Raw genomic sequence first — 143,539 nt, 5'->3', positions numbered from 1 at the left:
AGCTCAACGGTGCCATACGGACAGAGAGAAGGGTCCCCTGTTACTTCCTGCCATAGGGAGGCACCACTTTTAAGTGTGAAGAGATCTGAGCCCAAAGATTTGCAGCCCAGAGAGAACGCCTGTGGCGGGGGAAAGTTGGAGAACAAGATGACTGACTGTTGGTGATCGGCGTTCTCAGCAGACAGCATGTGGGGAGGCTAGGGGGTTGATCCTGTCTGTCAAAGCGAAAAATTAACATTAACTTTTTTTTTTAATTGCACTAGAAATAGGTAGGCTCTACATAATGAGATCCTGGAATTCAATTTCACTGAGACCAATTATTACACAAAGTAGAACAGCAACTTATTCTGAGGGCTGGGGAGTAACGTTATACACGTGTAATGGTAGGGCCTCAATTGTCCGTGACAACCCCAGCTACGTTACAAAAAAGTTCTCAATAAAGGTGATTATTCAGTATACTACACATTTTTTTCCTGGTCTCAAATAAATTAATAAACAGAAAAAAAAATGCCATCAGAGAAAACATCTAGAATTTGGGTTTAAAAATAACTTGTTCTATCCTTCTGTCTCAGCTCTGCCAGGTGAGCTTGTAACACTCTGCCACTAAAAAGAAAAAAGGTTGAGCAAACACAAGCTACATCGATTCGAAGTCACTAGAGAGTTTCTAAGGCAACACACACCCACGGTGCAAAGATTCTGGGAGAAAGGACACGTAGGAAAGTGATCTAGGCTAGCTGTCTTCTCGGGTATTCACGAATTTCCATGTTGTGTCAGGCGAGAAACTAAGGGAAAAAACATGCAGGCGAAGAGCGCAGCAGAGGGGCGCCTAGTGGCTCAGTGGGGTACCTGTCTGCCTTCTGCTCTCCGCCCAGCCGGGAGCCCGCTTCTCCCTCTCCCTCTGCCTGCTGCTCAAGGAAGGAAGGAAGGTGGGTACAGCGAAGCACTCATTAGACTCACAACACTGGAAAAACAAAACCACCTAAGGACCTCAGGAGGGAGGCCTCTAAAAACTTCAGGCTCTCACTGTGATCCCTGAAAGGCTGCATCTAGAAACTGAGGTGCGCTACAGGCAGTCGACTTTATAACATCTGAAGTCCAGCCAGGGAAAATACCAGTCTTGATTGGACTGAGGTGTCCCGGCTCTAGTTATTTGCCAGAGGATATTGTGAATCCTTTCTGGAAAAAGTAATTTCATCCACAGCTTCTACTGTTTTTCACATACAATCCCCAGTTTCTCATCAGAACTTACCAAACATACCAGGAAATAGAACGAAAAGAGAAACAGACCTATGGGTGCTTGGATCGGTCAGTTGGTTAAGCATCTGACTCTTGATTTTGGCTCAGGTCATGATCTCAGGGTCATGAGACTGAGCCTTGCATCAGGCTCCACACTGAGCAGAGTCTGCTTGTCCCTCTCCCTCTGCTCCCCTTTCTCTCAAATATTTTTTTAAGATCAAATATTACAGAGAAACATACCCACACAGGGAATTCACACAATGGACTGTGACCGGACATGGACTTTGAAATAACCAAGATTGACACAGCCAATAAAATATGAACCAACAGTGAGTATTATCACCACAGAACTGGAATCTATAAAAAATCAAGTGGGAATTCTAGAACAGATATATAGAGAACTTTATGTATGGGATAACTACCAACCAGACTAAAGAAAGATTAGTGAGTGTAGGTCAATAGAAACTATCCAGACTAAAGTATAAAGGAAAGGTACAGGGGGTGCCTGGGTGGCTCAGTCAGTTAAGACTCTGTCTTCAGCTCAGGTCATGATCCCAGGGTTCTGGTATCGAGCTGTGTCGGGGCCTCTGCTCAGCAGGGAGTCTGCATCTCCCTCTCCCTCTGCCTGCAGCTCCCCCTGCTTATGCTTTCTGTGAAATAAATAAAATCTTGAGAAAAAAGAAAAGTACAAAAAACCCCATAAAACACACCAACAGACATGGTGCAAAAGTCTACATACACGTAACTGCAATCTGAGAACGGATGAGAAAGCAGCATTCAAAGAAACTATGGTTAAGAATTTTTCCAAAACCGATAAAAGAAGCCCTTCGAGGGAAATGCTCAACATCAGGGAAATGCAAATTAAAACCATAATAAGTTATCTCTTCACACCCACTAGAAAAACCATAATAAAAGGTACATAGAAACAAGTGCTGAGGAGGTTGTGCAGATGCTGGAACCCTAACACTAGTGATTCCTTAACCTTAACACTAAGTGATTCCTTACTAGCAGGAATGTGAAGTGATACGACCACTGTGGAAAATAGGCACTTTTAAAATGTTTTATTTATTTATTTGACAGAGACAGACACAGGGAGAGAGGGAACACAAGCAGGGGGAGTGGGAGAGGGAGAAGCAGGCTTCCTGCTGAGCAGGGAGCCCAACGTGGGCTCAATCCCAGGACCCCAGAATCATGACCTGAGCCAAAGGCAGACATTTAATGACTAAGCCACCCAGGCGCCCCCAAAATAGGTAGTTTCTTAAGTTAAAAGATAAATTTACCTTGGGGCACCTGGGTGGCTCAGTGGCTTAAAACCTCTGCCTTCAGCTCAGGTCATGATCCCAGGGTCCTGGGATTGAGCCCTACAGCAGGGTCTCTACTTAGTGGGGAGCCTGCTTCTCCCTGCCTCTCTGCCTACTTGTGACCTCTATCTGTCAAATAAATAAAATCTTTAAAAATAAAAAAAAAAATAAATTTACCTTATGAACCCGCAATTCCACTTCTGAGTAAATGCGTAAGAGAAATGAAAACTTGTCCACACAAAGATGTGTATGCAAGTGCTCAGCAGCATTATTCATAATAGCCAAAAAGTAGAAACAATCCAAACGTTATCAGCTGATAAGTGAGTAGACAAATTGTGGCATATCCACACAACAGAATTCTGTTGTGATAAAGGAGTGAACTGATACACACTGACTGGACCTTTGAAACATGCTACGTGGAAAAAGCCAGACATAAGAAACCACATATTATAGGAGTCCATATCCATTAAATTTTCAGAAAAGGCAAATCTGTAGAGACAGTGGACTACTGATTTCCTGGCACTAGCAGTGAGAATGGGAAGTGAGGGCAAAAAGGCACAAGGGATCTTTTGGGGGTGATAGAAATATTTTAAAATAGGATTGTGGTGATGCTTGTACATCTTTGAATATACTAGAAACCACTGAAATGTACAGTTTAAATGGGTGAATTTTATGATTAAGTAAACATCCTCAATAAAGCTGTTTTTTAAAAAAGATGAAACAAAGATGTTTTAAGATGCAATTGTCTTAAAACTAAGATTAATTATATTTAAACCTACAGTAAACTTATACAGAATCATAGGGCACCTGAGTGGCTCAGTCAGTCAGTTGAGCATCCAACTCTTGATCTCAGCTCAGGTCTTGATCTCGGGGTTGTGACTTCAAGTCCCATGTAGTGCTCTACTGTGGTTGTGGAAACTTTTTTTTTTTTTTAATTAAACTTAGGCAGAATGAAAATGATCCCAGATGGAAACATGGAAATGAGAAAAGGAATAATGATCAATGTGGGTAAATTTAAGTAAATATTACTATATAAAACAACAACACCAATTTTGCATAGGATTTTAAATGTCTGTAAAATTAAAATGCCTGACAATAATATCAAAGGCTGGAAAGAGACAAAGAGAGTATATTATTCTGTGATACCAATGTTATTTTGGAAGGGATAAAAGTAATGGATATGGGGCATCTGGTGGCTCAGTCAATTAAGCAACCAACTCTTGATCTCAGCTCAGGTCATGATCTCAGGGTCATGAGATCAAGACCTGTGTCGGTCCCCACACTGCGCATGAAACCTGCTTAGGGTTCTCTCTCTCTTCCTCTGCCCCTTGCCTCCTCTCTCTCCCTCTCAAAAAAGAAAAAAAAAAAAAAAAAAGCAATGAATACTACACTCTAATAAATCAAGGATGCATGTTGTGATTCATAGGTTAACTTCTAAAAGAATAGTGAAAAAATCACAACAAGCCAAAAGGGAGGAGGAGTATAGATAATAAATATTTGATTAATCCAAAAGAAGTAAGGAGAGAAAAAGGAATACAGAATGAGTGAAATAAATATACAACAAGCAGTAAGATAGAAGACTTAAACCCAAATATAGTCAAAAGTATATTATATGTAAATGATCTAAGTAATTAAAAAGCAGGTTATTCAAATCTGTAAAAACCAAATAAAGCAAGTATAAGCTGCTTGCAGGAGCCACAATCTATAAGAATACTTAAAGATTGAAAGTAAAAGAGTGGGGGAGGCCGGCAGAGTAGGAGGACCCTAAGATTGCCTCATCTCATGATACAACTAGACAATACTCACATCAGCATAAATAACCCCAAAAACAACCCAAGACAAGCAGAACAAGCTCCACAACTAAAGGGAGAGAAGAGGTCACATTGAAGAAGGTAGGAAGGATGAAGACGTAGTTTGGGAACAAAAGGGACCATGGCCATCATCCGTGCTGGAGAGGAAACCGGGGTTGTGGAGAAGGGCAGGATACTAACTCCCTCACTGCGAAGCTCACACAGGGAAGACAAATCCCCGTAACATTTGGCTCTGAAAGCAACAGTGGCTGGATCCTGTGAGTTCTTACAATCAGTGGGATTTAAAGCCTGGAATTTTTAAATTGGGGGGTTCAGCTTGGAGGATGTTAGGAATCTGAGTCCCCACCCTTAAACAGCCAGCAAAGAGATACAGTGTAGAAGCAGCAATTTGAAAAATGCCAGGGGCAGATGGGAGAGTTGTTTACTCATCTCAGAGCATATCCTGGAGAGACAGAGTGCAGGGAGGCCGCAACCCCAGGAACAAAGGAGCTGGCATGTACCACTTTCCTCTCCCACCCTCCAGGATAAACATATGGCCACCTGCACCAACCTGCTCTGACACTGCCTAACTTGCCTACACCAAGCCCCACCCCCCATCTGCCCCTCCTAGTCATGTTTGCCTCAGTCCTGGTGCTGTGGGCCACTTCCCCCAGAACGGAGGCACAAACCCCACTAACATCTCGTCTTTTGCAGGCCTTGGTTCCAGCAGCAGTGGTGGCAGCATCTCACATTTCGAAAGCAGATCAACATACACATTGTTAAAACATCATGCCCCAACCATTGAGGGACCAAACACTGCCCACAATAGGAAAAGAAAGCTACTGCAGACAACTGGACTGAAAGAAAAAAAGGCCGGGACTCAACAGCAAGGGACATACAACACACATAGGAGACACTCCATGGAGTGCCAGACCCTGGGGAACAAAAAACACTGTATGGCAGGGCACTACAGGACCTCTTCATAAGCCTGTTATTTTCAAAAGCAAAAGACGTAGCTAACTTTCCTAACACACAGAAGCAGAGTCAGACAAAATGAGGAGACAAAGGAATATGTCCCAAATGAAAGGACCACACCACAGCACGAGACCTAAGCAAAACAGATATAAGTAATATGTCTGACAGAGAATTTAAACTAATGATCCTAAAGATACTCACTGGACTTGAGAAAAGAGGGGCAAACATCAGTGAAACCCTTAACAAAGAGATAAAACAAGAACCAACCAGAGATGAAGACAATAAATGAAATTAAAAATACACTTGATGGGGGCACCTGGGTGACTCAGTCAGTTATGCTTCTGCCTTTGGTTCAGGTCATGATCCCAAGGTCCTGGGAACAAGCCCTGCATCAGGCTCCCTGCTCACCAGGGAATCTGCTTCTCCCTCTCCTGCTCTCACACACTCTCTCTCTCTCTCATTCTCTCTCAAATAAATAAATAAAATCTTTAAAAATATATACTTGATGGAATAAATAACAGGCTAGAGGAAGCAGAGGAATTAATTAGTGTCCTAGAAGACAGAGTAATGGAAAGTAACCAAGCTGAACAAATAAAAGAGAGAAAAAAAATTGTGGAAATTGAGAACAGTTTTAGGGTAATCAGTGACTGCATAAAGTATAATAACCATCACATTATAGGGATCCCAGAAGAAAAAGAGAGAGAAAGGAGGACAGAAAATTTATTTGAAGAAATAATAGCTGAAATATTTCTTATCCTGGGGAAGGAAACAGATATTCAGATCCATGAGGCACAGAGATTACCCCTGAAAAAATCAACCTAAGGAAGTCTGTAACAAGACACAAAATGACAATAAGCAGTGATAAAGAAAACTTTTTTAAAAAAGATTTTATTTATTTATTTGACGGAGAGAGGGTGAGAAGGGAACACAGCAGGGGAAGTGGGAGAGGGAGAAGCAGGTTTCCCACTGAGCAGGGAGCCTGATGTGGGGATCGATCCCAGGACCCTGAGACCCTCACCTGAGCGAAGGCAGATGCTTAATGACTGAGCCACCCAGGTGCCCTTAAAAAACTTTTTAAAGCCTCAGAAGAGGGGCGCCTGGGTGGTTTAGTCGACTAAGTATCTGCTATTGGCTCAGTCAGATCATGATCTCAGGGTCCTGGGATTGAGCCCCATAGCAGGCTTCTTGCTCAGTAGGGCTCCTACTTTTCCCTTACTCTCTGCTTGCTGCTCCCCCTGCTTGTGCTTGCTGTCAGATAAATAAATAAAATATTTTAAAAAATAATAATAGGGGTGCCTCGGTGTCTCAGTGGGTTAAAGCCTCTGCCTTCGGCTCGGGTCATGATCCCAGGGTCCTGGGATCAAGCCCCGCATTAGGCTCTCTGCTCAGCAGGGAGCCTGCTTCCCTTCCTCTCTCTCTGCCTGCCTCTCTGCCTACTTGTGATCTGTCAAATAAATAAATAGAACCTTAAAAAAAAAAAAAGGAGAATACTTCTTAAAAAAAATAATAAAAAAGAAGAAGACAGTTACACACAAGGGAAACTGCATAAGGCTATATGTGGATTTTTCAACAAAAACTTTACAGGACAGAAGGGAATGGCAGGATATATTCAAAGTGCTGAAAGGGGGGAAAAAAAGAGAAAGAGAAAAATTGAAAGAGAAAAATCTGCAGCCAAGAATACTCTATCCAGAAAGACAATCATTCAAAACAGAAGGACAGATAGTTTCTCAAACAAAAACTAGATGAGTTCATGACCACTAAACCAGTCCTATGAGAAATATTAAAGGGTACTGTCTGAACAGAAAGGAAAAAAAGAAAAAGCATTAAAAATAAGTGCTTCTATAAAAATCAGTCAAAAGATTCATAGAATAAAAGGATATAAAATATGACACCAACTACCTAAAAAACACGGAAGGTGGGGGAAAAGAATAAAGAACGGGTAAACAGGGGCACCTGGAAGACTCAAGAAGTTAAGCACCTGACTCTTCAGCCCAGGTTTTGATCTCAGGGTTATGAGTTCAAACCTTGTGTTGGGCTCCGTATTGGATGTGGAGCCTACAAAAAGGAAAAAAAAAAAAAAAAAAAGAATGGGCTCAGGGGCACCTGGGTGGCTCAGTGGGTTAAGCCTCAGCCTTTAGCTCAGTGGGTTAAGCCTCTGCCTCAGGGTCCTGGGATGGAGGCCCACATCAGACTCTCTGCTCAGCAGGGAGCCTGCTTCCCCTTCTGTCTCTGCCTTCCTCTCTACTTGTGATCTCTCTCTCTGTCAAATAAATGAACAAAATCTTAAAAAAAAAAAAAAAAAAAAAGGAATGGGCTCAAACAACCATCAACTTCGTATAGACTACGACCTGCAGAAGATATAATATACAAACCTAACCACAAATCAAAAAGCAGTAATAGGTATGCAAAGAATAAAGAGAAAGAAATCCAAATAGATCACTAAAGAAAGCCAACAAACCATGAAAGAGAGCAAGAGAAGGATCAGGGAAAAAAAAAAAAAAAAAAAAACCACTACAAAACCACCCAAACAAGTAACAAAATGGCAATAAACACATATCAAAAATTACTTTGAGGGTGCCTGGGTGGCTCAATGGGTTAAGCCTTTGCCTTTGGCTCAGGTCATGATCTCAGGGTCCTGGGATTGAGTCCCACATCAGGCTCTCTGCTCAGCAGGGAGCCTGCTTCCTCCTCTCTCTTTGCCTGCCTTTCTGCCTACTTGTGATCTCTCTCTGTCAAATAAATAAATAAAATCTTTAAAAAAAAATTACTTTGAGGGTCACCCAGTTGGCTAAGTAGGTAAAACATGTGATTCTTAATCTTGGGGTCGTGAGTTCATGCCTCATGTTGGGCATAGAGCTTACTTAAAAAAAATAGTTAAGAAATAATTACTTTGAATGTGTATGTACTAAACACTCCAATCAAAGGACACAGGGTGCCATAATGGATAAAAAGACAAGACCCAACCACATGTTGCCTACAAAAGACTCACTTCAGACATAAAAACACCTGCAGATTTAAAGTGAGGAGATGAAGAAACATTTATCATGCAAATAGATGTCAAAAGAAAGCCAGGTTAGCAATACTTGTATCAGACAAAATAGACTTTAAGTTCCATTATTTAAGTAGCCAGACTAAGAAAAAGAAGAGTGATTTAAAGCCAAAATGTACACAGAACGATTGAAGGTAGAATTTAATGTCATGGGAAACAAACATACAATAGAGAATGATCAAAGCAAAAAAAAAAAATTGATTCTTTAGGATGCGAAAAAATTAATAAACCTATGAGCAATACTAATCACAAAAAACCACACACATTTATCAACACCAGGAACATAAAAGGGAACACTACAGATGTTATAGACATTGATTAAATACAGAACTTTAAGTGACTAAATTTGAACATGTTTTTTCAAAATGAACAAATTCCTAGAAAAGCACAACTTACCAGAACTGTTACAAGAAAAAAATGGAAAACCTTAACAGTGAGGCACGCTTCACATTCCTATCCAACTGCCTAATAGACATATAAGCTAGTTCAGAGAACCAGGGATTATCCATGACTGTTCTGAATAATATCTTCCCTCTTGTAGCTCTTACTGATTTACAACACAGGTTGGATTCACAGTTTCAACAGATTTCTTAAACGAGAATTATTATGGGGGCAGTGGTGGTGGTGGAGTAAAAACCTGAAAGGTAAAATGGTGATACTTGAGAAGATTCTAGTAACTTCAAGCACCCAAAACCCCAAAGATTTCCCTTGTCAACAGTAGCAGCTCCTCCTCCCCTATCTAATGAGGTTGGCTGACTTTCTTGAATACCCTCTAATGACCACAAAAAAATAGAAGTCCAGTTCTCATTTACCACTCCTACACCTCTTACTGCCTCTCACCCCTGCCTAAGCCAAACCTTCAAATTCTCTGTAATTCCAAAGTCAAACCCTGGAAAAGAAGGCTTACATATTAACAGAGTTACAAGGATTTCATAACTCTTGAGGAATATATGTTAAAAACAAAAACAAAATCCTCTGAGAATGCTAACCCAAGGGGAGACAAATGTAATTTAGATCAAGCTGAATTTATTGATAAGGGTACATTTCAATGCAATAATCAAAGGTGAAGCTCTAAACCAGGTTCCAGTATAATTCTGTGTCCCATTCTGCCCTGAAACCCAGACAGGTCATATAACTAAACTAAGATCACGTTTCCTTGAGGATTTGTTTCCTGCAATATTTCTGATATCAATTACTTGATTAGCATTTATATTCAGACGACAGAATCTCCTTGCTCTAGTTGAAGCAAAAGGAATTTATAAATCAGCATCGTAAACTCATGGTATCACTGAAAAAGGCCTGAAATGGATTGTAGGCTGAATTCCAGGAATGACTTCCAAACCCATAATCACAGAAGTGAAATTGCAAGGCACAGCTGCTGTTTTTATGATCGAGAAGTTCCTGCCACATCAGAAAACCTCCATCCATCACAGCCATTAGCTCCAAAATCACCCTTGGTAAGATCCAAGCCTGCATAATAATATAATAGATGCCTCAGGCCTTGCTGTTCCCCCAACATAACTCAGTTCTGCATCAAAATCTCGTATAAGTGCATCTGATCAGAGAACTTTGGGGTTTTTTTTTGAATCTTAGCTCTAAAGGAGTCTGGGAAGCAGGTTTTAGCTTTCCAGACTCTATAGCTCAGGAAAGTATAAAAGGGAATTGATAATCTATGGTATCTTCTTTGTACAATTCTGATTACCGTATTATGTAGATATAGGTAATGGGTCAGACAACATGCTTTTTCACTTTGTACGTTTTGGAGATAATTTCACATTAACATACAGATTACCTCATCCTGATTGATGACAGCACTGTATTGTTCTTATGGATGTGCCATGATTTATTCAACACTGCCCTTCCGGAGGACACTTAGACTTCTTCCATCTACACTGTTAAAAACACCGATATAGTCCTTCGTCCTAACCACACAGCTATAAGAAAGGACTAGGATGCTGTACATATCTTTTTCATTATACTCTTTTCATTCTTTTTTCCTTTTTAGAAGCTTGAAATTGGATCTCTGGGTCACAAGCCACTGCTTTTCTTTACATGTGCACGTCTCTCCCTACCACCCCTGAAGTCTAACATGTTCCTTTCCCAAAGAGAGTGTATACTGAAACGCTCTTTGGGTTTTTCGAATTTCACATGTAAAATAGCCTGGCTCGCATTCGTTTCACTGAAGCATATCTGGGTCAGGCATCTTGAAAAATTCCGTAATTGAGTATGATGTCATCTTCCACGCTTCTGAATAATTCATCTTTCAAAGCTGAGAGCCAGTTCTCTAAGCCAATTAAACACAATAACCCACAAAGGTGTTCTCTGTTTATAAAAATGCATTTCCCACCCCAGGGCAAACACACAACTACTACAGGCAGCAGCGTGATGCGCCCTGAAATGAGGTGTCACATCGTCAGAGAAACATGAAAGAGAACCCAGTGCGGGGCTTGAACTCACAGCCCTGAGATGACCACCTGTGCTCAGATCAAGAGACGGATGCTGAACTGAGCCACCCAGGCACCCTGAAATATGTACAAGTTCAGCAAGTACTACCAGGCAGATCAATGATAGGAAATGTAGAAAGTCTTAATTTTCTGAACTTCGTTTTCACCATCTATAAAATGAGATAAAACCTACTTTCATAATGCTCTAGAAGGACTAAATAGACATTAAACTAAAATATACTACTATTATTCTAGGATGTATGTGCAAGCAAATGTGTCAAAAATGCAGGAGACCATGTTATTGGCTAAGAAGGGCTGGAAGTGGTCTATTGACCAACTTTCCTACGATCACTACCTTCCTCGTTAAGTGATTTTCTCTTATTGTGGCTGTAAATGTACCTTGACGTTCATCTTCAAACAAAGCCCGTCTCCAGCCTGGGCCTCAACAAGTCCGAAGCAGTACAGAAGGGCCGGGGATGTGCTGCCACAGAGCAGAGAACACAAAAACTAGAGCATACTCATCACGAGCTCCCTAATTCATGTCTATAAATAAGCTTTATCTAATGGAATAGCTTAGATTTTGTGATTTCCTTTGAAGATGTGTAATGGATATATGCCATCGTGAGATTCCAAATTTAACTGGGCCACTTGAAGAATCAATAAAGCCTGGCTAGCGAGGCACAGACTGCACCTCAACTAGTCAGGGAACCATCTGCCTCTTAACTCTCTGTACCTCAGCCTCTTATGATATCAAGTAAGGATAATCACAGGTCACAGGTCAACTATGCAGCTTAAATGTTATTTATAAAGCATTTAGAAGAACAATGCCTGCCACAAGTAAACTGTATCCCTGTAATTAAAAACAACCAAAAAGCAGCTATTTATTTGGTAAACCAGGTATTCTAAATTTTTAGTCCTCTATCTTGAACACATTGCCCCATCTTTATTACGACTTAGATCCAGGCGGGTCTACCCCACTTTTCTTTACTAGTCTTCTCTTAGGACTTTTCCACTCTTGCTCCTGGATTTTAATAATACTTATACCTGCAACACTCACTATGGTCTGGCTTGCATCAGGGATAGACGTCTGCACCCCTGTTTTCCAAGGTTCCCAACAGAAGACTCGTGGACAGCTCCAGGATCAGCTGGGCCTAGGGATCCCAGCAGACTTGTCAGTAGGCCTGGGGCCGATGTGGACACCTGACATCTCTTAGCTCCTTAGGTGATCCCGCTGCACAATCAGGTCTCCGCAAGATTTCGTTTCCGGAGGGTAGGGTTAGAGTCCCGGCTCCTTTTCTCTGTTCACCTATAATGCCTTAAACTGCGCCGGTACTCAGACTGTTTAGAGAGTTTTGTCCTTGTCTGAGGACTACATGGGTCTGGGGCACTTCATGACTCTCAAGGTGTGTATACGCAAGTAAAATGAAGGAACAGAACATTGCTGAGAGGTGATTCTATCCCTTTCAGAAGCACAGGATCTGGGACCGTACACACCACGGTGAACTGCTCCTGCCACTTACGTTGCTCACGGGGATTTGCAAAGCTGAGGTTACAGTTATCACCAGGCTTCTGGAAGCTCCTCCTCATTGAGCAATCATCATAAAGATGCCACCTTCAGTTGGCCACTGTTGAGCTTGCCAGGACTGTCATAACAAAGTACCACAGACTGGCTGACTTAACCAACAGAAATTCGTTTTCTCACAGTTCTGGAGACCAGAGGTCAGAGGTCAAAGTATCAGCAGAGTTGTTTCCTCTGAGGCCTCTTTCCTTGTTTTACAGACCAGTGACACGGATGAAGGAACTCATTTTTAACTCAATCACTTCTTCGAAGACGTCATCTCCAAATATGCTCATACTTCTGAGGTACCAGCGGTCAGAACTTCCATATATGAATCCTGGGGTAACACAATTCAACCCCTAACACAGTAGTCACTTGTATACATGCAGATAGGCGATTTTGGAGTGTCTGACCCTACGATGCAGCTTTGGCGATCAGATACTACAAGTTCACATACCTGATGACGGGCTGAGAGCTTCTGGTATGCTCATGTTCCTCAGGACACAGCTGAGGGTGTTTACCTCCAAGCGTGTATACAGGCCAACGTGCTGAAAAGGAGACTCTTAACTCCTGTCACCTTTGCCCTTTGATGTGCTGAGGAACTCAGCTCAGCACACACGAGAGGTTATGAACAACTCACCTTTTAAGGAAGGAAACACTGAGCCTCATGTATTAAACTACAAGAAAACTGCAAACTAGCTTCTAGGTTTGGCCTTGAAAACTCAAATCATGAGTCTTTTACTTGTATTAAAACCTGGAGCTTCTCGGGTCACCTACAGACTAGAAATCTATGCTGGGCTAATTTAAAACTGGACGATTAGCTAATACTGTTTACCGTATGTGGGGCACCATGGTAGCCCTTTACATGTATTAACATCAAACAGCATTACAAATGGGAACACTTACTATTCTCTTTTTTACAGTTAACAGAGGAATAAAGAGTTCACAAAACTTGGCTAAGGATACAAACCATCATGCAGCAAAGCCCTGAGTGCAGACATTCGGCAGGGCTCCAGAGCCCACAACTCACGTCCTGCCTCTCAGTGTGACCATTACCCAACAATAGACTGACCCCAACAGCAGCAGCAGACAAGGCCACCGGCAATAGTAACAGATGGCTGAGTAAACCCTTGGCAAAAGTGCAGTTACCAATTGGTTTATTTCCTGGGAATGACTTAGAATGTGCCATAGAAGTCTAAGAGAGAAAACATGGAAAGGATAGTTGTAAATAAGCAACAGCTACATTCTTTTTTTTTTTTTTTTTAAAGATTTTATTTATTTATTTGACAGACAGAGATCACAAGTAGGCAGAGAGGCAGGCAGAGAGAGAGGAAGGGAAGCAGGCTCCCTGCTGAGCAGAGAGCCCGATGCGGGACTGATCCCAGGACCCTGAGATCATGACCTGAGCTGAAGGCAGCGGCTTAACACACTGAGCCACCCAGGCGGCTACATTCTCAAACCACTTCCCAGGTTTCTTGTTTTCCTATCAGGTTAACAATCGTGGACAGCATCTCGACCAGTGCTGGGAAATGAAGGCAATTAACCCAGCATGAGCTAGTGAGACGGATGGAGAGCCGGAGCTGGTATTTCAGCACCAAGTTTCCTGGAAACAGAGGTGGCCTGCCCTCAGGATGCCTTTGGCAAAAGGCTGTCTGGAGCTGCCCCAGTCCCACCAGCGCTATCGACAGAGGCTTCATGACCCAGTATCAAGTAGCCAGCTCTAACTACCACCACCTTGCCCAGTTCCTCAACTGTACACCCACCCAAGTTCTCCAAGAAGGCAGTAAAGGCACCCCCTTAGGGAGGACGAGGGCCGGACATGAGAATGGGAAACAGAGAAAGCATAGTTCATTTAGCCACCGTTATGCAGAAATACAATATTATCCCAAAGTTATGCTACTTAGAAAATACTTCCTCCACTTCTAACCACCGTTATGCAGAAATACAATATTATCCCAAAGTTATGCTACTTAGAAAATACTTTCTCCACTTCTAACCATAGAAAACAAAACCAAGCTATACCTAATTTTTCCCTAAATAACTTTATTCTTCCACAAAATGAGATTACAAGAGAAACCTGTATTTTAAAAAAGGTTTTTATTTTGATCCTTCCTAGAGGAATACAGATTTGAATGAAATACATTCATTCCATAAATACATTAGCAGCAAAACCCTCCCACCAGAGTCCACTCTACTCCAGCCCAGAGGCTGCCCTTCAGAGCAGAAGCTGTTCCATCCACCAGCCTCTCAACTTCATCTCAACGATGTGTTTGCTTCTTGCTGAAAGCAGGTTATATGTGTGAGAGCAAGTGAAAGACCAGATGGATGGATTAACTACACTGGGACCCTGAAAACACACCCATGTGGTGACCATCGAGCCTTCCATACCTTCGAAATCCGTTAACACCGACCATGCTTAACTGATGAGATCCTTCACCACAGACAACCGAGGCCTAACCTTGCAAACGCACTCATGTCTGAAATCCTTCGTCATTCTGAGTTGGCAACATTTTAATGGTGTCTTGTTCTTTCTCGAAGGATAAGGCAGATATAAAGGATCATTTCCTCCTCCTTTCCACAGTCCAAGGTACCACTTAGCCAGCTGAGTCCACACGTGCTTGTTGTCAGGAGATAATCCAACAGGTATTATATGACTCACTACACCTCCAGCTCCCCTTTGTCTAGAGGCTAGAAGCTTTATTGGAGAGAGAGAGACATGTCTAAACCTACAAAGATCTCTAAGGAACAAAAACAGGTGTCTCAAACTGGCTTCCATCAAAGCTAGTTTTTTTGGACAGTGGCCCAGATGTCTCTCCTTTTTTTTTTCTCCACCATTGCCTGTTGCCTGACTGGTTCTTTTTCATTTGCCCTTGAGGCATCTGCTGAAATTCTGGGAAGATCTACCCTAAACCCCCAAGTAGCCAAGAGAGACTAAGGCAGGTGGTACTTTAAACTTGTCAGCTTAAGTCAAATAAGCTTACACTGCTGTGTTCCAATTCATTCTGGGATGACTTAAGTCACAACAGTCTACATAAAACACAACACCAGAACCACAATCAGCAATCGGGATGACAGCGAGGCAGGGACCAAGTTTAGAGTGCTACTACATCACAGGGCCGGGAAGAAAAAGGAACAAGGGGAAGAATTTCAAATAAATCTGATTTGTCTGGGCGGAGGACAGCTTGGACTCAGGTATAAATGCATCACCTAGTTTATCAGGAAAATAAGGAACGGACGCCAGAAGCTGACACTTTCTTCCCCATACATCACTTAAAAACAGTTTACCCTGCTCTCTTTTCCCAATCTGTTCTAAAGTGTTTTCATTAGGATACTCTTCTGTAAGTGCTTTATCCATTCCCATTCAGTCTGCTTTGACTGTTTGGCTGGAAGAAAATCAGAAACCATTTTATATAAAAACCACTGTAGTGGATAACCAGTTGCATGTTTTTCCCTTTTGCATTTTCCATCCAAAACTGTTGGCTTTTTACTTAGATGCCGAAAGAGAGTCACCTGCTGAATACACGGCACTGCTGACCCGACAGTCTTCTGTCCCCACCGAGTCCGCTAGTTCTTCCTCCTCTGAGTCATCATCTTCCTCCTCCTCTTGTGCTGATGAACTGGAGGTGGGACCTTTGCAGGTTTTCAGGTGGCGGGTGAGATGATATTTGGTAAGATAAGCCTTTGTACATTTTTCACAGACATAATCCCGTTTTCCCTCATGAGAATTGAGATGTTTCTTCAAGTGATTTGTTCTCAAGAACAGCTTGTCACACTTAGGACACTTGATCTGGCGTTCTCTACGAGGAACACGAGAGAAAACATTTGTTTTGGGGTTACAAATGACAAGTAAGGCACATATTTATTCTTCATAACCTCCTCAGGTCTTTGTCAGAAGAGCTCTACCATTCTATCAGATCATGCCCCCGCTCCCTTTTTTTAAAGTAGGCTCCATGCCCAGCATGAAGCCCAACACCAGAGCTTGAACTCATGACCCTAAGATTAAAACCTGAGTCTAATATTTGACTTTGCCTGTTTGGGATCACACTGTATTTATCTCCTTTGTGTCTGATGTGATGAAATCTATTCAAGTTGCTCCAAGTACCAGCAGTGTGTTCCCTTCCAGTGCTGTATATACGACTTACAAATACACCACAACTTATATGTGGTACCGGATTTGTCTTTTGTTAATGGATGTTTTGGTGCTTTCCAATTATTTATCTTCACAGGAAAGACCACTATAAATATTTCTATATTTGTATATTGGTCTGCATATGCATGAGTTTCTTTAGGGCACATACTCAGGGATGGTATAATTAGATCAAAAGATACGCACATCTTCAACTTTACTGGGTAATATAAACTGTTTTCCAATATGGCAGTATTTCTTCTGAAGATTTTATTTTGAAGTGGCACGTGGGTGGCTCAGTGGGTTAAAGTTTCTGCCTTCGGGCTCTCTGCTCAGTGGGGAGCCTGCTTCCCCCTCTCTCTCTGCCTGCCTCTCTACTTGTGATCTCTGTCAAATAAATAAATAAAATCTAAAAAAAAAAAAAATAGTAATAATTATTTTGAAGTAATCTCTACCCCTAACATGGGGCTTGAACTTATAACCTCAAGATCAAGAGCTGCATGCTCTACCAACTGAACCTGCCAGGTGCCCCTCTAATGAGGTAGTATTAATACATTCATGCCCATCAACAGCCACTTGGGAGTTCCTGCTACCCTACATTCTCGACTGGAAGATTCAAATTTGAACATTTTTGACAACTGCCCAATACATAATGGGATCTCACTATGGTGCTAATGGTATCCCATTTAACAAAAAATTACCCAACTCAAAATGCCAGTTGTGTCAAGGCTTGAGTAACCCTGGCTAAGACATCTTAGAGATGGAAAAAAAAACCTAAGACATCATGTAGACCAGGAATTCTGTAACTCTTTTTTTAAGCAGCTGAACCTTACATCCTTTTTTTAAAAAAATTTTATTTATTTTTTTAAAAAGATTTTATTTATTTATTTGACAGACAGAGATCACAAGTAGGTAGAGCAGCAAGCAAAGAGAGAGGAAGGGAAGCAGGCTCCCTGCTGAGCAGAGAGCCCAATTTGGGGCCTAAGCTGAAGGCTGAAGCTTTAACCCACTGAGCCACCCAGGCACCCCTGAACCCTACATCTTACAGGCTCAATATGCAAAACACATAAAAAGGTCAAAATCCTTGAAGAAGTGGTAGGGCGCAGTGAGAAGTTCTTAAATCTGGCCTCCTTACCATTTCTACCACCTTTTCCCAGCAGAAGAGGGCACTGAGGAATTCTGCAGGGTTGCGGGATGTGGAAAACTAAGCCCCTGCTTTCTCAGAGCGTATGTTCTAATGCAGGAGTTACACCATAAACAAAAAATACGTAACATCCTATCAAACAGTAAAAACTACTATGGGGAAAAAAACAACAACAAAGCCCAGGTCAGAGTGATGGAATTCTATTTTAGATAAGATAGTCAAGGAAGAGGGAAGGAAAAAACGAAACAAGATGGCATCGGGAGGGAGACAAACCATAAGAGACTCTTAATTTCACAAAACAAACTGAGGGTTACTGGGGGGTGAGGAGGTAGGGAAAGGGTATGTGCTTTGGTGAGTGCTATGAAATGTTTAAGCCTGATGATTCACAGACCTGTACCTCTGGGGCAAATAATACATTATATGTTAATAAAAATAGTTAAAAAAAAAAAAAAAAAACAACGATAGTCAAGGAAGGCCATTCTGAGATGACAACATTTTTGAGCAATAACCTGAATGAAGTGGGGCAGGCAGACAAGCTCCTGAGACTGAAGTGTGTTTACTGTGCCAGAGTCTCATCAAGGGTTGGCAGGGGCGGGGGAGCAATGTGGCTAAAGCAGAACATGAGCAGAAAAGTAAGTAAAGATAAAGTGGGAGAGGCAGTCTCATACCACTACATCATGAAGGGACTTTCACACTTTCTAACCTAAGTATGATGGGAAGCCGTGGGGGAATTATGAGCAGAGATAACACAGTCTGAGTTATGTTTTAAATGGATCACTCCAGTTATTATGACAGAATACAGCGCCTGTATATGCATGTCTGGGTAGAACAGAAGCAGAAAGACCAGGAGCAGAGAGGTTGGCTGGAAGACTACTGAGCTGATCCAAACAAAAGATGCTGAAGGTCCTGACTAGATAAAGCTGAATGGAGAATGGAAGACTGAGTTAAAGACAGCTCTGAGGTGTTTGGCTTAAGCCACTGGGATGAACGGGGGCACCATTTCCTGAGCTGATGATCAATGGGGGAAAACCAAGTTTGTGGGGGTAATATTAAGAGCTGAGTTTTAGACATACCAGGTTTGAGTTGCCTTAGTGGACATCCAAAACTGAGATATGCTGAGTGGATGGTAAGATATATAAGGCTGGAGATATAAATTGTAAAGATGGGGGGCGCCTGGGTGGCTCAGTGGGTTAAAGCCTCTGCCTTCGGCTCAGGTCATGATCCCAGGGTCCGGAGATCAAGCCCCGCATCAGGCTCTCTGCTCAGCAGGGAGCCTGCTTTCCCCTCTCTCTCTGCCTGCCTTTCTGCCTACTTGTGATCTCTCTCTGTCAAATAAATAAATGAATCTTTAAAAATAATAATAAATAAATAAATTGTAAAGATGGTATCTAAAAAGCCATGGGACCACGGAGATGACCAGTAGTAAGCATCCCTGCTTGGGCTCTCAAGTTGCTCTTTCTGAGGGAAAGGGCCAAGTCAGTCTCTGCCACATGCCTCACACTCCCCTCAAACTGTGGGAAAGGAACTCCTCCTGCACTTGCTTTAGGGCTGTAGCTAAGATTTTTCCTAAGCAGATAAACAAAATGAATTTCAATACTGCTATATCCATTTTGAAACGTCTAAAGGTAAAAAATGCAAACATCTGAAAGTTTTACCAGTGATCTCCACAGGAAAATTTATAGTCTCATTCAAAAACATTTTGAGGGGGGACACCTGGGTGGCTCAGTTGCTTAAGCATCCGACTCTTGATTTTGGCTCAGCTCTCATGGTCATGAGATCAAAGCCCTGCATGAGGCTCCACGTTCAGCAGGGAGTCTGCCTGAGAGTCTCTCCTCTCTCTCTCTCTGTCCCTCCCCTATCATGTGCGCACACACGTGCGCTCTCTCTCTGCTTTTCTAAAATAAATAAATCTTTAAAAAAATATTTTGAGTAGTGCTTAATTATGAATGACTTACATACTAGGTTAAAGCTCTGATGACCTAAAAACTTTGTATCCCATGGGAGTTTGGCAAAGAGGGTTATTATGTCTTGCCATTGTGACAAAGAGTGAGGATCCATACTTAAAGAAAATTGTTTTCATTGGTGAATACCTGATTAAGCCAATTCTCAAACCCAATGGAGAAATAGTTACATCACTAACCTCAAAATAATTTATATTGCATTATGCTGTGAAATGGCTACAGAAAAAGCAAGTGCAAGTTTAGGCATCACCTAAAAGAAGAGAAAGTCAAAATCAAGGAAGAAAATAATTCCATTTATTAATAAGCACAGATCACATCCAGGATATTGTCTTTACTTCTGCGTACCAAATCTGAAACCAGGTGATAAGAGGGAAAGCTGCAGAAATTAGGACTTTAAGCCTGATGAAATGAGGGTTTAAAGGGAATATGACAGCAATCATTAAATACTAAAGTCTGTGAGTTTAAAGAGATACTAAACCTACATGCATCATTCCAGAGACATGTGTAGAGTGAATGGATAGAGGCTGACATAAGCTGATTCAAGCAAAACTTTTGCTCAGAACTAAAAAAATCAGTTGTGTGGTATTCTAGAAGAAACCACAGTACCACTTGCCAGAGACACTGTGGAAACAAGCCTTTCATCTGGATGAACTCAGCAGCTCTCAACACTGGCTGGACATCAGAGTCGCTTGGGGAGGCTTTAAAAATTACCACAGCCAGGGCTCTATCCCTAACCAACTAAATTAGAATCCCTGGAGGCAGGGCCCTGGCACCAACTGTTTTTCACATCTTCCAAGTGATTATTACGAGCAGTGCTATGGGCTGAACGCTTGTGTGCCCCATCCCCCAGTAAATTCTTATGCTGCAGACCTAAACCACAAAGTTATGGTATCTGGAGGTGGAAACTATGGGAGGTAATTAGATTTAGATGAGGTCATGAAGACCGGACCCCCCATGTTGGGGTAAGTGTCAGAAGAAAAGGCAGACAGAACAAAGCTCATCTGCTGTCTCCCATGTGGGGACCCAGCACGAAGGCAGCTATCTACAAGCCAGGAAGAAGGCTCTCATGAGAATCCAACCATACTAGCACCCTGATTATGGATTTCCAAGTCTCCAGAAGGTTTTCTGTTATGGGAGCTCAAGCTGACTAACATAAGCAGCTGGACTAAATGATCCCATAGATCTCTTTCAGCTCTAATGATGTATAATTCTATATAGTATTTAATAATTCGTGTGTCTAATTTCTAAAATTTCACACTAATAATGGAGCTCCCTTATGAACACTGTTTTTAAAAAGTCATTTTGAGAATTATGAATGTAGATCCAAACTTAATTGATATTTTAGTATCTCAGGTTGCATTTTTTAAAAGATTTATTTATTTATTTGGGAGAAAAAGAGTGAGAAAGAGAGGTGCATATGTGAGCAGGGGGAGGGGCAGAGGGAGAGCAAGAAGAGTGAAACAGACTCCCCGCTGAGTGCAGAACCCCATGTACGGCTTGATCCCACGATCCAGGAGAATATCATCTGAGTCAAAACCAAGAGTCGGATGCCCCTCAGATTGCATGATTAGGAATCAGACAAAAGAGGTGCCTGGGTGGCTCAGTGGGTTAAGCCTCTGCCTTCAGCTCAGGTCATGATCTCAGGGTCCTGGGATCGAGCCCCACAGCCGGCTCTCTGCTCAGACTGCTTCCCCCTCTCTCTCTGCCTGCCTCTCTGCCTACTTGTGATCTTTCTCTCTCTCTGTCAAATAAATAAATAAAATCTTAAAAAAAAAAGGAATCAGACAAAAGAGCAAATATGAAAGCAAAGTAGCTAACTAAACCTCAGAATAAGAATAGCAAGTCTTGGGATGCCTGAGTGGCTCAGTCGGTTAAGCACCTTTTGGCTCAAGTCGTGATCTCAGGGTCCTGGGTTCAAGCCCCATGTCAGGCTCTCTGCTCCCTCTCCCTTTGCTGCTCCCACTGCTTATGTGCTCTCTCTCAAATACATGTTTAAAAATCTTTGAAAAAAAAGAAATAATATCACGCTTCCATTGAACATGACTGTCTAAACAGTACCTCCATAATATAAACTAATGTCTTCTCCCTCTTCTAACATTTGCTAAAGGCTCAGGGCCACAAAATCTATTCTTTTCTCTTTACCACTACCGTAACTAACACAACCTGACATTTAATTACACTTGGATTCATGCAATGAAGTCTTAATGGGTCGAGCAATATTTGACCTTCTCCTTCAATCATCCTGTCCTGTTGCCAGAGTAATCTTTACAAACGGACATCTCACTATGACATCCTTTTCTTAAAGTCCTTCAACGTTTATACAGGAGTGTGAACACACTTAACATTACTGAACAGTATACTTAAAAATGGTTAAGACGGTGAGGCTCCTGGGTGGCTCTGTCATTTTAAGCATCCGACTCTTGATTTCATCTTGGGTCATGATCCTAGGGTTGTGAGATGGAGCCCTGTGTTGCTCATGGGGCCTGCTTGAGAATCTCTCTTTGCCACTCCCCCATCGAACCCTCCACCCCTGGCTAAAATAAATAAATAAATAAAATTTTAAAATGGTTAAGACAGTAACTTTTATATTACGTGGGTTTTTTTTTTTTTTAACTATAATTAAAACACACACCCAGCACAGTGCCAGCTACATGGGGAGGTAAAACCCTTCAGTGCCTTCCCATTATTTCCAGAAAGAAATTTAATTTTCCTAGTTGGATAAAAGGTTCATGACTTCACTGCTGCTTCTCTATCATTCTCCTATGTACAAAACGCTCTAACTGTAAAGAACCACGTGCATTCCAGTCCTTCTTGTATCTGTGTTTCTAAATACGTCTAGATATTCCCACCCTGTTACCCTTCTTTGCCTCTGTGAATCATTTTAACTTATCTTAATACTTAGCTCAGACTACCAGGAAGCTTTTCCAGGACACCCTGGCTGGGTCTGTGACCCTCTTTTACAGCCTCTCAGGATCTGATGCTTACTCTAACTGCAACGTGGTACGGTAGTGTTTTACTGTTCTGGCTCTCTTAGTGGACTCTGAGCTCTTTAAAGACAAAGTCTGTGTCTTTCATCTCTGTATTTTTACCACTTGGCAGAACGGTGGCCATCGAGGAGGTACCTAAAAAATATTTGTTAAATGAGATTATGTGTTGAAAAAAGTAAATAGAGGAGAAAATAAGAAAAATAAAGCAAACAAGTGAAATCTTCCAGGTTAAACCCCAAAACTTAGATTTCCAACCTTCGTTTGGCTATGTGAACACAGGAAGCAGCTACCAAGGTAGGAGACAATGAGTCAGCACTTGCAAGAACTCAAATGCACCACCTAAGAAGCATGTGTGCTGTGGGGTAACTTACTGCGTGTGGATGAGCACATGCTGTTTGAGGTCCTGTCTCCGCATAAACAACTTGTCACAGTAATCACACTTGAGATTCTTCTCACCCGTGTGGATAACCATGTGGGACTCTAGGTGAGCCTTCTGGGTGAAAGACTTGTCACACAAAGTACATCTGTAGTTCTTCTGACCTGCACATTAACCCAAATTGTCACGCTGTGAATAAAACAATCACTAGCATTCTCCAGACAGACAGACACAAGTATGGGTATGTGGCAGAGGCAGGAATGAAACGGAACTGATAACTGGAACATCACTCTCTAGGGCTATCTACCTAGAACCAGTCAGAGAAAATGAAGTTATATTCTGCAAAAGGCCAGCGAAGCTAATAAATCTGACCTCCTTCTAGGACCACTTACCTGATTATTATATGTATTTTTTTTTTTTACTATTTATAGCTGACACATATGAAATCTGGAAAGAAATTACTTATAATTCTAGCAACCAACCTAACCCAATGATGTTTAAAAAAACCTCATGAATTGTAACATCTGTGAATAGACAAACATACTTTTGCAACCTACAGTTTTCTTTATTAAAACATATGACCTCATAAACTAGAGGTGAAATAAAATCCTTCTAAGAATGCAGAAATAAGGGGCGCTTGGGTGGCTCAATGGGTTAAAGCCTCTGCCTTTGGCTCAGGTCAAGGTCCGAGGGTCCTGGGATCGAGCCCTGCATCGGGCTCTCTGCTCAGCGGGGAGACTGTTTCCTCCTCTCTCCCTCTCTCTGCCTGCCTCTCTGCCTATGTGTGATCTCTGTCAAATAAATAAAATCTTAAAAAAAAAAAAAAAAAGAATGCAGAAATAAGATTACTATAAGTCAGGGATTGGCCAACCTTTTGTAAAGTTTAGTCTGTATCTGGAGCTTTGTGGGTCATATAGTCTCCATCATGACCACACAGTCTTAAATGCAAAAGGACAAGGCAGAATTTTACTTTCAAAGATTTGGGGAAGCAATGACCCAGCCAAGAAAACCAAGTTGTCATCAGTTATTTTGTTGTATCTAAAAAATCTGTGCTAGGGGCGCCTGGGTGGCTCAGTGGGTTAAAGCCTCTGCCTTCAGCTCAGGTCATGATCCCAGGGTCCTGGGATCGAGCCCCACATCGGGCTCTCTGCTCCGTGGGGAGCCTGCTTCCTCCTCTCTCTCTGCCTGCCTCTCTGCCTACTTGTGATCACTGTCTGTCAAATAAATAAATAAAATCTTAAAAAAAAAAAAAAAATCTGTGCTAAAAGAAAGGGGTTGGTTTACCTGGAGTTTAGTGAATGGAAACTCAAAATACAAAATTTGGCAGTGTTGACTAGACAATATTCACAGGAAAAAAAACTGGCTCTGGCCACTGACTAGGAATAAGGTCTATGCAAGGCTCAGAGTGTTTCTACAGAATTCCCTTTGCTTTCAGTCCAAACATGCATCAACTTCCTGATGAAGTCCATTTTCCCAGTCAACTTCAAACTATGGTGGGGGCACTTGGAAGGTGAAATACCGTTAATAATGGGAGCTAACACTGAGGAAGCACAATTATCCCACCAAGATCTATCACCCAATGAAGTCCTGCTGTCAGCCACACTCTTACGTGTTAACTGCACCTACAAGACTAGCTAGCTGCAATTTACTACCCCAATTTCTAATTGTTGTGAAATTCCATTTTGATGGTCTAATATAACTTACCTGTATGTATCTTGAGGTGAGTCCGCAGGTTGCTGGGATCACTAAAAGCCTTGCTACAGAAATCACACTTGTGGGGCTTCATACCCATGTGACCCATAAAGTGGACATGAAGTTTGGAAGGAGAGATAAAAGCCTGGGGGCACATTGAGCACTTCCACTTCCTTTCTTTGCTGTGGCTTGGCCCATGGCTGCTGCTGTGGCCCTGGCTATGAAGATGGTTATGGATGTGGCTGGTAAGGTGAGCTTTGAACTCTGTATAGGAATTGCACTCCTTGCCACAGTTACAGAGGTGCACATCTGGGTGTTCGGGAACACCTTCAAAAAAAAAATTACTCAATGTCTCCTCGTACTTAAATTTTAAAACTCGTTCTTGATATTAATCATGTTGCTTACAATTCTCCATTCTACCAAAATTTCCATCTTGCCCACTACTTGTAAAACCGGAATGCCTTGTTTAATACTCTATTCCCAGCATCTCATATATATAGCATGCTGGGCACAAAGGAAGCACCTGTACATAATGGATTATAATACATCTTTCCTAGGCAAAAAAACTTTCATTAAAAATTTTTGTAGTATAAACTCTAATAAAACATTGCTTGTCATCATGACACAGTGCAAAGAAAAAGACTATGAAGGTTAAATCAGTTAAAGGACCTTCTTTTCTTTATTAACTTACGTTACAATGATACTGGCCTCAAAAAAGCAGCCTCAGGAACTTCAAATACCCCAAATCAAAACCTTAACACAGAAGTTCCTTTCATACAAATACTGCTGGATTGATAACATTCAGCTTGTGAAGAACCTCACAGATTTTAACACTTCTAACATAGGGGTAATACCCTGCTTTTATATATACAAATGTATGTGATTTGCTTCAGCTAACATATAAATCATTACCAAAACTACTTCTGGTCCTTGGTGTTTTTATTATGCTAAATTCAGGAGAAACAAGTCTTATAGTAACTTACCCATCTGCTGAGCATAATCCCGGCTATAGTAAAAAAGCAGTTCATTTTCAGGAGGGATATCTTGTGAGGTGCAGAAATAGATTTTTCCGTCATGGGGATAAGCCACCAAATTCTGCTCTTCCCGGTTCCTAAGTTATCACATTTAATAGATCAAGCATACTAATTTTGGAATATATAATAAACATATCATATCCCTAAGCAAAATTCTTTATGAAAACCTGGAACTATTTTCTTTGGGTCATTTTTCTAATTCCCTATTCTATCAGGAGGGACACAGAAAACAGAATTCTTACTTCTGTCCATCAACTGATTGCCCTTTATAGTCAGAAACACCTACAGTGTTTCTGCAGTAAGAAAATTAAATAAAATTAAGTTTTAAAAGAGCAACAGCACAAAGACACAGAGAGAGCTAGCTGAACGAAGAGTTCACTGCAACAACAGCCGAGGGTTGACTAAACGGCAGATATAAAGAGCAGGTACCTACTTGCAAATTCAGGATGACTGTATTATTCCTTACTGTGCTGGTAGGTTAAATAAACTATTTCATTTAAAAAAAAGGATAGCTTCTTCTGTTTGGGTTGATTATATAATCACTATTAGTTAACAACTACTGAAGTGAAGAAGGTAAAAAGCCTTAGTCCTGAACATATGTTTAGACATCAGTATAATCTGGAATTTGGGGCTCTTCCCTATTCTATGCAAAGCTTCCCACTGAAAAACATCCAAATCTTAACCATCTCTTCATCCCAGACTACTCTTACCTGGCTTTGCGCACAAACATCATCCAATTACATTCATTTTCGTCAGTTGTAATGATGCAGAATTCTAGGACACCGTTGTGGTAGATCTGCCAACAGAAGGCAAACATACATGTCAAAGGAACTGACAAGCAACACAAAGTGCTACTGAACTTCGGCTACAACAATCCCATTTACTCTGCAGTAGGCCTCTGCTTTCCTCATCAGGGTGGAACTCCACGGCTACCGTCTGAAAGGCGTGCTCCCTGTCATTTCACCGGGCCCCCAGCTCCAGCAAGGTAATAAAGACCACTGGAGACCACTAGCGAGTGCTCAAGGTATAGATACAATGACCTTGCTGTTCATTATTCACACTTTGGCTGGACTGGAAAAAACAAACAAAAACAACCTATTTGACTTCATCACCTACCGCATGGTGACAAGGAGCTGACTAAACAGACATTAAGGTCATAGAACCATCTCTTCTCAGTCTTTTTCCAGTGGACCTAGTGTTTTTCTGTATTCTTTTTCGATACCAAAATTAATGTCCCCAATGCTGGCAGCACCTTACCTTTCCAATGTTCGCAAGACCCACTTTCCTCTCATTTCAGTTTTGCAGGTATCATTCCCAATCTACTGACTACAAGTGACTCTATAACTATGTTAAAGGAGTATCTGTTTACATCAAAACCCTGCATTTCCAGGATTCCAGTAGAAAATGAAAGAAATGATCCAGGGCTCCTAGGTGGCTCAGTCAGTCAAGCATCTGCTTTCAGCTCAGGTCATGATCCCAAGGACCTGGGATATAGCCCCAAATCTAGCTCCCCGCTCAGCAGGGAATCTGGTTCTCCCTCTCCCTGACTGCAATCACTTGCTCTCTCAAAAATAAATGAAATCATTAAAAGAAAAGAAAACTAGAGAAATGCTCTTAGCTTCCAATTCTAGAACTGTTTCCCAAGCTAACTATTTGAGGGATGTTTTAGTTGATTACAAAGTAAGACTTTCATCATATAAACAAATCCCATGCCCTCAGCTGCCTCAAGTAATTAAAATGAAGAATCACTGGATTATCTAACAACGGGAGGACTATAAACAGTTTATTTTCTAAATTCCATAGCTGGTGTTTTGCTAAATATTATAATTTGGCTACAAAGAACAGAAAGGATGGAACATTAAATAAGTGCCTGACAGGTGAATTGTGGCACCATACTTGTCTTGGCAAATTTTGCTTTTACATCACTTTTAACTACCTCACTATAGTAAAACATCCAAAAGTCACAGAAAAGCTTCATGAACACTGACCTTCCAGATATGGTTGACTGCCTTGTCTGTCCATTCCGCTACTTCCATGGAGTGGCTCTGTTGGCCAATGAGAGGCCCAAAGCAAGTCCGCACAGGAATGGTTTCTCCAGTCCACACACCTATCAGTGAAAAGATACCAACTGCCCAATCAATGATTTCAGCATCTAACAAGATACATAAGAAAGAGTGGCTTAGTTCATGTAAAGAATGTTATCTTTAGAGAACAACTCCAGATACTCCAGCACTCCTGTAAGGTAGCTAAGTCTTATGGGTTCTATCCTATAAATATGGAAAATGTAATGAGCAGATTAAATGTGGCTCAGAAGAAATATGCAGAGTAAGAAGCAGTATCAGAAATCCCTAAACCCAGTGTTATACACAAGGAACCAAACCAAGTCCCTCCAAGTGTTACTTTGGAATTAATACATAAAAAAAGACTAGAGGACATTACTCAATTATAAAAACATAAAGCAATTACTACAAAATGAATCAAACTTATAAAATGATCTGTGCTTAAAGCACTGCTCAATATTATCTAAGCTGTTTCAACATTTTCAACTGACTCATGCCCAAACTACAGCTAAAAAAATGAACCTAGCTTGATACTTTCGAAGAAATGGACAGTAATTCAAAAACTATTTTTTAGATTTATTTTTATTTGACAGAGAGAGACAGGCAGAGAGATAATAAAGCAGGGGGAACGAGAGAGGGAAAAGGGAGCCCGATGCAGGGCTAATCCCAGGACCCAAGGGCCACGACCCAAGCCAAAGGCAGATGCCTAACAACTGAGCCACCCAGGCACCCCTCAAAAACCATTTTAAATTCAAATATGGGTAACGAAACTCTGGCAGTCTGTATTTCTTATTCCTTTTTCCTAAGGAATATTAGACAATCTTTGAACATTCAATCTGACAAAAAGTTATCAGTGATGAATTTACCATGTTTTATAAAAGAAACTTAAGTATTAAGGAATGTTTTGTCACAATTGTTAAAGAATGATACAGCCAAGAATAAAAGTCTTCAGACTCAGGCCACAATTCTTTCCTGTATTCAATTCTGATTCTAAGAAAGAGGAACTTTCTCAAGAAACTTTCAACTTGATTTACTGTTATCACTGGACAAACATTCCTAGAAAGAAAAATCTTAAGAAGTCAAGTAAATTGACTTCCACGTCAACCAAATAATGACTAAATTATACATATCCACTTGTACAACCCTATCCTACAAAGGAAGAGAACTGACAGGGTTTTATGGTTCCCAGATTCTTACCAACTTCTGCTCCCACAACTGATTGGCGGAGAACAAGCTGCTTGGGGAGAGAAAGCCTTGCTCTGCTCTCTATTGGAGTGTCAGGAACAAAAGTCACTGGTCCGTGATCAGGGCAGTCTGAGGGATAAGCTCGGTCACAGAGAGTGCACCCTATGGATAGGAAATTTGGAAGACAAAAATGGGGTTATTTCAAGCAGACTGGTACCACCTACTTTCTTATTTAAATGCTAATTACTAAACTATAACCAGTAAAAAGCAAAGGTCTAGTAAAAATACTCTGATCCGGAGCATCTGGGTAGCTCAGTTGGTTAAGCATCTGCATTCAGCTCAGGTCATGATCCTGGGGTCCCCACATGAGGCTCCATACTCAGCCGGAAGTCTGCCTCTCCCTCTGCTCCTCCTCCTCCTCATTCTCTCTAATAAATAAATGAAATCTTAAAAAAATACTCTGATCAAACAATCACTTTCTTACACCAAGCTACATATCCCACTCGTACATCTCTCTCCAGTAAGATCTGATTTTTTTTTTTAAATCTCATAGGACAATTTTACTATTTAGTCCATAGAGACTAAAAGGAAACACTGTATTAATTTAAGATAAAAGTACATTGTTTCTTACCTAAAGTAGACACATTAGATACATAATATCTTTAGATCTGATATCTAAAGTCCCAGGATTCCAATTCTACCAAACTATGTGAGGAAACTGGAGTTGAAACGCCATCACGCAAAGCCACAACATAGATGATAACATAGATCAACGGAGGCAGAGACACTGTTTGCTTTTGCTTCACTATAAATAAACTGGTCACCCAGGTTTTGAGGAGATTCTTGGGACCAAAAAAAAAACCCAAACCAAAACAAAACAAAAAAACACCCCAACCAAAAAAATGCTCTTAGGGACAGTAGGTAGAATCACATTCTTGCAGACATGTTTGCTTAAATTTCTTACTGTATGTTCCTTTTGCACTGTCAGAAAGGGTGCTGCTCTCTACGGTTACTGTTAACTTCACTTTTCCAAGCTCATGAAGTGTCTTTCTCCATAAATCTTGTACTCTATCACTGCTAAGGAACAGTACACGTGACCTATCAGTCACTGGTTATGTACAGACTTTCCAAATTAGTCCACAAAATAGTTGTGAGTACATCAACCGCAGAACCACAGCCATCTAAGTATTTTTTTTCCCCTAAGCAATTGTTTAACATTTCTCCTTAAATGACATAAAATAGCAGTTTTCATATTTGGGCAAAGCAGAAATAATACCTTACTTCAACTAATACTTGACTAAAAATTCTTTGAAGATCAGATTAGAGATCACCTACACTTGGTGAGAGCTGATTCTCCAGTGCTCTTAACAAGAAACCAGGCTAAATCTCCAAAGGAGATTCAGGTTTCATAGTGCAAAGAAAAATACTTGGAGGTTTCTCTGAAAATACACAAATGGTCAATGAGAATATGTAGAGGTTTGACATCATTGTCACTAGGGAAATGCTAACACCATGAGATGCTACTTCCCACCCACTCCACGGCCAATAAGACAGCTATAACAGAAAGTGTTCAGAAGATGTGGAGAAACTGGAAAACACACACACTGATGCTGGGAATTCAAAATGGTCCAACTACTTCAGAAAACAGTCTGGCAGTTCCTCAAAAAGTTAAACATGGAGCAATTCCACTCCTAAATATACATCTAAGAGACTTAAAAACTTATTCATACAAAAACTTGTAAATGAACATTCATGGCAGCCTTATTCATGATAGGCACCAGGAGAAACAACCAAACGTTCATGAATGAAAGGTGGATAAGCAAAATGTGGTCCAGTCACATGACAGACTATTATTCAGCCCGAAAGAGGAATGAAGGACTGATACCTGCCATGACATGAATGAACCAGGACAACATTATGCTAAGGGAAGGAAGACACACAAAGCCATATGTCGTATGCTTCCATTATATGAAGTGTCCAGAATAGGTGAATCTATATAAAGTCGATTAGTGGTTACTGAGGATGGTTGTGGGGAGGGAAGGGTTAGAAGGGTGGGAATGATGAACGGCTCCTAGCGCAGCATACTTACCCGGTGATGAAAACATTTTGGAGTTAGGTAGTGGTGCTGCTTGCACAATCTTGTCAATATCCTAAAAACCACTAAGTTGTATAATTTAAAATGTATATGGGAATTATATTTCATTTCCTTGTTTTTAAGATTTATGTATTTGAGAGAGACAGGGAGCGAGCATGAGCAGAGAGAGGGAGAAGCAGACTCCCTACTGAGGAGGAAGCACAATGCGGGGCTCGATCCCGGAACCCCAAGATCATGACCTGAGCTGAAGGCAGATGCTTAACTGACTGAGCCACCAGGCATACCAGCATAGCTCATTTTTAAAGAAACGCACAAAGGAGCAAGGCCCACTTAAAAAAGAATCAATAGACTTATTAAGGACACGTGGTCTGCTTAGTGAAAGAGCCTACATTAATCACATTCCCAAATTAAGATATTTTAAAATTATAATTTCCAATAATCTTTCAGAAGATTAGCACAGTTTTCCTCATTGCTTGGCTCCTGAGGCACCAGCTTTGTCCTACTCCTCTGACCCTCCTGTTCAGTCTACATTGGAAGTTCTTCCTCCACCACTGTCTTGGCATCCCCAGCCTTCCTACATTCCACTCTCACTAGGAGATCATTCCACCCCACATCCATGGCTGTAAGTAATGTCTTATTTATTAACATTTCTTTGTTTGAGAGAGAGAGTGTGAGAAATAGCATGAGAAGGGAGAAGGTCAGAGGGAGAAGCAGACTCCCCATGGAGCTGGGAGCCCCATGCGGGACTCCATCTTGGGACTCCAGGATCACGACCTGAGCTAAAGGCAGTTGCTTAACCAACTGAGCCACCCAGGAGCCCATAAATAACGTTTTAATACTCAGGATCCCTGAATATTTGCAGACAGATCTCTGTGCTCCATATTAAAATCTCAATAAACATCTCTCCTGGGTATTTTATACACTGAAATCAGTATGTCAGACACCAGACTCAACATCACTCCTCAAAAACAAAAAAAAGGCAGTCCTCCTCCACCATTATCCTAAGGAGTGGTACCACTATCCACCTAGTTTCCCATGCCAGAAACCAGGGTTATCTCCTTAACCAATCTCTCCCCCAACTTCAACCCATCGGCAAGCTCTACGAAGTTCTTTGTAAATATTCCCCACTTTCCTTATCATCATTACCTCTACTCTAGGTTAGAAAATCACCTTTCACTGAAATTACGGCATCCTATTCCTTACCTGTCTACTCGCCTCACGTTGCAGAGAGCCCCCATCCCAAATCTCAGTCCTTAAGACCCTTGACTGGTCTTAGAAGACCCTTTGTATTCTGGCTCCTACTTCTTTCTCATCACCCCCATATTATGCTTCAGCAATTTTGAACCACACAAAATTCTTTTAGTTCTAGGCACTTACGGGTGCCAGCTCCTGTCTGGGACACTGTTCTTCTTGATACTCAGCTTTCAACATCTTTCCTGCCCTTCAGGTCTATGCTAACACATGCACAGCCTCCCCTAGTAAGTCTTCTCTATTCCCTCCATGGCCTGGTTAGATGCTCCCCCCAGGCTCTTTGAGACCTCGCACTTAATCCCCTCTTCCCACTTACCATACTAGATTGCAACAGCTTGTTTACCAGCCTATGCTTCCCATCAGACTATAATCTCTTTAAAGGCATGTGTTGTCTCTTACACACTGTTTTCCACACTGCATCTAGCATAGAGGCTGGCACAGAGTAAGCCCTCCACACGTTTCCTGCACCAATGAAGCATGTAGTGACACCAACAAATGAACAGTTTTTACACTGCTTTCTGTTATTGTTGTCCCACGTAGAAAAACTTCTACATGCCCAACTACAGTAATTTATATGCATTCTGAACAAAAATAAAAATTGCATTTGTATCTTCCTACATTTTTCCATGGGAATAAAGAAAGTACACATGATCTAATAAATTTGTCTTACATTGGAAAAAACACATAGCATGACACATAGACAATATCTCACTGAAGTTTACTTCTATAATAACTAAAGTTATTATATCTACTTCTGAAACCCAGGGAAATATCTTGAATACTACTGGACTGACCTTATCTGTAAAATACAGAAGGAAACGACTATGGTTTCCTTACTTCAGAATACTGTAAGAACCAACAAAATGCTTATATGTCATTTGGCTTATCTGAGGAAAAGGCACATTAATATAAAGAACAATACACAAAGAAAAATTCCAATATCTAGTCACTTTCTATACTCCCTTAATGTCTGACTTTGTGATTAAATCTGTTAGAGACGATGGCCCTATCTACCAATATTTCCAGAAGAAAAAGGCTAAACACACTCACAAATTGTAAACAAGGTTGCCATATTTTCCTTGTTTGAATTGGAGTCTTCCATTTGCAGTGAAGGTGGTACAAAAGAAAGACTGTCTGAAGATACATCTACATGACCTGTCCCCATAGCAACCTCCTGGGTGATGGAGGAGACAGCCACTGGTTCTAGGCTTAGGCCAACTTCGTGAAGGGAAACAGATTCTAAGGAGGCGAGGTTGTGTGAGGTAGAGAGTGCCACGCTTACAGAGTTGGTGCTCATGGCCACGGTGTGAATGGAGTCACTGAGGGCACTGTCAGACATCCCGTTGACCCGACTTGCAATATGGTCTGTCTCCATGACCACAGGGAGCTCTAGGCCATTCCCATGAATGGGTATCACACCACCATGTCCTACAGTGTCTGCTGCAAGGTTGTTGCTCACAGAATCTACAGACAGAGGTTCGTGACTTCTGGAGCCATTTGGGATTTGGGAATGCTCGCCTGCGACACCATCCATTGTAAGTTCTTCTGCCATTCCATCTGTAGAGATTGGGCTGGTAACCCTAGAGACGTTCTCCATAGTGATTGTTGTGTCCAAGGCCACCTCATGGCCATCAGTGGGGTGAAGACTTTGGGCACCATGTGTGTTCACAGAGCGAGAGTCTATTGAAACAATCCCTGGTTCTAATCCAACATTTCCATTGGACTGATAGGGATCTAGAGCTGAAGCGTTATTGGCAATAGATAATGCTGTATTACCATCAACATTTATAGAGTTAGGGTGGATATACTGAGGAGGTGGTCTGTCAGCTAAATAAGACAAAATGCCTGAGAAAAGGAGAAGATGAGATATCACTTGTTAGTACATCGTTAAATATAAGGAATTCCAAATGCTAGAAACCATATTCCTTACAAATTTAACTAAATCTCTTAACTACTTTGTTGGTTTAACTGATGTACTTTATAAAAATAGCAACATAAGTAGACCATAAAATAATCTTCTAGCTCCTTATTTGGTTAAACTGATATATATATACTTTATAAATAGCAACATACATATATCATAATTCAAGTTTTCCCTGTGAAACTGAGACACTGTAAAAGATTAACTATGTTCCTTTGAAGTCACTGGAAATTAAGCATTTAAATGATGCCTTTAAAATACACATAGTTGGAATTCCTGAGACCCAAGGAGCTGAAATTTGTTCTATCAAAGTTAAAAAGTAAAATGATTTAAAAGCAGGTCTTCCACATGAAAAATTTAATTAAGAAAATTTAAATATAACCTAGTTTTAAGTTATTAAACTATCATAGCACATTAGATTCTATTCAAAACAAAAGTCACAACTGAATCTGCTTTATTAAAACCAAAAGAAATAGATGAACACATGGGCTTATCAGGATGTGGTGAAATGGTACTTGCTGCATTGCCAGTAGGAGTGTAAGTTACTAAAACCTCTTTGGAACACATATGTATAAAGAATTCCAAAAATATTCATATGCTCTTGTACAAGAAAGGATAATCCTTTCTTAGGATAATCCTGCCTGAATGCATTTTATAGATATTATACACAAAGTCATTCCTACAATAGTAACAAGAACCTAGAAAAACCAAAGTGTCCAACAAGAAAGATTGATATATAAACAAACCATGGAATATCCAATCAGTAGACTGTAATGCAGCAGTAAAAAGAGTAATTATGGAAACCATGCAGCAGTTATGGAAAATAACTACATAAAAATATGAAGTGGAGAAAGGTAAAGATTTACAATCATACAGATAGTATAGTCTTAATTATGAAAAACAGTAAAAATTCTATACACCAAGATAAAAGGCAGGAAGGAAGTACACCAAAAAGATAGATGAAGGGACTATGAGTGGTTCTCTATTTGCTAAATTTTGTAAAATAAATATACACTTAGAATAAAAAGTCAGTAAACTTAAAAAAAAAAAAAACCTTAAATTTATAATAAACAATGACACTAGCAGGACATGTGGTTGACAAGAATTACAACTGCAGAATTATAAAAATTGAACCTAGGAAATACTGGAAGAAAAAGGAGAAAAAAAATTTCTTTATGTGCCATTAAGAAATTAAGTCTAGTCAAACTGCTATATTAATAATGTGTTATCTGTACATTCTAAGAGGAAAGGTACAAAAATCTATTTATTTTTACCCACCTAGAGATTAATATCCAATACTGACAAACAGAAAAAAGTGTTATTCAAGTCTTCAAGTAGGAAGGTTAAGAGGAGGCTCTATTCTTTCTTCTAATGGCCCAAATAACCATAATACTTACCAGGTAGAATAGTTCTGAAGTAACTGCTCTCCAGGTGGGGGTAAGGTGGCGGAGGTAGGGTGTAGTTTCTTTCAGGCAACCCGCACATCACCCCTCGATCCCCGATACCCATTGGGAGCATCAGAGATAAAGCAGAAGGTAAAGAGCTCAGGGAGGGACCCAGGTTTGGAATTGCCACTGGCAGACCTACAAAATATTTTTTTCTCAATTAAAAGAAGGTAAGTACTTAAAAACTCTCTCTATAATCACTAAACTCTTAGGAAGGTTTCTGCATATGGGGGGGAAAAAAATCTAACCGAATAGCCTTTTATATCCCCAGACAGTATTATGCAGACATCCACAAATATGTCTTTTTTTTAAAGATTTTATTGATTTATTTGACAGACAGAGATCACAAGTAGGCAGAGAGGCAGGCAGAGAGAGAGGGAAGCAGGCTTCCTGCTGAGCAGAGAGCCCAATGCGGGGCTCAATCCCAGAACCCTGGGATCATGACCTGAGCCGAAGGCAGAGGCCTTAATCCACTGAGCCACCCAGGAGCCCTGATATTGTGAATTTTTTTTACTTTTTTACATTTACCATTTTATATGGTGAGAATGTTTTACTTTTTAAAAATCCATAGATATGTTTATACTTAGAAGTTAAATCCAAAACTGTATAAATATACTTTCATACAGTCTTTTGTACATGTGCTGTATCTTGTGATTTAAAAAATTTAAACTTTAGATTACATCTACCTTGGATTATACGTGCAAGGTGTAGAAGTGACTCTTACCATGCCTAAGTATAATGATGAAGACTCACTAACTTGAACAGTGTTGATCTGCATTATTTTTGCCTGTGGTACTCTTTTTTAATATGCTTTTCCTCCATAATAAGAGTGTTCACTAAAACGAATGCCTAAGATTCCTTTTGATTAATGCCTCATTAATCGAATAAGTTAAATATTAATAAATTTTTTTAATCTCTTTTATGGACACTGAAAGGAATATGGAGACCTAGTTTAGATGAATTTATTTAGCGCTGCATTTAGCAATTAAGCAGGTAGTTCCCTACAGAGAACTATTTAAACAACTTAAAGATTTAAAATATACTTAAACATTTTTTTTTTATTTTATTCTTAAGTAATCTCTACAAACTTACAACTCTGAAATCAAGAGTCACATGTTCCACTGACTGAAGCAGCCAGATGTCTGCATTAACTCTAATTTTGATTTTAAAAAGCCCAATACAAGGGCACCAGGGTGGCTCAGTTGTTAAGCGTCTGCCTTCTGTTCAGGTCATGGTCCCAGGGTCCTGGGATCCAGCCCTACCTCGGGCTCCCTGCTCAGTGGAAAGCCTGCTTCTCCTTCTCACACACCTCCTGCTTGTGCCTCTCTGTCAAATAAATAAATAAAATCTTCAAAAGAATAAAAGCCCAATACATTACGACGTCATAGATCATTAAGAATAGCTTGTTTCTTTTCTGTTTCAAAAGAAAAAGAAAACAAATAAAAAGGCTTTACAAGTGTAACAATGGGGGAAATGAGCTTTTTCTACAGTATTCCTCTGAGTACTGAGGCTCATGGGAGTTTCATGTAGGAGCTACATCTCTGGTATCACCTCTTTGAATTCTAAGCCTGGGGCATTTGCAGTTGTTGCAATATAATAAAAAAATAAAGCTCAATTTCTCTTAATTTCTGGGAACAGTCAGTAGCGTAACTTTCATTCCCTTCTATTAACCCGGGGACAGAGTACCAAGGGTGTGAACCAGATGAATTGATAAACCTAAATAAAACGTGAAGTCAACTACATCTCTAGATAAAGGCCACCAACCCCACAAGAGAACTAATCAGAAAAAACTGCTGCTCCTCTCCACTAGAACTCCAGAAACATTTCTTCCATGATGGTGCCACATGTGGAACTGATGTTCAGACCTGCTTGGCTTCCCCTTTACACTCTTAAAGGGGCTCTCTCCCCCTTCAGGATCCACTGAGAACAATTATGCAATTAAGTGTGGAAATTCAGTCGCTCTCCCGTACTGCTCACCTGGAGCAGGGATGGCATTGTGAGTGGGTGAAGCAGCCAACCCTAGATGACTCCCTGAGACGGGCAAGGCATTGCTCACAGAGGGTGAAGTCAGCTGCTCCATCCCCACTGGGCTCAGGTTCATTTCATTCATCCTAAGGAAGAGCACACACAACCAGTTAGGCAAAATCTTACCTCAGTGATTCCATTTAAGTTCCGGAAGAACCTGAAACGATGGGGGTAAGGAAATGAGAGCTGACCAACTACTACTGCATTCTTATGCTTACAGTTCTCTGATGGAGGGTCTTATTCTTTCTACTGAGAAGGAAACTGGGATTCAGAGTCATTAACTCAATGTCACAAAGCAACTGGATTTAACTCAAACCCTATGCACACTGACTGAAGCAGACTCCAATCCTTAGAGCACACGGCAGTAAGAGTTTGGTTTTTTATTCAAACACTAAGCTTTTTCTTTCACATTATTTTCTTCAGATGGCCTACTTGTTACTTCAAATGAGACTTTTGTAGAGTTTGTTTTAACTCACTCAAAAGGTAATTTTTTTTTTTACTAAGAGTTACAGTGATACAGAATCTGAATTAGATTATTAACTGTGTGAAGAAGCACCGTATTTCCACCATGGATTAGATTTTATTAAAATTCCATACAAAAATCTTAATAATATCTGCCATATAGCGAGGTTCATTATGTAAGCTTTGCTATGCTACATACTTTATAAAAATTTATTTCATATTCTTTCACCAATTCGTCATAATAAATGAGGAAACCAGTCTCAAAGAGGACATGTCATATGCACCAAATCCTAGCAATTAAGTAGAAGAGCACAGATGATGCTGCAAAACATTGCCAAAAAATTTCTTAATATATCAAACCTTTTTTTTTTTTTTCCAAATCTACAGACCATTTTTGTCAAGCCAAAAAATCTGAGAATCACCTTTTCTTTGCAACCTATCTTACATTATCTTTAACAGTATTATCAGAATACACTGGTTTGGGGTGCCTGGGTGGCTCAGTGGGTTAAAACCTCTGCCTTCAGCTCGGGTCATGATCTCAGGGTCCTGGGATCAAGCCCCACATCAGGCTCTCTGCTCAGCGGGGAGCCTGCCTTCTCTTCTCTCTCTGCTTACTTGTGATCTCTCTGTCAAATAAATAAATAAAATCTTAAAAAAAAATACACTTGTTTGAGCAAGTTGCTTGCTCTTGGAGGCTATCAAGAACTATTAGTTCCTATGTAAGAATTAGAGACTGCCATATTATAAACTGCCATATTATAAACATTATAATTTCAATAAGCTAGCCAACAGGTTATCCGAAGGTTACTAAAGTCCTCCAATCCCAGACCACCTGGGTGGCTCAGCCGGTTAAGTGTCTGCCTTTGGCTCACGTAATGATCTCGGTCCTGGGATAGAGCCTTACAGTGCTGAGTCGGGCTCCCTGCTCAGTGGGGAGTCTGCTTCTCCCTCTACCCTTCCCCCCTGCTTGTAATCTCTAACTCTCAAATAAAATGTTTACCAAAAAAAAAGAAAAATCTCCAATTCTATATTGAGAGTAAGCATAGGGCACAGTAATGCAAGCTCTTCTGCGTCTATCCCATGGGAGGAGTAAAGAAAGAAAGGAGGAATCAAATGGATCTACATATTCCTTAGCAGTGAACGCAAACCTAAATAGGTTTTAATCTGAAAAATGGCAGTATCAGCTATCAATAAACCTGAAAATAATAGCTCACACTTACTACTCCCTTACTGACCTAAGTGATTTACATGTAATTTACATGTAATTATTTCACCTAATCCTTATAACTGCTGTGAGGTAGGTACTATTCTTGATCCCATTTTAGAGATGAGAAAACGGACTCAGAGAGACTAAGAAACTTAACCCAAGATTATATAACAAGTGACAGTTGGAATTTAAATCCAGGTCTCCCAATTTAAGAAATCTAAGCCAAATCAGTATGTTGTGCACTTAAGACCAATATAACATTGTATGTCAACACCTGAAATTAATACAACATTGTATGTCAACTACAATAAAAAAAAATTTTTTTTAAGACTTTATTATTTATTTATTTGAGGGGGCGGAGGACACCGCTCAGAGGGGTTAGGCGAAGCAGGTTCTCAGCTGAGCAGGGAGCCTGATGCAGGGCTGGATCCCAGGACCCTGAGTTCATAACCTGAGCCGAAGCAGATGCTTAACCGACTGAGCCACCCAGGGGACCCTACAATAAAAAAAAGTTTTAAAAAGAAACTCAAGAAACTCAAGCTGTTAACTACAATTAGACAATTATACTACAAGAACCATTTGCCTTTTACACAGTTCCAATAATTAGGATCTGTGTATTTGTATTACGCGTTGTGTTTAAAGTCCCATGTAGACCTGTTCCTGCATTATTCTACATCCAGAGGCTTTAATCTTACCCCAGGCCATGTAGCTCATTAAACTAAACTCTCAGACATTAATAAAATGAACAAGGCTCACAGTGGAGAACAGGCACTCTGAAGTATTTGATATGGATGGAGCAATGCATTTTCATCGCCACTAGAAAGGCAACTAGAAGTACATGACAAATGAGGTACGCCTTACAAAGGAGAACACATTAATAACAGTATTTAATTATGCTATAAAGAGTGCAAAAAAAATCTTTATAGCCTAAAGAAACAATAGCTACCTTAATTTTCCAAGTTTCTAGGCGTGGGTTGGTTTAAAACGGACTTTTCCCGTAACTTTTTATAGCTACAAATATAACTAAAACTCTACAACCACTGGAGCAGGGGGTTACAACAAATGGGTTACAATAATTTTTTAAAGTACACTTAAAAGTCTACAGCTTCAAATCCCATTCTAAAAATTTCTGAATATTAATCTGTGTACCTAATCTCCAGATAAAAATCAAAATGGTGTTTCTAGGTTGATTCCTAGGCCTTCTCTTAAACCAGTACAAACCAGAGTTTAATGTGAGAACCTCAGCAGATTTCTGCTTCGTTGTGAGTCACTAAAACGTGATGACCTCAGCAGCCATAAACCAAAGGTAACTAGTATCTCCCAGAGGGAAAGCAGATGAAGGGAGGAATTTACAATATGATCCTCATAAGACTCTCTCTCTGAAGTGCAATTCTATTCTACCTACCTTTCTCACAGGAGTTTCTGGGAAGCAATCTGGGAAGAAGGGCCCAAATCATACCCACCTCTCTTCTTCCTACTCACTCCTGGTAAAATCATTTCTTTCACACTTCTACACTTTATGTGTGTGTTTCTAACTGACCCAGGAATAAATCATTTGCCAGTTGCTAATGACTTTTTCTTAGAATCTTACACCGTTTTCTTAGAATGACATATAAGAAGGTAAATGAGGGGCGCCTGGGTGGCTCAGATGTTAAGCGTCTGCCTTTGGCTCAGGTCATGATCCGGGGGTCCTGGGATAGAGCCCCACATGGGGCTCCCTCCTAGGCAGGGAGGCTGCTTCTCTCTCCCCCATTCCCACTGCTGTGCTCTCTCTCACTGTCTCTCTCCCTGTTAAATAAATAAAATCTTAAAAAAAAAAAAATTAGTCATGTTAAAAAAAAAAAGAAGCTAACTGAAATGCAGGCACTTTGCAAAATGCAAGGGGCAGTTTCAGCAACTTCAGTGAATTTGTTTTATATTCCTCCATCCTAAACATACATCCTATGAAAGGGTCCCAAAAGAACAGCCAAACATAACTATATCCGGGATATTTCTGTACTGACATGGTATGATTAAATACTTCAAACATTAGCATGAAATCTGCAAAACTAATCATTTCTACCTGCAAAATTAAGAACTTAATTTCTCCACATTACCGTCCAAGTCAAAGGATAACCAGCAAAATTCAAGGGGAAGCATGGTGAAAAGCTAAAAACACACTCTGGAATTCAAATCAAGATATAAAAAGCTCAAGTAACTCAAAGGCATAGGGAAAATGTCAATGAGCCAACAATCCATGTGTGGCTATCTGGAACTATTCACATTTGGAGTAAATCTGGTTGAATCAGAGTATATTCAACCCAATTCTGGCTTCTGGATTTCTCGATCCTTTTGGGACGTATATCCATCTGCAAATCGCACCTGTAACCCTCCCCCGCGGCATCGAAAACCAAAGAAAGGCACTCTAAACTCTCCTTTGCCAAATGTTTTCCACAGACGTCACCAGCGCGGAGCCCACCAAGCTACTCACCTGTGATGCATCTGCTTGGGGCCAAGTGTCAGAGAAAAGAACACACGGGTGGCGGGGAACCGGCATCAGGGACTGCGTTCCAGGGTCACGTGCTACCGCATCTTGCTTACAACCGCTGCACAAACGCGGCCACTCGGCCCCGCGGCCGCCCAGGGCCGCCCAACTTCTCCCGAGGGCCGGCGGCCGCGCTCCCCGCCGCGAGATGGGGCATGCCGAGAGACACCCGGGGCTTTTCCTCCAGAAGCTTCGGGAGGGAGGCTGCCCAACCTGGGGAAGGGGAGGACAAGGGCGGTCACCCAAACGGGGGAGGGGGATGCAGGCCCCGTCCCCACGCCACCGGAGAGCCCAGGCGCTGCGGACGCCGCCTCCCAGGGGCGGACGGCTGACTCGCCCGCTCGCCGGCGTGGGGCCCGCAGGCCCCGCCGCCCTCGCCCCGCCCCGGCCGGGCCCGTGCGCAGCCCACCTGCCGGTCGCGCGAGGGGCGCGCGCGCCTGCCTCACCGCTTTGTTCCTCATCCGGGCAGAGCTCGCCTCGGGCCCTCCCCGCCCGCTCGACCCCCGCGCCCCGGGGGCCGCCGGCCTAACGTTTCCCGCCCGGCCTGGCCCGGCCCGGCCCAGCCCAGCCTAGCCCGCCGTCTCCTCGGGGCCGCACCCTCCGAAGCGCGTTTCCGGCTCCTCAACCACTCGGGGCGCCTGCCGCTCCGCCCCTCGTGCGTGCGCCCCTCCCCGCCTTGGCCCGCTAGCGGCGCCGGCGTTCCGGCGTCCCTCCCCCAACCGAACCCCTTCTGCGCGTGCGCACTGCGGGGACCCAGGCCCGAGGGTGCCTGGCTGCGAGAGGCTCCGCCGGGAGCGCCGCGTCTCCGGCGGGCTGGATTGCATCGAGCGCCGAGCTATCGACCCACAGTTGCTAGGCAACCAGAGCTAATGCGCAGGTAGCAAAGGGGTTCTGAGTCCCCTAAATCCTCAGATTCAAGGTTTTAGTCTTCTTGCCATTCTCCTCCTGGGGAAGCGTGGGTCCACGCAAGCCCCAAAGATTCGAAGTAAGGGACTTAAGCCCAAAGATGTTGGCGCTGTTGCCCAGGAGGAATTGGGAATCCGTCTTGAATAGCTTTCACCCTATGTACACCTGAAGATGCCCAGTTTCCCTGCTTCAAATCATAAATGGGGGAGTGGGATTTGTACAGATTTTCTTCCCCTCATCTCTTTGCCCTTCTCTCCTGTACGCCAAACCCCGTGCTAAGCTCTAGGAATACGGAGATGGGATCATTTTTCTCTAATGTCAAGTTTGTGAGGACTGGACATTTAAACTACAACAAACTGCCTAGTACCTTCCAGCAAAGGTACTTCCTAGTACCTACCAACAAAACCGCGGAGATCCAGGAATTCCTCCTTTCCTTCACAAATCAATTACTGAATGACATCTCAAACATAGAAATACAAAACAAGATACAGGTCTTGACCTTGAATAGCTTGTTGTCTAGTTAAGACTGGTGAGTTTTGCAAATTCAATCCCAGGTAAAGGGGCAAAGAGGCACGCACAATGTTTTTTTTTTTTTTTTTAAAGATTTTATTTATTTATTTGACAGAGAGAGATCACAAGTAGGCAGAGAGGCAGGCAGAGAGAGAGAGAGAGGAGGAAGCAGGCTCCCTGCTGAGCAGAGAGCTGAAAGCGGGACTCGATCCCAGGACCCTGAGATCATGACCTGAGCCGAAGGCAGCGGCTTAACCCACTGAGCCACCCAGGTGCCCCACGCACAATGTTTTGAATGAGAGGTGAGCGTGGTGTTTCCCTTCCCTTCTCATGAGAAGAAAGCACAGTTCCAGATGAGGGAACTAATCACTGAACCCTGACAGGTCACATTGGTTTGCTCTCCTGTTGACAACAAATAGAAGTCTAAGTCAGGAAAGTCATCATCTCACAAGTAAATGAGACACAGTATTCTCTAAAATACCAAATTCAAACCTGGGGTCTAGAGAATTATGGTGCGTTTTATAAAAGGCTGAATAATTTTACTCCAGTTTTCCACGCCTATTCTTTTCAAACGTTATTAATTTCAGAGATGTAAAAATCATGATTATGTAGAATCACGTAAGACCTAAAACTAATAGTTACAGAAGAAAATGGAGGAGAAAATCTTTGTAACTGTAATGGGACATGAAAGTTAAGAACCACTAAAAAAATGGAAAATTGAACTTCATCAAAATTAAAACTTTTTTTAAAGATTTTATTTATTTATTTATTTAACAGAGAGAGAGATCACAAGTAGGCAGAGAGCCTGATGCGGGGCTCGATCCCAGGACCAAGGGATCATGACCTGAGCTGAAGGCAGAGGCTTAACCCACTGAGCCACCCAGGCGCCCCCCCAAATTAAAATTTTTTGTCTTGAAAAGACACTGTTGGCAAAGTGAAGTCAAGCCAGAAGTGGGTGTAAAATATTTGCAAAACCAGGCACCTGGGAGGCTCAGTCTGTTAAGCATCTGCCTTCAACTCAGGTCATGATCCCAGGGTCCTGAGACCCAGTCCAGCATCAGGCTCCCTGCCCAGCAGGAAGTCTGCTCCTCCTTCTCCTTCTCCCTCTCCCTCTTCCTCTACCCTTGCCCCAGGTTGTGCACTCTCTCTCTCTCTCAAATAAATAAATAAATAAAATCTTTTAAAAAATATTTGCAAAACAAATATCTGACAAAGAACTTTTATCTGGAATATATAAAGAAGCCCTTAAATTCAATAATAAGGAGGTAAACAAACCAACTCTTTTTAATGGGCAAAATATCTGAACTGCCACTTTACCAAATAAGATATATGGATGGCAATTAAACACACACACAAAAAATGAACAACATAAATAGTTATTAGTGAAATGCAAATCAAAACACAATAAGGTAACATTACACACCTACTAGACGGGGCAAAGTTTGTTTTTAAGATTTTATTAACTTATTTGACAGACAGAGATCACAAGTAGGCATAGAGGAAGGCAGAAAGAGAGAGGGGAAAGTAGGCTCCCGGCCAAGCAGAGAGCCTATTGCAGGGCTCAATCCCACGACCCCAGGATCATGACCTGAGCCAAAGCCAGAGGCTTAACCCACTGAGCCACCCAGGCAACCCAGGGGCAAAGTTTAAAAGGCTAACTATAACAAGTGTTGCTACAGATACAAAACAACTAGGACCCTCACACTTTGCTGGTGGGAATGAAAAATGCTACAGCCACTTTAGAAAACAACTTAGTAATTTTTTTAAAGATATGATTTATTTATTTGACAGAGAGAGAGAGATCACAAGTAGGCAGAGAAGCAGGCAGAGGGAAGCAGGCTCCCCGCTGAGCAGAGAGCTCGATGTGGGGCTCAATCCCAGGACCCTGAGATCATGACCCGAGCCTAAGGCAGTGGCTTAACCCACTGAACCACCCAGGCACCCCCAACTTAGTAATTTCTTATACCATACGATTCAGTAATTACATTCATAGGTATCTACCCAAGAGAAAATAAAAACATATATACAAAAACTTGTACAAAATGTTCATAGAAACTTTATTTGTAATAGTGCTAAGCTATAAACAGCCCAACTGGTGAGTGCATAAGCAAATGGGAGTATATCTACACAGTGGAATACTATTCAGCAACAAAAAGGAGCAAGACATTGATATGTGGATAAAGCGCATCTTTCATACACAAAAGACTATACATATTATGTGCACCCGCTTCTATAAAATGCTAAAAAGGCAAAATTGTAGTCATAGGAAGCAGATAAATGATTGTCAGGAGTTGGGAGGGATGAGATTGCCTATAAATGGGCACGAGGAAGCTTTCAAGGCTGATGAAAGTTATCTTGATTGTCGTAGTGGTTACACAACGGTATACATTTGTCAAAATTCATCAGGCAGTACACTGAAATTGGTGAATTTTATTGTATGTAAAAATCATCCGAAAGTCTATTTAGTGTAGGTCACCGTATGCTTTCATCATTCTTTTTTTTTTTTTTTTAAGATTTTATTCATTTATTTGACAGAGAGAGAGAGACAGCAAGAGCAGGAACATGGGCAGGGGGAGTGAGAGAGGGAAAGTAGGCTTCCCGCCAAGCAGGGAGCCTGATGCAGGACTCAATCCCAAGACCCCAGGATCATGATCTGAGCTGAAGGCAGACCTCCAATGACTGAGCCACCCAGGCACCCCTCTCTCATCATTCTTAATTTTATTGTAATTAATTGTTTAATTTTCTGTCTTGCCAAGTAGATTTTAAGTTTTGGGAACAAGATCCATGTCTATCTGATTTAATGCTATATGAGATAGCACAATACCTGACATATACTGGGGGAGCTCAATAAATATTTGATTAATAAATGAAAATTAGGGGCACCTGGGTGGCTCAGTTGGTTAAGCGCCTGCCTTCAGCTCAGGTCAAGATCCCAGAGTCCCAGGATCAAGCCCCACATCGGACTCCCTGCTCAGCAAGGAGTCCACTTCTTCCTTTGACCCTTCCCCATCTCGTGCTCTCTCTCTCTCTCCCTCTCTCAAATAAATAAATACATCTTTACAAATAAATACATACATTAAAGTTAAACTGGCATAAGTGTATACTATGCTTATTAACTCGCATATCGCTTTCCTTGGAGACTTACAGAAGAATGAATGCTTCAAAGGTTTCCTACGGAGCTGATTTAGGATGACTTGCCACTTTAGGGAGACACCAAGGAGCCAGTAAAACAATCAAAATAATGGGAGAACTACTGACCAATCAGACAAATAGAAACAAAGAGTGTAACCGTTCTTTTAGAACCTAAGTATTGAAGCGACTGAAACAGAGATGCTGGTTTGCACCCAAAGGCTGAAACTTAGAGATAAGTGTATATGAGACCAACCAGATCACAACCATTCACATTTTTGCTGGATGGAAAATTATCTTCCAGCATTAAAGACATGGGAAGAATGGGTAAATGGGGGCTTAGTCTGGGCTGCTCAGGATATCCCTTTTTTTATTTGACTCTAATTAAGGTATAAAATCCTGCTTTTGATCTCTCATGTTAGGAAGAGTCTGGAAATATCACTTTTTGTGGATAAACCTGTTCTTCAGCTTTCTTGAGATTCTCTCCCTAAGCCTGAAACAATTACAATTTATTACATCAGATTCTGACACTTTTCTTTATATAATATTTGCAGAAAGGCATGGGAAAGCTAGAATTTATCCAACAAATATTTGTTGAGTAGCTACTATATGCCAGGCATTGCCCTGGGTACTAGGGATACAGCAGTGAATTAAATGGGCAAAAAAAAAATGCCAGTCCTTATGGAGCTTACATTATAGTGAAGGAATACAGATAATAAACAAGTAACTAATTAAAATATATAACATTCCAGATGGCAATAAATACCATGAAAAATTATGGGAAGGAAGAAAATGCTCGGAGGTAGGGGCTGCAATTTTTAAAATAGGATAGACAAATCATCACTGAAAGGTGAAATCTGTACCAAAGGAGGTGAGAGAGTGATCCATATGCACATCTGAAGAAGAGAGTTTCGGTCAGAGGTAAGGGAAAGTGCAAAGGCCCTGAGGCAGAACAACATCTGGCAGGTTTGAAGAATTGTAAGGAGGCCAATGAGAGTAGAATTGTACACTCCAACATGGTGGCCATTAACCACATGTGGTTATTGTGAACCTCTAAAATGTACCTACTCCAAATTATGACTTTACAGCTCATTCCAGTATCACCTAGAGTCCTTTACTTCTGCCCCTTGATTCTGAGTTGGCCATACTAGACTCTACTAGAACTTAGCCTCAATCATTGCCCTTCAGGCCCAAGAACTAAATAAATACTTCTTGCCTTAAGTGACTGAGTCTTGGGGTAATGTCCTTGGTGCCCACTCTGAAGGAGGCTGCCTTCATTTTCTTGGATACTACTGATTTTCTGCTCAGAGCTTTGGAAATGTTACATGGGTATGAAAGATTAAGCACTAGTATTTCCAACAGTATTTCTTTAGAGTTAATGTCCAAGAACAGGCATACCTCGTTTTACAGCACTTTGCTGATAGCGCATTTTTTACAGATCGAAGGTGTGTGGCAACCGTGTGTCAATCAGTCACTTGGTGTCATTTTTCCAACAGCATTTGCTCACTTTATGTCTCTGTGTCACATTTTGGTAATACTCCCAATATTTCAAAAGTTTTCATTATTGGTGCACCTGGGTGGCTCAGTCAACTGAGCATCTGATTCTTGATTTCCACTTGGGTCATGATCTCAGGGTTGTGAGATGGAGCCCGTGTTACACTCTGTGCTGGGCTTGGAGCCTGCTTAAGACTCTCCCTCTCATTCTGCCCCTCCCCACCCCCTGTGCTCGCTTGCTCTCTCTCTCAAAACAAAAAACCAATAATAATACAAATTTATAAGTTTTCAGTATTATTATATTTGTTATGGTGATCTGTGATTTTTTTTTTTTTAAGTAGGCTACAGGGGCACCTGAGTGGCTCAGTCATTAAGCGTCTGCCTTCAGCTCAGGTCATGATCCCAGGGTCCTGGGATGGAGCCCTGAATCAGGCTCCTTGCTCAGCAGGGAGCTTTCTTCTCCCACTCCCTCTGCTTGTGTTCCCTCTCTTGCTGACTCTCTCTCTCTCTTTGCCAAATAAGTAAGTAAATAAAATCTTTTAAAAATAAATAAAGTAGGCTGTATGCCCAGTGTGGAGCCCAGCATGGGGCCTGAACTCACAACTCTGAGATCAAGACCTGGGTGGAAATCTTAAGAGTCAGACACTTAACTGACCGAGCCACCCATGTGCCCTGATCGGAGATCTTTGATGTTACTATTGTAGGTTCTCTTGGTGCCACAAACCTTACCCATATACAACAGTGAACTTCCTCGATAAATGTTGTGTGTGTTCTCACTGCGCCACCACCGGGCGGTTCCCCCTTCTCTCTCCCTGTCCTTGGGCCTCCTTATTCCCCGAGACACAACAATGTTGAAATTAGACCAATTAATAACCTGTAAGTGTTCAAGTGAAAGGTTGAGTTGCACGTTCTCTCGCTTTAAATCCAAAGCTAGAAATGACGAAGCTTAGTGAGGAAGCATGTCAAAAGCTGAGACAGGCTGAAAGCCAGGCCTCTTGAGCCAAAGAGTTAGCCAGGCTGTGAAGGGGGAGGGAAAGTTTTGGAAGGAAAGTGAAAGTGCGATGCTAGTGAACACACGAAGGATAAGAAAGTGGAACAGCCTTATTGCTGATCTGGAGAATGTTTGAGTGGTCTGGATTGAAGATCAAACCAGCCACAACGTTGCCCTAAGACAAAGATGAACCCAGAGCAAGGCCCTAACTCTCTTCAATTCTTCGAAGGCTCAGAGAGGGAAGGAAGCTGCAGAACAAAAGTCTGAGGCTAGAAGGGGTTCATTTATGAAGTTCAAGGAGAGAACCCATCTCCATAACATACAAGTGCAAGGTGAACCAGCAAGAGCTGATGGAGAAGCTGCAGCGAGGGACCCGGAAGCTGGAGCTGAGATCATTAAGGTGGCTGCACTAAGCAACAGATTTCAGTGCAGATAAAACAGCTTTCTGTGGGAAGAAGATGTCATCTAAGACTTTCAGAGCTGGAGGGGAGGAGTCAGCACCTGGCCTCAAAGCTTCAAAGGGCACATTGACTGTCTTGCTAGGGGTTAAAACTGCTGATGACTTTAAGTTGAAGCCAACACTCATTTGTTATTCCAAAAATCCTAGGGCCCTTAAGAATTATGCTAAATATGGGCACCTGGATGGCTCAGTGGGTTAAAGCCTCTGCCTTCAGGTCAGGTCATGATCTCAGGGTCCTGAGATTGAGCCCCACATCGGGCTCTCTGATCAGCAGGGAGCCTGCTTCCCCCTCTCTCTCTGCCTGCCTCTCTGCTTACCTGTGGTCTCTGTCAAATAAGTAAATAAAATCTTTTAAAAATATATTTTAAAAAAAGAATTATACTAAATCCGCTCTGCCTGTGTTCTACCAAGGGAGCAACAAAGCCCAATGACAACACATCTGTTACATCTGTTTATGGAATATATTAAGCCCACTGTTGAGAACTACTGCTCAGGAAAAAAGACTCCTTTCAAAATACTACTTGTTGACAACACATCTGGTCACCCAGGAGCTCCAATGGAGATGGACAACCAGATAATTTGTTTTCGTGCCTGCCAACACAACATCCATTCTCTAGCCAGTGGGTCAGGGAGTAATTTCAATGTTCAAGTCTTACTATTTAAGAAGTACATTTTGGGAATACCTTGGTGGCTCAGTCGGTGATGTGTCTTGATTCTTTTTTTTTTTTTTAAGATTTTGTTTATTTATTTGACAGAGAGAGACACAGCGAGAAAGGGAGCACAAGCAGGGGGAGAGAGAGAGGGGGAAGCAGGCTTACCACTGAGCAGAGAGCCTGATGCGGGGCTCGATCCCAGGACCCTGGGACCATGACCGGAGCTGAAAGCAGACGCTTAATGACTGAACCACCCAGGTACCCCAAGCGTCTGATTCTTGATCTCACCCCAGGTCTTGATCTCAGGGTCATGAATTCAAGCCCCTTCCCCTGAGGAGCCTATTAAAAACTTAAAAAAGAATATATTTCCTAAGGCAATAGCTACCATGAGCAGTCATTCCTCTGATGGATCTGGAAAAAGTCAACTGAAACCTTCTGGAAGGGTTCCACCGTTCTAGATGCCATTCAGAACATTCATGATTAATTAGAAGACGTCAAAATATCAATATGAACAGGGGTTTGGAAGAAGTTGATTCCAACCCTCACAGGTGACTTGGCGAGGTTCAAGACTTAAGAAATTGCCGCAGCCACCCCACCCTTCAGCAATCACTGCCTGACCAGTCAGCAGCCAACAACATGAAGACAAGATGGTCGACCAGCAAAAAGGTGATAACGCACCGAAAGCTCAGGTGATGGTTAGCATTTTTTAGCAATCACATATATTTTTTAAAGATTTTGTTTATTTTAGAGAGAGAGCACAGCAGGGGGTGGGGGAGAGGGAGAGAAAGAATTTCAAGCAGGATTCACACTGAATGTGGAGCCTGACACCGGGCTCGATCTCACGACCCTGAGATCATGACTGGAGCTGAAATCAAGAGTCGGACACTCAATAGACTGCTAAGTCACCCGGGTGCCCTGGGAATAATGTATTTTTAAATTAAAAATATATATATTTTATTTATTGGGGCGCCTGGCTGGCTCAGTGGGTTAAAGCCTCTGCCTTCGGCTCAGGTCATGATCCCAGGATCCTGGGATCGAGCCCCGCATTGGGCTCTCTGCTCAGCAGGGAACCTGCTTCCTCCTCTCTCTGCCTGCTTCTCTGCCTACTTATGATCTCCGTGTGTCAAATAAATAAATAAAATCTTTAAAAAAAATTGGAAAACAGAGAAAATAATTTTTTAAAAATATTTTATTTATTTATTTGAGAGAGAGAGTGAGAGCATGAGCTGGGAGAGGGCCAGAGGGACAGAGAGAAGCAGACTCCCCACTTGCCAGTCAGCCTGATGTGGGGCTTGATCCCAGGACTCTGGGATCACGACCTGAGTTGAAGGCAGATGCTTAACTGACTGAGCCACCCAGTTGTCCCAATAACGTATGTAGGTTGTTTTTTTTTGTTTGTTTGTTTTTTGTTTTTTTTAGACACAATGCTGTTCACTGCATGCATAAGAGACTGTAGTGTAGAATAAATGTAACATTTATATGCACTGGGGAAAAAAATCATTTGACTCACTTCACAGTGATGTTTACTTTATTGTGGTGGCCTGGAACTCCACCAGCAAAATATCTCAGGGGTGTGCCTGGACTTGGACCCACTCCTGTAAGCAGTGCGGAAGGGCTTATTTTCTAAATGTTGGGGATACAGGACTGGAGTTGACATAATCCTGTGTGTTCTGTTCACTCTTGAACCTCAGAAGCAGAACACATGCATCACTGAACGAGTTCAATCTCTTAGACTTGACAGAGCTATGCTAATTTCAGGATCCCCCAGGCTGTGACTGAGGAAGGAATCCCAACTCTGCTCAGGCTTTGGACGAAGAGCCTCCTGGTTCAGCCTGAGTGGAATAAGAAACTGGGAGGAATGATCAGTGGAGTCTAACCAAAGGCATTTTCAGGTTACCTTCAAATGTGAACTTCTAAGCTAAGGTTTTTTAAACTTTGGGTTTTAACTAACACAACTTGATATGGGAGGCATATTTTAAAATTTTCAATATTCTTTCTTGATGATTATTTGATTACATAACCTCCAGTCAACTATAATGGAATGGTCTTCCTTAAAGAAAGGAAAAGAATCAGGAAGGAGTTTTTAACCCTAGCCCATCATGTTCTGGGGTTCATGTAACTAAAGTATTGTTCTGATCCATTTTAGAGATTTTTATGGGGCAAAAAATAGACTGTGATTCTAGGATGACACACAAAGGAGGAGGAGTTGCCGTTGAAGGCGGGTGGAAATGGGGGGAGGGTGTTGGTCAGAACATTATTAATGGTCCCCAAAAATTCCAACAGGAGAGATAAAATAAGTTTTAAAAGTAACTAAAATTTAGGGGCACCTGGGTGGCTCAGTGGGTAAAAGCCTCTGCCTTCGGCTCGGGTCATGATCTCAGGGTCCTGGGATGGAGCCCCACATCGGGCTCTCTGCTCAGTGGGGAGCCTGCTTCCTCCTCTCTCTCTGCCTGCCTCTCTGCCTACTTGTGATCTCTGTCAAATAAATAAATAAAATCTTTAAAAAAAAATAAATAAAGTAACTGAAAATTTAGCTCTAAAGTTCCATGTGGCTTTTTTCTTTTTTTTTTTTTAAGATTTTATTTATTTATTTGACATACAGAGATCACAGGTAGGCAGAGAGGCAAGCAGAGAGAGAGGAGGAAGCAGGCTCCCCGCTGAGCAGAGAGCCGGACGTGGGGCTCCATCCCAGGACCCTGGGATCATGACCTGAGCTGAAGGCAGAGGCTTTAACCGACTGAGCCACCCAGGCGCCCCTCCATGTGGTTTTTAAGATAGGTTTTTACCAAGTCTTCAAGGAATAGGTAATTTCTACCTTCTACAAATGGTTCCAGAGCCTAGAAAGAGACAGATAGCTACTGAGCTGATTTTTAAGAGTCTGAAATAATCCTAATACCAGAAAAGAAGAGTACAAGAAAATAAAACTAGGAACCAATACAAATTGGAACTCTAGAGAGAAAATTTCTAAATGAAATGTTAACAAATTGAACCCAGCAGTGTACTAAAAGAAACATGATTCTGTAAGGTTGAATCCCAAGAATGCAAGACAGCGCAACTGTAGGAGATCTATTATCACAATTCACTGCAATGCTAAATTAGAGAAGAAAATATGCATGATTATTTTCATAGATGCATCTGATAAAATTTAATAGCCACTAAATACTAATAATACTCTTAGCAAACTAAGAGTGGAAGAAAACGTCCTTAATTTGATAAAAAAAAAATTATCTCCTACATGGTAGAACATTAGAAATTTTCCCATATAGGGATGCCTGGGTGGCTCAGTCGGCTGAGCCGCTTCTTTTGACTCAGGTCATGATCCCAGGATCCTGGGATCGAGTCCTGCATCAGGCTCCTTGCCAGGAAGGGAGCCTGTTTCTTTCTCCGCCTCTGCCTGCCACTCTGCCTGCTTGTGCACGCACTCTCTCTCTCTCCCTGACAAATAAATAAATAAATAAATAAAATCATTAAAAAAAAAAAAAGATGTTTTCCCATATAAAAATGCGAAGATGCTAGCTACTACTACGACAATTAGCATTGGACTGGATTTCTTAGGCAGTGAAATTTAATAAGAAAAATAAATGAGTTACATTGAAAGGAAGAAACAAAACTATCATTGTTAGTAGACAATATGATTGTAGTTTAAGAAATCCTAGAAAATTGGGTGTCTTGGTGGCTCAGGCAGTTAAGTGTCTGCCTTTGACTCGGGTCATGACCCCAGAGTCCTGGAATCAAGTCTCCATGGGGCTCCTTGCTCAGTGGGGAGTCTGCTTCTCTCTCTCCCTCTGTCAAATAAATGAATTAAATCTTTAAAAAAATTCTAGAAAATAATTTTTAGAAAATAACTATTAGAATTATCTTGAGTGGGGCATTATTTCACAAGTGTGCACATTTATCAGCATTCACTGAATTGTATTTTTTTTTAAAGATTTTATTTATTTATTTGACAGAGATCAGAAGTAGATAGAGAGAGAGGAAGGGAAGCAGGCTCCCCGCTGAGCAGAGAGCCCGATGTGGGGCTCAATTCCAGGACCCTGAGATCATGACCTGAGCCGAAGGCAGAGGCTTAACCCACTGAGCCACCCAGGTGCCCCAAATTGTATGTTTAATATAGTACATTTCACTGAATGTAGATTTTCTGTCAGTTAAAAGCTGATAGAAGTAGTCAGTGAAATGAGTGGATTAAAGATTAACATGTGCTAAATCATGAGCTTCAAAAGCTAGAATAAAATTCTGTTCACAATAGCAACCAGACCTATGAGACGTCTTGAGATAAATGTAATAAGAAACACATAAGACTGACACTAAGAAATCTGTGAAACTTCCTTAGAGGGAAAAAAAAGAAGACCTGGATGAATGAATTCTACTGTGTTCTTACAGGAGAGATTCAGTGTTTCAAAAAGTCAACCTCTCTCCAAATCCATCCATATATTTGACACGATCCCAATTAGAATCCCAAATTTTGTTTGTATCTTTACAGAAATAAAAAGTGCATGTTACCTTCCCAGCAGTTCTCCAGATCTAGACGTCCTTGTTCAAGAACTGTCCCTCCAAATGACTTGTGCAGTCAGCCATCCAATCTCCAGGACTTGGGTTTGGTTTCTTTCTCTAACTCACACCGAGGTGCCAGACACCGGCAAGGAAAAGGCCATGCAAAATTTGTGGCAGGAAAAGACAGCCTTAAAGAAGAGAGAAAAGACAAAAAGCCATAAGGAAAGGATGAATATATTTAACTACAGCAAAATTTTACATTGTTATATGATTAAAGACTGCAGAGAAAAGCCTAGCATGCAAATACTGTTGGAGAAGGACAGAAAAGCTAGTAATAAATTGTACCTAAATATTTGCGGGTCTTTAAATCTTGCTGTAAATTATCTTCAAAATAGAACAGAATGATGCAGGTGAAGGAGTCATGAAGGTTTCACACTTCTGTGTGACAATCTGACCTTCAGTTAACTTTCTGTTTTCTGGTCCTCTGAAACCTGATAAAGATAGAATGTCAACTATGTCATCAGGCAACCTTACTTGTATGAAAACAAACTGTAGGTTTTAGAGGGGAGGGGGTGGGGATGGGGGAGCCTGGTGACGGGTATTAAGGAGGGCACGGATTGCATGGAGCCCTGGGTGTGATACGCAAACAATGAATCATGGAACTCTACATCAAAAACTAATGATGTCCTGTATGGTGACTAACATAAGACAATAAAAATTGAAAAAAAAAAACCCACTAAAAAAAAAATCGGTATTCAAAGTTAAAAAATAAATAAATTAAGCAATGGCGTCCTAAGGGGTCTGAGGGGCATGAAACTGGCTCATGAGGGGAAGGAGACCTTTAAGCTGGAAGAGCTACCACATGGGGCTAATGTGAGTGTTGCTTCTACACACCTGAGCTGTCACTTGGCTACAGGGGACTTGGGAGACACACCTGTGCGGATTGCCATGCAGTCTTACAAGGACTCCCAGGGAGGTCGAATGCCGAGCTCAGCCCTGCTGCACGCATTGTTTTGTTTTGTTTTTTAAGATTTTATTTTTTTATTTGACAGACAGAGATCACAAGTAGCAGAGAGGCAGGCAGAGAGAGAGAGGAGGAAGCAGGCTCCCCGCTGAGCAGAGAGCCCGATGTGGGGCTCAATCCCAAGACCCTGTGATCATGCCCTGAGCCGAAGGCAGGGGCTTAACCCACTGAGCCACCCAATCACCCCACCACACATTGTTCTTGATCTATATCTTTGCCACTGAATCTGACACCAAATATGGCCCTGGAGAGTCTTACTGAGTCTCAGTATTTAGTTGTACCCCAAGGACCCCTGGGAGATGTTGCACATGAAAATATAGAGAGTTTACTCCCGAGCTAGGTAGAAAAGGACTAACTGAATAGAACAGAATCGTATGATCTATTCAGCTTGTGATTTAGTTAGCTACACCTGTGAGAAATCTTTCTACCATGAGGTCGTAACATGGGTCTTCCTGTTTCTCCTTGTGACAGCTGATGCAAACAGCAAGTGTGGGGACAGCCAGGTATGTACCCCTCTGTGCCACCAGCCTAGGAAACCAAAATCTACATGACATCAATCACTCCGGAAGAAGAGCCAATCTAAAGTCTTCAGCTCAGATATTTTTTTTTTAAGATTTTATTTATTTATTTGACAGAGAGAGATCACAAGTAGTCGGAGAGACAGGCAGAGAGAGAGAGGGAAGCAGGCTCCCTGCTGAGCAGAGAGCCCGATGCGATGCGGGACTCCATCCCAGGACCCTGAGATCATGACCTGAGCCGAAGGCAGCGGCTTAACCCACTGAGCCACCCAGGCGCCCCAAGCTCAGATATTTAAAGCAGCTGACAAGGGACCTGTCTGAGTTTTAGAGATGGAAGTCCTCCGTAGCCTCCGAGAGATCTTTGAATCTACTGTGCCCAGTCTTTAGTGAATCCTCATGTCCCCTTTTTACAAGCAGATCCTGAAAAGGACAGCTAAACCTAGTCCGAAGTGTCCTTGGAGGTTTAGCGTATCTGTCACATATTCTAGATGTATCTGCAACATATGTAGACCTGATCCAGATGGGAGACACCTTTAAAGTTGGCGAGAACATCTGTTTGGATCAAAACGGACCGGAGAGATCAGGAGTCAGAACCTCCTCTTTTGATTTCTTATGTGACAATAACGGCCCCTCCCCACTTCACATTATGTAACAAAACAATGCTTCTCCTACTCAAGAGGCTACTTATTTCTAATGCCCTTGCACCTTCAGAAAGCATAAGACTAACAATATCCTTTGTGACCATGTAGATATCTCACAACATTACTTGGACTCAATAAAAAAATAACTAGAGAATCAGGATCCAACCATTTCTGATGCGGTTTTAGTATAAACAAAAGTCTTATAGATATTTATTCCTCAGAGACAGAATTTATAAGAAGCCAGAAAACTTGGCCCAAGATGTTTACATTATAATGATAAATCTGTTGGTTTGGGTCCGATCAGGTTATCATTTGAGTTTTCTGCATATTTTGTCTTATTTATTATAAGACATTTATCTATTTTTACTTTTATTTATTATAATAATGCATTATTATAATAAATAATGTCTTAAACATTATTTATCTTATTACTTTAAAAAGATTTTTTTTAAGATTTTATTCATTTATTTGACAGACAGAGATCACGAGTAGACAGAGAGGCAGGCAGATAGAGAGAGAGGAGGAAGCAGGCTCCCCGCTGAGCAGAGAACCTGATGCGGGGCTCGATCCCAGAATCCCGGGACCTGAGCCTAAGGCAGAGGCTTTAACCCGCTGAGCCACCCAGGTGCCCCTGTCTTATTATTTTAAAAAGTATTTAAACTAGACTTAAAAAATACAAAAGTAATACGTGCCTTTTGTAACAAATTAAGCAATAGAGAGATCTATAAAGGAACAACACCTCTTCTCCCCAGAGCCACCTTTTTAAGGCAACCAATGATAGAAATTTACTGTGTGTGTTTCTCCTTCCTTCCCTGTGCTCACATTAACACATATAAAGACTTATGTATCATGTAGAAGAGTTTGTTTTAAATTCACACTGCAGGGGCTCAGTGGGTTAAAGCCTCTGCCTTCCGCTCCCCGCATTGGGCTCTCTGCTCAGCAGGGAGCCTGCTTCCTCCTCTCTCTCTGCCTGCCTCTCTGCCTACTTGTGATCTCTGTCAAATAAATAAATAAAATCTTTAAAAAAAATAAATTCACACTGCATATATTCCTCGTTAGTTTGCCTTTTTCACTCACCACATTATGTACAGTTCTGCAAGTACTTACATGTAGCTCTAACTCATTATTTTTAGTAATAATATAATATTCTCAAAGTATTAGCCCTCCCTCTATTGATGGACATTCAGACTGTCCCCTTTTTCTCCTTTTAAAAATCATTATGGGGCGCCTGGGTCAGTGGGTTAAGCCTCTGCCTTTGGCTTGGGTCATGATCTCGGGGTCCTGGGATCGAGCCCCACATCGGGTTCTCTGCTCAATGGAGAGACTGCTTCCTCCTCTCTCTCTCGGCCTGCCTCTCTGCCTACTCATGATCTCTCTGTCAAATAAATAAATAAAATAAATCTTTAAAAATAATAAAAATCATTACAAACAATGCTGCAGTAGATAACATTGTACATATAAACTTCCGCTGATGCATTTATCTATGCAGGATCTCTGGGTCAGAGGACATGTGATGTACACTATTAATTTTAAGTCACTTTCCCAAAAGCTTATAGCAATTTATGCTTCTGCCCTTTCCCCAAATTCTTGCCTGCCCTGGGTATTAGCCATTTTTAGATTTTCCAGTCTGAGGATGAAATATGGTACCTCTTACCTTCTCCCTTCCCCGCCTCTCCAGTCTACTCACCAGTCTGCAGACAGAGTAATGTTCTTGACAAACACAATCTCACTATGTCACCTTTTTGCTTAAAGCACCTCATTTACTTCCCATCACTCTTAGAACGAAGGCCAAAACCCTTAACATGGCCCAAAGCACCTTGTGGTCCAGTAGTCTTTCTACCTCTCTGGGGGGTTTGTCTCGCAACCGGAAGAGCTTTCTCTGGATTGTTCTCAACTCTACTGAGAAATCAAGGTGACACATTAGGTTGTTTGCTGGTACATGCCTCATAGGGAGTTTTTAAAATGTGACTAACTTACGCCTAAAAGGAATAATTATTTCTATTTTATTTGCCTTGATGGAGGTGTTTTTCCAGTTGCTTCAGGCAAAAATCATTTAGGATAAACAGGTAAGCATAGCACTTGTCAAAAAAACATGTCAGGGCTACACCCTGGCTCCTGAGGAATAGGCAGAAAGTCTGATCATAAATGTCGGGGGGTTTTGCTTCTCGTTTTTAAGTTGGACTTTTAAAAGTAGAAGCTGCCTTTAATGTGCTGGGTTTGCAGAACAAGAAATCTGATTTTCAGTGTGATAACACACTTTTTGACATTAACCAGCACTGTTGGGTTTTTAATGACACTTTCATCTTCAAAGCCTTTCACCAACATGGATGGATTAATTATTCTTTTTTTTTTTTTTTGGTGGTATGTTAAAAAGACAAGTCTTCAAAGCCATCATCCTTTATCCCTGGAACTGGGGCTCTTCACCTGCCCCCAAGGGAGAAAATAAATTGCATCTTTGTTTTTAAGACAAAAGGAAGAATACAATAGAAATACACTTTTTGCACTATGGAAAAATGGTCTTATATCCTGGGTGGGATTAGAAGAGCTCGGGAAGCAGGGTTGAACCTGTGTTTACAGTAAGCACCGTGAGAATAACTGACTAAAAGTGTTTGTTACTGTTCAACCTTTTGATGTGCTCTTAAAAAGTAACACACACAGGGGGAAAAAAAAAAAAAAAGTCCTGCGTTCCACGCAAGCAGGATCGTAATACTCGGACACTTACCTTCGTCGCTAAGGTATGTTCCCTCCCTCCTCTCTTCGAAAAATGTCAAACTGGGATTTTTAAAAGATTGGGTTTTGGAGAAGAAACCCTCAAGCATCTCCCCGAGGTCCCCCTTTGCTTGACACATCTTTTAACCACAAGGGAGCAGTCTTTCCTTTGATGAGGTCTTCCCTCCACCTCCACAGAAATGGAAGAACCAGGGCAAGTGTTTGCAAACAGTCTGAAAAGCTCTTTCCATTAGCCCTGGACGCCGGAAACCGCAAAGGGCAGTCAAGTTTTGATTTTCAAGGAGAAAGCTTCTGGTAGACTTTCGCTCAGCCGCCACCTCTGTGGGTTCCTGGGAGGGGCTTTTTTTGAAAGCGGGAAGATTCCTATGCTCTTGAAGACCCAGAGCGGGTGGATTACAGTAATTGAAAAGCTTGGGTGATTTTTGGAAGATTACTCTGTTTGGTCTACGCTCCCATTCCCAGGCGAGGGGACCGAGCAGAAGCATCCCTTTTGTTATCTGTTGAAATAAGAAGATCAGAGGGGAAGACAGGGTTTGAAGTGTGCATTGGGGGGTCCTAAATCTTTGCCTGTCCCCTCCGTCTGGATCTTTATAAATGATCGAGGAGTGCAATGAATTTAGGAAAGCTTCCTGTCCTGGAACCAGAAACTTCTTTAGAGGCAGATCGGCCGTGCCGGGCTGTCTGAATGGACCAGCATCTTCGCCTCGAAGATTTATTTGAGTTTCAGCTCGTCAGCGATTAGTCCCTCGGGAGATCTGTTGGCTTTTCGGCGAGGGATGGAGAAGCGCAAGCCGGCCGCACTGCCGCCCTTGCCCTACCACCTCCGCACGGTGCCCTTGGACCTGCCGGGGACCCCACCCCGCCTCCCTCTCAGGGACCCCCCCAGGGTCTCCCGTCCCGACGCCGCGTGCTGGGCGCGGGGGCCCGGGGGCTGCGCCGCGAGGCCGCCGTGCCGGCCGCTGCCGCTGGAGTGCGCCTTCGAGCCCGCCTTCCTCCGGCGGCGCAACGAGCGCGAGCGGCAGCGGGTGCGCTGCGTCAACGAGGGCTACGCGCGCCTGCGAGCCCACCTGCCCCGCGAGCTGGCGGAGCGGCGGCTCAGCAAGGTCGAGACGCTCCGTGCCGCCATCGGCTACATCAGGCACCTCCAGGAGCTGCTGGAGCGCCACGCCCGGGGGCCGGAGGGTCCCGCCGGCGCCCGCGCCCCGCGCCCGGCCGAGTGCAACAGCGACGGCGAGTCCAAGGCCTCGTCGGCGCCTTCGCCCTGCAGCGAGCCCGAGGAGGCGGGCAGCTAGCGAGCGCCGGGCCCCGGCCCGGTCCCCCCGCGCGCCCCCCGCGGCCTGGGAGTCTGGCCGAAGAGTCTCGCCCGGGATGGTTTGCATTTCTAATGCGGTTTTTCCCTCCACGACTAAATCTTAGGAACGAGAAATGCGTGTTTTGCGGAGGAAAAGTGTTATTTTGACATTCTGGTTGCCCTCCTCCCCTCCCCCATCCCCCCCCCCCCCCCTTACTGGTCATGCGCTTGCAAGCTTAAAGGTGCTCATGACGGAAATTCTTCCACGGTACTTCTCAAAGGCACACGGAGCCGGATTCTGAGCACCGGATTCTAAAAACGAGTATTCTAAAAACTCAGAGGGCGGCGACAATGGGAAATATGTCCCACAGCCCGCGGGGTGGGGTACGTTAGGTACACGAATATCGAATCAAATTCAACCCAACCAAAGAACTTTACAAATAAATAAATGAATAAATCACAGCCCTTAGGGCAAGAGGAACGTTTTCCTGCATGCTTTCCTTTGGGAATTGTATTTGAAATTTAACTGACACCGTCCGTTTGGGTGAAGGTGACTCTAAGTTGACGCTTGAGCAAACACGCACTTGCGTGCACGGTGGTGCTGGAGAAGACCGGGGCCATCGTTTGATACTATCAGCTTTATCTTATCCAGAAGTGGCCATCTGGAAACTTCATTAACATTCAGGAAGTAACATGTTACTGTACATGATCTGGTTGAAAGAGAACTCAGATTTGTTTGAAAACTTCTCAGTTGTTTCTACCCACTGGTTTTCCTTTTTCTTTCCATCCCCCTCTGTAGTTCTCACTTCATCTAACCTTTGGTTAAACTAAAGTAACACCCCTGATTTAAAAAAAAGAAAAAGAAAAAGAAAAATAGGAACTGCGTAGATGGTTGAACAAGGTGGACTGAAACTGGTATGTTCTCAAAATCTCATCACCATGAGGGCCTCTGGGTATAATGAAATTATCTAGTGACTTTGGCTTTGTTCCTGGTCTTTGAAAAACATTTAATTTGGGTCCATTTTGTCTTAAGGACAATTATGAAATTCAGCAGATAAGTAAAATGCTTGCTGACCTATGAAGATAAACTTCCTCTCTCTAAAGTTGTTTTCTAGTATCTTGAATTGACCTTTCCATATCAGGCAGGCCTGATATGGGGGTGGGGAGCCAGGCCAGGACATGGACAAGGAGAGAAAGCTACTCCTGGTGAGCCCTTACAGGGCATGGTTTAATCCCCACAGGGGCCTCATGAGCTAGGTTTTTTAGTACCTCCACTTTATAGCTGTGTCAACTGAGGGAAGCCAATATGCAATGAATATCTTTTATCAGCCAGAAATTCTGTCATGTGCTTTTTACATGTTGCCCTAGTTCATTCTCATTGGTCTGCGAGGTGAGTATTACACATGTGATGTGGTTAAAAAACGGGGCCTTGCCCAGGTTTGTGTTGCTAGGGTTAGTTGAGCTGAGAGTCCATCCAGAGTTTGACCCTGAAGCCCAGACTTGCTGGGTCTGGTTCCCTGTCCTCCCTTGCGCATTTGTTTGCTAGTGGAGTGACATAGCAAACTTCTTAATCGTGCAGCAACTCCGTTTCCTCATCTGTACTGTTTCACAGGAGAAATGTAGATGAAAGACCATGGTAATCTGCAAGGTACTATCCAAAGGTAAATTAGTCGTGTTATCATCCTTTGGAGAAAACACTCTTACTTGTACTCGTACAAAATACTATTACCTATATACTATGGGAAGGGGAGCCTGATTGAAAATGATCTCTAGGTGGAGTTAGTGTGATTTCTTCAGTGTGTTAGAAGGAAGACAGAGTAACCCCATGGTATTAGGATTTTGCCTTCTATTGTAAATTTCCAGGGGACATGACTTGACCTGTGGAAGCTGCATCCCTGTTAAGCCGTATAATTACTAATATTTGTAACAATGAGTTCTAATGGATTCTGTGTTTCTGGAGACACAGATAAATGTTTTGCAGTGATTCACAACAAATCTTTACATTTTCTTAAGAACGTGGCAGAGATGTTGGGTTTGAAGGAGTAAGATGGAAGCTTGCCCTTGCCCATTCCTTGGTTACAGCCTTACGGACATCTGTCATGAATCCATTTTGGTCTTCAGGCAGGTGGTTATTCCTTGTAAAGGTTTCAGTGAAGCAAGCCTCCCTGAGATGTATTTATTGTTGGGGGCGGTGTGGAAAGGAAAACACCCATCTTACCTCCCTGGCTGAGCTGGAGGAGAGGGTAATGCACCAAGTTGTTCAGAACCTTGAGAAACTTTTTAAGGGTCTTCCGTAAGGGCTAATGACGCTCTCCGTTCCTTCATTCTGCTTCAGCCATGGCCGGCACCTGGATGTTCTCTTTTCTACCGTGGGAGTAATAACAATGAAAGAGTACATTTTGTTTATATACTGTGGTTGCTTTTAAATACAGGAAAACGAAATAAAGATTTTTTTTCTTTATTTACTTCCCTAAAATAAATGCACAAAATGGGTGAATAAATACAATATACCTTGTGGAGATGAGTGGTTTATAAAGAAAAGCCAATTTTATTTTATTTTATTTTAAAAGGAAATTTTATTTTTTTTTTTAAGATTTTATTTATTTGACAGGAAGAGAGGCAGGCAGAGAGAGAGAGGAGGAAGCAGGCTCCGCATGGAGCAGAGAGCCCGATGTGGGGCTCGATCCCAGGACACTGGGATCATGACCCGAGCTGAAGGCAGTGGCTTTAACCCACTGAGCCACCCAGGTGCCTCTGCAAAGGCAATTTTAAAAGAGAATTTTATTCCAGGGGCGCCTGGGCAGCTCAGTCGGTTAAGTGTCCGACTCTTTATTTTGGCTCCGGTCATGATCTCAGGGTCATGAGATCAAGCCGAGACGTGGGCTCCATGCTCAGCGGGGAGTCTGCTTAGGATTCTCTCTCTCCTTCTTCCTCCACCCCTCCCCCCAAAATAAATAAATAGAATTTAAAAAAAAAAAAAAGAATTTTACTCTGGGTAAAAATGCCTTGAGAGATTTTTTTAAAAAGATTTTATTTATTTGGGGCGCCAGGGTGGCTCAGTGGGTTAAGCCTCTGCCTTTGGCTCAGGTCATGATCCCAGGGACCTGGGATCGATTCCCGTATTGGGCTCTCTGCTCAGCAGGGAGCCTGCTTCCTCCTCTCTCTCTCTCTCTGCCTGCCTCTCTGCCTACTTGTGATCTCTCTCTCTGTCAAATAAATAAATAAAATCTTTTTTTTAATGTTTTATTTATTTTATTTGACAGACAGAGATCACAAGTAGGCAGAGAGGCAGGCAGAGAGAGAGAGAGAGGAGGAAGCAGGCTCCCTGCTGAGCAGAGAACCCGATGCGGGACTCGATCCCAGGACCCTGGGATCATGACCTGAGCCTAAGGCAGCGGCCCAACCCACTGAGCCACCCAGGCGCCCCATAAAATCTTTAAAAAAAAAAAAAGATTTTATTTATTGGACAGAGAGAGACACAGCAAGAGTGGGAACATAAGCAGGGCGAGTGGGAGAGGGAGAAGCAGGCTTCCCGCCGAGCAGGGAGTCCCATGTGGGGCTCAATCCCAGGACCCCAGGATCATGACCTGACCTGAAGGCAGACGCTTAATGCCTGGGCCACCCAGGCACCCTGCCTTGAGAGATTTTTCATGTGGTTTTGTTTGAAGCCTTCCTGAGACTAAGGCAATGATTTTGAGAAGCCTTTTGGAAAAAAATCAGGCAGTTTTTCTGGAATCTTCCAGATGGCTTACAGGAGGAGCACTAATTCAGGAATGAGACCTTTTAAAATGTTCAATCTTCCTTTTTTCCTGTGGATGGATGATATTAATTAACCATTAGACAATTTGACTCTTGGAAGGAACAAAATAAATGACCAAAAGTTATGTAGAAACAATGCGGTGAGCCAAGTTTTATGGAAATAGTGCATTCATGACAGGAGAAGTATTAACCTGTCCTTTAAAATCTTCCCTTTGTTTTTTTGTTTGTTTGGTTTTGGTTTTGGTTTTAGTTATGGCCATTCAGCTCAGACAGATCCAATGATTATCATATATATTGCCTTTTGGAATATTTCCTGTGGTTCACAACTCTTAACGGCTGCTCACCCTGTGGTACGCAACCCCGAGGGTGCAAAGGAGGAGGGGCTGTGACGGTGTAAGCCCTGGACAGGGCTTGGTTCAGCACTGCCTTTCACAAGCCTGGTGACCTTGGGTAGGCTCCTGATTTCTGTGGTCTCGGTCCTCTATGGTAGGACACTTCAGGTTTAGATTGCATGATCTTTTAGGCTTTTCCAGCTCTAGAAATTCATTCCCCTAACATGTGCCCCGTCCTGGACTCGAGGAAACCAGTGTCAACAAGACATGCCTGCTTCCGGTCAGGTAGTGCAGCAGCTCTGTTTATCATCTTTCCCGCCAGAGTTCCAACTCCAGGACAGGAATTCCTTTTTTTTTTTTTTGAGTCCTAGTTGCTGTTACAATGTCTCATTAAAAAATAAAATGCAGGGCGCCTGGGTGGCTCAGTGGGTTGGAGCCTCTGCCTTCAGCTCGGGTCATGGTCCCAGGCTCCTGGGATCGAGCCCCGCGTCGGGCTCTCTGCTCAGGAGGGAGCCTGCTTCCCTTCCTCTCTCTGCCTGCCTCTCTGCCTACTTGTGATCTCTCTCTCTGTCAAATAAGTGGATAAAAATCTTAAAAAAAAAAAATGCAGACTGGGTGCCTGGGTGAATCAGTCAGTGAAGCATCTGCCTTTGGCTCAGGTCATGATCTTGGGGTTCTGAGATGAAGCCCTGTATTGGGCTCCCTGCCCAGTGAGGAGTCTGCTTCTCTCTCTCTCTGTGCTGCTCCCCCTGCTTGTGCTTTCTCTCTGTCTCTCACTCGGTGTCAAATAAATAAATAAAATCTTTTAAAAAGTAGTTTAAAAAATGCAAGCTACATCATTTTTTTTTTTTTTTGAGTGGAATTTGAAGAACCTTCCAGTGTGGAGGGAAAATTAACCTATTTCACCTCCGTATGATGAAAAAAGGTATACGTGTTGTAACCGATGTCCAAAATGAAAAATGGTATCAGGATACAGAGAAAGGAGGGAGTTATGCCAGCTTTAAGTTGGTAGAAAACTAGGAGGAAAGGCTTTTGGAGGTGCAGCATTTGGAAGGCAAAATGGGATGAGTACGGCCCGCAGAAGGTCCAGAGGCGGGGAGCAGGTGCCCAGAAGGCAGGAACTGTGTTTGGAGAATAGAAGCTGAGGAACACCATCAACAGATGAATGGATAAAGAAGATGTGGTATATATACACAATGGAATACTATGCAGCCATCAAAAGAAATGAAATCTTGCCATTTGCGACAACATGGATGGAACTAGAGCGTATCATGCTTAGTGAAATAAGTCAAGCGGAGAAAGACAACTATCATATGATCTCCCTGATTTGAGGAAGTGGTGATGCAACATGGGGGCTTAAGTGGGTAGAAGAAGAATCAACGAAACAAGATGGGATTGGGAGGGAGACAAACCATAAGTGACTCTTAATCTCACAAAAGAAACTGAGGGTTGCTGGGGGGAGGGGGGTTGGGAGAAGGGGGTGGGGTTATGGACATTGGGGGGTGTGTGTGCTTTGGTGAGTGCTGTGAAGTGTGTAAACCTGGCGATACACAGACCTGTACCCCTGGGGATGAAAATATATGTTTATAAAAAATAAAAAATTTAAAAAAAAAAAAGAAGCTGAGGAACAGACTAGAAGCTGGCTGAGACAAGATTCTAGAAGGCATTGAAAGCCAGGCTGAAAAACTTGAACTATTGATTTTCTTTAGTATTATTATTATTTTTTTTTTTTTTATGTATGTATTTGGTTTAGAGAAAGAGTGAACTGTTCCCTGCTGTGGTTGAGGATCAGTCTGGTGGCAGAAAGCAGCCGACCTAACGGGCATTGCAGCAATGAAGAGTCCGACGGAGGGCCTCAGCCAAGGCAGTGGCCCCCTGAAAGGGAAGGGGGGCGGGGCTGCGAGGCGATGTGGGTGTGTCCCTGACAGGTGAGGCCGCTCAGAGCCTGGGGGTGGGGGAAGAGGTAGAGGGAGATGCCGAAGACCACTCCAGTGAGTTCCCATCAACTGAAACTGGGAACACGGAATGAGGAGCAGATTTCAAAGGTAAAAATCATATGTTAGAGATGCTGGATGGCAGATAAGCTACTTCTGTCCGCAAGCAGTTGGAGATGCCAGTGTTGAGGTCGGGGGGTGGGGGGGGAGACAAAGAACTGTAGAGTGAGAGTCATGTACCTTCGGGCAGTGACAGGAGTGGCGGAGATCTTCTAGGGAAAATACTGAGAGAGCAGGAGAAAGCTGGGGCAGGCCTCCCTGAAGGAGTGGCCCGAGCAGAAACGGCTTTGAAGAGGACTAAGAAGGAGGGAGAACAAGCTGGTGTGCGATCATGGCAATGCCAGCAGGCGTCATTTTATAGGGAGGAGGGAGTGGCTGACAGCATCGTATAAATCAGAGCGTCAGAGAGTTTAGGTGAGGGGGGGACCCCTTGGAGTTGGGCACTGAAAGATCGCTGGAAACCTTTGTAAGGGCATGAAAGGGGTGGGAAGAGAAAGCAGAGGTGAGGTTGAAGCCCGCCCTTTCAAGATACTTCGCAGCCAATGCGCAAGACAGCCGGCAGGGTGCGAAGGAAAACCCAATGGAGGAGAAGATGGCAGAGCCAAGGCAGGCCTGAGCCTGAGGTCTTCCAAGTGAGACAGTTCTAGAAGATTCAGAGGCTCACCGTGACAAGACTTCCAAGACTCTGAAGTCAAGTGGAGGGGAGGGTCCTAGGAACTGGGAGATGAGGGAACTGGAAAGGCAGCGGGTTGGAAGGCAACGAGTTGAGACTAAGCTAGGTGTTTACGTCACTGAAGAAGATGGAGCAGGTGTAGACAATGGCAATGAACATGAGAAGAGCATTGCATGGGAGTTGTTCCTTAGGTACTGCCTGGCTTCAAAGGCATCGAGTTAAGAGTGTTTAATGGGCTGGTTAAAAAGTTGCACAAAACCCTCTGTGATGACACCACACTTCAAATGGTATTTGTAGGGGCGTCTGGGTGGCTCAGTCATTCAGTGTCTGCCTTCAGCTCAGGTCATGGTCCTAGGCTCCTGGGATCGAGGCCCACATCGGGGCCTGTTCCACAGGAAGTCTGCTTCTCCCTCTCTCACTCTCCCTGTCTGTGTTCTCTCTCTCATTGTCTCTCTCTGTCAAATAAACAAATAAAATCTTTAAAAAAAATAAATATTTGTATTTATTTTATTTGATAAAATAAAAAATAAATACAAATATTTATTTTTTATTTTATCATTTTGGGACCATATGTAACTCTGGAAAGTTCATCAGCATTTAGTATATGAAATAACGCTAATATATACAACATATATTACCTAAGAGTCTGGCAGTGAAGAATGGATGCTCAATTAACTTTTTAATTTCCTTTTATTTGTGACTTCTTGAGTATAAAAAAAGATACTATTCTTACGGAGGAAAACTTCAGCAGAGGAACCACTGCAGAGGAAATGCAGTGGATCAAGGGCTGGCGGGAAAGAGAAAATAGTACCTTATTTCCTTCCCTTTGTGGAATTTCTGGAGGCAGGGAAAGGACAATAAAGTAGCAGAGGGAAAAGGAACAGGGCTTGGAGAGTAGAAATGGTACGCCCTTCAGCCATCCAGATGTGGGCAAATGGTAACTGCTCCTTTGTCGGTAGTTTGTGATCTGTGGGCAACATCACATCAACCCTGGACTCCTGAACTTCACTGTCATCCTCTTGACTCCAGCGGTTATAATTCTCAGTTGAGTTTGAGAGCAAAGTCCCACGAGGCCAAGGAAACATTTCCCAGGATGAGTCAGCATTACGCAGCTGTAACCAAGCCAACCAAGGTTCCAGATGGTGCCCTTCCAAAACTTTTGAGCCATTTCTGTCTGAACACAGGTGTTCTCCAAAGCCCCCAAAGTTATCATCATCATCATCTCCAAAAATGGGTAGCAATCTATTTAGCAATCCAGGCAAACTTGTTGCCCGAGAACCAGACTTTTGATGGAAGTGTGGACTGGTGGGATCCTTCTCTGCAGAGTGATCACTAAAAAGGCAAACTCTTCTCTCTGGGCGAGCTCCTCTGGACCCTGGTCAGTACCACCAACCCCGTCATCTCCTTGTCCAGTGGACAGGCTCCTGGGGGAGAGCAGATGGCCTAGAAGGACTTGGTCTCATCCTTATTGACCCATGAAACCAGAGAATCCTTTCCAGCTCTTTGATTTTTATCGTCATGTGTGTGCGTGCGCTCAAAGGCTCCCTGGGTGGTGAGATGGGTTTTTCATCCTTCCATGGTTACTAAGCTGCGTCCTTTGGTGCAAACCTGTCAGCAGCCTTTTGCTGTTGGGTTACTCACTGCCATTAACCCTGGCCAAAAAGAAACCACAGATGCTGCAGAAGGAAGTATGTCCAGACGATGAAACTCTCTGAACTGGTTTTTGCCTACTGAGCAAGCCTCGCGGGGGCCACTCCTGAAGACGTTTCTTCTTTCCCTGACAGTGGGGGAGAAACCACCTCTGAAGGAGGCATCCTATCTCATAGTCATGGGACTAGAAAGAGCCTTGAAAATTGACCTGACGCAGCTCTGGGGGTTTTAGTGAAGTGAAGGATTAAATTGTGCTGTGTAGGAGAGTTTCATAGAAGTGTATCTCGTCTCTCCAGAAAGCCCTCTAATGACAGAAACTCACCAACAGCTTACACTTCCCGAGAGCCTGTGGGCTAGCAGGCTAGCCCTTCGTGGGCAGTATCCTTATCCGATCACAGCGATCCTGCGTGGTATGTATTACACATCACTTCCATTTTATTTATTTATTTATTTATTTTTTAAAGGTTTTTTTTTTTTTTTTTTTTTTTGACAGAGAGAGATCACGAGTAGGCAGAGAGGCAGGCAGAGAGAGAGAGAGAGAGAGGAGGAAGCAGGCTCCTGCTGAGCAGAGAGCCCAATGCGGAACTCGATCCCAGGACCCTGAGATCATGACCTGAGCCGAAGGCAGCGGCTTAACCCACTGAGCCACCCAGGTGCCCATCACTTCCATTTTAAAGATGAACAGAGGCTCAGAGAGCCTAAGCGATGTACACAGGTCAGTGGGAGGTCTTCTGGTTGTCTGGTTGGTCTTCACCCGTCCGTTCGTCGATCAGCAACTATTGCTTGCCTGCCTGGAGCTGAAGTGTAAGAAGAGGAAGCGAGTCAGCAAACAAGCATGCATTCATGTTTCGGCTGGTGATGACGGCTAAGGAGAAAAATAAAGCAGAGATTTTTGTAATTCAACCTTAGGGGCCACGGACATCTCTTCTCGCGTTGTTCAGAAGCCGCGCTGAGCAGATTCGAACGACTGGATGGCTTCGAATCACAGCTGCGCACTTGAAGACGGACGTTCAGTAAGTCTCGTTGTTCGAGACCCACTGTGACCACACGGCTGAATATCCATGTTAAAACAATGGGGGACGAGTAGAATAAAGTGCATGTGGGGCCCTGGTCGATTAGGGGATGCAGTCAGTCCCTGTTCACATTCACAGCAAACCAAGCCTGATGCAGGACATCAGAACACTTCCTGGCATCTTCCTGGTTTGAGATCAGGAGGGAGAGCGAAGTGTTCTCTGCGGGAGCTGCTGGACTTCAGCGGCCCCTTGACGAAGAGGGAAGAACGTGGATTCCAGTCCTAACTTTGGGGCCTATTGGCTGCATTTCCTTGGGCAAGAGACATTACCTTTCTGAACCTATTTTCCTCATCTGTAAAACTAAGGGCAGTAACACCTGTTCCTTCTCCGAGGGTTGCGGTAAAGGGGAAACGCTGCTATCTAAGTCAAAGACTCCTGTACACTAGAAAATGCTGTCATGGTTACCGATCTGCACATCAGATCCCTGGAAGACAGGGGTCCTTTTGCAGAGAAGCGCAACTACTCTATCCAATATGAGGGAAGTTCTATTCAACATAAATTCAGTTGATTAAATTCTTAAGTAGAATGATGGAAATAGTACCATGCTAGGTTTTCTCATGTTGTCTAAAGAGAGATTCCAAAATGCAACAACCCCCGCGGGAGATTGGCTGGGACGTTCATCTGCTGCTCTCCCGGAGGCTCGAAGCTGCTGTGAGAATGCAGCTAGAATTGCTGGATGGCCCAGCGTGGCCTCTCTCCGCAGGGTCCTTCATCCTCCTGGGGGTCTGGGCTTCTTTCTATGATCATTTCATAGCAGCCAGAGGACAAGAATGGAGGTTGCCAGCCTTTGGAGGCCAGGGCTCAGAAGTCACAGAATGCCTGCTTTCTTTGGGCCAAAGCAGGTCACCAAGCCACTGCAGATTCGCAGAAGGAACACACAGACTCCACCTCTTGCTGGGAGAGACTGCAAAGTGGTGACTAGGACCGGAGAAATGTCTGTGGCCGTGTTGGTAATTGACCTACCGCAAGTACTTTTATATGTCATTCTTTATTTTGAAACAACCTTGTAACTAATTAATTAGTTAATTAATTATCTTTAGAGAGGGCTGGGGGAGGAGCAGAGGGAAGCAGAGAGAGAGAATCTTTTTTTTTTTAAAGAGTTTTATTTATTTATTTGACAGAGAGAGACAGAGAGATCACAAGTAGGCAGAGAGAGGGGGGAGAGCCGAGAGCCCAGTGTGGGACTTTATCCCAGGACCCTGAGATCATGACCTGAGTCGAAGGCAGAGCCACCCAGGCGCCCCGAGAGAAAGAATCTTAAGCATAGGCCTTGTGCCCAGCATGGAGCCTGACTCGGGGCTTGATCATGACCCTGAGATCATGACCTGCTCGGAAATCAGAAGTCAACCACCTAACCGACTGAGCCACACAGGCAACCCTGAAACAAACTATTTTTAAATGATTTCAAACTTACGTTAACATTGCGCAAACAGTACAGAGAACTCTCCATTCCCCCGCCCCGTGTTCATATTCTACCGCATTTGTTCCTTTGCTCGCTCTAATTAAGTACTAATAATCATTTGTCATTTTTGGAATCTTCAAACATGATGTCCCATTCCTCTTCAGCACTCCAGTATGTATTTTTCCCAAACAAGATCTGATGGGTATTTTATCACCACCACCAAGCAATTCTCCAGTTCTCCAATGGACACTAACGGGTATCCTATTACCTAACTCAATTCTTTTTTTTTTTTTTTTAAAGATTTTATTTATTTATTTGACAGAGAGATTATGAGTAGGCAGAGAGGCAGGCAGAGAGAGAGGGGAAAGCAGGCTCCCCACTGAGCAGAGAGCCCGATGCGGGCTCGATGCAGGGCTTGATCCCAGGACCCTAGATCATGACCTGAGGCGAAGGCAGAGGCTTAACCCACTGAGCCACCCAGGCGCCCCCAATCTAACTCAATTCTAACATGATGTACCGAGGTGGCCTCAGTCCCACAAGACTGCCCCCAATGCCAATGTCAACTGCAAACCCCGATTATTACCTGTGATTGTTGATGTAGTTTTTTTGGAATGTTGGTGACCTTGGTGGGGTCCAGAGCCGACGACCATGAGGGAATTCTTGAGACATCTTTGGTGCAAAAGGGTAGTTTTATTAGAACACAGGGATGAGACCCGTGGGCAGAAAGAACCGTGGCTGTCACTGCTGCCTGCTGCCATGGCTTTGTGAGGAGCAAGCGGTTATACACCTTGGGGGATGGGGCAGGGGAACTGAAGATAAGGAAAGTTCCAAGAAGACTTTTATATGCTAAAGGAGACTGGGGATCCTGGAGGAGTGTTAAGATCTGCCCATCTCAAGTATTTGTCAATGGGCTGCAGGTTATAAGGACATTTAATTTTATCTACATTTTCTTCTACGTTTGTTTCCCACAGCAGTTCTGGCTTTCTGGCGGTAAATCACAAGTTCCTATGACTCCGCCCCTTTCAGAGGAGGAACCCCCTCCTCGGTTCAGTCAGTTTGCTAGAGTGGCTCACAGCACTCAGGATGCTAGTTTACTGATTAGATTGCCATTTTATTACAAAAGATGTTAAAGGATACAAACGAAGAGCCAGATGAAAAAATTCAGAGGTCTGGAAGGGTCCTGAACACAGAAGTGCCCGTAGGAGTTTGGGGTACACCCGTCTCCTGGCATGTGGTTGCAAACTGGTTCACCAGCCTGGAAGCTCTCTGAACCCTGTCCCTTTGAGTTTTTATGGAGGCTTCATAACACAGACGTGGTTGATTAAATCATCCGTCAGTGGTGATTGAAGTGAATCTCCAGCTGTTCTCCACTCCTTGAGATCACAGGTGGGGCTGAAAGTTACAGCCCTCTAATCACTTGGTTGGTTTCCCCCGGCAACCAGCCCCCATCTTTAGGGGTTTTCCAAAATTCCCTCCTTAACATACACTCAGGTGCGGTTGAAAGAGGCTTGTTATGGATAGCAGACACCTTTATCGCTCTTATCTTAGGAAATTCCAAAGGTTTTACGAGGTTTGTGCCAGAAACCAGGATGGAGACCAAATATATATTTCTTATTGTAAATCACCATACCACACAAGGATACTAACATGCACAAACACCAGATCAAGAAATCAACATTTAGGGGCACCTGGGTGGCCCAGTGGGTTAAAGCCTCTGTCTTCAGGTCATGGTCCCAGATTCCTGGGATCCAACTCCGCATCAGCAGGGAGCCTGCTTGCCCCTCTCTCTGCCTGCCTCTCTGCCTACCTGTGATCTCTGTCTGTCAAATAAGTAAATAAATAAATAAATAAATCTTTAAAAAAAAAAGAGAAATCAACATTTATACATCACTGCTGACCAACTTATAGATTTTCTGCACAAATTTCATGGCTGTCTCCATGATGTCAGTTTTTCCTCCTTTGGTCCAGGATCCTATCCAGGAATATACACACATTGCCTTTAGTTGTCATGTTATTCAGACTTCTTCAGTCTAGACCAGATAGTCAGCCTTTCCCTGACTTTCATTCCCTTGACAATATTTGACAATATTTGCTGCAAGCTTCCTGTAGGCAGGACTAGGAATGTTGTTAGTTTTTTTTTAATGGCAAGACAGTGTGAGATGTGGGAAAAACTCTCAAGCAAAAGTAAGAGCCCTTCCCTCTGGCCACCAGCAACTTGGGTGAGACTTGGACAAATTACTTGAGGTTTCTGGGCTGCATGGTGGGCTGTCCCACTCGGTATTATGTAACTTCATTTTATGGAGTTCCTGTGATTTTTGACTTCTCACTTGTTTTTCTTGTTTCCACGTATACATGAAGAGCACCGGTTTTCCTCTTTGGGAGAAGGGACCTGGTCTCTCTTTGTTCTCCCAGGACCGGAAGAGTATTCCCGTAGTGCAAGTAAGGGCCTATTTAGCCAGAGCGATTCCATCTTGGATTAAACAGTCATTTTGTTGTTTATGCAGTAAAACTTAAACTCTCCCTGCCCCCCTTACCCTCAAAGGACTTACTTAAAAACAAGTCCCGGAAACCAGCCCCAGGTAACAAAGCCCACATACAAGGGTGGGTCAGGCCAGGTGGAGACATCCAGTCAGTTGGGGGGGGCGCATACAGTCTCCTAGCTACCAAGGAGTATGGGCCCCGTCCTTTGGGTGCCTTTTGGGTGCCAATTCTGACCAAGGTGATAGGCTAGTTCAATGTCTACTATAGGGTAAACTGTAATTCAATTGGTCACTTATGTGTGACCTAGCAGGACTGTGTAGCTTTCTCCTCTGTGTTATAATTTCATTGGCCACCTGTGCATGGCCAGGCCCAACCACATGGCCTTTGCCCTTAAAAGCTAGTCTGTAAGGCAGAGAGAGGTCGCCTTCTCTGTAAGAGGCACAGCCCCGGCCGGTCGGTTTGACTCTTGATGCTTGGTGCAGAATAAAGCTTTGCTTGACCTTCGCTTTATATCAGTCTCGCTCCTTTAATCACGGACCCGTTAGTGGGGGACCTTTCAGTGCAGGCACGATGAAGCAGGCAGGCACCGTCCTGCTCTCATGGTGCCCACGTTCTTCTGGGGAAGACAAAACAAAGAGAAGCACAAACTTCCAGGCAAAAATAAGCAAGTCACAGGGAGAAGTAGGCAGAGGAAATATAGGCAGTGATACTGTAATAACTTTGTAAGGTGACAGATGGAGGATCCTTTGATGGCGGTGAGCACAGCGTAATGTCTAAAATGTGTAGGATTGTCGAACCAACCACTGTGTTGAACAGGTGAAACTAATATAATACTGTATGTCAACTACACTGCAATTAAAAATATATTGTAATAGTTTTGTAAGGTGACGGAGGGTAACTAGACTTACTGGGGTCATTTCGTTATGTCTAAAAATGTTGCATCACTGATGGACACCTGACATTAATAGGATTTGTATGTCAATTGTACTTCAATTAAAAAAAAAAAAAGAAATAGAGGAGTACTAATATTCAACGAGCATTCTTTAGTTGAAACTGCATTTAGCAAGATAAGCTTCCTGGGACTTTTTCAGTGGGTTTGTACTGACATGACATCTGTTAAGGGCATAAATCATTTGAGAATCACATAAGCGTTGCACTGAGGACCTTTATAACACAAGCTCTTGGAAAAGTTTGGTAGAATATTTACTCTCCTGGGCCAAATAAGTAATAAAATGAGAAGAGTGTGAAAAATGGGAATAATAGTATCGAATTCAGAGAACTGTTCTGAGGTTAAAGTGAGTCACGATGGGTGAAAGGCTGAGACCAGTGCCGGGTACACAGTAAATGTTATGTAATTGTAGCTGTTGTTTTGGTATTAAAATAGCCATTTGCCCAAATATCCTATTGGTTATTGCCCTAGAGGTTTGCTGGTCACTAAGTCCCATGGATCTTTCTCAGAGCTCCTTTTCTCTGCAGTTCTTTTTTTTTTTTTTTTTTTTTTAATTTTTAAAGATTTTATTTATTTATTTGACAGAGAGAAATCACAAGTAGATGGAGAGGCAGGCAGAGAGAGAGAGAGAGGGAAGCAGGCTCCCTGCTGAGCAGAGAGCCCGATGCGGGACTCGATCCCAGGACCCTGAGATCATGACCTGAGCCGAAGGCAGCGGCTTAACCCACTGAGCCACCCAGGCACCCTCTCTGCAGTTCTGAATGAGGTTCAAGGAGGAACTTGCTCCTGTTTCTGTGCCCACATTGGTTGATACTAGCCTAACCATCTGTTCCTGCTTGGTCGCAGCAGACCGTGAGCCTTGAGGACAGGGACTGAGTCATCAGCCCCCGCATTCAGGATAGAGCCTGGCTCTTTGTGCCTCTTTGGGAGTGCTAAAGGCTGGCACCAAGGCGGAGATGGTTCTGCTCACTCTGCGTCCAGGCCTTGGCTTCTGTCTCCCCTCTCATCAACAAGCAGAGCCGCACCCTCAGCCCTCACCTCTCCTCTAACCTGGTTCTCTCGCGAATCTCTTTTTCTCTGAAACCTAATCATCTGTTTAGTCTCTATTCTGAGCTCCTGTAATACAACTGCCACCTTGTTGTCCTGTGTAGCCCCTTCCGTTAAGTGGGGCCAACTCCTCACAGCCTTCGGAAGTCCGTTTTCCCCAGCACTTCCTGGTTTCTGAGAGGGGAACCACCTGTGGTTAGTACCCCCAGGCACGGAGTCCTGGATTCACTAACTCCTCTTTTTAGACTTCCATTGTCTTACTGCTATACAAGCTAAGAATCTTTTGGTTGCAAGAAAATTCAACTCAGATTGACTTAGGTGTAAATAAAAAATTTCCTTACATACCTGGGAAATCCAAGGATATCCTGCTTCCACGCGCAGATGAGTCCAGGAGTTCAAATCTGGAATCACTGGGAGTCTCCTGCTTTCCTATCCCGTAGCTCTGCTTTCCTTCATGGGGGCTCTATTCTCAGGCAAGTTTGCTCATGTGGCAAAATGGTAGCCCACAAGCCCAGGCTTACCTCGTATCCTTAGCAACACCAGGGGCAAGAGAGCACCCTATATCAGCTAATACAGGAAAACTCCCCAGATTAGTTTTTATGCTAACTGGACCAGGTGCCAATTCCTCAAGCAGTTTCTGGGGCTGGAGGTTCGAGGTGGAGGAAGTGATGCAGGTACCCAGGTCTGGGTCTAGGGGTGGAGTTGATTCACCCCAACCATGTGAACAGAGAATGGGGTTGGAATGGTTGTCTAAGAAACTGTGGGTTCCATCACCAGGAAGACAGAGGACTTACGAAGGGCAGGATATCAGCTAAGGAGACACCTGGCACAGTCTGATAGATGGCAGATAAGGATCTGAACAGGTAAGCGATGTAGGCACAGAGAACCAAGAGAAGCATCTTTGAGATACCCAGGAGTCAGAACCGACAAGACTCATATGAGGGTGAGAGAGAGGCAGGAATCCAAGGTGACATGAATTTCTGGCTTAGATGGTCGGTGGGTGGCAGTGTCTTTCCTGAGACCGAGAAGAGATTTTAGTATATGTGCTTCTGAAGTGAGCACCAGAGAAGAGATTTTAGAAGAGGAAAGGTGATGACCTAGCTTGCATGCTGAGTCTGACGTGTTTATGGATCCTTAGACAGAGACGTCCAGGGGATGTGACCTGGAGATGAATGTGAGGTCACCAGCCATAGGTGATGGTTGGAGTCATGGAAATGGGTGGAAATGAGCCATGATGAATGTAGATAGTGAGAAGGCCAAGATCTGGCAGTGAAAGCGTTCCACGGAGTGTTTCGGGAGTGGCTAATAGCCTCAGATACAGCAGAAGGTAAATAAAAGCTCAATTGGTCCATCTAATTAGCAACTACAAAGGAACGGGTGACTTTGGTGAGAAGTTTCATTGGAATGGTAATGGCACAAGCCAGGATTAAGGAGAATCAAGGGTGGAACGAGCTGAGGAAGCTTCAGGCGAAGGCATCCATCCCTCTGAAGGAGCTTGGCTCTCTGGTGGAAGATAGGCCGGGACAGTGTCTTTTCCCGAAAGCACGGATTCTTTGTGCTTTCAGTCAACACCTCAGTTGTCTTCAGCAGCTTTCGTTTTAAACGTGTTCACATCTGTTCCACATCCTCATCTAGACTCTAGTTCTTGAAGGCAGCCAATGACTTTATTTGTGTGAACTTCATTAAGACTGAACACAGTAAAATTAAAACACTCGATCGATGAAACATGGATTTGGAGCCTGAGTAAAGGGTGATCTTACCTCAGGGACCCAGCGAAGAGTCTTGGCGCCTGACTCTCCAGATTTTGTCCCACTTTGGGAGGGAAACGTGTAGCAATGGAGCTGAGGCAAAGTCCAAAACAGCTTCTCAAGCTAACACGCTACAAGTGGGCAAACGGTTCCAGGGTGCTGAGTCCCTGGAGGTTCTTGGTGTTTTGAGGGCTACCTGTAATTTACTGATTTGTGGGTGATAAAAAAAGGCAAAAGGAGAGACCTGGTTTACACCCATTTATCAAGCAGAATAAAACCTTTATAGTTCATCACAGAATCCTTAATGGTGGTCTGAGTCTGGCCTGCCCCGGCAAGGCCGAGCAATCCCATTTAAAAGAAATTTTGGTGAGTGCTCTGAGCATCGAAAGTTCCAGAGCGGGCTTGGCGGCTGCTTGTACTGAAGAGGAAAAGCAGCACAAAATGGTTCTAGGAGGCAGTGTGACATCAGGAAAACAGCATTAAACTGTCAAAAGACCTAGTTCTCTGTGCCTCTGTGCCCTTAGTTGGGGGCCCTTGGGCTACCCGCTGGATCTCTCGGAGGCTGTCTTCTGACTTGTTACGCGGGGATAATACCTCCTTTGCCAACCTCATTAAACTCTGGTGACCCGCTCGCATCCTCCTCCTTCCCTCAGCATCAGTAAGAACTCAAACTCGGTGTAAAAACACTGGGTAAGCTACAGAGCAGGAACGGTGATTTTTTTTTTTTTTTTTTTTAGATTTTATTTATTTATTTGACAGAGATCACAAGTAGGCAGAGAGGCAGGCAGAGAGAGAGAGAGGAGGAAGTAGGCTCCCCGCTGAGCAGAGATTCCCGATGTGGGGCTCTTTGATCCCAGGACCTTGGGATCATGACCCGAGCCGAAGGCAGAGGCTTTAACCCCCCGAGCCACCCAGGCGCCCCAGGAACGGTGATTTTTAATGTGTTAAGCTCCAACTACATGCCTGGCAGTTTATTCACTACCTGTTCACAAGCTACAGCTTAAATCACCACTCACTTCTCTGTGAATGCCCCTCCCCCATCACTGTCCTCTCCTCGCCCCCGTCAGTGTGAAGTTTTGAGGTTACTTATAAATGCACTGACTTTAGGGGCGCCTGGGTGGCTCAGTGAGTTGAGCTTCTGCCTTTGGCTCAGGTCGTGGTCTCAGAGTCCTGGGATCGAGCCCTGCTTCGGGCTCGTTGCTCAGCAGGGAGCCTGCTTCTCCCTCTCCCTCCTTCTGCTTACTTGTAATCTGTCAAATAAATAAATAGAATCTTAAAAAAAAAAAAAAAATGAACTGACTTTAGAGGGCCTTAAAATGGACCAAGAGGTGCAATGCTAAGGACTTCTAATGTCTGAAGGAGCCAGATAGGGCCTTATGGAAGGGTGTTCTAGCTGTGCGTGTGTGCATGGGCCTAGGGCACTGTTACTCGGGGCAATAAGCTGGTAATGTCTGCTGCTTTTGAGCATTTACTAAGTATTGTTAATATTTTTAAGTATTGTTGAGTGTCTCAAATGGGAAAATAACATCTCCAGAAAAAGGAAAACAATGTTTGTACCTTTCTTTTTGAACTCAAACTGTTAACTATTACTTCCTATGATCATGCAAAGGGCTGAGCTCACTGCCAATGCCACATTCAAGACGAGTTCACAGAGCAGAAACGCCCCCATGTGAACCATTCTCTGTATCCCCTGCGCCTCCTCATGCCTCCCCGGGGTAACTTTCAAAGCTTCTAATAAAACTCAACATAGGTATTTAAGATGATGCACAGCATTTCTTGTTCTGACATCAGTTAGTTTTGGGAGGGGACCTTGCTTTGAATTAGTTTCAAATGACATGTCATTAAGCAAGCCCGGTCAGGGGGAGTCTATGCTCCGTTGCTCAGCCCTAGAGAATGCAGCGGCCGCCGGAAGCCTGCTCACCTTGAGGTGCCCTCGAGCGTTCGTTGGGAATGTGCATCCTTGAGTCATGAGTGCACAAATGTGGCTGGCCCAGTCTGAAGGCACATGGAGTCTATAATTATTACATTAAGAGTCCTAACTGGTTTGCTGGGTATATTCAAACTCTACATCAACATACTTAGGTGACTGGGAGCTCAGAGTGAAGACATGCTAGGCTAATTCCTATCAGACCTTTTTCAGAGGAAGCCTGTCTTCTACAGCCTTCCAAACGGCAGCATCTAGTAATTTTTTTTTTTTTTAATTTGACAGAGAGAGAAGCAGGCAGAGAGAGAGAGGAGGAAGTAGGCTCCCTGCCCAGCAGAGAACCCGATGCGGGACTCGATCCCAGGATCCTGAGACCATGACCTGAGCCGAAGGCAGAGGCTTTAACCCACTGAGCCACCCAGGCACCCCAAACGGCAGCATCTAGAAGATACTCCAAGGAGAGTTTTTACTGTAAGCTGAAGGTAAGTTTTAGGGAAGAATATTTTAGAGTGAGTCACTGAAAGCAACCTGGGAGAAAATCAGGCAACAGCACTAAGCAAAGTGAACCAAGCACAAATACTAACTGTCCCAAGAAATAAACGATGAAGCACAAGATAAAACAACTTATTGCAACTTTATTAGATTTTTCTATTTTACTGGCTGTTTGGACTTAACAAAGGCCTTAGTAACCTGTCCCTTCCACATCTTCAGGTGTCACAGTACAGAACACGAAATCTGATTAGATGGCACCAGTCAACCTGTCCAACAGAACCACCGCTAACACCACAGTCCTGTAAGGCTTTTATAATAATTCAACCACGAACATAAAGATACTCAGCTTTCCGTGCAGGTTGCCGATGCTGCTGTGCTAGACCTCACCCGGAACAGTTTACCAGACCAGGCCTACTTAACGACAGCTCCCCACAGGCGCCTTGTGCAGGTACGGCAGGACTCTGCCTCACGTCTAGGTTGAACAAAGAAGTCAGTCTATGGAAAATGACTCTGAGCCCCTATTCCTACACCTCCGTACATGTTCCCTCCTCAACGTGTCCCATGATCCATTCATCTCCCGTCTGGAAAGGACGCCATGGGTGCTTTCCAAGTGAGAGTGGTGGTCGAGGTTTTGCTGGGTGCAGGGGAAGGGGATGGATGGGTGGGTGAATGGACAAACTGACAAAAGGAGGAGGGAAAGGAAACATTTGAAAACCTTAGTTACTAGAAGGTTCTTCAAGACTCAGAATATAAACAGGGCTTGCTGTCAAGAACTTCGTTCTGCTGGCTACACACTTCTATGACTGAGTTGGGCAGCATCTTGATCTATACCCACCCCCAATACGAAAACCGGGGGGGACAATCAGGGAGGACAGGGGGACTCCTCCCGGAAGGTAAGGTTCCAGGCCTGGCTCCCGAGAGCAGCAGCCGCCTGCCAATGCCTCGGGAACTGGCGGTTGCAGCTGTGCACTTGGGAGCCTGCGGGTCTGGAGTCTGATGTCTGAGGAGCATCTCCGTCTGCCTCCATCCCATGAGGGGCAGTGGCGTTGGCGGCTGTGGTCAGCGTTCTATCCTTTGATGACGGCGATCGGCCTCAGCTTAATGGCCTTCTTGCTGATTCCAGCATCATGGCAGGTGTTCACCACGTCCGTCACGTTCTTATACGACTCGGGGGCCTGAGGGGAGGAGTTAAACACTGTAAAAATCTACTTAAAGTGTAATTCTTGAAACCATTAAACTTCACGTGGGATTAAAGAAATGTACATTAAAATAATACTGAGTTTTCTTTTTGGTGTGTGTGTCATACAAAGATGATGACTAAACTCGATGTTGGTAAGAGAATAATAACATAAACACTTTTACCTGGTTTTTTATTTTTTCTGTATGTCTCATAGTTTCCCATTACATATATATGACCTGTATAACTAGCAAAAGCAGTTAACGTAACTAAATAAAACACACACACTAATACCCAACAGAAAGGAAATGCATCAAACCATTATCTTTGGTTGGTCGTTATTGGCCACTCTGATTTTATTTCTACAGTTGTCAAAATTTCTGGAATGAACAGCTATTACCTTCACGACAAGGGAAAGTTACTCAATGCATCTGTATTACCAACATCATCTGTATGTTTGTGTGTCTATACACGGACACGCACACTCTTCTGAGTTCCCAGCAAGACCTCCCCACCCCCTTCCCAGCCAGTCAGAACTAGTCTCATCACATCTCATCACACACCTTCTCTCCCTGTTCCGGGCACCACAGCAGCTCCTCTCAGTGAATTTCCACAGGGCTCCGTGCACACCCTTTGCTAGCTCCTCTCCCATTCCCTTCCAATTTCTAATGTCCACACCGCAGCCTCTGGACTCCTTCCCGTGAGTCATGTGCAGAACCCGCTCCCTGCTGCCCTCAGCTCGGCCCATTCCCTCCACCCTCTTGTTCTCGCGGAAACAGAGATGTCTTCTAGGGAAGTTACTTCCACTTCTAACTTGAAGTAGCAGCTATTTCCCCTCCTAAATGAGGTCCTGTCATTAGGCCCAAGAGTGTGCCAGGTGTCCGTGCTCATCTTGGTACTTTCTAGACCATTCCCACTCCCTTCTCCGTAAGGCCTCGCCGGCTGGTCATCATGTCTCACTCCCTCTTCTTGCTGCAGTTACCTGCTGGACTCGAAGCACTCCCTAGCATTACTGCAAGACTTCTCGCTCCTGGCCCACTGCCACTCTATCCTGCTAGAATTTCAAATGGTTTCAATATTTAGCAAGAGGACCCTCTCAGTATCTTCGCTTCTAGCTCCTTGACTGTTGATCACTCCCTCCCAGCCAGGGCCATAACCCAGAACCTGTCATTACCAGTGACTACAACTCCTCCACGATCTCCATCTCATGCACGCCGGGCTGGCGACCACTGCTAGGTTTCCAGCTCCCTCCCTCCGGTGCGCTGTCTCCATCAATCCGTTAGCCCTGTGGGACGTTTAATCTCCCTGCAAGCATTCAACAGCCTTCTCTTCCACTGCACTATACTTGCAAACCTGGTCAAAGTTAACTCAACATCTATTTCAAGCCTGCACCTGTACAGCTGAAATAGTTGAAAACACCCAATCACTGAATTGAGCACAAGGAGGCCCCGGCTGCTACGCGGGCACCCACGCAGAATCTCGCCAGGCTGATTACTCGTTCTCATACATGGTTATCTCCTACCTTCCCCTGCATTCTCACTCTTAGTTGCTGATACTACTTTCTATTACACTCAAAAAAAGAGAAACCATCAGAACAGAATCTCCATATAATCTCACCACCACTTCCCTGACCACCTGCATGCTACCTTCTCTTTTATTAAGGATTCCTTTTCTGAGCTCCTAGCAAGGACCAACCCCATCCACTTGGGACACTCGATCCCATCTCCTCTCATCTATCCAAGGACACCTCTTCAGTGACCCCCCGCTTTTCTGCATCATCAATTTCTCTTCCAGATTCTTCTCATCAGCGTGCCAGATCATGTTACTCTTCTCCTCAAAATTCTCCAGTGTCTTCCCATCACCTCACTCAGAGTAGGAAGAGCAAAAGTCCTTCTGTAAAGGCAAGGCAAGGACTCACACGATCTGGTGCTCCTAACCTCTGACCTCAGCTCCCCCTTGCCTGCTTTTGCCACAGGGACCTCCCTGCTATTTCTCCAATGTCTAAGCATAATCTCGCCTTACGGTTTCTGCACGTGGCTGTTCTCTCTGCCTGGAAGGCTTGCCCCTAGATACCTACATAGCCCATTCCCTCATTCCTTTTAGATCTTCAAGTGTCACCCCACTACACCCTATTTAAAACTGCACCCACTTCCTATCTTTCCCTATCCCTGTGCAATTCATACTTTATAGCACTTCCTGTCATCTAACATACTAGATTTTTTATTATGTGCTAAGTCACAAGAAAGGGATTTGTTGGTTTTGTTCTCTGCAGTACCCCTAATACCTAGAATAGCACCTGACTAAAGATGTGTAGTATTTCCTGAGCGAACAAACAAATCATACGTAAAACACGCACAAAAGGAAAATACCAAATGTCAATAGAAGTGATATCTGGTTGGTGTAATTTTAGATGTTTTGTTTTCTTCTTTGCATTTTCCAAAAGCTCTTAATGAAACAGGTGTTATTCTTTTTTTCTTTTTTTAGGAAGGGAAAGGGGGGACAGGGGGAGAGGGAGAAAGAAAGACAGACTCTTAAGCAGGCTCCATGCCCAGCACAGAACACAGCTCGATCTCACAACCCTGAGAGCATGACCTGAGCTGAAACGAACAGCTGGATGCTTAACCAGCTAAGCCACCCAGGCGCCCCATAAATAGGTATTATTCCTTTTTTGGGGGGGAGGAGAGTTTCTTTATTTATGAGAGAGAGAGAGGAGAGAGAGAGAGGGCGCATGCATGTACAAACATGGGGAGCAGCAGGCAGAGGCAGAGGGAGAAGCAGGCTCCTCTCCGAGCAGGGAGCCCAACATGGAACTTGATCCCAGGACCCTGGGATCATGACCTGAGCCAAAAGCAGTTGCTTAACCAACTGAGCCATTCAGGTGCCCCATACTCTTAAAATCAGAGAAAAAATTACTTGTTATTAAGAAATAAGGCTTTGTCATACTCTCTGACTCAGTAAGTCTACTCTCAGGATTTCACTCTCATTATTTTTTTTTTTTAAAGATTTTATTTATTTATTTGCCAGAGACAGAGGGAGAGAGAGCGAGCGAGCACAGGCAGACAAAGAGGCAGGCAGAGGCAGAGGGAGAAGCAGGCTCCCTGTCGAGCAAGGAGCCCGATATGGACCCTGGGATCATGACCTGAGCCGAAGGCAGCTGCTTAACCAACTGAGCCACCCAGGCGTCCCTTCACTCTCATTATTAAAAACAGCTGGCTGGGGCCCCTGGGTGGGCCCCAGTGTCTGCCTTCAGCTCAGGTCATGATTGCAGGGTCTTGGGATTGAGAACCATATTAGACGCCAGCCCTGCGTCAGGTTCCCTGATCAGCAGGGAGATTGCTTCTCCCTCTCCCTTTCCCTCTGCCAGCTGCCCAACCTGCTTGTGCTGTCAAATAAATAAATCTTAAAAACAAAAATCCAAAACCAAACCAAACCAAGACAGCTGGAAAAAAGCTTCACGCATTACACTTAATTTACAGTAGCAAAAAAATTGGAAGCCACTTAAATGTCGAACATGGGCAGAAACTTACGGTCCTTAGCTGGTAGAATATTTGACAATCATTAAAAAGTGATGCTTACAAACAGTATAACAGTAACGTGCTAAATTAAAAAAAGAAAATAGCAAAAAAAGGTGAGAAAAAGAAATTAGAAAAAAGACCACAAAATGTAAACAATGATTATAATCGGTTAAAAAAAGAAAAGAAAGCATTCAGGGGAAAAAAAGGAAAAGACAGTAAGTGCCCTAAAAAGGGAGGTTAACAGTCGTGTTAGGATACTGAGTTTCTACATGATTTTTTCTTTACTCTTAAACTTTTAAAAAAAGTTATGCTGCTTCTAAAATTGAATATGTACATACATATAATTTAAATAAAATTTTGGCTCCCTCGTGAATCAAATAAAACCGCTGTCTTTTAAAATCTGCTTTCAAATTCTAATATATAATAGCTGTGCAAAAGAAAGGTTAAAATGAATCGGCTCAAACAATTTTAAAGTTTAATACATAGAAAGGTTAAGAATCAGGGTGCCTGGGTTTTTCAGCTGGTTAAGCGTCTGCTTCGGCTCAGATCACGATCCTACCAGATTCCAGGGTCCTGGGATCCAGTCTGGCTTCAGACTCCCTGCTCAGCGGGAAGCCTGTTTCTCCCTCTCCTCCCTGCTCACTACCTGTTTCTCTCCCTCTCAAATAAATAAAATCTTAAAAAAAAAAAAAAAAAAAAAGATAAGAATCGTTCTTGTGACTTGCCTTGTAATTAATCTCCAAACAAAAGACAACAATAAACTATAATTGAGATTATTTAAAAACAAACATAGTATGTGATAAGCAATACCAAAAATTATGCTGTGTAGTAGCATAAATCACGGACAGTTTTATGCTGAATATTTATCAAAATTTCACTCACCTCTTCCATAACCAGTTTGGGTGACGCAACACGGATTGCGATTCCCATATCTGCCAGTTTGTCCAAGACATCCTGGAAATCTAAATTACGACGAGATTTTGCCCGGGACAATGCACGGCCCTAGATTAGAAAAGAAATGAACTTTACTTTATAAATTCTGAGCTACAATTTATTTTCAACTCCAGCAATTATTTAATCCTTTGGAATTATATGCCTTTTCCTTGACTTCTTTTAGAGTTAGAAAATAATCTTTTTTCTTTTTAATCAACCTTAGTTTTTTTGTTACAAATCTCATATCCTTCTAGAAAACAACTTTCCATCTATATAAAACATTCAGTACTGAAAGATATAGTTCTGTATTTCTAATTACAATGATCAATTCAATATAAATAAATTGATTTTAATTATAAACAGTAGGTCTGTCATCATAAAAACTTTGTGCCTTTTGATTTGAAATAGTCTGCCAACTTTGGCACTACTGACATTTTGGGCCAGAGAATTCTATGTCACGCAGATTGTTCAGCAGCATCCCTCCCTCTGCTAGATGCTGGTACCAAAACTCCCTACCCTTACTGTGACATTAAAAAAAAAAAAAAAAAAGCCTCTCGGTGTTGCTGATGAGATGTGCTGGTTTTGATCACTGGGCTACAATGAGGAGTTCGGAGGCAGCTGGAATGAGAAAGGATCAGAGAAAAGGAAGGCTCAGATGTGTTTGTTAGGGTCTGTCTTATGAGAAGGTACTCTTGAGTTTCAATCTGCCACTCCATCACTAGCTAAGCATTCTCATGGCTCAGAACAGGGGTGGGCAAATTGGTTTGTGGTCCAAATTTGGCCCACCACCTGTTTTCTGCAAATAAAGTTTTATTGGAACACAGTAATTCCCATTGGTTTATGTATTGTCTATAGCTGCTTTTTCACTTCAGTGGCACAATGGAATAGCTACTATAGAGACCACATGGACCCAAATATCTACTGTCTGGTGCTTTACAAAGTTTGCCAACCCCCGGCTTAGAAGAGGCAATATGGTAAGACAGGTGTGCATCTATGCATGGGCTCTGATGTGCGAATCCCCCAAATCTTGAGTGGACCTACCTAGAAAGGAACAAATTATGCAAATGACTAGGTCCAGTGAATCGCTGACATAAGCTGTGATATGACCCGGCATCAGTCAAAGTTGTATTGGTGGGGCCAGTGTGGCAATTTCCCAGTCTGGATTTTGTGGGCTTGCAGAGATGGGCAACAGTCCCTCGCCCTACAATGACCACTAAGGTAGAGATGCTAGGTGACCTTAGTAGGTTCACTAGACAGTATATATCATGAGAATAAATTCAGGTAGAAGACAAGACGGATCCAAACTTCAATTTTGTTAATGCCCAATTAAGTATGTTTACCTGTCGAAATGTAAAATGACGATTAAACTGAAGAGAGCATTTCTAAGTCAGTTTCTGTTTTCCTTACCGCTCCATGACAAGTTGTTCCAAAGGTCTCAGTCATGCCCTGTTCAGTGCCGGTAAGAACGTAACTACAGGTGCCCATGGTGCCGCCAATGAGCACTGGCTGTCCAGTGAGCTGAGGAAGCACACACAAATCAAACATACCACCATTTAGAAAAACTTTAGATGAGCTTTTTATGCCTGAGATTTACACTTCCTCTTGCACTGCAGGACTGTGGGAGGAACCTGGGCCTCTAAATACATTGCTTTCCCAACTGTTACTATGACATTACTTTAATTCTTGGATAACTGAAAGGGAAGTGGAAAGGAACGAAAAACGTGAGGACTTGAAAGGCAGCAGAGACAGACAACACAAGAGCAAATGTTTCGGGAAACGTCACTAGGAAGAACATTCCAGGACAAGGTGCCTGACCTCTCCGGGTTCCGGTTTCCTTATTACAGGGAAAACAGGAGCAGGCTAAGGGCCCTTCTACCTCTACCACAGCCACACAACGAGAGAGGAGGAGAGAGGAACAGACCGAGTTTAATCTTAATCTTGCCTTCCAATCATTCGGAGGCCTTGAAAAGATCACCTTTACGGAGTAAAAGATGCCCCACTGAAGGTGTTTTAGACCTCCCAAGGCAGGCAGAGATGAGGCGGGAGTCACTGCTTCACAGAAGACCGGAAATCACCGTTCCCAGGAAGGACAGACCTTTCCCAACTGCTGCCTTTCTGTTTGAACTCGCTCATGTTCAGAACGACCTAAATCACGCCCCCACGGCTTCACACCGCAGATGGCTTAGTACATACTTGGTAGTCGACAGCGATGAGGGGATGGTGAGGAGGGAAAGCGCGGGTGGACCCCTTCCTGTGAACCAACAGCGTCCGTTCCTTTCCGTCCACCACGTGCTGCTCTACTTTGGCAATGTTGTGAGAAACGTCATAGATGACATGCAGGTCCAAGTCGTCAGGGGTTGTGTTGAAGACCTTGGCAAAAGCCTGAAAGGACAAGCCTGTGTTAAAAGCAGCCAGAACCAGCTCTTCCGAACTCCTCTAATGGACTTCAGCTGGTCTGTTCCTATAGGGAGTGAGGAATTTATGAGCTCAAGTATAGCAGTATTATTCCTTCACATAAAATACAAAAACCATCTTTTACACGACATTGCAAATGCCACTCCGGAAATGCCAACTCTGACTGGAAAGCTGCTGGGCTACTCTTCATCCCACCCTGCAGAACAGCTTCCTCACGCACAGAGTCTATCCTGTCTGATGCTCAAGGCAAATTCTAAAAATAATTTTGGCTTCTCTTCTCCCATTCCCCACACCTGATACTCTGCTGATTTGGTTTAAGGAGACTTCAAAAGCCTGGAGAGTTTGCCAATATTTCCAATATTTATCATGTAGATTTTGAAAACTGGATTCTGTAGGCTCTGTTTTAAATCTCAACACGAGTAACAGAAGAGCAACTTCAACCGTACCTGACGGGTTAGGAAGGTCATGGAGGAGCGGTTGACCCAGGCGTAGTTGCCAGCAGCTGCCATCCCCTTCAGGTAGTCCTGACCCTCTGGGGAAGCGATCCGAGCACAAGCCAACTGCCGGTCGTTGACTATAATCTTGTCTCTCTTCATGGCTTTTTCCATAGCTACCAGTGCATCTGGACAAGACAGAAGCAAGTCTAAAGAGGCTGCTTTTCCCTTTATAATTTAGATTTACTGAGGAAAATTAGGTTACATTCAAACTCATTTTTTAAAAAGCAAATAAAATACAACTTTTCTTTGAAGTGTTTCTAGATTCATCTATTTGTTTGGTCAAGACATAGTTACTGAGAATCTTCTGTCCGTGCTGTGTGACACAAAGAATGTGGGCTACAAAGCTAATACCTTTCTGCAGGAACCTGGAAAGGGAACGAGAGGTGTACACACACAGCAACAACATGGTCTTAGTTTCTCCTTTCCTGGCATGAGAATGAATGAACACAAGTAGTAAAATATATTTTATTACTGTCATGGTTTTAAAAAATAATATTTTAGTGATTTAACAGAAAAGAATTGGAGACAAGTTGCTAGAAGAGCAGGAAAATAAAATCCGTGGCCAAGTGTAGAGAAGTACTCAGCAGAGAATTCGGAATTACTAGTCAGTGCTCCATACATCTGCTAGATTAAATATTCTAATGGGTCACACTGGCCCAAATTATTAAATTCCCATAGGATGAAATGCAAACACAAGGATGAACTATATAACACACAACTTAAGGTTTATAGTAATTTCCACGTGTATATATACCTTCTCATAAATGCATAAATGCTTTCACACGTCCTATCAGTCATCCAAAGTGACCCTGCTGCTATTCGCCTGCCTTCTGCTTTTGTCCATGCTGTCTTTTGATCATGAATGTCCTTTGTGCATGACTGTCCAAACTGCAAACAGTATGTGTTTAACATGCCACTTCCAATGTATTTTTTCTAAATGCTTTATATAGACTGTCTTATATTTTATCAGGTACCTTTTCACTTTAATTAATGTGATTATCTATTTTTTGAGACACCGTGAGGGCAGTTCCTTGCCAATTTCATCACTGAATCCACCACAACACTTAATCTTGCAGTACAGGTACGTGAGACACATCTGCATACATCATAAGTGTATAAATAAAATAGTATATTTGAAATACTTAATCTCCTATGACAACACCAGTGAAACAGTAAAAACCTACACAGTATATAGTTCTAGAGTTTCCTCTCTGAAATCTCTATTTGGTTCCCCATAAATGCGTGTTTGAGCACTGAGTCAAAAATGCACTTGAGAATATACCTGTGGCTACTTGGTGGCCCAAGCCTCTGCTTCCACTGTGGATCATCACACACACCTGTCCCTTATGGTCGATGCCCATTTTCTTAGCTGCGTACTCATTGAAAATCTCATCCACAACCTGGATTTCTGCATAGTGGTTGCCTGCTCCCAGGGTCCCCAACTGCAAAAGTAAGAATGTCTGATAAAATGACCTCTATTCCACTTTTAAACATTTATTTATTGATTTTAGAGAGACAGAGAGAGAGTGCCAATGTGCATGCACAAATTGGGTGGGGAGGGGCAGAGACAGAGAGTCTATGAGTAGACTCCTCACTGAGTGGGGAGCCTGACATGGGGCTAGATCTCACAACCCATGAGATCATGACCTGATTGGAAATCAAGAGTTGGACACTCAATGGACTGAGGTGCCAGATTACTATTCTGCTTTTTAAAAATCCATTTAAAAAGCAAGTTGATAAAATCAACCAATAACAAAAAATAATCAGTTTTATACAATAAAGAAATTTCTGAGCCTCAGAAATGCTTCATGCATTTAAAGCAATACACAATAAAAATATGGTAGAGTAGCTCCTGAAACTCACTGTATCATTACCTGCTTGAGGTATATACAAATATGTTCTGAAAGCTTCATAAACCCAAATTCAGACCATTAAATGGCTCAGAGGACACTTTAAACGTGTGGACACAAGGGTCAAATTTTGGGATAAACTCCTGAGTGTGGATTTTTAAACAAGGTCCAAGTTCAAATGAGTTTTGAAAAATCTTTGAGTTTGCTGACACCTACCATTATCCACCACTGAAAGTACATCCTGTAACTGGAGTTGACAGAGGATTCAGGGACCGCAGCACAAAAGTGCTGGAAGAATCTTTAGAGGTTGCCTAGTTTTAACTACTGCGATTTTCGGATAAGAAAACCAGACTCGGAGGGACGCCTGGGTGGCTCAGTTAGTTAAGTGTCTGCCTTTGGCTCAGATCATGATCCCAGGGTCCTGAGATTGAGCCCTACACAGGGTTCCCTGTTCAGCAGGGAGCCTGCCGCTCCCTCTGCTTCTCCACTGCTTATATTCTCACTCTTTGACACAATCTTAAAAAAAAAAAGAAAAGAAAACAAAACCAGACTCAGGCAAAAGAGACTTGCCTACAGTCACAGAGAATTAATAGCAATGCCATCGCCACTAGCTATAGATTTCAAACATGTGCTACATTCTTATCTCATGCATAAGATAAGGTATGTCTGCTCATCTTAGACTCCAGAAAACAGCCACATCTGTGAACTGTCCAAGTATGTACATATGTAATTTGGGCATACATTTTTTTTTTTTTAAAGATTTTATTTATTTATTTGACAGACAGAGATCACAAGTAGGCAGAGAGAGAGGGGGAAGCAGGCTCCCTGCTGAGCAGAGAGCCTGATGCGGGCTTGATCCCAGGACGCTGCGGTCATGACCTGAGCTGAAGACAGAGGCTTTAACGCACTGAGCCACCCAGGCGCCCCTGGGCATACATTTTTAAGCCTTATACTGATAGCCTATTTTTCTCCCATCTATTTCTAATTCAGCACATCTTGTTTTATGAACACCTGCAAGTTCCTAACACTTTTTCAAAAGAGTAAGATTGTGGTATAAATAAATTTGTGTTCTTTTTGATATACTGTGAAAAACCTGGGGATATATTTGCTACACAGAAGACAACATTTTTGCCTCAACAGAAGCGTAGGAAACCCCTCCCCCACCCAGCACATTGCCCCGCCCACGTGTTACCTGAGGGAGGCCTCTCTTCTTAGCCCTCGCAGAGACCTTGTTGGGGTCGGCCTGCAACATCCTTCCGTACTCCTCACAGTGCTCCTTGTCCTCAGCCCAGGCGTAGCCTTCCCTCAGGGACCAGTCCACTCCCATCTCCAAGGCCTCCTCCAAGTCTCTGAGGGAATAATAAGGTCTGGTCATTTCACGGCCAAGACAAAACAAAAGCTGAGATGACCACATCTCAAAAGGGCAGAAGGAAACAGTTCATCTACTCTCGCCTATATACCAGGCGCTGTGCTAGATGCCATGTTTATGCTCTCAGCAACTCCAGTTTTTTTGGAGGAAAGCAGCTATGTAAATAATTGTGATATAAAATAGTAGGATTGTATTAGAAACGATTATCATTCTTTAGACATTCATTCAGTTCCTTCTCCTCTTTAAATCTTTTTTACATTAGATTTGCCTCTCTGAAAAGCAAAGATAATTTGTCATCATATAACTGTCATCTCGCATACCACCAACTACCACTAACTTAGCTACCCCTTCATTAATAATTTATGAAAAATTACAGCCAAATAATAAACCTATGTAAATGCCTTCAGGTGACACAGGAAGAACTTGAAGGTACCTCTGCAGAAATACTGCATGGCTTCAGTGCACGTGCATTCTGAAGGGGCACATACATTACATCCCTAGAAGGAAGCAGCCTTGATCTTCATCTAAGGTCCAGCCCTCCCAACACACTCTCTGGAAGGTTAAATGATCAATGTCATCTCCCTACTATAGCCCATTTCAAATATTATTTATGATACAGGACTAAAATTCCTATCTAAAATATTTACGAAGATCTTAGAATTTACATGTTCTAGGTACACTCTTCAAACCAGGGCTGCACGTCAGGGACCACGTGAAATCACAGATCTTCCAAATGTATGTTTACTCCAATTTTTTTTTTTTTTTTTTTTTGCTGGAGAGGAGCTGCAGAATTGTTAATAGCTAGAAACATAATGGTATGAACATATATACACATATATAATTAGGATGCAAAAGTCACATGAATTTTAAAGATAAAACAGAAGATGCGAAAGAAACATTCTTGTTAAGCACATGTTCTGCAAAGTTTAAGACGCGCAGCTTTGCATGAGCCATCATGGTATCGTCAATGGCCATCGAAAGGCAGTTATGCTGTGGCCTTCACTTTCATTCTCTACCACTGAAATATTTAACATCCTGGCTAATATACAACATTCAGTGCCATCATTCAAAAAGGAAGGTCATGGCTAACTACAGGCTCACTGACAAAAGGCCGTTCAGAACACGGCCTCTGAAGCCAAAGGATCTTTGGTTTGAGCCCTGACTTTACTTACTAGCTTACTACTACCTCTTTAAACCTCACTTTCCTTTCTTGTCAGTTGGGAATAACATTAGGGTTATTATCGAGATGTCATGACATGACAGACGTATACGATAGCACAGGGTGTTCCATGTAGAAGTGCTCAATAACTGTTAGTGGGCCTTTTTCCATTATAAACTCGATTGTATGTCAAAGCTGGTCTAATGAACATCACGTGACCAATCTCGCTACTCAACTGGGGGGGGGGGGGCAGACCTCACATGTAAAAGAACAATTCATTACCACTTCCTGAAAGGTGACTAAACAATCCCCACTCCCTAAGCATCCTGCACTGCTTATGAATATGAGGGTCATGTGGCTACTTTCCTTCCCTATCCGTTTACTGGAATCTTGTCCTCTTACTTGGCACTCATGGGGATGACCCCTTTTGATCCTACGCCGACAGGAATGTGGTCAAACATAGCCTGGGCGAGCTGCTCCTTCACAGGCTGGACATCACTTTCGTCTAAATTGGTTCTTAGCAAGCGCACACCACAGTTGATGTCAAAGCCGACGCCACCTGCGAAATAGAGAAGTTAGTCACAGATCAGCAACACCGGGCAGCTGGGCAAGGTTACCTGTGGTTTCTCACCCTTAACATGGGTTTGAAAGACAGCTCTTCTTTTGAAGATATTTATTTATTTATTTATAAAGATTTTTATTTATTTATTTGACAGACAGATCACAAGTAGGCAGAGAGACAGGCAGAGAGAGAGGGAGGAGGAAGCAGGCTCCCCGCGGAGCAGAGAGCCCGATGCGGGGCTCGATCCCAGGACCCTGGGATCATGACCTGAGCCGAAGGCAGAGGCTTTAACCCACTGAGCCATCCAGGTGCCCCTGAAGATCATTTTTTAAGAGCAGCCCACAAAGTAGGTAAAGCCTGATGACATCAAAACATTTAGAGTAGGGCGCCTGGGTGGCTCAGTGGGTTAAGCCGCTGCCTTCGGCTCAGGTCATGATCTCAGGGTCCTGGGATCGAGTCCTGCATCGGGCTCTCTGCTCAGCAGGGAGCCTGCTTCCCTCTCTCTCTCTCTGCCTGCCTCTCCGACTACTTGTGATTTCTCTCTGTCAAATAAATAAATAAAATCTTTAAAAAAAAAAAAACAAAAACATTTAGAGTAATGTCCATACTATGGGTACTTTGTAGGCCAGGAAGGTGGTAATGAACAATGAGTATCACCTAGACAAGGTTAAAAAAGATGTATACAACTAGATGTTAATTGTAACGATGATAATGAGAGTAATCACTTACCCAGTATTTCCTAAGGGCCTTGTATTGTGTTAAGTAATTTTCACAGCTGAGGTCATTTACTCCTCATAGTAATGCCACATGGAGTTAACATTACCAACATAACATTTGCCGGAGAATTAACTGGGACACAAAGAAGACACATAATTTGCTGGCAAAGCGTTATTTGTTTTGTAGCCAATGTCTAAAAAGTGCCTGGCATATAGTAGAAGCCTAAATAATTTTTCCATAAACGTATGCTTTAACTGATATTTTAATAGCCTCTGAGTGTCCACAATTCATCCTCTCAGTAAATGAGGGGACGAGAAAGGATAGAACATGAGACGGAGAGACGTCCACACTCTATTTCAGAAGGACAATGCTTCACCCCTGACGGCAGACGTGCACAGTGACCTTACCTGGGGACACCACCGCTTCAGGGTCGTTCATATCAAAGGCTGCCATATTCCCAATAGCAAACCCATAACCTGAATGGACATCAGGAAGCCCAATAGATCGCTGAAAGAAAATCAGAAAATGAGATCCAGCTTTCTCAACCAGACAAGACTGTATTAATTCTCACATGGGCTCTGGGCCAAAGCCTTCCCCAAATCAAGATTCTGTTCTTGTGAAACCTTCTCTATTGGTGGAAATTAAGTGTAAAAACTTCTAATCATAAAGCTAAAAATAGCGGGAAAAAAACCTTTTTTTTTAAGTTTTTTTAAATTTAATTTTATTTATTTGACAGAGATCACAAGTAGGCAGAGAAGCAGGCAGAAGCAGGCTACCCGCCGAGCATGGAGCCTGATGTGGGGCTCGATCCCAGGACCCTGGGATCATGACCTGAGCTGAAGGCAGAGGCTTTAACCCACTGAGCCACCCAGGCGCCCCCAAAAACCTTTTTAATAAAGTCTGACCTTTAACTAAGGAAACTAGAACAGAAAAGCCTCAGTATGAGGCTCAGTATGACATGCTGTAGGAGGGCCACATACTAACTTCAATGTAGTATTACATTACAAGTATTTATTGTTATTAAAAAAAAAAAGATTTATTATTTCAGAGAGGGTGAGTGAGAGCAGGATGGGGGCGTGAGGGAATCTTTTTTTTTAAAGATTTTATTTATTTATTTGACAGACAGAGATCACAAGCAGGCAGACAGGCAGGCAGAGAGAGGGAGAGGAGGAAGCAGGCTCCCTGCAGAGCAGAGAGCCTGATGCGGGACTCGATCCCAGGACCCTGAGATCATGACCTGAGCCGAAGGCAGCGGCTTAACCCACTGAGCCACCCAGGCGCCCAAGGGAGAGAATCTTAAGAAGACTCCCCGCTGAGTGTGGAGCCCAAAGCAGGGCTCGATCCCATGACCCTGAAATTGTGACCTGAGCCGAAATCAAGAGTGGAAACTCAACTTTAACTGAGCCACCCAGACACCCGAAGTAGAATTATATTTTGTTTTTTGTTTTTTATTTTTTAAGATTTTATTTATTTATTTGACAGACAGAGATCACAAGTAGGCAGAGAGGCAGGCAGAGAGAGAGGAGGAAGCAGGCTCCCTGCTGAGCAGAGAGCCCGATGCAGGGCTTGATTCCAGGACCCCGGGATCATGACCCGAGCCGAAGGCAGAGGCCTTAACCCACTGAGCCACCCAGGTGCCCCCAGAATTACATTTTAAAGACAATCTTAAGACATGGATAAATTGTGGTCACATCAGGCGAAGTGAAGGGAAATATCTGATTTATACAGGCCCTTAGTGTTGAAGCAATCATTGGCAAATGTAATCCTTTTGCTGGCATGAATACTGTACACCTGCTACATCTGACGCCTAGGAAAGGGCCCTGACCCAGGAAGAATGCAGGTCAATGCCGACACCTAGACACCTAAGAGTTCCTTACATGCAAAAGCCCTTTCTTTTCATTTTCCTTCCAAGTGCCAGCACAATAAATGGTATAAAGGGCTCAAAAAATGCCTGTTGTATGGATTTCACACCTTCCTGTGAAGGTAGAACCTGACACAAGACTGTGGAGGCTCCCCCTTGCACCTCGCCCCACCCAGGCCTACCTGTTCCCACCACCACCCTCCTTTCCCAATCATGCCTACCACACCTGTCCTGGCCTTTCTTCCTCCCCACAGGTCTAATCCTTACACTTCTGTCTATTCTTTCTCCAACCATCCTCTTGAATGGGGCCAGAGTGAAACTTTCAATGGTGGTACCCTGGTCCAGTAATAACGCTCTACTGTGACGAAGAAATAAGAAAACAAAACTGCTTCCAAGATTTTTCAAATGCTTACAGGTTCTAGCAAAAAGCAACCAGAAACTGAGATATTACCCAGACTCAATTATAGCTTTAAACTCCATGGTTATTTCTGGAAGTTTGAAGGTCACTGTCTAAGTGATGCCACTATTGGTTAGGCCTGGCCATTCATCCACTCAGAGAACTCTGAGTCTAAGAGAAAATATAAATGATTCAAACTCTGAACCAGGACTCACATGAACAATCCCAGGCAGGGCTGCCACATTGCCAATTTGTTTCATGGCTGGCAGGAAGCCACCGACACCTGAAGACAAAAATTCAGTATTAGGAAAGGGGACACAGTTGATTTTTAACATTACATTTATTCATACGTTTCTAGCTTGCATGAAACAAAGGGGCAGTGGCCAGGACTACCAGAACAACAAAGCAGGAGAGAACGTTTGGGCTGAAGTGGGAAGGGGGCCTCATGGAGGAGGGAGCGCACGTACAGGAAGGTAGTGAGGCAACCGGAGTAATCATCACAGACATCCTGTCCGCATCTGTGCATACCATGAAAAGGTTCCTTGCACACACGGTACTGAGAAAAGTGAAACAACTAATAAACGTTTTGTTGCCAATGTAAAAAAACCCGAATTCTTTCAATAGTATTATTTACCCAAAAAAAAAAAACAAAAAAACACTGGTTTTACTCTAAGTGACAAAGGCGGCGATGAGGAAGAGCTGGGACAACACTGGACCGAGAAGCAGGGGATACGGGGCTCTAGCTCTGGTCTGTCACTTGGTCGTGGTGTCATTTTAGGCAAGTCAGGATGTCCTGGTGGGGCGAGGGGTCGGATTTAGATTGCTGAGCCAAAATAAAAGGGTTAAATCCAGGTTCCACTGTAATACCATCGTGACCATTAGAGCATTACATTAGAGCTTTATACACTTATCCCTAAACGTTGCTGCTGTTCTGCAAGATAAGTGTGTAATCAACTCCCCTTTACAATGAGATTAGCTGAAGTTCAGTGAGGCTAATCAAGGTACTGGTTAAAAATGCACACTATGAAATCAGACACTCTTGAATAAGAGATCCACCTCTGTCACCGAGAAGCTATGCAACTGGACTAAATAAAAACCCCTTAATATCACTGAGTTTTGCCTTACACATTTGTAAAACAGAGATAACATTTTCCTCTTAAAATTCAGAACTACATGAGGTAATCTACATAAAGCGCCTTGCAAAGAGCCTGGCACATAATAAGTGCACAATAAATGGTAGCTCGTTCTAACTGCCCAAGGTGAGCTGTAAAACCAACCAGGTCTACCCAGCTCCACATAATTTCTACAGAGCCAGGTGGCCAACACTGTGATCATAAAGGTTTTTGGTCTCATTTAAAAGTTTTGATTATTACTTGACAATACTTTTGTATTTTTAAATTATAACTGAGTCACCACTGTCATGCCACAGGGAAAATGTTGTTTATATGGCCACATGTAGAACTCTGAAGTACTTACCACCACCCCGACAGGCATTCCTTAATTCCTCAAACATTAATTTTTCCAGAGCATCATTCACGTAGAAAACTCCTTCAACCTGGTAAGAATGAAAAAGAAAAATTCTGAGCACATGTCCATGACATATAGGCAGGCACTGGTTAGAATACAAATACCATATGGAACATTTATTTTACTTTACCCTTTATGGAACACTTTCTCATTACCTAAGCAAGCAGAAAACTTCCTAACAAAGATGAGATGTTCATATCTTTAAGTATCTCTTACAAATGTATTCTGCAATGTTCACAAATTGCCTATTCCCCTATTCTTAAAGCCACACTTAAGAATTCAACAAGAATTTTTTGCACGTGTGATAAAGAAGTCTTGGGGCACCTGGGGGGCTCAGTGGGCTGGGCATCTGCCTTTAGCTCAGGTCATGATCCTGGAGTCCCAGGGATGGAGCCCCTCACCCCACTCGTGCTCTCTCTCTCAAATAAAACTTCTAGGAAAAAAATAGTCTTCTAACTATGCTCTCACCAAGGCCAAAAGTCCTACTACTCTTGTGCTTCTAAAAATCAGTGGTCTTGATAAACAGATGAATCAAAAGAGTAAGATTCTAAACATAAAAATGCAGTCATCTGACTGTAGTGTATTTTTTCTGTGCCTGAGACAAGAGCATGTTACACTTTATTTTGTCCTATGCTCATTTATAAATCAATACTTAGGTAAAGAGTAAAAAAATTTTAACATGTAGATACACAGCCGTGTGCTTAGTTCTAGAATCTACACATTTTAAGAGGCTAAAGGAGCTTGACAAAAAATACAAATGACAAGGAAGAATGTAATTATGTAACACCTAAGGCCAGAATGTTTTTATGAGATCAAAGACTATGAAGGAGCTGCCCACCTAAGGAGGGCAATCACCTGGGCAAATTTCTTTCTTTTATAAGAAAGAGGACCTCTGCTTGAATAACACCAGTGTAAGCAGTGTAAGCCAGTACTATTTTCTACGGAGCACATTTCATTAATTCACCAAAGATTTACTATGTTTTAGGCACTGTAGTGGGCACTAGGGGAGAGATGAAGAATATGTTAAGATTTTTTTTTTTTTAATTTCACCCATCTGCTGGGGTGGAGGCGGGCAGAGAGAGAAGGAGGCTCCCCATGGAGCAAGGAGCCCGATAAGGGACTCGATCCCAGGATCCTGAAATCATGACCTGAGCCGAAGGCAGACGCTTAACTGACCAAGCCACCCAGGTGTCCCTCAGATGCTGTTTTCGAGGAATTTCCAGCCGGATGTAGCCCAGACTAGAAAATTAAGGGTGCAATGAGATGAGCACTAGGATAGGAAAGTGCTATAGAAAAAACGGAGGAAGCAGCTCAGCAGCCTAGGGAGCTGGGGGAGGCTTGATGGGTGCTCACTGTTTGAACCAGCTCTTCAAAGACAAGAGACATCACTGGAGCTGCAAGACATTCAGGAGATATAAAGGAGACACAAAAATGACATAAAGTTGGGAGGGGGGTGTTTTAGGGAGAGGAAGTTTTAGTGCAGCATGTGGGTCTTACTGGAGATTAAGTAGGATAGATACAGTAATTATTGCGAAGTTCACTCATCTCTCAAGTTGCGGGAATAGAATTCAAGCTTAGCACAAAGGTCAATAACTTTAAGAGCAGTACATTGAGACTTCAACTCTCCGCTCTTAGGAGAGAAGTGGTAGTCAAGTGTACAGTGAAACCGTAGCTGCCAATGGCAAGACGAGACTTGCTCTTGGGCAGAATCAGCGGCAAGTGTGTGTATCAAAAGTGAAGCCAGAATCACTACCAGACACTGACCGTGTGTTATCATGACCATCACGTCATGGTTATTTCCTATTCCCTCATTCAGGGAGCCAGATTCCATAGACAGAAACTGGCTAAACGGAAAAGAGCAAAAAGGAATCTTATGACCGTGGCCTTTTTCTCCTCTGAGTCCAGCTTTGCTCATGGGACACTCAGTAAGTTGATATTGAGTAAAAGAGTGGAGTGGCTATCAGGAACTCTTACCAAATCACAGGCTCACAAACCTTTCAATACACTAACAAGGCACCTTAAAAGAGTTCAAAAGCTACTTAACAACATATGCCCCCAAACCTTGCAAACGACTGTTTTCTTCCCTTTAATGGAAAATAATAGACACAAATGGCAACGAAGCCTGCGCGAGAGAGCGAACCCAGGCTTTCACGCTCCGTGGTGTTGGGTTCCAAGTCTCCAACGGGAATACATCATTCCGTCCGAGAAAAGAAGTCAAACGGGCATCAAGTCCTGGCTGAGCTTACGAGGTGGCTAGAGGAAGCTGGGTCACCAGCCCATCCTTAGCGAAGTGAGTATTCAAAACAAACCACCCTGCCCTGGGAATCTTCTAGACCGCTGCGAGACGCAAAGACGTCTTAGTGAACGGTGAATGCTAATAACTGGCTTCAGCAAACAAAGGTCTCGTAAACGTCACCCAGATGGCCGGCATGACTCAGGAACAGAGTCCCATCCCAGCGACTCCACCCGGGACTGGCTGGGCCACCGTGTACAGCTACCCCTCGCGTCTCTAAAGCTCGAGAATGTAACATCTTGCGGCGCGTTTCGGGGACTTCGACGCGAAAGCGTTGTGCAAGCGCCAATTTCGCGTTCACTTGGGATTCCCCCGGAACGTGCCGCTTTGGGGACCTTTCCCGCCGGGAGGGGGGGGCCGGCCGGAGGGTGGGGACGGGGACAGTCCCCGCGCTAAGCCAGGAGTCGGGAGGACGAGGGGGAAGGCCCGGCCGGGTGGGCAGGGAGGCGCCGCGGGCCCCCGGGAAGGCCCCGTCACGGGCTCCTGCTTCCCCGCCTCACCTGCATGTTAGGCACGAAGCCCTTCTTGATTCTCCAGCAGTTTTTATTGATCTTTTCCAAGAACTGCAGCTCATCATTATAGCTGCGACTCATGGCGGCGACAAGCGGCGAAAACTCCCGGCTCCCCTTTGAAGAGACGCTGCCGCGCTGTCCCGCTGCCTGAAGCACCACCTTCCGGAAGCCAACGCGCAGGCGCAGTAGGCTCCGCCGCAGGATGGGCAACGGCAAGCGTCGAGGCTCGAAACTCATGGCCCCCACAAATCGCTTTTCTCTCGTTAAGTTAGACTGCCCTCTAGTGTTTATCTTTCTTGGATATTTACTAGCCCTCTTCGGGCTTAAAGCTGAACTAAATGCAGTCGTTTTTAGCGAGTTTGTAGTCATCCTTTGTTTTGGAAGTGCTTTTCAGCACTTGAAGAACGCACTGAATCTGGATCAGGTCCAACTGCTGTAATGAAAATCTGCGTGGAGTTTACGTTCCCAGCAGGGAGGGAAAAAAGATGCGTGTAGCCGCGAAGCCTGTTTAAATAAATATGACTGGACACGTGTAATGTTTCAGGACGCATGTGTGGATGCACGTTAAATCACTTTTCTGCAAGAAAAGAACGTTCCGAAGAATGAAGGTGACAGTTTACCCGTTATTCCAGCGAACACCGATGGGCTGGTTGCTATAGCGAGAGGCGTGCCCTGAAGATGAGCAGACGGCAGTCCAGGCGGACAGCCGGGCTGCCCGGGCTTCCCTTCTTGGACGACTTGGAACCCTTGTTCGTGCTCTTTTACATGCCTCTCTTGCTCCCAGAGTAAGCGGTTTTCACGTATTTCCGCTTCTAGTCCTACCGCATGTAAATAGCGGTGACTTTGGGATGGGGAAGACTTGGACTCAATTTCTCCCTCTGCCCTGTAGCACAGGCTGCTTTACCAGCCTTCTGGGATTCATCTCTCTCCTCCTTCGTTTTCTCATCTGTAAAATGGGACCACAGTTCTTCTGAGCGTCTGTGAGCATTAGGTGACTGACTGTCCTGGAGTAACCAGGGGGGCTTGGCATCCACTCTCCCAGGAGACTGTGAGAGCCACAAAGGCAAAGTCGGTGGTTTCTAGTCCTTCTTGCATTATCCATACGGGTTCCCCTTTCCTCCTCTTCTGCCCCATTGTCACCCCAGTAATTAGATGCTCTAACAATTTAAGATCCCCAGCGACAAATGATCTAGGCTAAGTACTCGGCACTACCATTTCATCTGGGAGGGAAAACCCTAAAACTTAAAGAAGCGATGTAACTTCTCGAGTTTGCTATGACCACTATTTCTCACCAGAAACATCGAGGAGCCAAGCTGTCCCTCCTTTAAAGGATTTTATTTATTTATTTGCTAGAGAGAGAAAGGGAGCACAAGAAGGGGGGGTGGCAGGCAGAGGCAGAGGCAGAGGGAGAAGCAGGCTCCCTGCTGAGCAAGGAGGCCTATGGAGGATTCCACCCTAGGATCTCTAGGATCCTGGGATCATAACCTAAGCTGACCGCAGCTGCTTAACCGACTGAGTCACCCAGGCATCCCAAGCTGGTCCCTTTTTAGATCAAGCCTTGAAGTCTGCATACCCTCACTTTTTGTCAAAAATATTAAAGATGTTAATGACGTTAAATTAAAGATGTTAAAGATGTTAAATTCTCTCATCTTTGTCTTATTTTATTTAAAAAAAAAATCCAGAGCAGAAGCAGAGAATTTCTCAAATAAAAAGACAAGTTCACATTAATAGAAAACGAGTTTAATTAAATACAAGGGACAGTAGCAGTAAATATAAAACATACAATCCAATATGGAGGGAAGTGGGGGAAACCCTGGGTTGCTGAGAGAGCTAAAGGGAGCTCCTCCAGGAAGAACTCGGGCAAATCTGTAATTTGGGCTTTCTCATGCGCCTCCTCCAGGGCACATGGCTAGCTCCAGGCCCCAGCATTTTATAAACACAGAAACACACAACGTGCATTTGAACATGAAACACTGAAACGCCTACCCCTACACACACACACACACACACACACACACACACACACACACCCCGATTTGGCTCTTTAACTCAGTTTGCCTCCCTCTGTCCCTGAGGGCTCGAGAAGGAAAACTGTCAGCCTAAGCACTTCGCAGGGCTTTACAATCCAGCGTGCACTGTTCTCCCCTTCTGGGCTTACAGTAGCTGTGGATTAAGGGCCACTGGCCTCCTGGGGTGGGCTCCAAACAGGCAATCAAGCGGCGGGCTTCCCCCTCCACTGTCCACTTATGAGGTTCAGACCTTCCCAACCATGGAAACTTGGCTGCTGCTTTAAGGACGTTTCATACTTGAGGTCAGTGGAGATCAAAAGGAATCCCTGAAAAGGAGGCAAGAATGAAGACAATGTCACACCCTGGACACCGGCAGCCATAGACCTCTGGGGTTTGCTAAGGGGTGGGGGAGAGATGGCTTCTTTCCCAGGTCCTCCTGTGTCACTCCCTCCCTGCCGCTGTCCCCTTGTGTGTGAGCAGACTTGGGGTTATTGTCTCCGTAGGTAACTTGAGCAGCTACAGAGCAGGGGAGGTGGGGAGGGAAGGGGGAAGGCAGGATGTGCATGGGATTGGAGAGTTCCTGCAGAATCTTATTTCCTCCACGACCCCCAAAAGTGCCAAAATGGAAGAAAAAAAGTGTTCTGAAGTTCGTTGAAAATGATTAATGAGGAAACAGCTCACAGCAGATCCCTGAACCTCGAGGAGGGTCTTTGGTTCAGGCATAAGTTCACTGAGAGAATCAGAGGAACCAGTCAGGTCTCAGCCAGGCCCTGCTCTCCTTATCTTAAACGGGGCCATCATAAAGAAGATGTGGTCCATATACACAATGGAGTATTACGCCTCCATCAGAAAGGATGAACACCCAGCTTCTGTATCAACATGGACGGAGCTGGAGGAGATGATGCTGAGTGAAATAAGTCAAGCAGAGATCAAATATCATAGGGTTTCACTTACTTGTGGAGCATAAGGAATATATGGAGGACATTGGGGGATGGAGAAGAGAAGTGAATTGGGGGAAATCGGAGGGGGAGACGAACCAAGAGAGACTGTGGACTCTGAGAAACAAACTGAGGGTTTTGGAGGGTGGGGGGTGGGGGGATGGGGGAGCCTGGTGGTGGGTACTAAGGAGGGCTCGTATTGCATGGAGCACTGGGTGTGGTACATAAACAATGAATCTTGGAACACTGAAAAAATTTAAAAAAAGAAAAGAAAAGAAAAAAAGCGGCCGTTAATCCCAGCCTCACAGGTTGTTTTGCGGAAGGAATGAGGCAGAGGGCGCCACAACACTGCAGTGCGCCTTCTCTTACTACAGCATGAAGTAAGTCTGGCTGCCAAGGGAAATCAGCCTTGGTCTGATTCTTAAACTCAAGTTTAAATGGTTTTCATTGTTGACTGCAAGCTTTAAGCACTAAGCCTTTTGCCTATAAAATTCCTTGGGCTGGAAAAACACAATGCAGAGCAAAGTAGCAAAAACAGAATAAGCAAACTAGGAGGAGGCTTCTACTGTGAAAAGTAGAGGCAGTTGCTTTCAGTTTGGGTCATGATCTCAGGGTCCTGGAATCGAGCCCCACATCGGGCTCACTGCTCAGCAGGGAGCCTGCTTCCCCCTCTCTCTGTCTACTTGTGATCTCTCTATTAAATAAATAAATAAAATATATTTTTAAAAAAATCTGCCTTCAGCTCAGGTCTTGATCCCGGGGTCCTGGGATCAAGCCCCGCATCGGGCTCTCTGCTCGCAGGGAGCCTGCTTCCCTTCCTCTCTCTCTGCCTGCCTCTCTGCCTACTTGTGATCTCTGTCTGTCAAATAAATAAATACAATCTTAAAAAAATTTAAAAAAGTGGGGCCAGTAAAGAGAATTTTCACATTCTTACCGCAAGAACTTCAATATCAGAATTGACAAGTGAGATTTTGTGTGGGTTGGGCAGGGGAATGCCTTGCTGCAATTTTGCTGAAAAACAGAACAAGGGGTAAGATAACTGGGCACACACACAGAAGTTTTGGCAAACTTTTTGGTAAAAGACGAATAAGCAGTTTTTAAATCTATCTTTTCCTTCTTCCTGATTCTATATTTTCATTTTATATTCCTTGCATTTTCCTTGATGAATACTTAATTAGTTACTGAAGTGCTTAGTAAAAATGCACAAGCAGTTATGTACACTTGGATGGCAGAAAAATGCTGGCAACTTGTCCAGTTTATATTTCAAAAATACTTTAATTAGTGTCTGAGAACATTCTGGTCTCTGATACAAAGTGTCTTTTAACCAAGCCAAACTCAAGATACTGCAGGTTATGAACGACTGCATACAGGGAGAGGGCCTAGAATTGTCCTTCATTCAAACTGTCTATCCAGGGGTGCCTGGCTGGCTCAGTGGGTTAAGACTCTGCCTTTGGCTCAGGTCATGATCTCAGGGTGCTGGGATGGAGCCCCACAAGGGGCTCTCTGCTCAGCAGGGAGCCTGCTCCCCACCCTCTTCAGCTCTCTGCCTGCCTCTCTGCCTACTTGTGATCTCTATCAAATAAATAAATAAAATATTTAAAAAAAAACAGCTGTTTATCCAGATGGTGGTCTGTGCATAAGAATCAGGTGAATTTCATTTCTGGCCTAAGGGGTGTGGTTTCAATCTCTTCAACTCAACCAGAGTTTTAGGGGTTCTTGCTGAGTCTACAGGTAGTGTGGCTAACAAGGCTTGGATCTGGAATAACTAACTTTGTAACCACAGATGATGCAAACTTTGTAAGTTCCAGCATGGGCCCGGATTCACATGGTTACGTGTGAGAAGTACAGCCTTCGGAGTGGAAAGTCCCAAACAATCCCCACCATTCAGCTAATGTCAGAGTCACGTGTTTCCCCAGAATCCCTTACCGTTGGCCAGTGGGAGGATTCCAAAGTGGAGAATAGAGGACAGAATGTTCTCAAACCTCAAGACCTAAGATGAAAGGGGATACCAATCAGTTGCAAAATCAGGGCATTTTGAAGGTACCATGACGGGTCCGAATATGCACTTTCTCAGACCTTATCACGACAGAGGGCGGTAATTAGAATCTCCCCATGGAGATAACCCAGCTTTCCAGACACTGAAAGCTACTTGGCGGGAAACCATATTATAGTTTCCCAATCTGTTTTCCTCCTTGAGGTTGGACATGTCTGCTCCGCGTAGGCTGGATCATGGTGGCGACAAATGTAGAGGGACCACATGGTGGCAGCAAACACGGCTTAGGTATCTATCAAGTGAGCCGATCTAAACAATTACTAAGTATCTCAGTTAGTTGTCTTTCCTTAATGGAGGTCCTTTGCATTACCTTATGCTCTATAGTTAACACTATGACCAGAATATCCAATTTACCCAGAATAAATCACAGTGGTTGTTAAATCTTAGAAAAGTGTTAGTTCCTGGGAAGATTCAGGTATTAAAAACAAATGGACGATGGGGTGCCTTTGTGGCTCAGTCAGTTGAGCCTCCAACTCTTGGTTTTGGCTTGGTCATGAACTTGGGGTCGTGATCTCAGGGTCAGGCTCCGGGCTCAGTGCAGAGTCTGCTGGAGATTCTCTCCCCTTCTTCCCCCCTTCTCCTCCCCACTAAAATGCACACACACACACACACACACACACACACACTCTTTCTCTCTCACACACACATAAATATGTGATGAACGTCAGTTCACTCAATGAATATATTTTGAATATATTTTGAATATCCTACATGCTCAGCAAACCTTGCAGCTTAGCAAGCAGGGCTCTGAAGCTGCCTTCCTAGGTTTAGCTCTTGTTTTTACCACTTCTATGAAATTGGAAAAGCTCTCTGATCTCTGTGTGCCTCAGTTTCCTCTACTGTGAACTGAAGATAACAGCACTAATGTCTCAGTTGGTCTCAGAATTAAACAAGTGAATATTATGTAAGATGCCCAGTATATATCGCTGTCATATTTTCCACCCAGAAATGTCATTATTAACACACTCTGTTGTGGATACTAAGCAGTTTCTCTGGGTCTCCCTGGAAGACTTGGACTCATTTTGCCTCCTCTAGGCTCAGGAAATATTATTTATGAGAAAGTCAGCTGTGCATTCTCATTGATCGTGGTCTCTCATCTACCAACGAGCTATGCCATCTGGAGGTGCTGACCCACAGTGCGTGAGACACTATGTGTATTTTATGTTTCAATATCCGGCAGGAAAATAGAACTTATTTTCCAGCTTGCGGGCACTCATCTCACTGGCTTCTAATCTTCCCAACCTGAAAATCAGGATGTTCCTAAAAATTGAACAAACAAACATCTTGTCTGGCCACCTGCATAAGTTCCTGGGCTTCTTTGCTATTTTCCTCACATCTATTCCTCTCTTAATAGCTGCTTCTGTCGAATATGGTCATCAGTTCAGGACCACGTCCCAGGACTGCTCTGGGAGAGGTCAAGTGCCCTGACTGAGACCACACAGCCCGTAAGTGGGAGTTGACTCCTGAGCTTTGGCCCGAGTTTGTGGATGTAACCATTGTGCTATGCTGCCCCTTGACAGAGAGGTGGCAATAATGGAAATTAATTTTCATGAGGACAATGGGGATCATTTATTTAACACCTGCCATATATCCAATGTGCTAAATGAACCTCATATATAATCCTGGTGAATCGTCCCAACAACCTGAAGACTGGAATGGTCAGCTCTGTCCCCACCTGCACTGCCCATACACTTGCTCTGATTTACTTTTCTCTATAATATTTTTCAGCAGACAAAATATATTTGCTTGTTGTCTGCTCCCCCCCCCCCCACTAGAAATTGGAGTGGCCAACAGTGGCACTATTGACATTTTGGGATGGATCCTTCTTTGCCGTGGGGGTTGTCTTATGCACTGTGGGATGGTAAGTGGCATCCTTGGTCTCTACCCCCTAAGTTCCTAAAGCACCCCCGGACTGTGACAACCAAAAATGTCTTCAGACATTGCCAAATGTCCCTGGGGGGCAAAACTGGCCCAAGGTGAGAACTGCTGCTCTGCAATGTAAGTGCCACAAGGGCAGGGACACACAAGTAGTGATTTGGCTGAACTTCCTGCAGCTTGGGGGGTGGGGTTTGATTCCAAGTCTATCCAAGTTGGGATATACTCTTCCCATCAGGAGGTCACCAGGCTGGCCTCCCCTCACCCCAAAGTATCTGCACAGCCAGCCTCGCAATGGTTTTCGGAGATGGCTAGAAAGGCTTCCAAGAGCAACTCAGTCATGGCTTCATAATTTGCAGATGGCCTCATCCTTTGGGAGTCTGGATCTTATATTTAATTATCAAAGATTATTTTACCCAAAGAATGAAATTGCCCTGAAAATCCCCCTGAAAATTCCAATATTACATAGGTCTTCGTTTTTAGAAAATTCTTTTAAAAGTCTTTCTGAATAGATAAAATTGGAGAGTTCCTGTCCTGTTTAAAAGTTATGGGGTTGGGTTCCATTGTGTAATGGTTAGCACTCAGGACTCTGAAAAGTGATGGGGTTGGTAGACAAGAAGCTACACAAGGAATTTTAAAGTTAAAACCTACCCTCAAGGGGAAATCAAGTATTTAGAGGCTCAGAAAACATTAATTCAGCTACTATGTAGGGAAACTATCATTTTACCCTTGACGGGAACTCTGAGAGCTCAGATTCCTACCTCAATATTGCTGCGATTGGACTCTGGCAAAGAGAGCCGGAATCTGAAACGAAACAAAACAGCAAATGTCAACAGGAAAGTTTTAAAGAACGGAAGATTTAAAAACAACTCTTTCAGGTGCCTGGGTGGCTCAGTGGATTGAGCCTCTGCCTTTGGCTCAGGTCGAGATCCCAGGGTCTGGGGATTGAGCCCTGCATGGGGCTCTCTGCTCAGCGGGGAGCCTGCTTCCCACCCCCTCTCTCTGCCTGCTTCTCTGCCTACTTGTGCTCTCTTGTCTGTCAAATAAATAAAATCTTTAAAAAAACCCATTTCAATAGAAAGGAACAAAAAGGAAAGGGAATTTATTTTTTAAAAGATCCATAAGCCACTATTTTATTTATTTTTTGTTTTTTTAAAGATTTTATTCATTTATTTGACAGACAGACAGACAGAGAGAGCACAAGCAAGGGGAGCAGCAAGCTGAGGGAGCAGGAGAAGCAGGCTCCCCACTGAGCAGGGAGCCCAATATAGGGCTCAATCCTAGGACCCCGGGATCACAACCCAAGCTGAAGGCAGCTATTCAACCAACTGAGCCACCCAGGTGACCCATAAGTCACTATTTTAAAAAACCGCACAGACTGGTGAGGATATCATGTTCTAGTACACCTTTACCTGATATTTGCTGCTTAAGAAGCAGAGCTTTCTCTCAGAAGGCTTGGATTGTAACCAGGATGGTTTCCCCGTATGCATTTGCTCTAGAGGACTTACTGTTGGCAACTTGAAGGTGGAAGAATTTTTTTCCTTTTTTTTTCTTCTTTTTAAAAAAATTTAATTTTTTTCCCAGTGTTCCAAGATTCATTGTTTATGCACCAAGAAGAATCTTAAGAAATAATTTTCGGTGCTCCAGCCGAGCACCCCGAATGTGCCTCGTCTCATCTGATCTCTGGAGCTAAGTGGGGTGGGGCTTGCTTAGTACTTGCGTGGGAGAAATAGTCTTCAGGTCTTCTTGGTCTGAACTCCCAGAACACAGACTTGATTTGTCAGACATAGTAAGAGGAAGCAGTGGTAACCAACAGGGAGGATCCTTTCATATCACAGGTGGGGAAACTGAGGTCCAATTAATGGCAGATTTAGGACCAAAAACTCTGATCTCTCGATGCCCAACCCAAACCTCCCTTCCACTGTGGGATCTTTCCTCACTTTGCTTTCCCTCCTGTCCTTCCCTGGCTCACTTTTGCCCAGCCTTACTTCTGCATCAGCCTTCTTCTTCTTCTTTTTAGAAATTTAAAAAAAATATTTTATTTATTTATTTGAGAGAGAGAGAAAGAGAAAGCGCATAAGTGGGGTGAAGGGCAGAGGGAGACAAAGACTCTCCGCCGATCCCAGGACTCTGGGATTCTGGGATCGTGAGCTGAGCCGAAGGCAGACACTTAACTGACTGAGCCACCCAGACGCCCCTGCATCAGCCGTCAAATGGCTCCCCCAGTCTCCAGTCTTGGTCTTCTCCAATCTGTCCTCCACACCATTCCCAGAGTGAGCTATCTGGCAAGCATGTCTGAAGAGGACACGCTCCCGTTCAGAATTCTTTAATGGCCTGAGTCCAAGTCATGTAGGTGGTACCCAAGCCTTTCTGTATTTTGGTGTCCGGTTACCTGTTTACTCTCACTTCTTTTCATTCTCTACCCCGCATATTATACTCAAGAATCCTGAACTGGTTAGTGCTATGCTGGCTTATTTATTTTTTATTTTATTTTATTTCTTTTTTTAAAATTTTTTATTTTTTATAAACATATATTTTTATCCCCAGGCGTACAGGTCTGTGAATCGCCAGGTTTACACACTTCACAGCACTCACCAAAGCCCATACCCTCCCCAATGTCCATAACCCCACCCCCTTCTCCCAACCCCCTCCCCCCAGCAACCCTCAGTTTGTTTTGTGAGATTAAGAGTCACTTATATTTTGTCTCCCTCCCAATTCCATCTTGTTTCATTTATTCTTCTCCTACCCACTTAAGCCCCCATGTTGCATCACCACTTCCTCATATCAGGGAGATCATATGATAGTTGTCTTTCTCTGCTTGACTTATTTCACTAAGCATGATACGCTCTAGTTCCATCCATGTTGTCGCAAATGGCAAGATTTCATTTCTTTTGATGGCTGCATAGTATTCCATTGTGTATATATACCACATCTTCTTGATCCATTCATCTGTTTATTTTATTTTCTTAAGTAGGCTCCACATTCAGCCTGGAGCCCAATGCTGGGCTTGAACTCATGACCCTGAGATTGGGACTTGAGCTAAGATCAAGAGTAGGACACTGAAGCAACTAAGCCACCTGGGCACCGCTGTGCTATTTTATTAACGAGGCATTATATATCTGAGATTAAAAAATATATTGGCTTCAAAACACATAACAAAAATATCCTAAAAAATGAAAATTAATACATGTCCACAACAAGTTAACATTATGGTGACTAGTCACTTTAACTCAACTCCACTCATGGTTAAGTTTAAATTATATTTCATGTGGAATGCATTTGAATATGTGCCATATATTTGGGGCTGGGTCATTCAAAATTAGAGTGGATAAGGTCATAATGATCTTGAAACAACTGCAAAGTATTTCCTTGTATATTCCATGGTACCTCTGGTCTCCATGCTTTTTGCTCCTGCTGTTCCCTTTTTCTGAAATTGCCCCTCTCCTGTCTCGTTGACTGGTTCACTTCTTTTCAATGTTTAAGATTTAACTCAGGTGTTACCTCTTCCAGGCACCTTTCTGTTACGACATTTAAGGAGCAGATGGATATTAATGAAAGAGGTGAGCGCAACTGTGACCACTAGGTGGCGACCGAGTTCAGTCTGTTGACCTTTCATCCTCACACGGAGCCCCTAACCTGTTTCTTCCCCCTGATGTGGGGAGCCATGCACTTGTGGATGGCAGTCACGTAGGTGACTAGGCCCAGGACTATGGGACTGTGAATGTTTAACCCAAGGAAATTGGGTGCGTTCATGGATGACGCCAATTCAATGCCTATAGTCATAGGTTGGGTATATTATTAACCTAATAAGTCATGGGATAGACACAGGACATGTAGAACAATGGGCACCTGCAGAGTCACGTAGATGTTCACGGGCACCTCACATGCTCTTCGATAAGGTCACCTGTAGGGTTTATGATTGGTGCATAGGTATAGCGCGTGATGTGATGTTTGATCCTTATGTAAGCTTTGGGACTATAATAGGGGGCTAAAATTGTGGTGCGGGGTTCCCGGATCAAGATATGTAGAAGACTGACAATAAAGAAGTTTGCCACTCAACCTCGTCTGCGGGTCGTTCTTGCGGGTCGAGAGCGACACCCTTTCTTTTTTTTCTAACCTATTTCTTAAAGCACAACTACTAGGAACTAATTTTTATTACAGAACCACAGAGTTCGTGGGGAGAAAGGAAGCTCAAGTAGCCCTACCTTGCAGACATATAGAAAACACAGCTTATTCACAAAGTTTTAGAGGTTGACCGTCCTGACTGAAAACCAGAACAGAAGTACAAGCACTTAAGCCTGTCAGATGGTGGTGGGGTCAAGATCTGGGTCAATAGCAAATACAGCATAATGGAGTTCAAGTAGATCAAGGCACAGGCACTCACAATGCCGCTTCTCCAACCCTGTGGCCACGGCAGACGTCGAAAATCATACCTTGCACTCAATACTGCATAGTAATTGTTTATCTCTGTGTCCTCTGACTGTGAACCTGACTGAGTAAAGAGCATGGCACATTAAGGCACTTAGTGTTCATCCAGGCCTCTGTCCAGCAGATACTCACTGAACACTTAATACACGTCAGCCGTGTGGCAGGTGCTGGAGATCACGACTGTGAGTTCAATCAAACACGGCCACTGCTCGCACGGAGCTTAAAGCCTCCTGGGGAGGCACACAGTAATCAAATAAGCCCACTGGTGACGGTTTAATGATGAATTGAGATAAATGCTCTCAAGGAAAGAAAAAGTTCACTGAGGCCAATGAGAGAGGAACGCTATCTAAACTGGCAGGTGCAGGAAAGTTTCGAGTAAGGAAATACGTCCTTGAGAGCTGACGTATCAAGGGTAAGCGAGATTAAAAAGGCAGATTGGGGAAGGAAGAGGGGAGGGTCTGGCGGAGCTTGCAAAGGCCCCGTGGAGGGAACAGAGGCTAGGAAGAGGGTGCTCGGGAGGCAGACAATGGTGGTAAAATTTTGATATTTATCTTAAGATATCAGAGGCTATGCTAAAAGTTCGATATTTATCTTACGGGCAAGGAATCTATGGAAGTTTTTTTTTTTTTTTTAAGATTTTATTTATTTGACAGAGAGGGAGAGATCACAAGTAGGCAGAGAAGCAGGCAGAGAGAGAGAGAGGAGGAAGCAGGCTCCCTGCTGATGCAGGGCTTGATCCCAGGACTCTGGCATCATGACCTGAGCTGAAGACAGAGGCTTAGCCCACTGAGCCACCCAGGCGCCCCTATGGAAGGTTTCTAAAAAGGGAGATGATGTCTGCGTTTTGGAAAGATCACTCTGGCTGCAGTATGAAGAAAAGATGGGCAGCCTAAGAGGATTCCTAAGAGCTCCTTCTGTGCTCAGTAATGCTCTAGGCAACGGGAAGAACGTTCATTATATTTATGATGGACAGACAGAAGCTGCATGTAGAGGAAGGATTTGCAGAATAATACGAAACAGCTCGTCTTCAGTGCTCCTTTGTGGGTTTACGCTGACTTGCTGCAGGAATTCTAAGAATGTATGAAATGGTGAAGAAACCAGCACGGGTTGGAGGTAGGGGTGTGTGTGTGTGTGTGTGTGTGTTTAAGATATGGGGGTGGGAATAAAACTGCCCTTTGAGGGACACCTGGGTGGCTAGGTTGGTTAAGCTGCTGCCTTCGGCTCAGGTCATGATCCCAGGGTTCTGGGATTGAATCCCTCATTGGGCTCATTGCTTGGCAGGGAGCCTGCTTCTCTCTCTCTGCTTCTGCCTGCTTGTGTGATCTCTCTCTCTCTCTCTCTGACAAATAAATAAATAATCTTAAAACAAAAAAACTGCCCTTTGAGAGAAGCACGCCACCCTTTTTCTTAGCACCCAGTTTTTGCCTCTTAATCTGTGTGTTTCTCCTGCAGGCTCTAGATTTGGGAGGTAGAAACATTTGCCTTTCTTTATTATCTGTATCAAGAACACTGTAGAGCACATAATCAGCGCCCAAGAAATTCTCATGGAATGGATTATGGATAAATGAGTAAAGGGTGGGTGGGGAAGGGGTTATTGGAATTGGGGTGGCTTTGAAAGGGGCCAGTCTAAAGCAGAATGTTCATGTTAGGGAGTTATGAGAGGGAAGATTGGCTCGCTTGGAAGGTAGTCAAAGTGCTTGACAACCCCAGGCTGTGGATTTCATCCATGATGAAAGGCTTTTTTTTTTTTTTTTTTCAAGATTTATTTTAGAGAGAGGATGAGCGGGAGGGGCAGAGGGAGAGAAAATCCCAAGCAGATGCCTCGCTGAGTGTGGAGCCTGATATGAGGCTCGATCTCACAACCATGACTTCACGACCAGAGCTGAAACCAAGAGCGTCAGACGCCTAATTGACTGTGCCACCCCGGTGCCCCCAAAGAGGAAAGGTTTTCATGTGAGGAATGTGTTAAGCCCATTCCAGTCTTATTAAAGGACCCTCTTGAGGAGGAAGAGTTCCCCAGTGTTTTATCTTCACTGCCTTCTGCAGCCTGGAAATTCCCCCAACAAGTCTGGGAGAAGCGGAAGTCATTTGTTTTTCCTCCTCTAACAGGGGCCTCGCACTGTGACATTCCTGTGCGCCGGCCTCCGCGGTAGCTCAGAGGGAGGGTGGAGATGGCGGTCAGCCCGGGGACGAAGCCCGAGCTCTGGTGACCTGTCTAAAGCACTGTTCTGACAGAAACTGAATCCGTTCTTCCCAGACCTGTTTTCCTTTCTGGGTTTCTTTCCAGATGGCTGACATTGGGAAATGCTTATCGCCCAAGCCCGGAGGAGTAGGGCTGGGTTGGGTTCCTGTGTGCTTGTAGTCAGCTTTCTTTGCATTCTCTGAAGGTGTTGCCTGGGAGGGGTTGTAGAGTGTGTGTGTGCAAGCGCGCGTGCGCTGCTGTCACCAGTGTGGGGCACAGTTTGGGCATGTCCGATGCCTCACTTGTGGCAATGTCAAAATTGTTCCAGAGTTCTAAAGGGTCCAAAGATTCTGTATATTGGATTGCTTGAGCTTTGTAAGCTTAAAGGGGCACCTGGGTGGCTCAGTCAGTTAAGTGTCTGCCTTCAGCTCAGGTCGTGATCCCGGGGTCCTGAGATTTGAACCCCACGTCCGGCTCTCTGCTCAGCCAGGAGTCTGCTTCTCCCTCTCCCTCTGTTCCTCCTCCCTGCTGTGCTCTCTCTCTCAAATAAATAAAATCTTTAAAAAAATAAAAAAAGGGGGGGGGTTAAAATTCAGTCATCTGTATGGCGATGAAAAAAGGGAAAGTGTTATTTCATTTGGTCTCAGAAACGTCTAGTATATGGATCAGCCCGCATTGGGGTTACCTCCCGACGGAGCTGTGTTTGGAACAAAAGTCTCCGTTGTGGATGGACCAGTTCAAATCTGGTTTAGGACTCTGAGGGCCAACTGTAAGGCTTTTAAGGCCATCCTGACCTGTCATGTCTCTTGGGATCAATTTCTCCCTCTTATTTGGTGAAAGTTTGATCCCAAAAAGGGGAAAGAAAGTAAAACTCTACTGCTGGTAGTAACTAATATTTTTTGAGCACTGCTTACGTGCAGAACATTGTGCTTTTCAGACATTACCTCGTCTCCCCATAAAACAGCTCTGTGAATAGGTGCCCTGTTTTGCTGATGAGGAAACTGATATTTAGAGAGGTTGACTGACTTTCCCAGGGTCACACGGCTACCAAGCGACAGAGGCGGAATTCAAAATCAGAAACGCCTGGACTACAGGGCTGTGCTCGTAATGAGACGTCCCCACCGCGGTCACGGTGATTACTCGTACTCCCTGCTTTTGCTTTCATTTCTTCCTTCCCTTCGTTTCTCAAGGCGGCTGTGTGCCAAGGGCTGTGTGCTTTTTCTACCGCAGATCACCGTCTGCCTGTGGCTTCTCTTCCTCTATCAAGTCTTCACACTGAGAAAGGACATGCTGCCTGCTTCAGTTCCGTGTGACTCCACGCTCATGGGTTTCCTCTTCTGGGCAAGAGTGTTCACTGTCTCAGTCTTCTAAGTCTTGGCCATGTTTCGCATCAAAGGCAGTATAATGTCGTAAGTGAACACCCAAGGCTGTGAAAACCACTCACCCAGGTTCAAGTTCTGCGTCTGCCATCCAGTAGCTCTGTGATGTGAGCAAGTTAGTCGACCTCTATAAATGTAAAACCGGGATAATGAGCGACCTCCAGGTCTGTTCACTGAAGCTACAGATGTCGATTGAAGACCGTGCCAGGTCCTGGAGATCCACGGTTGTGCGGTTTAAATGAAATGATATGTGTGAAGTTCTTGGCATGGGACCAGAAGACAGCAAATACTCAATAATTAAGTAGTCATAAATACTAGGACAAAAGGCAGTTTCTCTAATAACCGTCACTGGGCGGGAGACACGGGAATGAGGTGTTTCCTGAACAGGGTTTTTCTGACTGGGGAACTCTTGCGAGGATCTTGTAGAATGGAGCACCTTCTTCCCCGGGATGAGGCCAGCCCCAAATTTTAAGTAATAGCCATAGTCAACCTTCCTGAACACTTAAGACGCACTTTACATGTATTAACTCATGTATTCCTTACAGTAACCCCCTGAAGTGGGTTGTATTATAGCCTCATTTTATAGAGAAGGAAATGGAGGCCCAGAGAGGTTAAGTAACTTGCCTGAGGCCCCACAGCTAATGAATGGCAGGGTGGGGATCTGAACCAGCTAGTCTTGACTCTAAAGCCTCCGAGCTCACTGCGTCTTTAAACTCACCACACTGGATTTGCCTTGATTTCTCTATCTCCTGTCTCTGTAGCCAGCCGTGAGCAGCTCCAGAAAGAGACACATTCAGGCAGGGGATGTTTAGAAAAGTGTTTCGGGGGTTAGTATTCTGGGAGCCCAATTTGGAGACCCCCTTTCCCAGGGTTTTCTCGGGGATGCTTCACCGATCCCCACCCCACTTTACGCCTCTCCGCACTGTGCCTCTCTGACCTCACCCAAGACCACAGCAGGCCATAGGTCTGGAAGAGCAGCACTTGCGGAACCGGGAGTGGCCGTTGCTGGCTGGGGTAGTCGTGTGGGAGGTGGGGCGGCCATTCCTGCAGCCACAGGGAAGGCCCCCCTTCCGCGCAGCCTCTGCTCCTCCGCGGTCTCGCACGGGCCGCCTTGGGACTGAGTGATGCCTGGCCTATCCACCATACCCTTCATCCTCCTGCTGCCCGGGGTCCGGCACAGCACCCCCAGCAGGAGCCACCCCCCGCGACCTTTGCAGCATGACATGGCCTTGCTCAGAGGGGCCCCATGCTTGGTTCAAGGCCCTGCTGTCCCCATCTTTAAATTCTTCATAAGATTCTGAACCAGGGGCTCCCCATTCTGATTTTGCAATGGGCCTTGCGAGTTGGATAGCTGGTCCTGCTCAGACCCCACGAAGGCCCCAGGAAACCTCCCCAGCACGAGAATCTGAAGGAGACCACAGGGGAACGCGGAGGAGACCCCAGGAAGGCAGGAGTCTTGACCTCAGCTTGTGTTCACTGGGTCAAAGCACGCTTGTGGGCTGCAGGAAGCCAGAGAATGGGCCCGCGCATTTCTTTGGGTGATGTGAAGCGAGCGGATGGCAATCAGTTTTGCAGTTCCCCCGTGAACCTAAACCCAATACCCTCTGAACGTGCCATTTCTTACTGGGAGGATCGCTGGCGAGGAGAGTCCGCCCAGCGGAAGCTCAGAAGGGGACCTAGTCTCTCTGTTCCTTAAGGTCTCTCCCACCCGCCTGCAAGCCTGAAGCCCCACCCGCACTAAGTCCTTCCTTCCATCCTGCCTGTGAACCAGGGCCCTGCTCAAGGGCGCACGTGGTTTCTCCCTTCTCAAGAGCTTGCTGCCTCGGTTAGCGGCCCTGCCTCCCTTCTCCCACCTCCCTCCAGATTTCCAGCCCCCCTTTCCTATCGGCGCTGCCCTCAGGCTGCAGATGGAGGGTGCCCGCGGTGGGGCAGCTCGGTCAAACTGCACTGCAAGTTCTCTCCTTTCCCGTCTGGCCTTGCTCTGACGCTGCCGAGCTCTCAGCGGCCTCCCTTTCCCTCCTCCTCTCCGGCTCTCTGGCTTCCATCCTCTCAACTGGTAGAACTGTCATTTCCAAGATGACCCATCAAGGTTTAGAGTTTCGTCAGCCTTGACCTTATGCAGGGTGGGCCACGGTATGATTTGGGGGGCCCTGAGGCAACTGTTGCCTCTGGGAGCCCTCCCTCCATAAAGAAATACTAAAAATTGTATTTTAAGACTATGTTGTTATAAAGATAAGTATAGTCCAGCCTGGATTGTATTCATTTTTAAATTATTTTAAAAATACACTAAAACGTTTTCATGGGTCCCTAAAGTATTCATGGGCTCGAGGTTCTGTGCCTGCTGAGACTAATGCGGAAATCAGTCCCGTATTGTAGAGCTGGGTAGAAAGTAACAGAGTCTTCTTGAAATCTTTTTTTTTTCTGGGAAACCATACTATCTATCTTTCTTTCTTTCTTTCTTTCTTTCTTTCTTTCTTTTTTTTTTTTTTTTTTTGTCATTTGTAACAATATAGTTACAAAGATAATTTTAAGGAGGAAAATCTCACTCAATCCCGTATCCTAATGGCACTCTTTGTGATTCACTTCCTCGTCCAGATGGAAAGCTATTTTACATAGCGGACTGCTGCGTTTGTGCCGTTTTCCGTTCTGTTTGTCCCATTTAATATCGTTTTGTTGAGGGCACCTTCTGTGTGTCTGCAGTAGTCTTCACAACCATCTGCTGACTTATGGTGATTGACTTACTTTTCCCCTCTGTTGGTTTCCTGTTCTTTCTCGACTCTGCATTCTCTGGCCTTTGTATAGCATTTCTTCCCCCTTCCGTGGGTTTCATCAGAGCCATCTGGTCATTCTGAATAGCATTTCCCCTCCCCCCAGGTAGTCTCATTCATGGCTTCGACTGTCGGCCCTGCAGCCTCGCAGGGCGGAGGAAAAGGGGCTTTGCAGACGGTTCTTCTCCATGGCAATCACTGTCCACAGTCTATCCACGTGACCCGCCCAACCCCTTCCATGGCATGCTGCATTCTCTGGAGAACCAGCTAGGCCATGGGCCGTGGTTTTGTTAAACTCTACGGTCTAGTAAGGGGTCAGGGTGTCAGAGCCTGCAGCTACCTCAGGGACGACCCGGCCCAACTTCAGTATTTTACAGACAAGGAGACTGAGCCACAACGAGGTTCCTAGACTTGCTCCTGGTTAAGCAACCAGTGACCAGGGATTTGACACTTTGTTCCTTGACCTCCTTCCTCAAGAGCACGTTTCCTGGAATTGTTGAGGAGGGTCTTTAATTTATATCATGGTACCACTAGAAAGTGAATTTATATGATGGAATTATATTTACACTTCGGCTGCGCGTTTTATCTGAACAGCATCTAATGGGAGGAGAAAGAAAGGCTCCACCACAAAGTTTTAGTGAAGCCCGTAGTCTGACGTCATCGGGATCATGCCAAGAGGAGTACCTAAGTGATTCATGTTCTATCCGGTGGTAACTTCCCCCGTTCTGTTAAAGTTCGCTTTGTCTCTGTGGTCTGCTGAATCACTTACCGCTAAGGTTGTCAACAGTCGAATCAATTAAACTTACCTGTTCAGAGATAATGAGCAGACCAGTCTTTGTCCCAAAATAACCAGGCCAACACTGGTGCTAGCAACCTGCAGACAACAAAAGCGCTCGTTACTAAGGGGAATGAGTCTGTCTATTTTGGCCGCAAATACGCAAATACAATTTCTTATACTGGAAATACCAGAAGCTCCACTTTTCCTCTTATTGCTAGAGATACTGGGAAGAAGCAGATCTGAAAATGCTCTCTTGTGGGCAGGGAAACTAACTATTAACACTTTTTAAGAATCTCCCTTAAATTGCTCTATTTTTTCCCTCACCTTTCTTCTCCATGTACTCTGTGTGTGTGTGTGTGTGACATTTCGTGTAGAATCACTGTATTTGTCCCTTTCCATTGGGCTGTGTTTGGCCTCCCTCTGCTCAACTAACCTTGAATTCTACTGACTTATTTTGGGGAAAAACAAAAGAAAGTCAGTGATCAATGTAACTGCAGCTGAGGGAAGGGCGCGTAGGGCGTGGGGGAGGGGGAGAGCTGTTTTACCATGGGGGGGTATGAGCACCGCCCCCCCTGCCCCCCCGCCCCGTCCCACCCCTGTCCTCACCACTAACTGACAAATCAGACCTCACACTCCCAGACACCGAGCAGAGCCCTGTTGGTCAGTGGCCCGCTGTGGGAACGGGACGGGTCTCCCCGGCCCGCCCTCCTGCCCCCACAGGCCTTACAAAGTCCATGGACACGATGGCTTCCGCGGTTGAGTTCTCGGTCTGGGCGAGGAGCACGATGGAGGCAGGGATGTCCAGGGTGAAGTTACCCGGCTGCAGACTGATTGCAGGAGGCTCCGTTGCCATGACTCGCACCATGAAGGGCTGGGACAGGAGGTAGATCTCTGCGATCTGCAAAGTTCAAAGAATAAAGTGGAGACCAGGGAGCTGGGTTGATGGGAAATCACACGTTTGGGGTAGCCTGGGTGATTAAACTTTACGTCATGCTGTCAGAATAGAAATAAAGCTCTTCGGCAATTATACCACCACTGCACACAAGACAAATAATAATGGCGGCTGACATTCACTGAGCTTATCTGAATTGTCTGGTTTAATCTTCACAAAATCCCTGTGGGCAGGTTCTATCAGAACCCCATTTCACAGCTGAAGACAGTGAGCCTCTGGTTAAATAATTTCCTTCACTTCTAGATACATTAAAGAACAGGAATTCAAATCTAGGTGCGTCTCCAGGTCCTTTCTCTAGAATCAGGAAGCTCGGTGAGCATCTCTCTGTCCTCAAGAGCAAACCTGAGCCTTTCAGGACACTGTGTCCAATATTCAGGGGCTGAGAAGGCATGACATTAAGAGTTGCTTCACTAAGGGCACAGACATGGGCGCTATTCCCCCATTTCCCATTGAAGCTTATTAATTCAAATGGGTGGGGGAAACTTAGGGACAGTTGATTTGTTTTGTAAACTTATGATGCCTTTAACAGTAACTTGTTTAATAAATATCTGTGGCTATTTTATTAAAAGAAAAAAAAAATCTGAGGCCCCCAGCTGCAGAGTCAGATTACTGACTCTTGGTTTTGGCTCAGGTTGAGATCTCATGGTGGTGAGGTCAAGCCCTGCATCGGGCTGGCTCTCATCGCCAAGTCTTTTTAAGACTCTCCTTCTGCCCCTCCCCTGCTGCTTATGCTCACTCTCTCTAAAATAAATAAAACTTACTGAAAAAAGAAAAAAAAATCTCTTCAGAATGGAAAGATGGACTCAGGTTTGGACCGAAAAGGAAGAGAGAGAACCCACAAATCTTCCAGAAGTAACTGCCGTGAATCCAGATACACTACCAAGGAGTCAGGCTCCCAGTACTCACCCGGGAGAGCACATTGCCAAGGCCTTGAGAGTTTTGAACCAAATGGTTGGAAATCTGGAAAATCAAGATCATCGTGTTACTGTAAGATTTTTACCTGGGTTCTCTTTTAAGGGGAAAACCTAGCTTTCCTTGTATTTTTATGAATCATGAAATTGTTACATCAACAAACAATTAGTGTTTAATAGTGGCCTATCATTTAATAGCCCAACCATAGGAAGTCTGAGGCTCAAAGAAGTGAAGTCACTTGCCCAAGGTCACACAGGAAGTACCTTCCTTTTCAGTAAGTGCCTTTTAACCTTCGCAATACTGTGTAGGCCAACCACGTACAATCCATGCATAACCATCCTACAGTGGTTAACAAGAACCCTTGTATGTATTGCCCACCTCTTCAGAGGTTGCTGAGACAAGAAATACTTAAGTAATTTATCTTTATAAGTGAATGTTTTCCAAATCTGAAGCTAGGTTTCTTTAATTCTCGGCAGTCTGCGGTCACGGGTGGGGCCATACCTGGTATTCTGAACCCAAGTTTTAGAACCTCTTGTATTATTAAGACCATGGAATGAAAAGATTAATAGGCAATGCTTAATAAAAGTTGTTGGTTGGCTAGAGAGAATGTTCTCACCATGAAAGGGAGGGGAGTGGCAAAGAGAATCCATGAGTATGTGTCCTCTTAGTGGTCACTGTAGATAACTCAGCTGCAATTACCAACAGGACAAATACTGGTGCTGGCATTAAACCAGGCATGGCGATGATGGTAAGCAACACATAAAGAACACTTCCTCCATGCCAGGCATGAATGCGTTCTGTATATTCAAACCTCTCTACTGTCCATATTGACCTTATGAGTATGGAGTTATTATTCCCATTTTCTAAATGATGACACTCTGGCACAGAGAAGTTAAATACACTGAAGATGCCCAAAGTCACAGGTCATAAGTGGTGGAGGGGAGTCCTGGCATTATTTAAGATTAATCTAGAACAGTGGCCTGGTATCCTACACAATTGAAATTAGTAGACTTAGAAACCCAGCAACTCTCAAGACACTAAAAGCTTTCAGTTCACAATCCCTTTATTCATGACCTGCTAGGGTTGGTAGTCTAAAAGGGCCCAGGAAATAGAAACCATGACATGAAATTCCCATAATGGACTACTTATAGTAAGACGAAATGCTGGTGCTGATGGTCCTATCCATGAACTCTCCTTACCTCTTTCATGGAGAGAGTGACATTGAAGGCCCCAGCTGTAAAGTAAGCAAAGGATGCAGATTTGAAGAAAAACTCGGAGATTCCAATATAGAGCATAGAGTCGTGGTGTTCTGGCAGCGCAAAAGGAACTGGTGAGAAGGGGGGGTCGCTGAGGTTGTCCAGGGGGTAGAATACGCCCTGTGGGAAAACAGAGAGAAAGATCAGGGTATCAGGTCAAGACCCGGGGGTACAGCACTGAGAAGGTGGATCTGCTCATTCAGAATCAGACAAATACCAGAAACTCAGTAGGGGTTAAAACACAACAGGGCCTTTTGATTCCTTGACCAGTGACAATGGTCTGGCAGCTCTGATGAGTTCTTGAGCGTATGTGGACGTGTCTGTCCACTCTGGGCTGTAACCTTCTCTCAGAAGGCAGGTGTATTTTACCTGGACACACAGCTCTGCATAGTTCCTGAGGGGCATGTAGAGATGCCAAACCCTTGACCTTCGAACTCTGTGGCTGTTGAGCCTCTGGGGTGGCACCGAAAGCCTCAGAAGGACCCGGCGGGGCTCTCAATGGGTTAAAGCATTTCCCACGCATTCCTGATGCTGCCCTCAGTGGTTATAGGATGTTATTACAAGATGTAATATTTAACTGATTTGAAAGACTCGAAGTGATTGAAATATAAGTCAGGGGTGCCTGGGTGGCTCAGTCGGTTAAGTGTCTGCCTTTGGCTCAGATCATGATCCCAGAGTACTGCCTTTCTCTAATAAATAAATAAATAAAATATCTTCAAAAAAAAGATTTGACAGAGAGAGCACAGCAGGGGAAGCAGCAGGCAGAGGGGGAGGGAGAAGCAGGCTTCCCACTGAGCAGGGAGCCTGATGTGGGGCTGGATCCCAGGACCCTAGGATCATGACCTGGGCCAAAATCAGATGCTTAATAACTGAGCTACCCAGGAGCCCCTAAATAAATAAAATCTTAAAAAAAAAAAAAGAAATATAAGTCAATATGCACTTCAAAAAAAAAAAAAAAAACCCACAGTTACTAACCATGGGGCAAAACTAAATGTAAAGACAGTCTCTTTTCCAGAATCAGCAAATACCATTTTCATGTGCAAATGGCCCTGACCAAGAGGTCGACAGCCCTCAGTTAAACTGGCTGACCAGACAGGAACAGGAGTGTCCGTATGAACAATCTGCTGATGGGTTGAGCCCCCCTTCCTGCTGCCTCTTAGCCTCAGACCTGACCCCACAGAAACAATCATTATGATACTTTCCTTAAGGAAGGCAGTCGTATGTTGGGCAAATCCAAACCATCATTTACCGATCAAGAAACTGCTGAAGGGTCTTTTGAAAGAACATGAGGGAATTGCTTGAAAGGACATTAAATTATTTGAAGGGTATTTAGTGATATTTCCTTCTGCATAGAATATTTGCTCTTTGAATACTGGCTGTTGATAGCCAGGACGAGAATTTGGTGACGATAAAGATACCTTCAAATTCAGCTCCATGTAATTCTCAGTTATCTCCGGAGAACTGATTAGGGAGTAGTCCAGGAGAGTATAGTTGTCAATCTTGGTTAAAACTAAATAACAAATAAAAATGAAAATTCGTATTTATTAAAGGTATAAGATAGCATTTGACTATGATCTATACAGAGCAATATAATTTTAATTCTCTGTTATTTAAAATAATTATTCTTATTTCGTAAGTAATACATGCTTACTTTTCAAAACCTGGGCTAAGTAGGTAAGTCAAAAGAAGAAAGTAAAACCCTCCCCCCCCCCTTTTTTTTTTTTAAGATTTTATGTATTTATTTGTCAGAGAGAGATCACAAGTAGGCAGAGAGGCGGAATCATGACCTGAGCTGCAGGCAGAGGCTTACCCCCCTGAGCCACCCAGGCACCCCAATTCTTTCTTTGTATCATCATTTTCAGAGCACAGCAGGAGGCGAGGGGCCGCAGGAGGCAGGATTTTAGAGTCTGAGGCAGGTTGTATGCTAAGGAGTGCAGTGCTTGGGAGTCAGACCCGGCCTGGGAGAGCAGCTTTCCTGGCCAGCACCACGTGCTCTGTGATATGAAGACCTCCCCCCTGATCTAGAGCAAAACATCTGAGTAGCACACCTCCTCTTGCACACCGGGCTGCTTTATTCCACAGAGGGTGGTAAGCAACAAGAAGAGACAAAGGGACTTGCCAAGGTGAGGGAACAGTAATGCCCCATGTCACTATCGTTATATTTTTTTTTAATGTATTTATTTGACAGAGATCACAAGCAGGCAGAGAGAGAGAGAGAGAGGAGGAAGCAGGCTCCCCACCGAGCAGGGAGCCTGATGTGGGACTTGATTCCAGGACCCTGAGATCATGACCTGAGCTGAAGGCAGAGGCTTTAACCCACTGAGCCACCCAGGTGCCCCACTATAGTTTTTTAAAATGCTTTTAAATTCAGTCTGAACAGATCCCATCACCATGCTGTGAGGGGAGCAGGATCTGCCCATTTTAAATGATAACGAGGAGAGGACGGACAAGGGATGGTGCAGGGGTAAGAAGGAAGGGACTGGACCCCTCAGGGTTTAACGCAGTGCTGGTAAAGAAATAGGAATTCGATACATGTCTATTTGAATAAGTGGGGGGAGGGGAAGCTCTGCTAGGCAGGGAGGGCAGCACGAGCCCAGCAAGGGCATGGGGGCACTAGAAGCAGTCTGATGGCAGGAGAGCAGAGAAAGGGACAAGATGAGGCTGAAACGGGTGGGCTGAGCCCGAGCGTGGGAGGCAGGTCTTGTAGTCCGTGTGAAAGCATTTGGACTTGATCCTGAGGCAGCAAGCAGCCACCGAAGGGGCTAGAACAGGGGGAGGAAAGTGCTAACTTGGTTGAGATTAGCATGATCATCCTGAAGAGGATGGATTTTGTGCGAGAGCAGGCGTTTCCCGTGGCTCTAGTTTGCAGAAGGTAAAGCCGGTAGGAGAGCTGGCCTATCTTATGTTGAAAAGTCAGCTGGCAGAGCACCAGAGTCTGAGGGCAGGAAGAGGACCGTCCCGAAGAGGCAGCCCGAGGACTCACCCTCCAGCATGCTGAGGTTGGCGTTCAGGGCTCCCACCTCACTCATGATAATGGGACAGAGCTGGCCATAAAAGGAATAAAAAAATTGCAGGTTACCACATTGCACTATTTAGGGGTCTAGACCCTGCCAGCCAAGTCCTTCTGGTTAGGATCCATCCTCCCTTCGGCCTCCAGGACCTTCCCTCAAATTCACTGATGCCGGTGGGCCCCACATTCTGTGTGTATGCGTGCCATGTCATGGAATGCGGGCTAAACTTGGGAGCAACCGGGACCACATCCAGTCAGCCCCGTGAAAGAATGAGCCCCTGGATTCTCTTTCTCGTGCAGTCACCCCAAGGACCTGCTGCTGGGCCTTTCCCGGCTATGGGGATGCCACTGCCTCTGGGCGCAAGCTGGGACCCTCACTGTCCCACTCGGCTGGCTTGAGAGCCCAGTTTTGAGACCTCTGTTAGATCAGAACCCCTTCTAGAGTTAGAAAAGCGATCTTGACTTGGACTCGAGCTTGTCTTTAGGAAGGAGGAAGTGTGCCAACATGGGTGGGCCACCGTGTTCCAGGCATGTGCTAAGCACTTGGCGTGGCGGTTACTAGCAGAGGCTTGGGAGCCTGGCCGCCTTGGGTTGACTCCCTTGGCACGTGATTTGTAGTCTGTTCTGTTTCCTCACTTGTAACAAGGGACAATTAATTGTACCTACTTCATCATGCTGTTGTGAGCAGAAACAGAAGTATGGCCGCCCGCACACAGCAAACATTCAGTAAATGTCAGCTGTGCTGCTTGAACCCCATGTTAGCCTCATGGCAGTGCTGAGAGGTGGGCACCACGGTCCGCCCTTCACAGATGGGAACAATGATGTCTGGAGAACTTTAGTGGGTTGCCAGGGGTTACATAACTGGGACTTGGAATCCAGCGAGCTGTGGTCTGAGTGCTCTTTTCTGTTTTCCCGCGGCACAGAGGGCCTACCTGAAGCAAAGCACCCCCGGCTCTAAGGCCTGCGCACGCTCCAGGCAAACTTAGCTAGTGGCTTCCTGTCTGAGGCCAGAGAACCATGCCTGGTTTCCAGCAGAGGAGCGGTGGCAAGTGTGGGGTCCCCCAGCCGGCAGGGCTTTCCCTGTCACTCTCTGGCACGCCCATGCGCCGGCGCTCAGCACCTGCCAGGTGAGCCTGGAGAAAGCCCGGGCAACCTCGGAGTGCCCCGACCAGCTGGGCAAGCTCCTCGGACAAGCTGCCAAATGTATTTACACGTTGATTTCCTCACTGGCATTCATCAAGCACCCACTGCCTGCCCGGGAGGAGGGAATGGAGGCTTCCAGACACCGCTTCTACCCTCTCATTCCCCATCCTCCTCATCCTTCTCCCCGTCTCCCCCCACATATGGGCAAAGCGTCCAGAAATGGTCTGGCCTGGACTGGAAAGAGGGCACACAGCCAATTCCATCTCTCCTCTTCCTCAAACACCATGTTCTGGAATGGAGACACTTGTAACTTTGGAAGTTATCTTAACCGATACTGTTTCTTGGAAACACCCTTTCTTCTCTCCCATTCCTTACCTGTCAAAATTGTACTTATTCTTCAAGGCCCAGTTCAAGTCCTGCAGCCTCTAAAAACTATCCCCCAGGAGACTTTCAGGCTCTTTCGACTGAATCTTTCCACTTCCCTGAACCCCTTTGGTTCAGTCTAATGACCATGTAATTACGTATTAAATCCAAATACTCATTCAGTCATTGTTCCACAAGCCTGAGTTGGGTTTACCTAAAAACACAATAAGTTTATTCCTATTTTATATCCCCAACAGCCTGTAGCCTCGTGCTGGGCACACAGTAGGTGCGCAATAAATAAACGCATGTGGGTTGTTTGCCCATCCTGTGCTGAGCACTCAAGGGAGGGAATACTGTTTCATTCATTCCTGCGTCCCCAGCACCTACCACACTGGCACATGGTGGGCACTGGCGAAACTTAGTAAGGTGCAAGGGATAATGTGTGTGAAAGTGCCTTGGATGATGCCTGGCATACAACAGGTGCTCAATAAAGGTTTATTGACTAAGAATTAGGTAAAACATGGCAGAATGTTTTACTGTAGTTGTATCACCTCTAAAGACTTACCATTTCATTTAAGTTCTTTAAAATGGGTTTCTCCATGGGTTCAGCAAAGGAGTTGTACAGGACACTGGGGAGAAAAGAGAAAAAAACGGGCTTAATTCAGGAATTGAATCTGCCGGTGGTGAACCTTCTCAGGCTCTGACGGGTAATCCGGTTCCAGACCAGCAACTGCCCATGATGCTATCGCTCACCTGAGGTCTCCGGAAAATGACACGTGGGCGTGGCTCACTTGGGCGTAACAGTCTTGGAGCTTCATGATTGGGTGACCAAAGTCGTTGCGGGCCAGGACAATGATACCGGTGAAGAAGACGCCAGAGAGAAACAGATCAGCTCCTCCTGTGTCTTGGCTGTTGAGAGAAAGTGCAAGGTTACCCAGGCCTGGGCAGGGGTGAGATGGGTCCTTTCTCTGACTACCCGCAGCCTCTAAGCTCCTGGAGGGAAGGACCTTTGTCACCAGGAACAGGTAGGAGCAGAGTAGGTGCTGAGCGTTTTACCAAACAAAGGACATAATGAATATGGGGATGGGGACAGCTTTAGCTTAGCATTTTTATCCTGGGGGCTTGGCCCCCACGGTGGCCGAGCACGTATTAAGCACCATTCATGTACAATGCTTGTGTGGACTGAGAACATGGGGTAGGATTATTTAGGATGAGCACAGATGGGGATGGGACACTAGATGCAGTCTGTGAACTCTCTGAGGGACTGGCGGTGTGCTACACACTCCATACCCCCAGGAGAAGCACATAGCATAAGCACTTAGTATGTGGCTGATGAGTCAGCAAGGAAATGAATGAATCCCTGAATCTATGTTACTTATGGGAGAATAAATACACCATTTCTTTACAGTGTACAAGTGTAGAGTTCTTGAGATGGGGATAAATGGTCCTTGGTTGGCACTCGATCAATGGTTGTTGAATGACCAAGTGGATGAGTAGATGCTCTTTCTGGGGAACCAACCCGGGCAGACCTAAACATTACCCCATGACCGTGACTTCCACGCAGAAGTTGGTCTTTGAGTAGTTGGTCTTTGAATTTGATCCCTCCTTTCTCTGAGAGTGAGCAAAGGCCTTTTGGTAGGGAGAGAATTGGGCTCCCAATGACTTTTAACCTCTAATCTCCTTGTGAGGTAGGAAGGCCCATTTCCCATCAGTTGCCCCAAGGATGGGGAAGTGTGTGGCATGGCCCAAGAACACACAGTGACTCACTGAAGGTCTAAAATGTTGAGCACATGTCCATTGCTCCAATGGTCAGGGACTCCCAGCTCTTAGGAAGTCTTAAATGACAGTTTGCTCTGCCTTTAAGGGAAGGATGCTTCTCAGCCTCCCACTCTCCCCTGCCCAGACCCCAGCAGAGATATTCTGATTTAAATCTCTCCTGGAAAATTGTGCTCTTGAGAAAGATTGTTAGCGGCAGAGGGAAAGAAGCCCAATATCAAAAACACCAGCTAAACTATGTACTTTCAATTTCGTTCCATTTCTCCCTAGAACAGCCACAGAAGCTTTGAGAGGAATACTTACAAGAGCGGAGACTTGACTTCCCAGTCGGTGCTGATGTTGGCGGTACCGTGGTTGGTCAGGGCCTTGATTCCCACCCCAGGCACAAAGGCTAATGAAGTATTTGGAAATGAGAAGGCATGGATTTTTATGCTGTAAAACAAAACCAGAGAGGTTAGCCCATGTCTTCTAGCGCATCTCTAAGTAAGGCAAAATCATAGAGGAGGTTTGTGGAACTCGCAAAAGCAATCATGAATTCCTGTGGAGGAAGGAACCTCAGGTCGGAGGAGCTGTCTCAGGGCACTGCCTTCTTCTTCTTCTTCTTTTTTTTTCTGAACTCGTAACCCTAAGATCAAGAGTCAGATGCTTAACTGATTGAGCCCCCCAGGTACCTCTGGGTACTGCCTTCTAATTCCCCTTTAACACTTGCCAAGAAGCCCCTGGTATCTAATTGAGGGGGAAATGAGCAAGTATAGAAACAAATTTGAAAATAATCATTTTTTTTTAAGCTTCATTAAAGACAGTATGAGGTACAACATTGCCATCATGGTTTTTCCTTTCAGCTGCTCCAGTGTTTCTCGGTGAGGGGGAATATTATTTTGGATGGGACAACTATTTGGTATAGAGGACTGTTATACACATCTCAGGGTACTTGGCTTATTCGCCAACTAAATGGACCAGAGCCCCTCCCCCCCATCATGGGACAATCACAAGGGCGCCTTCTTCATATTCCCAGATGTCCTCCATGTGGACAGTATCTTCCCTGGTTTAGAAACTCAGAGTTTTACTTCCCCTAGAACTGTCTGAGCAGGAGGCAGGAGGCAATGGGCTGCATGGAATCTGTATAGGTAGACAGCTCATGTGCTAAGTGATTGCTCCCTGCCAGGCACTGCAATAAGCACTTTACATGCATTAGATCATTTTAATCCCCACAATAATCCCATGAGGTTGTTGCTGGTTTTGCAATCTGCAATCCAGAGATGAGAAGATACGGAACGTGGCTGAAGTCATATATAAGCGGTAGAACCAGACCTGGAGCCCTCCCCCATCTGTCTCAGATGGTTCCTAGCCAGTAGGCTATGCCACTTCATGCATTATGCAAGGGGCCCTTGACTTGGAGCTGAGTTTTGTGCTAGCCGTGCAACCCTGGGTGAGACACTAATCTCTTTCAGTTAGTCACCCAGAGGAAGGGTTACTCATGGGTACGTCGAGAAGACAAAATGAGATCATCTGCTTATAACTGTGGTATGGGAGGAAGGCATCGTTATGAACTAAGATTAAGAAAAACGTAAAACATAAATGTGATGCTGATAACAAATGCTTATTTACTATTTCTTTTACTTTGCATCCTTTCCCACATGTCTTTGTTATACACTCTGAGTCCACTATGGGGAGAAGATGGTAGAAGTTCATTTAACAGATCTTGGAAATATTTTCAATCTGATACGTATAGGTCTAATGCATTCTTTGTAGCCAAGCTATGGATATATCATTAAAGAAAATAATTTATTTTTGCTGGACATCTAGGTCATTTCTAGCTATTTCTGTGTTATAAACAATGCCATACTGAACATCCTCAAACATGCTGTTCATGTGTGTGTCTTTCTAGTAAGGATGCTGAGAAGTGGGATTGGTAGGTCGAAGGGCATGCATTAAAAAAAAAGTCCTTGTAAATAGCCTTCTAAAATAGCTCTAATAGGGGCACCTGGGTGGCTCAGCGGGTTAAGCCTCTGCCTTCAGCTCAGGTCATGCTCTCGGGGTCCTGGGATCGAGCCCCGCTTCGGGCTTTCTGCTCAGCAGGGAGCCCGCTTTCCCCTCTTTCTCTGCCTGCCTCTCTGCCTACTTGTGATCTCTCTCTTTCTCTCTCTGTCAAATAAATAAATAAAATATTAAAAAAAATAAAATAGCTCTAATAAAAATGGTATATGAGCCACATATATAATTAAAAATCTAGTAACCACATTTAAAAAAGGGAAAAGAAACAGATGAGAGTGATTTTATTAATTTTTTTTACTTAACCCAATATACCTAAAATAGTATTATTTCAACACATAATCAATATAATAATTATTGATGGGATATTTTGTTTTCTTTTTTTCAAAATAAGTCTTCAACATATGGTTTTTTTTTTTTTTTTTTTTTTTTTTTTTACATTCATAATAGGACTCAGTCTGGACATTGAATTTCATCAGAAATCCTTGCCCTATATTTGGATTGGATAAAATTGTCAATGGAAGAAGTGCATTTCCATCCTCAAATTGTTCCATGCATACCTAAAAGCTTTTCAATAATTGACTTGAGTACCATTTTTTATTTTTAAATTAATTAAAATTAAATAAATAAAGTTTCACTGCCTCAGTTGCACTACTCCCATTTCCAATGCCCAGTAGCCACACGTGGCTGTATGGGCAGCACAGGTCAAAGAGTATTGTACCAGTTTCTCTACTCTCAATAGCAATCTTCACCTACACATCATAATACATGTTTAATTCTGGATTTTTCTGCTGGGGCATTATCGTCACTGACTAAATAATTCATTTTGTAAACATATTATGTCCATCTCTCTTATTGGACATTAAGGGCAGGGGATATCTGTGTCCCTCACTACAATATCCCCTATGCTTAGAACAAAGCCTTGGTACCTAGTAGGTACTCGATAATTACTTACTGAATGGCCTCCTCTATTAGCAACTGGAGCATTTGCTGGGAGCTTTTCCTAGATCACATTCTTCTCCTCATCCCCCCAACCCTTCCAAAAAACTCATGGTTTTATAGAATGGTACCCTTGATAACATGGAAAGTATTTCTCCAAAGGGTTAGAGCAGCAGGGAATTATCACTGGACTGATAAAGCCTTGGGGGCAAATTGTGAATCACAGATAATTGCTTATAAAATCCTGACTCTGCTTTACCTTCAAGACTGAGCTGAAACTGACAATGATGTTCTCTCCCTGAATCGCACTTTGGGGCTTTTGTTGGCAACTACGACTGCCAACTGCTATCTGAACATCCATTCCTCCTTCTTCTGAATCCCTGAATTTGTTCAGGATGACCAAGATATCTGCTTGGAAAATGAATTTTCCAGTCTCTCTGGCTAATACTAATAAGTATGGTCATAAGACTACGGAAAATCCGTCCATTATTGAGTCCTCTTATATCTTCTTGGGACTGGAATATGGGTTTGATGGCTGAGCTGCGGTGGCCATACTGAGCCACGAGACAAACGTGAGGACAGAAGCCAGCACTGAGGGTGGTGGGGCAGAGAAATACAAAAAGGCTGGGTTCAGATAAAATGGTGGGCTTCCATAGGATCTCTCCATCTTTTATTTTTCTTCTTCTTCTTTTTTTTTAATGTAGGGCTGAGATCAAGACCTGAGTGCAGATCAAGAGTCAGACACTTAACCGACTGAACCACCCTCTATTCTTTCTTTCGACCTTCTTATTTGTGGCCCATTTCTATAACCTCTGATATCTTAACTATGCATCGCTCAAGTAAGGGAAGGCTTGCTGAGGGTAGATTTGGTTTTGAGACTGTGACTGAATCCTGTATCTAGGTTTAAGGGGTGGAGGCAGCGATGGGCTGGGTAAAAATTTCTCTTCTTATTCAAGGGTCAAGGAGTTCTCCTTTTAGGAAAGAGGCAAGGACATCGAGACTCTGAGCAGATTCACCAGGTGCCACAACAAGTGTGCAGTAGGGGTAGGACTTGGACCCAGGTGTTCTGACCCCAATCCTCCACTCTTTGTCAGCTTTGCGACCCCTCTTTCTTGAGGTCACTCACCTGATAAGCCCCTTACCAAAGATGGGTTAAATTCTACACTGCACGTCCCTGGTGTTACACCAGAACACCGAGGGCACAGCCACAACCCGAAGGTTTTAAAGAATAATTTCACTTGCTAAAAATACTCTTCTACTTACTTTGAAAAATTGTAGTTCACATAATCAACCTTCAAAAATTCCAGAGATTCAGAGCCTTCTAGGTCTGGGATCTTTTTTTCCTTAACCATTTGCTCAATCATCTCCATCCCAGCTAGAACGCCTGTGAAGGAAAGAAAGCATTTACTGGTAATGACGAAGATGACAGGCTTACTACCTACCTGTGCTCTCTCCCCTTACCTGTGCTGCTCCCCCTACCTGTGCTCTCTCCCTCTCTGTCAGATGAATAAATAAAATCTCAAGAAAAAAATAAAGCCTGTCTTTCCCCACCACCCCACGCCACATCTCTACAGATGGTCCCATCTGGTCCTCACATCATGACGGTGGGGGAGCACCATTATGGTCATTCTCCCTGTTTTCCAGATGAGAAACCCACTGGGCCCTATATATTGAGGAAAGGGGCAGAATTGAGACCCATACCCGTGGGAACTGATTAGATCTGTTCTTTTAATTGCTCTGATCTTGAGAGTGGAATAAACACTTCTCACAACTTCAATAACGTTACAAGATTTCTGTTTCTGATCCATATTTCTGCGCATATAAGTATATCAGTACAGTAACAAGATACACACATACACACACGCATGTAGACATGTGGATACTGACATACATTCCCGGCGTGTATTTCTCAGTATAGAGCCAGCTCATACGACAATTGTGCAACATGGGTCAACCTTAGATTCGCTGTTCCAGATGAGGTACTGGCAGCAAGGAGTTGCCCCAAACTCAGTCTTTCCTTCCTCCCCCGCTCCCTGCCTTCCCTCCATCCTTCCTGCGTGTCTTTTTTGGTGCAGCAGGTGAGGTGTTTCCTGGTCACACTTAGGAGTTTCTGAGTTAGACTAGCAGTACTTGGGCTGACTGCTTTAGTTAAGAAGGGATTGGAGTGAATCTATCTGCCTGTACTCAGCTAATCTTGGGCCAAGATTTATAGGATAGAATTAGGCCCCCACACTTTGATTTCACAGTTCCGTTCCCATACACAATCTGCCCTCACCCCAGCTCTGCTCAACATTTTTCCCTCCCCAAGTTTATAAACACCTCTGAAGGAGTTTTACTTAGTCTTTCAGTGTCCCGGGCTCCTTTTTGCATGTAATGAAAATATGGAGCCTCTCTCAAGAAAAATTCCCAATCATCATCTATAGTAAACTTGGTGCACAATTTTAGGGGATTCTTAGTTCCTTTTGGAATTAAGCTCTTTCTGAAGTTCTAAGGTGTTGCTTTCACTCTCCCATCTCCTCCCCTCTAGCCTATGATGTATCCTTCTTTACAGCAGAGATGTTCATTGTATGTGCATGAGGGGGTACAGGGGATGGGGGCGGGGAGAGAATGAGTATCTGCGGTCAAGTTTGGACAGACCTACCATCAAGGTGATTGTTTTTTGGACAGCACTTCCTTCCCGGCTGTCTTAGCAGTCTCCACATCATTCTACAGGAGAGCTTGCCTCAGTCATGAGACAGTCCAATATGAGCTTGGAACTCATATAAACTCCACCTTGGAGGCTGTAGCCTGGCTTCTGGAAGCCCTTGACTTACCATAGTCCAGAGCCTGCTGAGTAACCCTGGCCTTGATTCCAGGGTAAACGGTCTGGGCAGATGAGATGTAGAGATTCCACAGGAAGAAACATCCCCAGAGGAGTTGGACTGCCTTTGTATGCATCTGCAATTAACCAACATTTATGGTTCCTTTACTATTTTTGACTTTTCGTTGGTCAATTCCATACAGTTTTCTATGATTTCTTGTTTCATTGCTCACTGCCAGAACTCACTCTTTCCACCCATCAGTCCATATATCCATCCATCCATCCATCCATCCATCCACCCATCCAGTAATCATTTATTGAACACACCAGAACATGTGCTAGGTGCTGAGGATGCAGAGATGACCTCTGTGTGTCCTTGGCTTCTGTTTCTCACAGATTAGTGGGTGAGTCAGACACACACACAGATGATTATGACTCAGGACAATACAATACAATGCAATGCAACACAAGAGACTTACTATAAATGTAACACTGCTGATACATCCTGGGAAGGACAGAGGGTGGGGATGTGGGATTTTAGACCGTTTCAGAACACAAGTTGGTAGTTTAGAAAGGTGGCTTTAGGGAATGTGAAACAATCAGTCATCTGCTTAGAGACCCTTAATGACTCCCCTTTGCCCACAGGACAGGGCCTAAGCTCGCAGCCCAGTGTCAAGGCCTTGCCCCACTCTATACTTACACCTCCTCAAAGACTTCCTTCTTTAACATGCATGCCAGGCTCACCCCAGAATCTAGTACAATGCCTGGCATGCCGTAGATACACATATACAAAATCTTTTTTTTTTTTAAGATTTTATTTATTTATTTGACAGATAGAGATCACAAGTAGGCAGAGAGGCAGGCAGAGAGAGAGGAGGAAGCAGGCTCCCCGCTGAGCAGAGAGCCCGATGTGGGGCTCGATCCCAGGACCCTGGGATCATGACCTGGGCCGAAGGCAGAGGCTTTAACCCACTGAGCCACCCAGGTGCCCCCACATATACAAAATCTTAAATAAACATCTCCAAGGAGAGGGACCACATCTTTTTTTTTTTTGCTGTTATATTGCTGGTGCTTGGCATATATTAAATATTCAGTGTATACTTATTAAATGAATGGACTCAATGAATTAATGACAGTCTATTTTCTTTCCCTTTCTTCCTTCCTACTTTCCTTCCTTCCATCCCTCCTTCCTTCCTTTCTTTCAAGTAGGCTCTACACCCAGCATGGAGACCAATATGTGGCTTGAACTTATGACCCTGAGGTTGAGACCTGAGCCGAGATCAAGAGTTGGATACTCAAATGACTGAGCCACCCCTGTGCCCCTCAGCCCATTTTCTTGATGAATGAAGCACAAGTTACCAATAGCAATGGTGACATGGGTTTCTTTTAATGACAGGCGAGTGAGTAATATGTTCACAGGCCTTGTTTCTAGTTCTGGCAGTTTACAATCTGGGTGAGCTACCATTGCTGTGTTCATATGTGTCAAAGACCCACAGGTGACAGATTCCCACTGAGTTAACATACAAACATGAAACAAATCAGGGAACTATTTGTGGGGGTGATGAAGGAAGAGGAAGTTGTGGGAGCCGCGCAAAGGGAGGGGTCAGGCCAGGTGGGCGGGGAAGGATTCAAAGAAGGGCTGGGATTCAGGAATAGTCTGGATGAAGGAAACGATCATTTCAAGAGGTGTCTATGGGGTGCTTGGCCAAAAAAAGAAAGAGGTTTGATAAAGGGGGTTGTGTGGGCTTTATGGATAAGGCCGTAGAGATAGGAATGGAATGTGTAGACAAAGGGGTGTTCCAGAGAATTTACTTGAGCGGAACAGAGCAGTCTGACCAGGGAGAGGAGTATCCGTGCAGGGCTGTGGCTAGCCTATCTTGGCCTTCTGTATGGAATGGGAAAAAGTTCCCTTTGGAGATATACCAGCCTTCTGGCACAAAGTGGGGCAAGCAGAAAATGTTTTTTAAAATCCCATACCATGTGCCTGGCTAGCTCAGCTGGTAGAGCACGAGACTCTTAAAAATCCCCTATCAGTGTGCCCAGCTTGGTAGGGAAAGCAAGGGCTGCCCTACTCACCCCTTGGGCTAGTATTTTTTTTTTTTTTAATATTTAGATTTTATTGTGCTCGCTTCGGCAGCACATATACTAAAATTAGATTGTATTCATTTATTTTTGAGAGAGAGGGAGGGAGAGAGAAAGAGTGTGGAGCCTGACACAGGATTTGATCCTATGACCCTGAGATCATGGCCTGAGCCAAAACCAAGAGTAGGACACTTAACCCACTGAGCCACCCAGGCACTCCATGGGCTTTTTTGCATTTTGTCTAGTATACATATTGCCCAATTTATACAGGGGACTTATGTATAGATTAGTGAATGTTCATCTGGGTATTTTGCTGGAGGGCCATGAGGCTGAGACTTGGGGTCCGGACTAGTCTGTTTGGTGGTGTATCCGTCCACCTTCAGGTATGAGAAGGGGCTGGGTCAGTCAACTTGCTTACATTCCTCGTCTGGTCTCCCAGGAGCCCTCTGTCCAGACCAGCTGGACTCTTAGTCCTTAAACACTCACCTCGCTTCCTGCCTAAAGCCTGCGCTTATGCTGTTCATCTTCACCTGAGCCTGCAGAAACCCTGCACCTCCTTAAGGTTCATTTTAAATACAGCCTTCTCTAAGTTAATCACATTTCCTTCAGAATCCTTGGTCAAAACAGATACTTATTCATGTGTTTATATTTATTTTCTCACGTGCTCTCTGTCTCCTCTGTGAGAATGTAAGTGCCATGACGGCAGAGACCTCCTTTAATTTGGAGGCCCTAGAGCCTGGCTTGGTGTCTCAAACATAGAGTGACTGATAATTATTGGTAGAATGACTCAATGAATCATAAATTAAGGAAGAACCCTTACCTCGCTCTGCATTATTATTATTTTTTAAAAGATTTTATTATTTATTTGGCAGAGAGATCACAAGTAGGCAGAGAGGCAGGCGGCGGGGAGGGCAGGAGAAGTCTTGGGAGGACTGGTCAGTGTGGCTGGGGTACTGGAAATGGGGTGGGAGACTCAGAGTATTGACTATTTACTATTAGAAATGGGGGCATTTGGGGGCACCTGGGTGGCTCAGTGGGTTAAAGCCTCTGCTTTCAGCTCAGGTCATGATCCCAGGGTCCTGGGATCCAGCCCCACATTGGGCTTTCTGCTCAGCAGGGAGCCTGCTTCCTCCTCTCTCTCTGCCTGCTTCTCTGCCTACTTGTGATCTCTGTCTGTCAAATAAATAAATCTTAAAAAAAAAAAAAAGAGAGAAAGAAATGGGGGCATTTTAATATCTTAAGACTGCTGCAGTCTTAGCATTCAGTATGCTGTTTCAGCCCTACAGAGTTGGTCTGGGTTATACTGGACAATGTGCAGAAAGACCTGGGCAGTGCTGGGGGCAGGGCTATGGAGTGGTGGCTTGGGGATGGTCAGGTGCAGAGAACATCAAGGGAAGCAGGGAGCAATGACAATAAGAGCCAAGGGGGCGGGGCTGGGGTAGGAGACCCGTCTCTGGTTGGGCAGCAGGTGATCTGAGGGAGGAAATGTGAGGAGTGGGTAGCAAGCAAGGGGCAGGGTGATACTAACATCTTACACTCAGAATGGATGTCGAAGCTAGGGCCAGTTGCCACCATCTGTGCTAGGCCCTCCTTGGTCCTTGTTATTCTGGGTTTGGGGGGTGTGTGGTCAAGGGGTCCTGGAGAAGGGGATAGGCAGAGATGGATGAGACTATGGGAGTCAGGGCAACACTCCTGGGGCTGAGATTAGTGGCTATTCACCAGCTGATATGAAAGTATGTCCACATTTTAACAAATGGTGAAGCCATACGGATGTGCATTCACACTGACATTGCTGTGGGCAAAGAATTGTAAATGATGCGTCAGGACAAGGCAGGCATGAGAGAGATTTTCTTTTTTTTAAAGAGGAAAATATTTTCATAGCAGTGAAATGTGGTGGGAAAAAAATTAGACCAAAAAGTTTGTACACATTAGACTGTATATCACAATTAAGGTTGACGTGATCTCTCTGCCGGCATGTAACTAGGATCTCAGTAAGTATTTGCTAACTGACCAACTGACTGGGTTACAAGATTCTGGTTAACTAAGAAAGGTTCTAGAAGAGTGTTCAAATGGGGGAGAAAACCAAACCATCATAAAAATAACTCCATTTCTACAGTGAAAAAGCATAAAAACCAGAACAGAGCTATTACTTGTTAATGGAGTAACAAGTAAAATAATGAATTTGTATACACACACACACACGCACACACACACATACACTCTTACCATTTACATAACCCACAATCATCCTTGGAGGCAGATGTTACTATAATTCTACCTCCCTCTCAGGCATGTGAACACAGAGACTTGGAGAGTCTGAATGACCTGTCTGAGACCACACAGTAAGTCAGGCACCTGGGAACCACACCTTGCTCTTCTGGTTCCCAATTCTAGTGTTTATGAAGTTAATTGCTTGATAAGTGCTAGATTTTTCATTTTCTTCTGGGAACATTAGGAGATGCTTGATGCCATCTTCTATGTGGAAAAAAAAAATCAGGAAGCATCTGGAGATTTTCAAGTGTCGAAATGCAAATCCTTTTGTATTTTCTTGGGCACAAATGGAAGTTTAATGTCCTTCCAGCAGCAAAAATCTATTTTCCCTTCTTCAGTGAAGGGAGTATCTGAAATGGTCTACACTGATGGAGATCCAGGAACTCAAAATTGCACATAGAAAAATATATTTTTCCTCTAGAAATTTTATGAGTGAATGAAATTACAGGGCTATAAAAGGATTGCATGTAACTTTCGGCTGAATTGTTTGTTAGGATGATAATTTATAGGCAGAGGAGGGAAGGAACTTTGTCAAGCAAGGAGATGAGTCCTAAAAGGTTAAGTAATTTGGCTGACAAATAAGGGCAGGATGAGTTGCCTATGAAAAGGAGGGATCCAAGATGACTTAAAAACCCTGCCCACAATGAACATTGGGGAGGGTATGTGCTTTGGTGAGTGCTGTGAAGTGTGTAAACCTGGTGATTCACAGACCTGTACCCCTGGGGATAAAAATATATGTTTATAAAAATAAAAAATTAAAAAAAAAAACTTCCCTTAAAAAAAAAAAAAAAACCCTGCCCACAACTTACCTATTTTGTTGTGTCTAAGGAATTGTTTCTTCCACGATTCAAAGCCTCAGAAGTCATTACCTTTCCATACCAATAAATGGACAGAATAACCCTTCTAAATTAGATGGCGCTGCCATAACAACATTTTTTTCTAGTTATGTATTTGAGGCAAGGGCAACAAAAGCAAAAATAAATTATTGGGACTTCATCAAAATAAAAAGCTTCTGCACCATGAAGGAAACAATCAACAAAACTAAAAGGCAGCCTATGGAATGGCAGAAGATACTTGCCAATGACATATGCAGTAAAGGGTTAGTATCCTAAATACGTAAAGACCTTATACAACTCAACACCCCAAAACCTTACAATAATCCAATTTATAAATAGGCAGGAGACATGAACAGACATTTCTCCCAAGGAGACATCCAGACACCCCACAAAACACATGAAAAGATGTTCAACATAACTTATCATCAGGGAAATGCAAATCAAAATTACAGTGAGATATTACCTCACACCTGTCATAATGGCTAAAATCAATGACACAAGAAACAATAAGTGTTGGCAAGAGATGTGGAGGCAAAGGAATCCTTATGCACTTTTGGGAATGCAAACCGGTACAGACACTGTGGAAAACGGTATGGAGGTTCCTTAAAGAGTTTAAAATAGAATTACCATATGATTCAGTAATTGCACTACTGGGTGTTTAGCCTCAAAATACAAGAACACTAATTCGAAGAGAAACATGCAGCCCTATGTTTCTAGCAGCATTGTTTACAATAGCCAAACCATAGAAACAGACGAGTATCCACTGACAGAGGAATGGATAGAGAAAGTGTCACACACACACACACACACACACACACACACACAATGGAATTTCATTCAGCCACAAAAAAGCATGAAATCTTGCTGTTTGTAACAAGATGGATGGCGCTGGATAGTATTACGCTAAGTGAAATAAATCAGTCAGAGAAAGACAAATACCGTATGATTTCATTCATATGTGGAATTTAAGAAACAAAACAACTGAGCTAGGGAAAAAGAGAGAGAGGCAAACCAAGAAACAGAAACAGACTCTTAACCATGGAGAACAAACTGATGGTCACCAGAGGAGGTCGCGGCGGCGGGGGTGGTGGTGGTGGTGCATGAAACAGGTGATGGGGAGTAAGGAAGGCACTGTCCTGAGGAGCACTGGGTGTTAGAGGAAAGCGCTGAATCACTATATTGTACACCGGAAACTAATATTACACTGTAGGTTAACTAGCTAGAATTAAAATAAAAACTTAATATATAAAAACATAAATGTATCAGGTGGCCCTTGCCTGAACCATTCTGATGACCAGAAATAAGAAAACTCTAGTACAACTTGGGAAATTCCCGAGACAGATCGACTTGCCATTGGTATTTGCAATGGTGAATACCAGACAGACTTTGGGAAAATCAGTTAACGCAGGTGGTCAGTGAATGAAATGCAGCCTTTAAAACAGGGGCAAAGGTTGAAAAATTAAGTCCAGTTGGTTTAAAGAAGCCTGGACTGCCAGAATAGTCCAACCTAATTGTGAAGACAAAATGTGTAGAAGGAGTCTAAATCAACAGGTATAGAATATGAGTAGAACTGGGGCAGTTTCAAGGATTCAGCTCACACATCTGATTTTTACCAAGATCTCAAATGACAAGGGCATTAAAAAAATTTACACCGAGTCTTCCCCAAACTCCATACTTAACACAAACAGGTTAAACAATTCCTGCGAGTGGGAGGGCCCTTTGCTCTGGCAGGATGTAGGTCCCTTGATGTGGTTTAAGACCTGGCCCCAAACACAGAGATCAGAGCAGCCCCTTCTTCCTCGATCCACACTGGTTCGACTTAGAGACAAGTTAGAATTTTCTGCCACTAGAATTTTCTTCCCCCTTGAAATGAAGGTAAACATAAGTCCAGAAGATTGAGGGGCTGTCTTAACGTTGCCGAATGAAGCAAATGTCAATCACGCATCCATACCAACTATCTAATCTTTCTCAGACCTTCTCAGAACCTTCTAGGTGGGCATGAGTGACACAAAAGACAAACACAAAACAGAAAACCCTGGGCAGACAACAAAGACGCAGGCTACACGACAGCTCACTGAACCGGGGCATGACCAGCGAAAGGGTAATCCCTAACTGGGAGATTTTGCGCTGGCAGAGACCAAAAGTTTCATGATTCTTACCTCAAGTAGGGGAGGTGTTCAAAGCTGGGGAGCACCTTCGACTCCTTCTGCCTCTGAAGCTACGTGTTCTCCACTTGAGCCTTGAACTCAGCTGCTGAAAAGACAAGATAATTAAGTCTGAATCATCTAGTGGTGGATTTTTTTTAAATGCCTCTTTCAAAATGTGATACATGATTGCTACACTTCAGTTGCCCAATAGCATGAATGAACACTACGGCCTCTACCTAGATGAGCAGACAGTGCCACCCATGCAGTGATTACTCCTTGTAACACACACACAAACACACACACACACACACACACACACACACACACACACACACATTATGACGACGCTACCAGAATGATTAACTCAAGATTTCCAACGTACTTAAAATGGTGTCAAATTGGACTGAGTTGGAAGATGAAGAATTTTCTTCCTTTCTGGGATAATAGGCCAGTTTCTCCTGGTCAGGGTGCCTGCAGTAAATGGCCCCACCACTGCCCAGAATACCTTTTGGGACTTTAGGTGGATCGGATTCAGTCTGAAAGCATGAGGCTTGATAACCGGGCTGACCTAGTTACCACCTTTATCTTTCAGGGTAGGAGCAGCGCGCAGATGGTATCTCTAAGTGCCTGTTCCTTTTCAGGCTGTTAGTGACTTCCGCTCTCAGCATTTCTTTGAGGTTCGGTTGGGTAGGCGCCTCAGCTCTGACACGACTTCACACCAGTAGGTTCTAAACCCTGTCTGCCCTCTCGTCCCCCCACGATTTAGTCTTCGCATTTTACATGGCCAGGGATCTGACGGCATGAAGTAGCTAAGGTCCGATTTACAGTTTTCTGGGTCAGATAGGGCGACCCACTGTCCTGATTTTCTCAGGAAGCAGGATTTTCAGTACTTAAACCAGAACAGCCCTGGGAACAGGAGACTGGTAACACTAAGAACAACAGGCACACTATTCGGCATTGTCCGCACTCCTGAGAGCTCTTCGAGTCTCTGACCCTGGGCACCTCCTGTTATATTTACCTATTTAACTTGTGCTTCCTTAGGGGCAAAATGGGGATAAAAAATAGTATCTACCTTGGGACGCCTGGGTGGCTCAGTCGGTTAAGCCACTGCCTTCCGCTCAGGTCATGGTCCCGGGGTCCTGGGATCAAGTCCCGCATCAGGTTCCTTGCTCAGTGGGGAATCCGCTTCTCTCTTTGCCTCTGCCTGCCACTTGGCCTGCTTGTGCTCTTTCTCTCTCTGACAAACAAATAAATAAAATCTTTAAAAAAAAAATAGTATCTACCTTGATAGGATCTCGTGGAAAAAAAGAAGTTGGCCGTCAGCCGGTTGGGGCTGCTGTCGTGTACAAACAATAGACACTACTCACAGTTCTGGAGGCTGCAAGTCCAAGATTAAGGAGCCTGCATGATCACATCTTCCTGGTTCACAGCCAGCGCCTTCTGGCTGTGTCCTCACACAGTGGCAGGAGCCAGGGATCTCTCTGGAGCCTCTTTTCTTCGGCATCCGTCCCATTCATGAGGATTCCACCTTCGTGACTTGAGCACCTCGTAAAGGCCCGCCCGCAGATACCATCACCTTTGGGATTAGGATTTCAACATGTGAATTTTGGAGGGATGCAAACATTCAGACCATAGCCGTAACCTGGAAGAATTTGC

General features: G+C 44.0%; 4 protein-coding genes across 11 annotated transcripts; 1 reads left to right on the top strand and 3 right to left on the bottom strand.

Annotated features, from left to right (window-relative positions):
- Positions 1 to 14,433: 14,433 nt before the first annotated feature.
- Positions 14,434 to 42,592, bottom strand: PRDM4 (PR/SET domain 4). 4 transcript variants are annotated; one of them, XM_032346478.1, is made up of 12 exons: positions 42,446 to 42,592; positions 41,795 to 42,061; positions 37,608 to 37,741; positions 35,583 to 35,768; positions 33,315 to 34,109; positions 28,931 to 29,080; positions 27,662 to 27,780; positions 26,384 to 26,469; positions 25,623 to 25,750; positions 24,652 to 24,966; positions 22,943 to 23,111; positions 14,434 to 16,150 (listed from the first exon to the last, which is right to left on the bottom strand). In XM_032346478.1, exons 2-12 carry the CDS (start codon positions 41,803 to 41,805, stop codon positions 15,838 to 15,840), a joined length of 2,406 nt encoding a protein of 801 aa, XP_032202369.1. In that variant the 5' UTR covers positions 41,806 to 42,061; positions 42,446 to 42,592; the 3' UTR covers positions 14,434 to 15,837. The 4 variants fall into 4 exon arrangements, with proteins under 4 accessions (XP_032202369.1, XP_032202368.1, XP_032202371.1 ...); XM_032346477.1 differs by lacking the exon at positions 42,446 to 42,592 and adding an exon at positions 42,258 to 42,439; XM_032346480.1 differs by lacking the exons at positions 24,652 to 24,966; positions 42,446 to 42,592 and adding an exon at positions 42,258 to 42,439.
- Positions 42,593 to 59,826: 17,234 nt separating this feature from the next.
- Positions 59,827 to 63,177, top strand: ASCL4 (achaete-scute family bHLH transcription factor 4). Its single transcript, XM_032346476.1, has one exon. The coding sequence runs from the start codon at positions 60,172 to 60,174 to the stop codon at positions 60,685 to 60,687; it is 516 nt and encodes a 171-aa protein (XP_032202367.1). The 5' UTR covers positions 59,827 to 60,171; the 3' UTR covers positions 60,688 to 63,177.
- A 17,156-nt stretch (positions 63,178 to 80,333) lies between these two features.
- On the bottom strand, positions 80,334 to 101,246 carry RTCB (RNA 2',3'-cyclic phosphate and 5'-OH ligase). The gene is made up of 12 exons (XM_032346475.1): positions 100,983 to 101,246; positions 98,139 to 98,217; positions 96,878 to 96,945; positions 94,812 to 94,911; positions 93,528 to 93,684; positions 91,790 to 91,946; positions 90,030 to 90,189; positions 88,697 to 88,872; positions 88,029 to 88,217; positions 87,243 to 87,353; positions 85,785 to 85,904; positions 80,334 to 81,385 (listed from the first exon to the last, which is right to left on the bottom strand). Exons 1-12 carry the CDS (start codon positions 101,229 to 101,231, stop codon positions 81,278 to 81,280), a joined length of 1,674 nt encoding a protein of 557 aa, XP_032202366.1. The 5' UTR covers positions 101,232 to 101,246; the 3' UTR covers positions 80,334 to 81,277.
- Positions 101,247 to 102,718: 1,472 nt separating this feature from the next.
- Positions 102,719 to 143,252, bottom strand: BPIFC (BPI fold containing family C). 5 transcript variants are annotated; one of them, XM_032346470.1, is made up of 17 exons: positions 143,167 to 143,252; positions 141,896 to 141,989; positions 134,561 to 134,684; positions 133,011 to 133,131; positions 129,120 to 129,248; positions 127,794 to 127,949; positions 127,606 to 127,669; positions 125,508 to 125,568; positions 123,943 to 124,034; positions 122,468 to 122,644; positions 121,263 to 121,316; positions 120,132 to 120,302; positions 119,433 to 119,500; positions 108,631 to 108,673; positions 105,868 to 105,931; positions 104,876 to 104,952; positions 102,719 to 103,329 (listed from the first exon to the last, which is right to left on the bottom strand). In XM_032346470.1, the coding sequence occupies exons 3-17, from the start codon at positions 134,682 to 134,684 to the stop codon at positions 103,207 to 103,209; spliced, it is 1,524 nt and encodes a 507-aa protein (XP_032202361.1). In that variant the 5' UTR covers positions 141,896 to 141,989; positions 143,167 to 143,252; the 3' UTR covers positions 102,719 to 103,206. The 5 variants fall into 5 exon arrangements, with proteins under 5 accessions (XP_032202361.1, XP_032202363.1, XP_032202365.1 ...); XM_032346472.1 differs by lacking the exon at positions 143,167 to 143,252 and adding an exon at positions 142,956 to 142,994; XM_032346474.1 differs by lacking the exon at positions 143,167 to 143,252 and adding an exon at positions 142,956 to 142,977 and having other exon boundaries at positions 141,896 to 141,986.
- Positions 143,253 to 143,539: the final 287 nt, after the last annotated feature.

Source organism: Mustela erminea, chromosome 6 (genome assembly GCF_009829155.1).
Source record: "Mustela erminea isolate mMusErm1 chromosome 6, mMusErm1.Pri, whole genome shotgun sequence".
Classification (NCBI taxonomy): domain Eukaryota; kingdom Metazoa; phylum Chordata; class Mammalia; order Carnivora; family Mustelidae; genus Mustela; species Mustela erminea.
This window is presented reverse-complemented; position numbering and strand designations above follow the sequence as displayed.

What these genes read in the sequence shown, in the direction of transcription:
- RTCB (XM_032346475.1), bottom strand. Translation starts at nt 101,231, where the DNA reads ATGAGTTTCGAGCCTCGACGCTTGCCGTTGCCCATCCTGCGGCGGAGC. An exon ending in TCATCGCTGTCGACTACCAA is followed by an intron (nt 87,354 to 88,028) that starts GTATGTACTAAG and finishes GTGCTTCCTCAG; the next exon opens with CTCACTGGACAGCCAGTGCT. An exon ending in CCAAACTGGTTATGGAAGAG is followed by an intron (nt 81,386 to 85,784) that starts GTGAGTGAAATT and finishes TCCTCCCCTCAG; the next exon opens with GCCCCCGAGTCGTATAAGAA.
- PRDM4 (XM_032346478.1), bottom strand. An exon ending in AGTTGTGGGAGCAGAAGTTG is followed by an intron (nt 27,781 to 28,930) that starts GTAAGAATCTGG and finishes TTTCACTGATAG; the next exon opens with GTGTGTGGACTGGAGAAACC. An exon ending in TCACCTCAAGATACATACAG is followed by an intron (nt 23,112 to 24,651) that starts GTAAGTTATATT and finishes GTTAATGTGCAG; the next exon opens with GTCAGAAGAACTACAGATGT.
- BPIFC (XM_032346470.1), bottom strand. Translation starts at nt 134,684, where the DNA reads ATGCATACAAAGGCAGTCCAACTCCTCTGGGGATGTTTCTTCCTGTGG. An exon ending in ACATGGAGCTGAATTTGAAG is followed by an intron (nt 122,645 to 123,942) that starts GTATCTTTATCG and finishes GTTTTCCCACAG; the next exon opens with GGCGTATTCTACCCCCTGGA. An exon ending in TGCTCATTATCTCTGAACAG is followed by an intron (nt 108,674 to 119,432) that starts GTAAGTTTAATT and finishes GTTTCGTTTCAG; the next exon opens with ATTCCGGCTCTCTTTGCCAG.
- ASCL4 (XM_032346476.1), top strand. Translation starts at nt 60,172, where the DNA reads ATGGAGAAGCGCAAGCCGGCCGCACTGCCGCCCTTGCCCTACCACCTC.